This window comes from Rana temporaria, chromosome 11 (assembly GCF_905171775.1).
Source record: "Rana temporaria chromosome 11, aRanTem1.1, whole genome shotgun sequence".
In the NCBI taxonomy this organism is placed as follows: domain Eukaryota; kingdom Metazoa; phylum Chordata; class Amphibia; order Anura; family Ranidae; genus Rana; species Rana temporaria.
In genome coordinates this window covers 116,224,713-116,368,891 of record NC_053499.1, presented here as the reverse complement: position 1 = coordinate 116,368,891, position 144,179 = coordinate 116,224,713, and the positions used below count along the sequence as shown (strand labels likewise).

Genomic DNA, 144,179 nt, shown 5'->3' with positions numbered 1-144,179 from the left:
GCCGGCTCATCTCCCCAGAAGCAGTTCAAGGACCAGAAAGGGGAGGAAGCCATCCTCACTCCCCAAAGGCAGATCCACTGTTCGGTAGGGGAGGTGGTCGTCCTCCCTCCCTAGCAGCAGATTTACAGTCTGGGAGAGGAGGTGGGCACCCTCCTTTCCCAGCGGCAGTTCCACAGTCTGGGAGAGGAGGTGATCGTTCTCCTTCCCCAGCAGCAGATCTAGAGAAAGTTGGTTCATAAGATTTGGATAGTCTTCTTTCTGGGAACTGGTACCGAACTGTCTGGGTGAGCACTGACCTGAGTCACCTAGGCTTGACTAGGTGACTAGTTGTTAATTAGCTTACGGTAATTAGATCACTGTTACCTGTTAGTTGCTAGCTGTTGATTAGCTTACTGTTTATGTTTATGTTAGCTGGTCATTAAATGTGCTGTTAGATGTACTGATGATATTACTGTTAAAGTTGGCATTGTTGAGGATAATGTGATTAAGCTCTTATCTGATTTTGTGTGGTATATATTCTGTGTGAGTTTACAATAAATTCAGTTCCAGTTTGCACCTAAGCTAGTGCCGTTTAGTTCTTGAGTGCAATTCTACGCTATAATACCAGGTTCCTGGTTCCAGAGTGGAGGAAGCTGTCTCTTGGCGGAGGTACCTAGACTGAGTGCCAGGCCGTCAGTCACACTATCATTAAGGCCCCTTTCACACTGGGGCGGTTTGCAGGCACTATTGCACTAAAAATAGCGCCTGCAAACCGACCCTAAACAGCGGATTCGTTAACTTTGTATCGACAGCCGCAGCAGATCGCAAGGGCAATGCGATTTGCATGCGCAGATGGTAGCGTTTCCGGCACCCCATAAGTTTGAACCTCCCATGAGATATGTAGCCATATTTCAAAATGTAGGTTCATATATGCACACTTTACAAGCAGAAAAACAAAATGTGTTCCTTAACACATCGATTATTGGCAACGGATCTTTTTTGTGGTACTGCAATGTGGTTTTGTGGTTCTTTACTGTAAGAGCGGCGAGGATGTGGAATTCCCTTCCACAGGCGGTGGTTTCAGCGAGGGCATGGATAGTTTCAAAAACCTATTAGATAAGCACCTGAACGACTGCAATATAGAAGGATATACAAGGTAAGACTGACATATAATCACACACATAGGTTGGACTTGATGGACTTGTGTCTTTTTTCAACCTCACCTACTATGCAACTATGTAACTATGCAATGTGAAAGAAGGCTCGTGTCTAAGAAGGCCAGTCATGTTTATTCTCACAAGAGACAAATCTAGACAAATAACAGAATGAAGGAGGAATTAGGGAGGTTTCTTGTAGCAATGAAATGCTGAGAGATTTAAGGATAACAAGAAGGTGAGGTTGATAGGGGGAGTGGTAGCCCGAGGAAGAAAGGGTGTGGTGACTTGCGGAGGCTGGAGCAGGTATTTCTAGGATAGTGAGAAGAGGCAGAGGCATAAAGACTACTGATAGATAACTAGACAGACAAACATATATTTTTTCTTATTTAAGAGTTTTAAGGTTGGCATGTAATAACAGTTGTCTGAGGATTAAAAATCTTGCTCAACTAACTTCAATATCACATAAAACATAACCACCAACACAAAGTTCTCATAAAATGTTAAAAAAAAAGCTGGCCATAAACTTTAGGCACAATCTAATCCCACTCAAGCTAACATAACAGCAGGTGGTGGCATAGTGGTAGAACAAAACTAAAAGCTTGTATTTTCTCTAGTTAGACACTTCTTGCATTCTGCGTATTCATCCCTGGGTGCATACTGCCCTAAACGTTAGTACCATTCAGTGCACAGTCCGGATCCCATCCAGCTACACAGCTTTCAGCCTCCCATAACATTTTACAGGCTCCACAAAAACGCAGGGATCTCATGTGTAGAAGCCAACTACCCATGTGTATAATTTGAAAGATTGATTGCATGTGCCCTTGGATGGCAATCAAACATCCTTCAATAGCATAGTGCCACATCCTGATTATATTGAAGAGAAGGGGGAATGAAAAAAAATTTACTTTGTAGGCACTTATTTATAAAAATACAAAAATTATTTTAATAGTACATAGAAGATAAATACAAAACCAAAAAATAAATTAATTTTTAAAACACAGTATGGGGTATTGAGAATCAAAAGTAGTGGGCCGTGCTGAGTGATTCTGTTGGTGCAAAACTCTGAAGGCCTTCAATTTGCACGTTGGTCCACTCTTTGTTCAACCCTTTAACCGTGTATAGTGTGAAAGCGGTTAAAGGGTTGAACAAAGAGTGGACCAACGTGCAAATTGAAGGCCTTCAGAGTTTTGCACCAACAGAATCACTCAGCACGGCCCACTACTTTTGATTCTCAATACCCCATACTGTGTTTTAAAAATTAATTTATTTTTTGGTTTTGTATTTATCTTCTATGTACTATTAATAATTTTTGTATTTTTATAAATAAGTGCCTACAAAGTCCATTTTTTTCATTCCCCCCTCTCTTCAATACCCATGTGTATAAGGTTGTAGACATGAGACTGTGGCCTGAGCTGACCTTGTGGTGACTGTTATCTCAGGTCGAGCCTAGCTTTTTAGTGGAACTGAACTAAAAAAAGTAAACATTTGTTATGTTATAGGAAACATCTAGAACAGGGGTCTCCAAACTGCGGCCCGAGGGCCAGACGTGGCCCTTTGCTATCCTTTATCTGGCCCTTGGGGCACAATTCCTCCCACTGATACGAGGCACTATTCCTCCCACTGAAAAAAACAATGAGGCACTATATTGTCCACCAATACCAATGATGGGATACTATTCCTCCTCCTAATAGGGGGAATACTCCTCCTCCTAATGACCACCAACCCTGAGGCCATATTTGTTCTCACTGATGCCCGTGACATTTTCTTCCCCTGCTGGCCACAATCCGGCCCTCCTAAAGTCTGAAGGGCAATAAAGTGGCCCTTTGTTTGAAAAGTTTGGAGACCCCTGATCTAGAAATAGAAGTGTGCCTAAGCAGTTTCCTTAAAAATCTACCTTAAGCCTAGTACGTATGGGCCAAATGTCCGATATTTGGCACCATATTTAAAAAGGGAGTCTTTACCAAGTAACTATAGACCTGCTAGTTTAACTTCTATAGTTGTAGTGGAGAGTTTAATAAAAGTCCACATAGACGAGTTCTTGCTGGAAAAAAATATTTTAAGCAACACGACAGCATGGATTCATGGAAGTCGTCAAACAAACCTGATTTATTGTTATGAGGAGATAAGTAAAACCTTTGACAGAGGGGTGGCTGTGGACGTGGTATACCTGGATTATGCAAAAGCGTTTGACACAGTTCCCCACACACGGCTAACTGGTAAGGTAAAGCCTACAGGCTTGGATAGAAAACTGGCTAAAAAACAGAATTCAGAGAGTAGTGGTTAATGATTCTTACTCTGAATGGTCCAAGGCAGGGATTAGCGGACCTCCAGCTGTTGCAAAACTACAAGTCCCTTCATGCCTCTGCCTCTGGATGTCATGCTTGTGGCTGTCAGAGTCTTGCTATGCCTCATGGGACTTGTAGTTCTGCAACAACTGGAGGTCCGCTAATTGCATATCCCTGGTCTAAGGTTATCAGTGGTGTACCCCAAAGTTCAGTGCTGAGACCCTTACTTTTTAATATCTTTATAAATGATATTGGGTCTGAGATTAAAAGTAACATTTCTGTCTTTGCAGATGACACTAAGCTATGCAGTGGAAAAATGTCCTTACAAGATGTCTCCAATTTACAAGCCGACCTCAACACGATGTCTAATTAGGCAACTAAGTGGCAAACGAGGTTTAATGTTGATAAATGTAAAGTTATGAACTTGGGGGCTAAGATTGTGCATGCATCATACATATTAGGGGGAGAATCAATGGTGGAGAAGGATCAATAATGGCATGCGATGCCAAGCTGCGGTTTCCCTTTTTGTATTAGGAGAGGTATGGATTTCAGAGAGAGAGAGAGATATCATTTTGCCCCTATTCGAATCATTAGTAAGACCTCATCTGGAATATGCAGTTCAGTTTTGGGCACCAGTTCTCAAAAAGGATATCAGGGACCTGGAGAAAGTGCAGAGAAGGGCAACCAAACTGATAAGGTATGGAGGAACTCAGCTATGAGGAAAGATTAGAGGAACTGAATCTATTCCCTCTTGAGAAGAGAAGATTAAGGAGGATGTGATCAACATGTACAAATACATACGGTAAGTGGTCCATATAGTGAACTTGATCTTGAGTTATTCACTTTCAGGTCATCACAGAGGACAAGGGGGCACTCACTCTTTACGTCTAGAGGAATAAAGAATTCATCTCCAAATACGGAAAGATTTCCTCAAAGTAAGGCCCCTTTCACACTGGGGCAGGACGTGCAGTGGCGGTATAGCACCGATAAAAATAGCAGCGATATACCGTCGGAATTGACACGGAATTCGGCTGCTAGCAGTGCGGTATTAACCCCCGCTCGCGTCCGAAAAAGGGTTGATACCGCCCGCAATGCGCCTCTGCAGAGGCGAATTGCCGATGGTATTACCGCGGTGTCCCCATTGTTTTCAATGGGAAGGAGCGGTGAAGGAGCGGTATACACACCTCTCCTCTCACCGCTCCAAAGATGCTGCTTGCAGGAGATTTTTTTCTCTACCGCCAGCGCATCACCTGAGTGTGAAAGCCCTCGGGCTTTCACATTGAGAATGTTGGGGCAGGAGTTTTTCAGGCGGTATTTAGGCGCTATTTTTAGCGCTAAACCGCCTGAAAAACTCCTCAGTGTGAAAGGGGCCAAAGAGCTGTGAAAATGTGGAATAGACTCCACCCAGAGGTGGTTCTGGCCAGCTTAGTAGATTGCTTTAAAAAATACCTGGATTCTTTCCTAAATGTACATAATATAACTGGGTACGAACATTTATTGGTAAAGTTAATCCAGGGAAAATCCAATTGCCTCTCGGGGGATCGGGAAGGAATTTCTCACCTGTTGTGAAAAATTGGAGCATGCTTTGCTGGGGTTTTCGTCTTTCCTCTGGATCAACTGTGGGTAAAGGATTGTTTATATGGGATTGTATTTTTTATAATTTTTTTCATTAGACCCGCTGGCTATGCCAGCTTCTCAAGCCTTTGCAGAGAGGGCATTCAGTGTTACAGGTGACCTCTCTAGAGGTCGGCGGAATAGAGCAAGGGTCATGTTGGCACAAAGTGCTTTCCTTAACCACTTACCCCCCGGACCATATTGCTGCCCAAAGACCAGAGTACTTTTTGCGATTCGGGACTGCGTTGCTTTAACAGACAATTGCGCGGTCGTGCGACGTGGCTCCCAAACAAAATTGGCGTCCTTTTTTTCCCACAAATAGAGCTTTCTTTTGGTGGTATTTGAGCACCTCTGCGGTTTTTATTTTTTGCGCTATAAACAAAAATAGAGCGACAATTTTGAAAAAAATGAATATTTTTTACATTTTGCTATAATAAATATCCCCCAAAAATATATAAAAAAACATTTTTTTTCCTCAGTTTAGGCCGATACGTTTTCTTCTACATATTTTTCGTAAAAAAAAATCGCAATAAGCGTTTATTGATTGGTTTGCGCAAAAGTTATAGCGTTTACAAAATAGGGGGTATTTTTATGTCATTTTTATTATATTTTTTTTACTAGTAATGGCGGCGATCAGCGATTTTTTTTTCGGTACTGCGACATTATGGCGGACACTTCGGACACTTTTGACACATTTTTGGGACCATTGGCATTTTTATAGCGATCAGTGCTATAAAAATGCATTGGATTACTATAAAAATGCCACTGGCAGTGAAGGGTTTAACACTAGGGGGCGGGGAAGGGGTTAAGTATGCCTGGGTGTGTTCTTACTGTGGGGGGGGGGGTGGCCTCACTAGGGGAAACACTGATCCTCGGTTCATACATTGTATGAACCGAAGATCAGCATTTCCCCTGCTGACAGGACCGGGAGCTGTGTGTTTACACACACAGCTCCCGGTCCCCGCTCTGTACCGAGCGATCGCGTGTGCCCGGCGGCGATCGCGCCCGCCGGGCACACGCACGGGAGTCGGGGCGGCTGGGAGAGAGGACGTCATATTACGTGCTCTCGCCCAGCCGAGCCACCTTGTGGACGTATAACGACGGTGCGCGGTCGGCAAGTGGTTAAAATGAATCAAAAAATAGGAGTGTTTTTTATTCTCTTCAAGTATTTCTATTTCTGAGGCCCCATACACACGATAGAATTTATCCGCGAATACGGTCCAGCGGACCGTTTCCGCGAGTAAATCCTCTCGAGGATTTCGGCGGATTTTCATGCGATGGAGTGTACACACCATCGCATTGAAATCCGCGCCGAAATCCTCTGGCGATGACGTGTCGCGCCGTCGCCGCGATTATGACACGGCGACGTGCGCGACGCTGTCATATAAGGAATTCCACGCATGCGTCTAATCATTGCGACGCATGCGGGGGATCCCTTCGGACGGATGGATCCGGTGAGTCTATACAGACCAGCGGATCCATCCGTTGGGATGGACTCCAGCAGATGGATATGTTCTGCATGTCAGCGAATATTCGATCTGCTGGAATCCATCCCAGGGGAGATATATCCGCGGAAACAGATCCGCTGGCGTGTACACACCATAGGATCTATCCGCTGAAACCCATTTGCTGGGATTTATCTGCGGATGGATTCTATGGTGTGTATGGGGCCTAACAGAAGCATACCTAATACTTGTGGGTTCTGCTTATTGTGATAGGATAGGAAGAATCAGTAGTTCAACCGTTTTAATTGTCAGTCAAATTCATAGGAAAAATGCACAGGCTAGGGCTCGGGCTACAAATGCCATGCCATTAGTATGTGGATTCTGGAACAATAACAAGTCAACCACCACTTTTTATCAACTAACTTGTTGACTGACTTGTACTCTCTCTCTCTTAGCATTGACAAATTTGACAATATAGGTAAATATCACACTAATGAATGAAAAATAGATCAGTAATGGTAATGGACGGTCAAAAAGGGCAGCAGTCTTTTCTTTTTGTGTGATATTTCCTCTATTTTGTCATTGTGAAACTGAATGCTGAGAGAGAGAGGAGTTGATAAAAAGTGGTGACTGTTAAATCCACACACTAATGGGCGGCACAGTGGTGTAGTGGGTAGCACTCTCGCCTAGCAGTAAAAAGGGTCGATGGTTTGAATATCAACCACGACACTACCTGCCTGGAGTTTGCATGTTCTCCCTGTGCCTGTGTGGGTTTCCTCCGGGTACTCCGGTTTCCTCCCACACTCCAAAGACATGCTGACAGGCAGTGTTGTATTTTTACGGACAGTTCGTAAAAACGGGCACTTTTTTCCCCCGTTCGTAAATGTCTGTGGTTGCGGGAATGTGCCAGTAAAAATAGACGAGATCGGTTCGGCTTGGAACTGCGCATGGAAATTGGAGGCAGGGGGTGATTGAAGGAAGGGGGTGATGGTGGCTGCGGTGGCAAGGCAGAGGGGGATGGAGGCAGAGGGGGATGGAGGCAGGGGGCAATGGAGGCAGGGGGCATTGGAGGCAGGGGGTGTTAGTGGCAGGGGGTGATTGGAGGCAGGGGGTGTTGGTGGCACCGCAGAGGGTAGGGGGAGATATGGGCTGTTGGTGGCACCGCAGAGGGGGGTGGAGGCAGGGGACGATGGATGCAGGAGGTGATTGGATGCAAGGGGCCTGGTGGAGATTGGAGGCAGGGGGAGATTGGAGGCAGGGGGAGATTGTGGCACCGCAGAGGGGGGTGAAGACAGGTGGTGTTGGTGGCAGAGGGGGATGGAGGCAGGGGGTGATGTGACTAAATAATTTGCCCTTATTATATCGAAAATAACAAAAATATGTTTTTTTACCTTAACCACTTAAGACCTGGACCATTATGCAGGTTAAGGACCTTGCCCCTTTTTGCGATTCCGCACTGCGTCGCTTTAACTGACAATTGCGCGGTCGTGCGATGTGGCTCCCAAACAAAATTGGCGTCCTTTTTTCCCACAAATAGAGCTTTCCTTTGGTGGTATTTCATCACCTCTGCAGTTTTTATTTTTTGCGCTATAAACAAAAATAGAGTGACAATTTTGAAAAAAATTCAATATTTTTAACTTTTTGCTATAATAATTATCCCCAGAAAATATACAAAAAAAACTTTTTTTTTCCTCAGTTTAGGCCGATACGTATTCTTCTACTTATTTTTGGTAAAAAAATCGCAATAAGTGTTTATTGATTGGTTTCGCGCAAACGTTATAACGTTTACAAAATAGGGGATAGTTTTATGGCATTTTTATTAATAATTTTTTTTACTAGTAATGGTGGCGATCAGCGATTTTTTTTGTGACTGCGACATTATGGCGGACACATCGGACACTTTTGGCACATTTTTGGGACCATTGCCATTTTCACAGCGAAAAGTGCTATAAAAATGCACTGATTACTCTGAAAAAGACAATGGCAGTGAAGGGGTTAACCGCTAAGGGGTTAAGTGTGCCCTAAGGGAGTGGTTCTTACTGTAGGGGGCGTGGCTGTAGGTGTGACGTCACTGATCGTCGTTCCCTATAACAGGGAACAGACTAGCAGCAACACTGCCACACAGAAGAACGGGGAAGGTGTGTTTACACACACCTCTCCCCGTTCTTCAGCTCCTGTGACCCGATGGGGTCCGCGGGTCCCGCAGGCACGGTCAAGGAGCTTCGGACCGGGTTGCGAGTGCGCGCGGCCCACGGCTGGGCTCTTAAAGGCGACGTACAGGTACGTGCCTGTGCCCAGCCGTGCCATTCTGCCGACGTATATCGGCGTTAGGCGCTCCTTAAGTGGTTAATATCTACCTTAAAGGCAGTGGCATCTTAAGAGCATTATAGGCCCCCGGGTAATACAGTGCACTGGGGCCCTGTCTACACAATCGTGCACGAGAATTAACTGACAAAAATCATGAAATTTACTGGCAGAACCACATTTATTTACTGGCACTGCAAAAAAAGTACCTAAAATTACAGTTTTACAAATGTCTTCATTGACATGAAGGTCAGGTTACTATAACCCAGCCTTCTCAGAGTTTCCTCTTACATCAGAGTCTGCAGGATTCCCCCTTACAGTGAAAGGGAACTCTTATGTAAAAGGGAACGCTGCAGATCATGTAAGGGGGAACTCTGATGTGGAGGGGGACTCTGCTGACCAGAGACTACCTTAAATCAGAGTTCACTGCTTTCTGTTTACATCAGAGTTCCCACTTACATCAGGGTCCTTGCACTGTAAAGGTGAATTCTGCAGACTCTGATGTAAAGGGGAACACCAGGAACTCTGATGTGTGGGGCACTCTGGTGACCAGAGACCACCTTCCGTACAGTAAATACACTAAGGTAAGGGGGGGTCACTAATATTTTTGTATTCACTCCCCCCTTACATCAGAAACCACCTGCCCCTTAGACTGGCCTGGCGGCGCTATCACTGACCTCCTCTCAGGTGCAACATGCACGGCTCAGTCAGATGGCTCCAGCATGGCTGCTCTGGTTTTATCCTACTGTCTCCTCATGTCTGACTTCTCCCGTGACCCCCATCCTGGAGGCGCTCCCACTCTTGACTCCTCTTCAGACTCTTCCTCAGAGACACGATACAGTTCTACAGTTCTGACCCGCTGCTCTCCACCATTTTTTACTGGGGTTGCTGGGCAGCCGATGGGGGCCCCCAGGCAAGTGGGGCCCCCGGGCAACTTCCCAGTGTGCCCAATGGAAAAGACAGCCCTGCTTAAAGGGGTTGTAAAGGTAAAAAATTCCCTAAATAGTTTCCTTTACCTTGGTGCATTCCTCCTTCACTTATCTCATCCTTCGATTTTGCTTTTAAATGTCCTTATTTCTTCTGAGAAATCCTCACTACACACAGTAATGCAAGGCTTTCTCTCTGGTGTGGAGAAAGCCTCTTGAGGGGGGAGGGGGTGAGCAGGCAAGTCAGGACTTTCTCTACTTTGCAGATAGAGAAAGGAGCTGTGTGTTAGTGGGTGTCCTGACACTCCTGCTCGCCCCCTCCCCCCTCAAGAGACTTTCTCCACACCAGGGAGAAAGTGTCCCATTACTGTGTGTAGTTACAGACAGAAGAACAGGAAGTGAGGATTTCTCAGAAGAAATAAGGACATTTAAAAGCAAAATCGAAGGATGAGGTAAGTGAAGGAGGACTGCACTAAGGTAAAAGAAGCTATTTAGGGAAATTTTTATTACCTTTACAACCTCTTTAAATCACATTGCTATTTGCCTACCGTACTTGTTTGTAGCCTAAATACTGAAATTTGCACATAAAAATTTAATTTCGTAATTTTTGTGAAATGCCAGTAAAAACATGGCTGCGCCAGTAAATTTCGTGGTGTTGTGCCAGTAAATTTCAATTTGGTAGGTTGGCAACACTGCTGATAGGTTAATTGGCTTCTGTCTAAATTTGGCCCTAGTATATGTATGTGAGTTAGGGCCTTAGATTGTAAGCTCCTTGAGGGTAGGGACCAATGTGAATGTACAATGTACCGTATTTATCTGCGTATTCCGCGCACTTTTGTGCCCTGAAAATCAGGGCAAAATCGCGGGTGCGTGATATACGCCGATACCCGCTTTCCCGCGACGAGTTTGAACACTGCGCCGGCATATACCAAGCGCAGTACACTCGTGTATAGTCGGGCAGGCTTGGCTCCTCTCGCGCTCACGTCCTGGACGTACAGGACGTCCAGGACGTGAGCGCGAGAGTAGCCGAGCCTGCCCAACTATACACGAGTGTACTGCGCTCGGTATATGCCGGCACAGTGTTCAAACACGGTGCAGGGATCGAGCGGGGAGGACACCGCAGAAGGACGCCGGACCCTATGAAGAGGACACCCGAAGCCGCAGTCGGACGCCGGACCCGACGAGATCGCCGATGGATGCCGCGCAAAACACCAAAACTGTAAGTACTAATATGTTTTTTTTTTACAGGAATGCGGGTCCACTTTAGGGGTGCGCGCTATACGCCGGAGCGCGCAATACCCCGATAAATACGGTATTTGTAAAGCTCTGCATAAATTGACAGCGCTATATAAGGAACCTAAATAATAATAATTATTGTAGACTGTGCGCTTTTTCTTTGAATGTATCTGAGAATTAGAACTGTTGAAATAATAAACTGACAGTAAACGTATTCTTATTGTAGAAATAAGCATTACCCTCAAGTATTGGTTTATTATGCTGTCACAGCATAGTCAGGAATTTGGGACTCGGGACTGCTCTCTCTGCTGTGCCTGTGCAGTGTGCTGCTATCTGTGTGTGCTGTACTTGGCCATGTACATTTACAGCCAGGAGCGGACTGACCATTGAGTCACTCGGGCACTGCCCGAGGGCCCCATGCCACTAGGGGGCCCCATCAGGGTTGCCAGGCTCAATAAAACCAGGAACAGTAAGTAAAAATCTGTGTTTTTTTTACATCTGTCTCTGATATGTCCAAAACCAACATGCTTTTGATGTGAAAATCCTGAGATTTTAGCTGCCCTGCCTATGCAATGCCTCCTGGCGTGGTGGCCATCTGTAAGCCCGGGGGCCCCATAATCTTCTATCGCCCAGGGGCCCCATGAGTTGTCAGTCCACCCCTGTGTACAGCTATGGCCAAAAGGACACAAAATTATTTTGACAATATCTGCCAGTGCTGCTTCAGTGTTTTAGATCTTTTTGTGTCAGATGTATCTGGTATACATGATCTGACATTTGTGTCAGATCATTCTTGTATCCGGTAAAGCATTTTATAAGTGTCAAATGCTTTTATAGACAATTACTGTATATACTCGAGTATAAGCCAAGCCTTTTTTTAGGGCTAAAAATACCCCCCTCGTCTTATACTCGAGTCAGTGTACCTGAAGGGCTGCAAGCGTCCATTGTTTAAAAGTCGCGGCTTCCCCCTGGTCCCTTCCATGATAGGCGTTTTCCAGTAGACACTGTGTTCAGTGTTCCGCCTATAACGGATGCCCTCTCATCCTCAAACTCAGTTTCCCAGCAGACACTGTGTTCAGTGTTCCGCCTATCATGGATGTTCTCTTCTCCGAGGATGAAAAGAGGTCTGTGATTGGTGGAACACTAAACACAGTTAGGTAGATTCACAAAGAGTTAGGCCGGCTTATCTACAGATAAGCCGACCTAACTCTGAATCTAAGCCGACCTATGTTTAAGTGTATTCTCTAACAGAGATACACTTAAACATATCTAAGATAGGACGGTTTGCGCCGTCCTATCTTAGATTGCAATGTTTTGGCTTACCGCTAGGTGGCGCTTCCATTGCGGCCGGCGTAGATTATGTAAATGAGCATTTACGACGATTCCCGAACGAACGCGAGCCCGCCGCAGTCGATTAACGTCATTTCCGTAAGCAATAGGCCGCCTAAAGTTATTCCACCTATGAGGTGGAATAACAATGTTAAGTATGGCCGCCGTTCCCGCCGCGAGGTTCGAATTTTTTACGTCGTTTGCGCAAGTCGTCCGCGAATCGGGATTTACGTTGTTTACGTACGCGGCGAAATCAATAGGCCCGTACGGCCTACTTAGCCGCAATGCGCACTGGGAAATGTAGTCGCCCGGCGCATGCGCAGTGTCAAAAAACGTCAGGTCAAGCCTCATTTCCATACAACACGCCCCCCTCCAAGTCATTTGAATTAGGCGCTCTTACGCCCGCTCGTTTTAGGCTACGCCGCCGAAAATTAGCAGGGGTTTGAGAATCACTACTAGCCTAACTAATTTACGGCGGTGTAGCCTAAAAAGACTAGGCTAGGCCGTCCTAAAGTTAGGCGCCCCTACGTGAATCTACCTAAGTGTCTGCTGGGAAACTGAGTCCGAGGATGAGAAGATGTTCATGATAGGCTTCTGGGAAATGCCTATCACGGAAAAGGACCAGGAGGAGACCGCGACTTTTAAACAATGAATGGACGACCGCAGCCTGTCAAGAATTTCAGGTACACTGACTGGAGCACAGGGAGGCTGCAATGGGCACAGTGAGGTGGAAATGGGCACAGTGAGGTTGGGCACAGTGAGGTGGCAATGGGCACAGTGGGGTGGCAATGGGCACAGTGAGGTTGGGCACAGTGAGGTTGCAATGGGCACAGTGATGTTGGGCACAGTGAGGTTGCAATGGGCACAGTAAGGTGTGCAAATGGGCACAGTGAGGTATGCAAATGGGCATTGTTGACCCTCTTTTCCGCTTACAGTAGCTGCTGCATTCTCACCCTAGGCTTATACTTGAGTCAATACGTTCTCCCATTTTTTTGGGGTAAAATTAGGTACCTCGGCTTATACTTGGGTCGGCTTATATTTTATGCAAATATTTGCAGTGTTGACTTGAGTTCGCCCTTCTTTTTCAAGACCTCTAGGCCTGACATTCGTGGTGGCATGTTGTCATTGTCAATCAACTTGTCAGAATTTGTGTTTGTGTTTTTTGAGTTCCCTTCCCTCACCCTCACCAGCCTCTTGAGGTCGGATTGACCATGACCACCAGTCCACCACAAGTTCAACTTCTCAAAGGGATTAAGGTCTGAGTAGTTTCCTGGCCATGGACCCAAAATTTTAAATTTTTGTTCCCATGTCCCCAAACCACTAAGTTATCACTTTTGTCTTATGGTAAGGACCTCCATCATGCTGGAAAAGGCATTGTTGTTCATCACCAAACTGTTCTTAGATGGTTAGGACTTAGGAAAAGTTGTTCTCTGAAGATGTTTTTGTATCATTTATTCATGGCTGTGTTCTTCTTTGGCAAAATTGTGAGTGGGCCCACCACACTCCCTTGGCTGAGAAGAAGCAGCAGAGCCAACTGCACACATGAATGTCACGCCCAGTGTTCCTATTTTTTTTTGTATTTTATCCTTTTATGAAAACAGTAATATTCTTGACAAAAAGTTTATACTTAAATAAAGACGTTATGTTATACAGGGTGGGCCATTTATATGGATACGCCTTAATAAAATGGGAATGGTTGGTGATATTAACTTCCTGTTTGTGGCACATTAGTATATGTGAGGGGGGAAACTTTTCAAGATGGGTGGTGACCATGGCGGTCATTTTGAAGTCGGCCATTTTTAATCCAACTTTTGTTTTTTCAATAGGAAGAGGGTCATGTAACACATCAAACCTATTCGGAATTTCACAAGAAAAACAATGGTGTGCTTGGTTGTAACGTAACTTTATTCTTTCATGAGTTATTTACAAGTTTCTCTTTGTTTACAGCCATTGACATGTCGCTGAGGTTAACACGTGCGGAGCGGATAGAAATTGTGTTGATGTCTGGTGAACGCAGTGACCGGGTCATTGCAGCAGATTTCAATGCAAGACAGCCTACGAGACCACCCATCTCCCATGCTACAGTTAGCAAACTGCTTGCTAAGTTTCGTCAAACTGGTTCAGTGTTGGATTTGCCAAAATGTGGACGCATGAAATCTGTCACTAATGAAGAAACATCAGTGACTGTCCTAGTTTCATTCAGCAAGAGCACACAGCGTAGCACTCGCCGCATGTCACTGCAGAGCACATTGAACACATTTTATAAGTGGTCAGAAACTTGTAAATAACTCATGAAAGAATAAAGTTACATTAAAACCAATCACACCATTGTTTTTCTTGTGAAATTCCGAATAAGTTTGATGTGTCACATGACCCTCTTCCTGTTGAAAAAACAAAAGTTGGATTCAAAATGGCCGACTTCAAAATGGCCGCCATGGTCACCACCCATCTTGAAAAGTTCCCCCCCTCACATATACTAATGTGCCACAAACAGGAAGTTAATATCACCAATCATTCCCATTTTATTAAGGTGAATCCATATAAATGGCCCAACCTGTATAACGACTAAATCTATGTCTCTGTAGTGCATGATCAAACCTAACCATTAAAAACAACATATTTGATTTTTCACTCCAGCAGCAGTAACTATATGATAATGACAGTTTGTTGATTTACCTTTTGTTTTATTTTTTATTTTCTTAATAAAAACTTTTCTGTTAAAAAAAAAAAAACTATATGATAATGAGTTTGGAAATTGTAGAGAAATGCTTAAATAATGCATTACAATTTAACTACACCCATTAGATTTTAGACAACTAAAAGGAGTTTTAGTCGACTAAAACTAGACTAAAATGAATCGGAGATTTAGTTGACTAAATACGACTAAAACTAAAACTATTGCAGAAGACTAAAATAGGACTAAAACTAAAATGCCATTTTAGTCCTAAGACTAATGCCCCGTACACACGATCTGAATTTCCAATGGAAAAAGTCCATCGGATTTTCCGATCGTGTGTAGCCCCATCAGAGTTTTTTCATCGGAAATTCCGATGAATTCCATCGGAGTTTAGATATAGAACATGTTCTATTTTTTTCTGATGGAATTCCATGATTTGGCCGGGCAAAAGCGTACAGGGCATAAGACTAAAACTAAAACAAAATTTGCTGGCAAAATTAACACTGTTACTAAACAAGTTCAACACAAAATATCTGCCTACTCAGAAGATTTGAGCTTCTTTTTTTATAACTAAACCAGCGATCTCCCTCCCTAGCAGAACTTCACCATTATGCAGACCTTTCCTGCTTTAAAGTTATTATATAGAAATCCCAAGCCATGAACATCTTGGCGTAGAAACATCAGATCATGAATATCCAAAACGTTTTACCTTTAAAATACTGTAAGTTGTAGATAAATTCCTCTCTTTTCACCCGTTTAAACACTATCCACAAACATCTCAAATGTTGGGGCAATAAATATCTTTCTTGGTTCAGCAGGAACAACATGAACATACTCCACAGCCTACTGTACCTACTTCAGATCACCCCCCCATATAAATCCCGAAACAGTTCCACATGGCATTACACAGGGACACAGGGGCCCGGATTCAGAAAGCAGTTACCACGGCGTATCTCCAGATACGCCGTCGTAACTCTGAGTGCGGGCCGTCGCAACTCGGCACCTGATTCATAGAATCAGATACGCCTCACAGTTGCCTAGATACGAGCGGCATAAGTCTCCTACGCCGTCGTATCTTAGGCTGCATATTTACGCTGGCCGCTAGGTGGCGCTTCTGTAGATTTCTGCCTAGAATATGCAAATTAGGTAGATACGCCGATTCAGAAACGTACGTCCGCCCGGCGCATTTTTTTACGTCGTTTGCGTAAGGCTTTTATAGTTATAGTATAGTTACCCCTGCTATATGAGGCGCAGCCAATGTTAAGTATGGACGTCGGGACAGCGTCAAATTTTCTGTCGTTTACGTCGTTTGCGAAACTCGTCCGTGAATGGGGCTGGGCGTAAGTGACGTGACTATTTGCGACGTGATTTCGAGCATGCGCACTGGGATACGTCCACGGACGGCGCATGCGCCGTTCATAAAGAGCGTCAATTACGTGGGGTCATGATAGATTAACATACAACACGCCCACTACCAGCCAAATTTGAATTAGGCGGGCTTACGCCGACATAACTACGCGCCGTAACTTAGGGCGCATGTTCTTTCTGAATACGGAACTTGCGCCCTAAGTTACGGCGGCGTAGTGTATCTGAGATACTCTACGCCCGCCTACAACTTATGCCGGGTACACACGAGAGGATTTATTCGCAGAAACGGTCCTCCGGACCGTACCCGCGGATAAATCCTCTGGCGGATTTTGATCTCCTGGTTGTACTAACCAGGAGATCAAAATCCCAGCGGAATTCCGTCCGCGGTGACGTGTCGCGCCGTTGCCGCGATGACGACGCGACGACGTGCGCGACGCTGTCATATAAGGATATCCACGCATGCGTCGAATCATTACGACGCATGCGAGGGATGGGTTCGGACGGATCGATCCGGTGAGTCTGTACAGACCACCGGATCGATCCGCTGGAGCCGATTCCAGCGCATAGATTTCTTAGCATGCTAAGAAATTTTTATCCGCTGGTAATCGGTCGGCCCGAAATATATCCACGGATAAATATCCGCTGGATCGTACACACCAGCGGATCTATCCGCTGAAACCGATCCGCGGATCAATTTCAGCGGATCGATCCTCTCGTGTGTACGGGGCCTGAGACTATTCTTTCTGAATCCGGGCCTCAGAGTTTCTCCAATTTGTGTGGGGCTCCAAATACCACAGTATTGACCGTAAAGCTGCCAGAATGTTAGATATATGTTATAGGGCCTCCTCATTGAAAAATTCCTTGGACAAGATTTCTCCACTACCCCACTAGCAGGCCTATCTTGGCCCCTTCATGATGCCCAAAAACCTGGTATCCATCATTAGTTAATTATGGTGACCTTGGGCCAGATTCACAAAGAGATACGATGGTGTATCTCCTGATACACCATCGTATCTCTGACTTAAACTGGTCCTATCTATGCGCCTGATTCATAGAATCAGGTACGCATAGATATGGCTAAGATCCGACAGTGTTACACTGTGTTACACTGTCAGATATTATTTTCAATTTGAAAATGGCGCCGGGGGCGTTCCCGCTGTATCCGCGGATGTCCGGCCCCTCCTCCCTCCCCATCGCCGTCTTCTGGGAGGCACACAAGTCCCAGAAGACAGCAGGGACCATTCACATCGCGCAGCGCAAGTCACAATTGTGCAGTAGGGAACCAGGAGTTGAAGCCGCAAGGGACAGATTGGCTTCGGGTGCCGACATCGCAGGCGCCCTAGACAGGTAAGTGTCCATATTTTAAAAGTCAGCAGCTGCAGTATTTGTTCAACTGAACTCTGCTTTAATGCATAAGGATTCATTAAGGTGAAAAAACACAAGGGTTTACAACCCCTTTAAGAGTTTCAGTTTGTATGCAATCAGGCAGGCCTTTGCAGACGAAAATCTGCAGAAAATCTAATAGTGTGTATGGGGCTTTTCTCTGTCTATAAGGCTGCTTTCACACTGGGGCAGCGGGTCCGTTAGTGGTAAAGCGGTGCTAGTTTTAGCGGAGCTTGTTGGCCGCTAGCGGGTCGCTTTTAACTCCCAAGAAGGGGTTAAAAGAGCCCGTGTTGTGGCGCTTTCAGGTGCTTCGGAAGCGCTGCCCATTCATTCCAGTGGGCAGGAGCGTTGTATGAGCGCTGTATACAGCACTCCTACACCCCCCAAAGATGCTGCTTGCTGACTTTTTTTCCCATCCCACAAGCACACCACCCCAGTGTGAAAGTACTCGGGCCAGTGCCGATCCTGACCTCCCTGGGGCCCTAAGCAAAATGACATGTCACATTAAAGCGGTAGTAAACCCTCCAGTACAATCTCTACAATTTAATATTCTTAAAGACCATCTAGTTCTACTTCGATTGATCGCTATATGCATATCTACATTACTAGCCTTACTGTATAAACTGTTGATCTTGTGGAGTGTAATTCCTGTAGTAAGCCCGCGCCATTTCGTTTGTGGTCTTCCGCGTCTCATTTAATTACAATTTCCGCCCACAGTTCCTCCTCGTCTCTGTAATCCCGCGCGTGCCCAATACGGTCACAATATTCAAGCCTCTTCTACGTGCTAACCATCATGCTCTTGGATTCGCACGAAGCATCGCGGGATGTCAGGGCTGACGTCTAGGTTAGGATGAAGGAAAAAAGCTGGGACAGCCGCACTCCAAAAAAACTCCTCCTTTAATTAAAAATCACAAAATACATGCCACAGCAAAAAACAGCACAACAAAAGAAAAGCTGACGTTTCGCACTATGCCTTAGTGCTTCTTCATAGCTAGGGCTGACGTCTACATGAGGAAATTACGCAGCCCCGACATAAACAAAGAATTTATCCGGCAGAGGCTCTGCTTGCCGGGAATGAACGGGGATCCGGCGCATGCGCGGTACATGTCCCCACGCGATAATGCACTGATAACTTTGCAATGAAACAGATTAAAAAAAAAGAGCTACCAGCAAACGATTTTAACCACTTGCTTACTGGGCACATAAACCCCCTTCGTGCCCAGGCGAAATTTCAGCTTCCGGCACTGCGTCGCTTTAACTGACATTTGCGCGGTCGTGCGACGTGGATCCCAAACAAAATTGACGTCCTTTTTTCCCCACAAATAGAGCTTTCTTTTGGTGGTATTTGATGACATCTGCGGTTTTTATTTTTTGCGCTATAAACAAAAAAAGAGCGACAATTTAAAAAATATATATATTTTTTACTTGTTGCTATAATAAATATCACAATTTTTTTTTTTAAAAAACAATTTTTTTTCTCATTTAAGGCCAATACGTATTTTTCGACGTATTTTTGTAAAAAAAAACAAAAAAACGCAATAAGCAACTGGTTTGCGCAAAAGTTATAGCGCCTACAAAATGGGGAACAGAATTATGTTTTTTTTTATTTTAATTTTTTTTACTAGTAATGGCGGCGATCTGCGATTTTTATTGGGACTGCGATATTGCGGCGGACGTATCGGACACTTTTGACACAAATTTGGGACCATTCACATTTATACAGCGATCAGTGCTATAAAAATGCACTAATTAATGTATAAATGTGACTGGCAGGGAAGGGGTTAACACTAGGGGGTGAGGAAGGGGTTAAATGTGTAACCTGGGTGTGTTCTAACTGTGTGGGGGGAGGGGGGTGACTGGGGGAGGTGACCGATGCTGTGTCCCTATGTACAAGGGACACAGATCGGTCTCCTCTCCTCTGACAGCACGTGGAGCTCTGTGTTTTGTCTTACCGATGATCGCGTGTACCCGGCGGACATCGCGGCCGCCAGGTAACGCATCGGCTTCCCAGCGATGCGCCGGGACAGTGTTTACCCGCTGCGTGGGTAATGCACTTGAAATGACGCCCTAAGACAGTGGTTCTCAACCTGGGGGTCGGGACCCCCTTGGGGGTCAAATGATGATTTGCCAGGGGTCACCATATCCTGGGCTGTTCCTGAAGCCCACACTGCTCTCCCAGCCTTTTTGCAGCCACCCAGAAGGGCTGTTCCTGGAGCCCACAGCCACCCACCCACTCAGCCTCTTCGCAGTCGCCCATTCAGTTCACGGCATGGCTTGGGGGCTGAGACTAGAAGTCAGCTGACTGGTGAGGAATGTGAAGTTGGAGGGGCTGGAGGAGATCCTATCTCTTGATTTCGGCATAGGTGTCACTGCTACGAGACACCACAAAGTTGGAGACACAGTGAGTAACACTACCTGTGATTACAGTTGCCATTAAAAGTCCCCACTACAGTTCTCAGATCAGCAGGTGACCTTGATCAGAGCACCTAAGTTGGCTGATCAGAACTCCCCCCAACATTGCCACTAACCCCAACTCCCCACCAGCACTGCCACTCGTCCCATTCCCCCCACCCTCCACCAAGGAGTAAGAGAAGGAATAATGTAAGGGAGAGGAAAAGAGGGGGAGTAACAAAGAAAAAGGGAGAGAAAGAATAAGAGAAAGAACAAGAAATACGGTTAGAGGGCGGGCTAGGGGGGAATAACAAGAAATTAGGATAGAGAGAAATAAAAGGGAAAGTAAGGAGAACAAAGGGTGGTACATCCTAAAATGTACCATAAGGGGATTTAATACTGTACGAGTGGAAGGGACTAAGGGAGCGCTAAATGTCCATGGGTTGGGGGTGCAAATTCCTTTTCTTGCCTTGGGTGTTGACAACCCACGCTACGAAAATAATTTTACTGTTAAGGGTCCCCACAACTTGGAAAATTTTATCAAGGGGTCACGGCACTAGAATGGTTGAGAACCACTGCCCTAAGACATCCAGTTGGCACCTGAGAGCTGCGCTGTTGACGTCTTTTGTCAATAGCGCGGGTCTCAAGTGGTTAAATAATGACATGCACAAATATATGTAAAGTCAAAATTTTGACTATACAACCGCTTTAAAGTTGAGAAGTGGGGGGGGGGGGGGGGGGGTACTGCCGACAGTGACAAGTCACATTAAATATTTAAGTTGAGAAGCAGGGGGAGGGGGTGTTCTGCTATTGGAACTGACGTCTTACATTAAAGTGAGAAGGCGGGGGTGCTGACTTTTTACTTCTTCTCCCATGCAGCCAGCAAGTTGAGAGTGTGAGGGGCCAAAAATGACTTCTCACCAGGCGGGGCCTCTAGTAATTTGGGGGACCCCCTGCAGCTTTGCGGGGCCCTAAGCGGCTGGCATAGTGAGCCTATAGGGTGGATCGGCCCTGACTCGGGCTTTCACACTGGGGAGGCAGTTTCAGGCGCTTTACAGGCACTAAAACGCCTGAAAACTGGGAACCTAACACGCAGCCTGCACTGGATGCACTTATATGAAGTGAAGGGATAGAAGGCTTATCTCCACGAGCGGCGAGCTCGTCAGTGTCCTGCTTCCCCTCTCGCTCTGAGTCCTCCGTGTGTCACGCTGGGGGTGCTCCGTTCAAACACAAAGCCGCGACCAGCCCTATAGACATCACTGACTGAGCCACGTGGCTCATGTGGCTCAGTCAGTGATGAGAGCACGGCTTGTCTATAGGGCTGGTCGTGGCTTTGGGTTTGAACGGAGCACCCCCAGCGTGACACACGGAGGACTCGGAGCGAGAGGGGAAGCAGGACACTGACGAGCTCGCCGCTCGTGGAGATAAGCCTTCTATCCCTTCACTTCATGTAAGTGCATCCAGTGCAGGCTGTGTGTTAGGTTCCCTGCCATATCAGTGTTACACCATCTTGCTGTGTGTTATTTCCTTTCATGTGTTGCCTGCTACTGGAACCCTAAGAACAGCATCCGCTACAAGACCAGACCCTCGTATGCAAGCTTTTCTGATCAGGCTATACATATCAGCTGTGAGGTGAGCTGCTGGGACCACTAGAGGTGTGTGTGATACTTCAAGGTGTGCGGCTTGCCTATCTCACAAGATTCAGTTGCGGGGTCTTCCTCCATTCGATTTTCTCTTCTTCCATTCATCAGTTGCCTCAGACTCTTTTTTTTTTTTAAAACAATTTTATTAGGTTTTCAGCAAACATACATCAACAGGGTATGACAGAACTGGATGCAACCAGTAGCATATGTGGGAGGGTGTCAGAGCCGTTACATTCAAACTTACACCGTTGCAAACGGGAAGCAACACAATAAAATACGAAACTTATCCAAAAAGAATGTCTCTAAGTATAATTTCCATGAAAGAGAAATGGCGGTATCACGACACTATCAGGGGGCAACGAGTTGCTTGTAACATTGCCAAGGGATCAGACTCTTTTTTGACTGTGTGGCTCTTTGCTTTGGACTTTTCTGCCTCAGATCATATGTGTGCCACCATTGTATATATAGAGATTGTTCATTTTATTGCTATCATGTTGTAACATTTCACTTGCCTTCACTTATTTTGGGTTGCCCAGCCACTCATGCCCCTTCCCTTTATTTACTAATAGCTCTAGTGCCTATTTTACCTCTGCCGGGTTAGCCCCCCATATAAAAAAAAATGACTTTTTTTTATGCACTTTGTTAGATCTTTGTTAGATCAGGTTAGATCAATCATTGTTTGCGTTAGATCTCACACAGAAGAAGCAATATTAACAGTTATTTGCTGGGGGGGCTAACCCGTCATCAGCCCCCCCTTATCAGAGGTCATATAATACACCCCCAATATATACATATAATACACCCCCTCCCCCCAATATATACATATAATACATCCCCCATATATACATTTAATACACCCCCATACCCCCCCAAATATACATATAATACACCCTCCCCCAAATATACATATAATACACCCCTCCCCCAAATATACATATAATACACCCCTCCCCCAAATATACATATAATACACCCCTCCCCCAAATATACATATAATACACCCCCATATATAAATATAATACACCCCCCAAATATACATATAATACACCCCATATATACATATAATAAACCCCCCATACACCCCAAATATACTTATAATACACTCCTTCCCCCAATATACATATAATACACCCCCTATATATATATATATATATATATATATACATATAATACACCCCTCATACCCCCTAATTATACATATAAGTCACACCCACTGCTACATACACTAACCACTCCCTGCCAACAGATCAAAAACAAACAGGCATAGCTTTCAGCACAGGCCTGCCTAAATTTACCTGCACGACAGAGCCTCAAACACTACACATCTAGCACCTACCTATGGTTAGGGTTGCCACCTGTCCAGGATTCACCCGGACAGTTCGGTTTTGGAATCATGTGTCCGGGTTTCAAACTGCCTGAAACCCGGACACATTATTCAGACTAGACTATGGCTTCCCAGCAGGGTTGATGGCTAACCTGAGAGTGTCTGTAACACTCTCTTTCACACTGCCTAAAGCCAACACTAACAACCCCCCCACATACAGACAGGAGAGGAGAGAGGGCTCGATCTGTTCCTCTTCCTCCTGCCCCTACCCCTCTGTGTCTGCCCACCTTCCAATCCCCAGTGCTGTGCCTCAGAAAAGTAAAGTGGGGGCCGGAAATTTGAAGTCCAGCAGCTTCAGATACATCTGGATGAGAGGTGCTGACTGCCAAGGGGTGAGTGAGCTCACCATCCATCCCTGTCTGTGACTGAAGACTCCCACTTACCTCTTCTGTCTCTGAGTGAGTACACTAAGGTAAATCAGGGTTCTCAGAGCATCCCTTATGTCAGAGTCCCCAGAGTTCTCCCTTATCAGAGTCTGCAGAGTCCCCCCTTACAGTGTAAGGGAACTCCGGGGATTTAGATGTAAAGGGGAACTCTTGTTATTAACTTCATATGATTAGAAATGTTATTTAATTGCAAAATCTATGTATAGTTTATTCTATAATAATAATTGTTGTGCGCCGCTAAAGTTTTCGGGATTAACTTGAAGAAAAGGTATCAACTCTACCTATAGTAGAGGGTGCTACATACATATAATACACCCCCCCCCATATATACATATAATACACCCCCCATATATACATATAATACACCCCCCCCAATATATACATATAATACACCCCCCATATATACATATAATACACCCCCCCATATATACATATAATACACCCCCCCCATATATACATATAATACACCCCCCCCCCAATATATACATATAATACACCCCCCCCATATATACATATAATACACCCCGCCAATATATACATATAATACACCCCCCATATATACATATAATACACCCCCCATATATACATATAATACACCCCCCCATATATCCATATAATACACCCCCCCATATATACATATAAAACACCCCCCCATATATACATATAATACACCCCCCCATATATACATATAATACACCCCCCATATATACATATAATACACCCCCCCATATATACATATAATACACCCCGCCAATATATACATATAATACACCCCCCCATATATACATATAATACACCCCCCCAATATATACATATAATACACCCCCCCATATATACATATAATACACCCCCCATATATCCATATAATACACCCCCCATATATATACATATAATACACCCCCCCCATATATACATATAATACACCCCCCCAATATATACATATAATACACCCCCCCATATATACATATAAAACACACCCCATATATCCATATAATACACCCCCCCATATATATACATATAATACACCCCCCCCCCCCATATATACATATAATACACCCCCCCCAATATATACATATAATACACCCCCATATATACATATAATACACCCCCCATATATATATACATATAATACACCCCCCCATATATATACATATAATACCCCCCCATATATACATATAATACACCCCCCCCCATATATACATAAAATACACCCCCCCATATATACATAAAATACACCCCCCCATATATACATATAATACACCCCCCCATATATACATATAATACACCCCCCCAATATATACATATAAAACACCCCCCCCCCCATATATACATATAATACACCCCCCCCCATATATACATAAAATACACCCCCCCCATATATACATATAATACACCCCCCATATATACATATAATACACCCCCCCAATATATACATATAATACACCCCCCCAATATATACATATAATACACCCCCCCATATATACATATAATACACCCCCCATATATACATATAATACACCCCCCATATATATATACATATAATACACCCCCCATATATATACATATAATACCCCCCCCCCATATATACATATAATACACCCCCCACATATATACATATAATATACCCCCCCAATATATACATATAATACACCCCCCCAATATATACATATAATACACCCCCATATATACATATAATACACCCCCCATATATATATATACATATAATACACCCCCCCCATATATCCATATAATACCCCCCCCCCCCATATATCCATATAATACACCCCCCATATATATACATATAATACACCCCCCCATATATATACATATAATACACCCCCCCATATATACATATAATACACCCCCCCAATATATACATATAATACACCCCCCCCCTATATACATATAATACACCCCCCATATATACATATAATACACCCCCCATATATATATATATACATATAATACCCCCCCCATATATACATATAATACACCCCCCCCCATATATCCATATAATACACCCCCCCCCATATATCCATATAATACACCCCCCATATATATACATATAATACACCCCCCCATATATATACATATAATACACCCCCCCATATATACATATAATACACCCCCCCAATATATACATATAATACCCCCCCCCATATATACATATAATACACCCCCCATATATACATATAATACACCCCCCATATATATATATATACATATAATACCCCCCCCCCATATATACATATAATACACACCCCCCCATATATACATATAATATACCCCCCCAATATATACATATAATATACCCCCCCAATATATACATATAATACACCCCCCATATATACATATAATACACCCCCCCATATATATATATATATATATATATATATATATATATACATATAATACACCCCCCCATATATCCATATAATACACCCCCCCATATATCCATATAATACACCCCCCCATATATATACATATAATACACCCCCCATATATATACATATAATACACCCCCCATATATACATATAATACACCCCCCCATATATATATATACATATAATACACCCCCCATATATATATATACATATAATACACCCCCCATATATATATACATATAATACACCCCCCCCCCATATATCCATATAATACACCCCCATATATATACATATAATACACCCCCCATATATATACATATAATACCCCCCCCCCCCCATATATATATATACATATAATACACCCCCCCCATATATCCATATAATACACCCCCCATATATATATACATATAATACACCCCCCCCCATATATACATATAATATACCCCCCCAATATATACATATAATACACCCCCCATATATACATATAATACACCCCCCCCCATATATACATATAATATACCCCCCCCATATATCCATATAATACACCCCCCCATATATCCATATAATACACCCCCCCATATATATACATATAATACACCCCCCATATATCCATATAATACACCCCCCCATATATCCATATAATACACCCCCCCATATATATATACATATAATACACCCCCCATATATCCATATAATACACCCCCCCATATATACATATAATACACCCCCCATATATCCATATAATACACCCCCCCATATATCCATATAATACACCCCCCCATATATATATATACATATAATACACCCCCCATATATATATATATACATATAATACCCCCCCCCCCATATATCCATATAATACACCCCCATATATATACATATAATACACCCCCCCCCATATATATATATACATATAATACACCCCCCCCCCCAAATATACATATAGTACACCCCCCCAAATATATACATATAGTACTCCCCCCATATATATACATATAATACACCCCCCCCAATATATACATATAATACACCCCCCCCATATATACATATAATACATCCCCCCCCATATATACATATAATACATCCCCCCCCCATATATACATATAATACACCCCCCCCCCCATATATACATATAATACACCCCCCATATATACATATAATACACCTATTTATCTATCTATCTATATCTCCAGAAGGTAAAAATAATAATAATAATTATATATTTATATATATATATATTTACCTCCTGAAGATAGATCGATAGCTATCTATCTTCAGGAGGTAAAAAAAATATATTATATAATGTGTATATATATATATATTTATAAATTATATATATTTTTTTACCTCCTGGAGAATATATATATATATATATATATATATATATATATATATATATATATATATATATATAGTTATACACAGATAGAAATATACATACATAATATATATATATAAGATATACATAGAGATATACAATATATATATATATACACACATACACTGATTCAGTCACTAAGGGGTTAATAAACAAAGTGACAGTTAGGTCAAGTGAGCTGGAATGTTCTGTTGCCATGGCGACCTATCTGAGCTGTGTTGTGTAACGGCTGTTGTTGCCATGGTGACATATCTGCCACTGTCTGTGACTTTGTGACATCATCATCTGAGCCTTTATAAAGAACTCGCAGAGAGGATCTGTCATTTGAGATCAAGACTCTGAGAAGATCAGAAGTGTTCTGACTGCTCTGAGAATTCTCATTCGATTTAGAAGCGATTTATTCAGATCTATCTGATTAGATAAGCGAATAATAATAATAATATATTAATTTCCTTGTCACATTTCTATATATCTTTTCGTGACAAATATTGGAAAAATGAGCCTTTGGAAAACGCTTGCCGTTTTCTGCCTTCTTCTGGCTCTGGGTGTAGAATATTCTCACGCCCGGCCAGCGTACACCCGTATGGATGCTACAGTTGGCTCTAATGTAGCGATCCCGTGTAAGGTCCGCACCGATCTTCTATCTGGTGCAAGCAGTGTTAAGTTGGAGTGGGGAATGACTCCGGACGCAGGAGGTCTCTACACCCCTCTAATGTACGAAGATGTGAAAAACCTGCAGAAGGATTATGTGGATTGTTCTATTATCATCGACACGATCCGGTATAGAGACAGCGGAACCTACGAGGGCAGATTCATCATGGACAACGTCCCGTATCAGCCATTCAAGGTGGTCATCATTCATGTGACTGGTGAGTGTTATAGCTTTTGGTTTATTGTTCATTCTATGGGGGGGTCTACTGTGGGGGGGATCTACCATGGGGGGGTCTACTGTGGGGGTGGGACCAGGACCAGGCTGGGCAGGTCCAGCTCAGAGGGACTTGTGGGCTTCTGGGTAATTTGTTTAACCCTTTCCCTGCCAGTTTTTTCCCCACACAATACGAAATCTTATACCCAGAAATCCCCCCACACAGGAGACATCTGGTGATTACAATGTGATGTATTGTATCTCATCATCACTTCTCACACTATACAATGATATTACATTTAAAGCAGAGCTCCACCCACTTTTATAACTCCTCCTCCTCCTCACCCCTCACTAATCTGTGCACTGGAAACAAATTGGATACTTTTTTTTCCAGCACTTTCTGTGTAAATTGAGTATTTTTGTTTTTTCCCTTCCTCCTCCTCCTCCTCTCGCCATCATTTCCGGTTTGCAATGCCTCCTGGGAGATCATGTGTGTCATCAATGGGGCGCCGCGTTTTTTTTCTGTGAACCAGAAATGACGCGATGCACATCCGGCACCATGTTTGAAAAGGGCAGCCAGGCTTTTGTTGCCATTGTTACACAAAACTTCTTATTCACAGTGATGGGCGATGGGGGGCTGGAGAATCTCAGCTCTGATTACATACAGAGCCCGGGGGAGGGGACACACACACTTATTTACAGTAGAGGAATATGATTGGGAACATTTTGATTGGGCAGTTTAATAGGGGCAAATTTGATAGGAGCAGTTTGCTGGGGACAGTTTTGATGGGGGCAGAGGGACATTTGGAATGGATTTATAGTCATGAATGTAAACTGGTTTGTTAAACATTATAGCTCATTATTTGGACATTTAAATTAATTTCCTTTGTTTTTATTTCATCAGATCCCACGTCCACGGAGACCGCTGATACCGAGACATTCAAGAAGCACCAAACAAACCTGAAAACACAATGGAAGATTCCTTCAGTCGCTTCCACTGAGACCGCTAATACCAAGACGGTCAGGAAGCAACAAAGAAACCTGGAAACACAAAGGGGGACCCCTTCATACGCTTCCTCTGAGACCGCTGATACTGAGCCGGTCAGGGAGGACCAAAGCAACCAGGAAACACAATGGGAGACCCCTTCAGACGCTTCCTCTGAGACCGCTGATACCGTGACGGTCAGGGAGGACCAAAGCCACCAAGAACCACAATGGGAGACCCCTCCAGTCACTTCCCCTGAGACCGTTGCTACCGAGACGGTCAGGGAGGACCAAAGCCACCAAGAACCACAATTGGAGACCCCTCCAGTCACTTCCCCTGAGACCGTTGATACCGAGACGGTCAGGGAGGACCAAAGCCACCAAGAACCACAATGGGAGACCCCTCCAGTCACTTCCCCTGAGACCGCTGATACCGAGACGGTCAGGGAGGACCAAAGCCACCAAGAACCACAATGGGAGACACCTCCAGTCACTTCCCCTGAGACCGCTGATACTGAGACGGTCAGGGAGGACCAAAGACACCAAGAACCACAATGGGAGACCCCTCCAGTCACTTCCCCTGAGACCGCTGATACCGAGACGGACAGGGAGGACCAAAGCAACCTGCAAATACAGAAGGAGACCCCTCCAGTAATTTCCACTGAAACCGCCGATACCGAGACGGTCAGCGAGGACCAAAGCAATGTGGAGATACAGAGGGAGACCCCTCCAGTCACTTCCACTGAGGAGGTCCCCATGATGTCTCCAACAATGACAATGACAACAACAACAACAGAGACCAGTACTTATGATACAGGATTAGTATTCATCGATTTAGGTGTTGAACTTATCACCAAGACCTTCTATCAACTGAAGAGAAATGGCTACCTTCCATTAGCATTCATCTTAGCTGGAGTCGGTCTTCTAGTAGTCATCGTCATCATTTCGATAGTTATGTAAGTTATTGCAAATTCTTCATAGGTTTTCTCCATTACACTTCATGCTATCACCCACTGTATGAGCCCTCCCCCTCCCAATATTTACCACTTTTCCTATAGGCGAGCAGTTGATCAGACCGAAGCGGTGTGTTTTCTGTACTTATTTTCCGGGGTTTAGCAGCACAAGCCCCTCACTGGTCATAATGCACCTCTTATGCCCCATACACATGATCGGATTTTCCGCCAGCAAAAGTCCGATGTGAGCTTTTGGTCGGAAATTCCGACCACGTGTAAGTTCTTTCGGACTTTTGCTGGTGGAATTTCCGCCAGCAAAAGATTGAGAGCAGGTTCTCTATCTTTTCGACGGAAAAATTCAGATCGTCTGTGGCAATTCCGACGTGCAAAATTCTGACGCATGCTCGGAAACAATTTGACGCATGCTCGGAAGCATTGAACTTACTTTTCTCGGCTCATCGTAGTGTTGTACGTCGCCATGTTCTTGACAGTCAAAAGTTCAGAGTACTTGTGTGACCGTGTGTATTCAAGCCAAGCTTGAGGGGAATTCCGTCGGAAAATTTGATTGTGTGTACGGGGCATAACATTTTGTTCTATGGGGGAGGGGTGAATGAACGGAGGCTGCTGGTAACAGTAAGGCCCCGTACACACGACCAAACATGTATGCTGAAACTGGTCCGCGGGCCAGTTTCAGCATACATGTTCGGTCGTGTGTGGGCGCGAGCGGGCCGAATTCCAGCAAACATTTGCCCGCCGGGCCTTTTCCCAGCGGACAAATATTCCTGGACGTGTTTTAAAACCGTCCGCTGGAATCCTGCCCGCTCGGACATGTACGGTCGTCAGTACAGACCTACCGTACATGTCCGAGCGCCCGCCGTCCCTCGCATGCGTCGAATGACTTCGACGCATGCGTGGAAGCCTTTAAATGGCAGGCCCGCCCACGTCTCTGCGTCATCGCCGCTTCATCATCGCGGCGACGACGCGGACACGCCCCGCGTAGTGTTTACGCGCGGACTTCTGTACGATGGTTAGTACAACCATCGTACAGAAGCCCTCTGGCAGGCATGTACGGTGAAAACGGTCCGACGGACCGGTTTCACCGTACATGTTTGCTCGTGTGTACCGGGCCTAACAAATGGGGTGATGGCGTGTGACTATTTGTTTTCGATCAAACACAGATTTAAGTGGCATCAGCTATTAATTCTGAAAATTTCTGCTGGTTTATGGAAACATTTTTATAACATTTCTTTCTTTATCTCCACAGAATTTGTTACTGCAAGAAAAGACGCATCATGATGGAGCAAAGCAGAGATGTGGAAAAAGGAATCACTGAGAGGAACAAAACGCAAACACAGCTGACTGAAGTGTGCATAATAAAGGAAAAAAGACACACATTGACGGAAGAAGTTTCAGCGATGGAAGAAGAACTCTCAGTGACTAAACAAAAACTTGCAGAGGTGCAAGAACTCGCAGTGAGGAAAAAAGAACAACTCGCATCGAGTGAAGAACAACTTGCAAAGATGCAAGAAAAACTTGCAGAGACGCAAAGACTCGCAGCGAGCAAAGAAGAACTCGCAGTTAGGGAACAACAACTTGCAAAGACGCAAGAAAAATTTGCAGAGACGCAAGAACTGACAGTGAGGAAAGAAGAACAACTCGCGGTTAGGGAAAAACAACTCGCAATTAGGGAAGAACGACTCGCAGTGTGGGAAGAACGACTTTCGAAGATGCAAGAAAAATTTGCAGAGATTCAAGAACTTGCAGTGAGGAAAGAACAACTCACAGTTAGGGAAGAACAGGGCTGGCTGTCCTGGCTTTTCAGCGGCCCTGGGGAAGAACAACCACAATGGGAGACCCCTCCAGTCACTTCCACTGAGACCGCTGATACCGAGGCGGTCAGGGAGGACCAAACCCACCTGGAACCAGTGAGGGAAGAACAACTTGCAAAGATGCAAGAAAAACTTGCAGAGACACAAGGAGAACTGTCAGTGAGGGAAAAACTTGCAGAGACGCAAGGAGAACTGTCAGTGAGGGAAAAACTTGCAGAGACGCAAGGAGAACTGTCAGAAACTAAAAATGAACTGGCAGTGAAGGAAAAAAAACTTACAGAGACAAAAGAAAGATTGTCAGACCTACAAAAAAATCATCTAGAAACACTCATGGAGATGGAAGAAAAAGTCACAGCCATGGAAGGAGAACTCGCAGTGACGAAAGAACAACTATCAGCGACTAAAAAAAGGTGTGGTAAGGGAACAAGAACTCACAGTTCAAAGATGCAAGAGAAATCTGCACAGACAAAAAAAAAAGAACTACCAGTGAAAAAAGAACTCGCAGTGAGCAAGAAGAACTTGCAAGAGGAATTTGCAGGGATGAAAGAACTAAAAAAGAAGTGAGGGAAGAAGACCAAGACTAAAGCGGATGCCCGCCAAATTTTTTTTTTTTAAGTCAGCAGCCACAAATACTGCAGCTGCTGACTTTTTAAAAATAAGGACACTTACCTGTCCAGGGCGCCCGCAATGTCGGATGCCGCCGCCATCTTCGTAAAGGGAAGCGGCTTCAATTGCTGGTTCCCTGCTGTGCATGCGCGACTCGTGCTGAGCGATGTCACTGGTCCCTGCTGTCTTCTGGGACCCGTGTGTCCTAACTAATGACTCATCAGCTGTCGGCAGGTTTCCCGCTGACATCTGAATGAAAACCAAAGAATTGCCAGCAATACAATTTTAAGATAAATCAGCATGGGGTTCCCCCCAATCCATACTATGTCCATCAGGTCTGGTATGGATTTTAAGGGGAACCTCACGCCAAAATAAAAAAAAAATAATGGTTTGGGGGTCCAAAATCCGACCTTTATCCGAGTATGCAGCCTGGTAGTCCAGGAAAGGGGGGGAGGGGGACGAGTGAGCGTCCTTTCCCGCCTACCTCCTGAACCATACCAGGCCACATGCCCTCAACATGGGGGGTGCTTTGGAGTAGGGGGCTCCCCTCCCCCAGAGTGCCTTGTCCGCATCAACATGGGGACAAGGTGCTTTGGGGGAGGGGGAGGGGAGCCCCTCTACCCCAAAGCACCCTCCATGTTGAGGACATGTGGCCTGGTATGGTTGGGGGTGGGGGACTGGGCGCTCGCTCGCCCCTCCCTTTCCTAGCCTGCCAGGTTGCATGCTTTGATAAATCTCTGGTATTCATTTTGGTGGAACCCACATAATTATTTTTTACATTTTGGCGTGAGGTTCTCCTTCGAATCCATACCAGACCTGATGGGCATAGTATAGATTGGCTGGAACCCCATGCTGATATATCTTCAAATTTTATTGCTGGCAATTCTTTTGTTTACATTCAGTTAGGGATGCACCAATACCATTTTTTAGGAGGTCACAGAACAGGGGGTTAGGAGAGCACAGTAAGGGGGTAGGAGGGCACAGATGGACAGAGCATGCAATTCCTTCATCCTCAAATCGGGAGGACCGAAATTTTTGACCGAAGGCAAGATGAGTTTGGCTACGTGCCCAGGTAAAAACAGGGGGGGGGGGTGTGGGGACGGTTGAACCGAAAACCCATCCCCCCTCAACAACTTTAATGGCATGGAAAAATAAATTGAATGAATGTCCCGCGGTTGCATTTTGAAAAGTTGGGAGGTATGGGACAGAGCATGTGATTCCTTCATCCTCAAATCGTTTTTTTTTTACCAGAAGGCAAGATGAGTTTGGCCACCTTCTCCGCATGCTACGTAGACTCATCCCCTTCATCCCAGAAGAGGATAAAGCAGTAGTGGTTGGTACAATCATCAATTCCCGACTCGACTATGCAAACTCCCTCTACTTAGGACTACCCAAATACCAGATTTCGCGTCTACAAGTCATCCAGAACACGGCAGCCAGACTGGTAACAAGTAAAAAAACGTGGAAATCTATCGCCCGGTCTTGAGGTCCCTCCACTGGCTAGCCATAAAGGATCGGATCACATTCAAGACACTCTGCCTCACTCCCAAATGCGCACAAGGAAGCGCTCTGCAATACTTAAAACGAGAGAATTAAATCCTACGTCACCAATCGGGTGCTCCGATCAACTAACCAAAACCTTCTCGAAATCCCCACAGCCCGCTACAAATCTAAGGGAGAACGTAGATTTTCAGTCCAAGGACCTCGGCTTTGGAATGCTCTACCCACGACCATTCGCATGGAAGAAAACCATCAGGCTTTTAGGAAAAAACTAAAGACCCATCTCTTCTTAAGAATCAGCACGACTCTGGATACAAGCGCCTTGAGGCGATTCGGTTCGCATTTGTCAGCGCTATACAAGTTACTTACTCACTCACTCACATTCCCAGATAAAAACAGGACAAACATTTATTTACTGACACACACTGGACAACATACAATGACTGGCATGCACTGACCTACACAAACAGAGGACGTCCAGATGTACATAAACTGACCGCTCCATGCTTTAGACAGATGCACACGCACACACAACCAAATATGGAGAGAGTAGATCGCACACACACATTATAGGATGAGGCCGTACTACAAACATACACCCAACATTAGAAAAAGGATGACTAGCATCCAGTAGGGTAGCTTAGTGTAGGTCCTGCCCTAGAAGAGTCTACCTTGCCGTGGTGGGCAGGCTTGGAATCTCTTGGTCAAAAGTGTGTCAGTGAATGGGCGAGACGATCACTAGATCTTCACTTCTGGCCAATTGATTTTACTAAAGGACTCTTGGTTTAATCAGAGTATATATAGTTAGAAAAGGAAAAAAATGTGTTTAGGTCCATAATTATACTTTCATAGAACACCCAATAAAAATTTGGTATATTTACATTTGAATTGCTTCCTCTTTTAATTAATCCTTTCATGACCGGAGGTCATTACCACTTGGATGCACAGGCCACATTTGCAAGGCTGGAAGGGGCTCTATGGCTTCTTCTATTAGGGGTGCGCATCTTCACTGGTCTCACGATTCAATTTGATTACGATTATCCTGTCCACAATTCGATTCCATTCCGCGATGCATTACGATTAGTACCCAAGTGCCCGTGGTTTTCAACTTTTCATCAAAAAATGTATTCAAGCAGTCAGAAAATGAAGAAAGATGTTTATTTTTATCTGCTATTTAAAAAAAATTACACCGTATTTGTGAAAAGATCACTAAAGCCCTGTACACACAACCGGGATTCCCAGAGGTAAAAAGGGGGAAAAAAATGAGAACCTGCTCAGTAACTTTCCCCCTGTACACACCAGAGGTTTTCCCGTCTGGAAAACTGCGGTAAGAGCTCTGGCCGGGAATCACGGCCGTGTGTATGCTCCATCGCAGTGTTTGCCATAAGAAAACTGCCGGGTTAAAAACCGCCTTGAATCCTGGTGGGGAAAAAAAAGAGAACCGGCTCTCTTTTTTTCCTGCCGCGATTCCCAGCGGTTTTCCCGTCAGGAAAACTGCCATGGAGCATACACACGGGCAGTTTTCACGGCCAAAAGCTGTCATGGAAGTTTTCCCGACGGGAAAACTGGTCGTGTGTACGAGGCATAAGACAAGACGTAAACCATTAAAAGCTAAAAAAAAGGTATTGTAATGTAAAATTGTTTTTATAGAATGAAATATATTATTATTATAATTGCATTCACTTACTGAATAAAATATATGTGCGCCTGCTCTGCCGCCAACCTGAGCCAATGTATTATTGACACAAATGAAATGACAATGTATTCCATTTATTATGATTTTATGACTATATGTCATTGTCTTAGTGATTGATTGACATCAAACAACTTAATTGATACCTTTTTGTATGATTTTAGTTATGGTTTTGCTCACCATCACACTGCCTCACACATGCACAGGGCTGGACTGAGACAAAAAATTGGCCCAGGACTTCATCCAGAGCGGCCCACTTAAAGCGGGAGTTCACCCATTTATTAAATTTTTCCCCTTTTCCCCTTAGATTCCTGCTCGTTCGGTCTAGGGGAATCGGCTATTTGTATTAAAATATGATCCGTACTTACCCGTTTTCGAGATGCATCTTCTTCCGTCGCTTCCGGGTATGGGTCTTCGGGAGCGGGCGTTCCTTCTTGATTGACAGTCTTCCGAGAGGCTTCCGACGGTCGCATCCATCGCGTCACTCGTAGCCGAAAGAAGCCGAACGTCGGTGCGGCTCTATACTGCGCCTGCGCACCGACGTTCGGCTTCTTTCGGAAAAACGTGACGCGATGGATGCGACCGTCGGAAGACTGTCAATCAAGAAGGAACGCCCATTCCCGCAGCCCATACCCGGAAGCGAAGGAGAGGATGCATCTCGTAAACGGGTAAGTAATGCTCATATTTTAAAACAAATAGCCGATTCCCCTAGACAAAACGAGCAGGAATCTAAGGCTAAAAAGTGCCCTCTAAGGGTGAACCACCGCTTTAAAGTGTGAGTGTCCCCATCAGCAGCCCCCTTACATTAGAGTGCCCCATCAGCAGTTCCTTACATCAGAGTGTCCCCATCAGCAGCCCCCTTACATCAGAGTGTCCCCATCAGCAGCCCCCTTACATCAGAGTGTCCCCATCAGCAGCCCCCTTACATCAGAGTGTCCCCATCAGCAGCCCCCTTACATCAGTGTCCCCATCAGCAGCCCCCTTACATCAGAGTGTCCTCATCAGCAGCCCCCTTACATCAGAGTGTCCCCATCAGCAGCCCCCTTACATCAGTGTCCCCATCAGCAGCCCCCTTACATCAGAGTGTCCTCATCAGCAGCCTCCTTACATCAGAGTGTCCCAATCAGCAGCCCCCTTAAATCAGAGTGTCCCCATTAGCAGCTCCTTACATCAGAGTAATGTTAAATTGTGACTGTATAGAGCGGAATGTACAGCGGTGGGTAGCATGTACAGGAGAGGAGTGTATGGCAGTGGGTAGTATGTACAGGAGAGGAGTGCTGAGTGTTTGGCAGTGGGTAGAATGTACAGGAGAGGAGTGCTGAGTGTATGGCAGTGGGTGGTATATGCAGGAAAGACACGTATAATGCAATGGAAGGGCTCTCGCGCTATCGATATTCTAAACCTAGGGGGCACTGCTGCAGTTACCTGAAATTGGTCCCAGCCAAAAATGAAAACAAATGAAATGAGTGATAATAACTGCGCTGTGTGGGTATGGAGGGATAGGGCAAAAAAAAAAAAAAAAAAACTAAACAGTGATCAAATAAGTCCCACCAAATGGGCGGGGTGAACTCTACAAGCAGTGTGCAATCTGAACTGTGAAGGTGGGTGATCTGGAAAAGGTTAACACTATGCAGCAAAATCCTTATAAGGAAATAAAATAAACATGGAAGTACAGTTATCAAAATAAATGTCCAAGATTGGTACTAAAGACCAAAGGTAAGTGATCCCAACACATAATAAAGGGTAAAAATCCAGTGAAATCAAGTGCAAACACAAATCTTGCATCCAAAAAGCATATATTTAAAGGTGCAGTCCTTGATAGCTGTGAGTAATAAGTGATGAGAAACCAGGAAATCCAATATTTCAGAGAAGAGCAAGCTTCGGTGCGCACACCTCTAGTGGTATGGAATGCTCACCTCAAGGCCATAGCACGGATAGCCTGGATACCACTCAGGGTGTACTCAAAGATCCAGCAGGATGAGGGCTAGATGTAGTCTCCACATTAAATAACCATATTGGAAGAAACAAGAAAAAGATATGGCGTAATACTGGAAGCAAGGGTCTAAAAAACGATCAATCACATGTACATGCACTCACATGGAGGCCGTGAGCAGTGGGCCTATCTCCTACGAACGGCGAGTTCGTGCGACCCAGTCTGAGATCTTGATTGTATGCTGATCCTCTCTCTTTGGCCTCCACCTCAACATCCACGGATACTGGCACTAAATGCTCAGCAGGTATAGATGGGCAAAGAGAGAAGAAGGCACATAGTACAGCTCCGCTTCAAAAGGTATTTAATATAAAAACATATAAAAAACTCACATTTAAAATGTCAGAAATATCCAAACAAAACGAGCAGCGAGCTCATATCTCTCTCTTCAGAGTGTGTGAGGTCTGATGACTTCATCAGGGGATGAAGTCATGTGACATGACGCCACTAGTAGGGACAGGAAGTACCAGACCTCACACACTCTGAAGAGAGAGATATGAGCTCGCTGCTCGTTTTGTTTGGATATTTCTGACATTTTAAATGTGAGTTTTTTATATGTTTTTATATTAAATACCTTTTGAAGCGGAGCTGTACTATGTGCCTTCTTCTCTCTTTGCCCATCTATACCTGCTGAGCATTTAGTGCCAGTATCCGTGGATGTTTAGGTGGAGGCCAAAGAGAGAGGATCAGCATACAATCAAGATCTCAGACTGGGTCGCACAAACTCGCCGTTCGTAGGAGATAGGCCCACTGCTCACGGCCTCCATGTGAGTGCATGTGCATGTGATTGATCGTTTTTTAGACCCTTGCTTCCAGTATTACGCCATATCTTTTTCTTGTTTCTTCCAATATGGTTATTTAATGTGGAGACTACATCTAGCCCTCATCCTGCTGGATCTTTGAGTACACCCTGAGTGGTATCCAGGCTATCCGTGCTATGGCCTTGAGGTGAGCATTCCATACCACTAGAGGTGTGCGCACCGAAGCTTGCTCTTCTCTGAAATATTGGATTTCCTGGTTTCTCATCACTTATTACTCACAGCTATCAAGGACTGCACCTTTAAATATATGCTTTTTGGATGCAAGATTTGTGTTTGCACTTGATTTCACTGGATTTTTACCCTTTATTATGTGTTGGGATCACTTACCTTTGGTCTTTAGTACCAATCTTGGACATTTATTTTGATAACTGTACTTCCATGTTTATTTTATTTCCTTATAAGGATTTTGCTGCATAGTGTTAACCTTTTCCAGATCACCCACCTTCACAGTTCAGATTGCACACTGCTTGTAGAGTTCACCCCGCCCATTTGGTGGGACTTATTTGATCACTGTTTAGTTTTTTTTTTTTTGCCCTATCCCTCCATACCCACACAGCGCAGTTATTATCACTCATTTCATATGCAGGAAAGAAGTGCGGAGTGTATGGCGGTGAGTAGTATGTACAGGAGAGGGGTGTGGAGTGTATGGTGGTGGATAGTATGTACAGGAGAGGGGTGTGGAGTGTATGGCGGTGGGTAGTATTTGCAGGAGAGAAGTGCGGAGTGGATGGCAGTGGGTAGTATTTGCAGGAGAGAAGTGCGGAGTGGATGGTGGTGAGTAGTATGTACAGGAGAGGGGTGCGGAGTGGATGGCGGTGGGTAGTATGTACAGGAGAGGAGTGTATGGCAGTGGGTGGTATATGCAGGAGAGGACTGCAGAGTATATGGCAGTGGGTAGTATTTGCAGGAGAGAAGTGCAGAGTGTATGGTGGTGGGTAGTATGTACAGGAGAGGGGTGTGGAGTGTATGCTGGTGGGTAGTATTTGCAGGAAAGGAGTGCGGAGTGTATGGCGGTGAGTACTACGCCAGGGGTGTGGCGTGTATTGTGGTGGGTAGTATGTACAGGAGAGAAGTGCGGAGTGTATGGTGGTGAGTAGTATGTACAGGAGAGGTGTGCAGAGTGTATGGTGGTGGGTAGTATGTACAGGAGAGAAGTGCGGAGTGTATGGTGGTGGGTAGTATGTACAGGAGAGGTGTGCAGAGTGTATGGTGGTGGGTAGTATGTACAGGAGAGAAGTGCGGAGTGTATGGCGGTGGGTAGTATGTGCAGGAGAGGAGTGCGGAGTGTATGGTGGTGGGTAGTATGTGCAGGAGAGGAGTGTGGAGTGTATGGTGGTGGGTAGTACGTACAGGAGAGGAGTGTATGGCAGTGGGTGGTATATGCTGGAGAGAACTACGGAGTATATGGTGGTGGGTAGTATGTACAGGAGAAGAGTGTGGAGTGTATAGTGGTGGGTAGTATGTAGAGGAGTGTGGAGTGTATTGCTGTGGGTATGTGCAGGAGAGGAGTGCAGAGTGTATGGTGGTGGGTAGTATGTACAGGAGAGGAGTGTATGGCGGTGGGTAGTATTTGCAGGAGAGGAGGGTATGGCGGTGGGACAGGAGGGAGGTAATGAGACTGGAGGAGGGGCAGTGAGACTGGAGGAGGGGCAGTGGACAGGAGAGAATGTGCATGATGGTGAGGTGACAGGACAGTTAGTAGTGATAGAAGTAAATGGAGATGGAAAGGGTGGCTCCCAGCTGATGGTGGCTCACTTGTGGATTTTCTGAACAGAAGTGGATTCTTTGAACAAAAGTGGTTGAGTTAAAAAACAGGAGTTTTAAACAGGAGTTAAGACAGGAGTTTTCATTATTTTTATCAATCACTGACCCAGAACAAGCTTGCAGCTAGTAAAGTCAGAACTCTTGATATATAGATTCAGCGGTGCAGCAGACGCTCTCACCTTAGTCTGCTCACCCCAGGGACAGTGAGAGCAGGACGCTCTCAAACGAGTCGGCTCTCCCCAAGGATAATGCAGCCAGGCAGGGTCCTCCCAGCTCTCGGCTGCTGCAGACACAGCACAAACAACCAGGACTCCCATAGTTTAACACAGGGGTACGTATAATATGCGCTTTGGTCAACACAAGATCGGCAGTAAAACACTGACTTCTTGTCTATAATTTCATCCTTCAACACGATCTAGACTGCCTCTTCATCACAGAAAGCTGGCTCACAGCTGACTGCAACACCATTCTAACAGAATTGGTGCCAGCAAACTATGCAAAACAAAGTGGGGCAAAGAGGGGGGGGCCTGGCGGTGATCCACAAGACTCACCTCTCGATCACCAAACCAGTCCTTCAAAACTCGCTTCCATTCATGGAAACCCTCACTCTGCAGCTGCAAACAAATCCCCAAGATACGGTCCATATGCTACTTTGCTATAGACCACCAAGCCCAATAACGCACCTTCTCACGTCGTTGACAGAAATTATTTGTCAACCTCTGGGCCAACTCCTCGCTGGACCCCGTTGCCGACGCCTGCATCGACCATCTGGAAGGATTAGTTCTGCAGCAACTAATACAAGGCCCCACTCATGCCTCAGGCCATACACTCAATCTCATTTTCAAACAAGATTTGGAAATTGACGTCCTGGAAAATGAGCCGCAACCATGGACCGATCACCATGCCATTAAATTCACAATCACCAAAAACGCCAGCCCAAAAAAAACTAGAAAACAGGTGACAACTTACTGGACTAGATCTCAGAAGAAGCTCCACTCTTCAAAACACTAGGGAACAAAATAAAAACAACCCAACAAAAAACAAACAGCCACAGAAACACTTGACGCCATCAACAAGGCGCTACTACAGTCAGCTGACTTAGTAGCACCAAAACGCAAAACTTGCATCCGGAAAAACAACTCCAGCTGGTTTAATGACCAGCTGACGTTGCTAAAGCAAGAGCGGAGAAGAGCAGAAGCTGCGTGGAAAAGATGCTCTTCAGATAAAAACCTCACCATTTACAAGATAATAACAAAGAAATATCACAAAGAAATCTTCACGGCCAAAAAAAATCACTTCTCCAACATGATCGCAAATGCCCTAAACCGCCCCCGAGAACTCTTCAAGCTGGTTACTAAGACTATGAATCCTGCTTGTTTAGAGGCCTCCAATTCTGATTCACAAAAATTTTGCAATGAATTATCGGATTATTTCATTAATAAAATAAAAAAAATCCATGAAAGTATTCAGCAAAATGGAACCGTCACCAACTCCCCCCCAAATCACAAATCAAATACCCACTTAAATCCGCCGCAATCACCAAAATTCACTCTAAAACCCATTTCCATCGATGCCACTAAAAATATCATCGGGACTCTGCGTAATAGCACAGCACCCAATGATATCATCCCCACTAAACTGCTGAAAGAAAGTGCCGATATACTGGCACCAGCTATCACGCAGCTCATAAACCAATCATTCAAGGAGGGCATTGTGCCCACCTTGCTGAAACAAGGTACAATAAAACCAATTCTAAAAAAAAAACACCCTTGGCCCCAAAGACCCAAACAACCGGAGGCCCATAACAGGTCTAAATGTTTTCTCCAAGGTAATGGAGAAAGTAGTTGTACAACAGCTGCAACTGCATTTAGACACCCATAAATTACTCGACCCGTTTCAATCAGGCTTTCGTCCGGGTCACAGAACAGAAACAGCGCTACTCAAAATATGGGATGACGTTCTAGAGGCCACAGACGAAGGAGAATCTAGTCTCCTGATACTGCTGGACCTAAGCGCGGCTTTTGACACTGTAGGCCACGCACTACTACTGGCTAGGCTAGCTGAAGTAGCCGGAGTCGCTGAAGGTGTTTTACCCTGGTTCTCCTCCTTCTTGGAAAACCGATCACAAATAGTGAAACTGGGATCTTTCACTTCTGAAAAACGTACGGTATCATGCGGAGTCCCTCAGGGATCTCCCTTGTCGCCCGTATTGTTTAATATCTATCTCCGCCCTCTCTTTGAAATCATCAGTAACCAGAAGTTACTTTACCACTCCTATGCAGACGACACACAACTGTATTTCCGCATCTGCAACAAAAAGGATCATTCTCTTGGACTAGAGAAATGCCTTACTCTAATAGATAACTGGATGACAAACAGTTATCTTAAACTCAACGGTTCGAAGACAGAACTTCTCCTGTTTCACGCTAACCGGAAAAATCACCCCGCGTCAACATGGACTCCCCCGCCCATTCTGGGTAAAATCCTCACCCCTAGCACCAAAGTCAAAACTCTCGGAGTCATTTTCGACTCCTACATGACAATGGATGCACAAATAGGGTCAGTAGTCAGCGGATCGTACCATCTGCTGCGCCTACTACGCAGACTCACCCCTTTATCCCGAAAGAGGACATTGCAGTCGTGGTGGGAACAATCATCAATTCCAGACTTGACTACGCAAATGCCCTCTATCTAGGACTCCCCAAATAACAAATCATTCGTCTGCAAGTCGTTCAAAATACAGCCGCTTGACTTGTGACTGGAAAAAAACATGGGAATCAATCTCACCTTCGCGATCCCTTCATTGGTTGCCAGTAAAAGACAGAATCAATTTCAAGGCACTCTGCCTAATACATAAGTGTATTCACGGCAACGCCCCCCAATATCTATGCGAAAAAATAAAAGCCCATAACCCCAATCGCATTCTGCGAACCACCAATCAAAACCTACTCCAGATACCCAAAGCCAGATAAAGTCCAAAGGACAGAGGCGGCTCTCTAATTAGGCATGTTAGGCGATTGCCTAAGGCCCCGCGATGACAGGGGCCTCGCCTAATTGAAAAGCCGACTTTGCTGGAAACAATGCCGCTGCGGCAGCACTGCGCGCCAACGATCAGAGGGTTATTGTTGCTGCTGCCTGTGAGCTCTATTGCCAGGCAGTGGAGACTGGAGAGAGGACAGGGCCGTGGCTCTGTATGTGTCCTGGGGAGGAGGCGGGGCCAGTGCTGTGTTGTCCGGGGCGCACGGCATCTGGTAAGCAGAGGGGAGGAGGGCCCCGCCGGGGAGGAAGCCTCACCAGGGCTGTATGAAGGCGATGGGAGGTAGGAGAAAAGAGATGTCATGCCACAACCTCCTTCTGCAGCCAGCTACCACCATCATCAGAGAGAGCCAGCCCCCACCCCTGCTCCTCCAGCATCCCTTAGCCATTGGTCTTTATATTCACCTCTGCCCCATCCCCCCACTCCCTTCCTCCTGATCATCAGTGCCACACTCAGGGCAGCTCAGTTATGTGCCAGTGTGCCAACCTGTGCTTGACAGCCCCTGACCCCTCCACCCTGCCCTTACCCCCACCTATGCAGGGCACCACTGGGGGTCGGGAGGTCCCAACCCAGTCCAGTGCTGATGCTCGGTTGTGGTGGGCCGGGGGCGCTCTGCATCCTATGCTGGCACTGCCTGCTGATTGGCTACCTCCCTCACTGGCACCAGCACCGCGATAGAACACTGATACCAGCACCCAGATAGTGCTCTGTATCTCGGTGCTGGTGTCAGTGTTCTCTATCTGGGTGCTGGTGTCAGTGTTCTCTGTCTGGGTGCTGGTGTCAGTGTTCTCTGTCTGGGTGCTGGTGTCAGTGTTCTCTATCTGGGTGCTGGTGTCAGTCCCTCTATCTGGGTGCTGGAGTCAGTCCCTCTATCTGGGTGCTGGTGTCAGTGTTCTCTATCTGGGTGCCGGTGTCAGTGTTCTCTGTCTGGGTGCTGGTGTCAGTGTTCTCTATCTGGGTGCTGGTGTCAGTCCCTCTATCTGGGTGATGGTGTCAGTCCCTCTATCTGGGTGCTGGTGTCAGTCCCTCTATCTGGGTCCTGGTGTCAGTGTTCTCTATCTCGGTGCTGGTGTCAGTGTTCTCTATCTCGGTGCTGGTGTCAGTCCCTCTAGCTCTGTGCTGGTGTCAGTCTCTCTATCTCGGTGCTGGTGTCAGTCCCTCTAGCTCTGTGCTGGTGTCAGTGTTCTCTATCTGGGTGCTGGTGTCAGTCCCTCTATCTGGGTGCTGGTGTCAGTCCCTCTAGCTCTGTGCTGGTGTCAGTCTCTCTATCTCGGTGCTGGTGTCAGTCCCTCTAGCTCTGTGCTGGTGTCAGTGTTCTCTATCTGGGTGCTGGTGTCAGTCCCTCTATCTGGGTGCTGGTGTCAGTCCCTCTATCTGGTTGTTGGTGTCAGTCCCTCTATCTGGGTGCTGGTGGCAGTGTTCTCTTTCTGGGTGCTGGTGTCAGTCCCTCTATCTGGGTGCTGGTGTCAGTCCCTCTTTCTGGGTGCTGGTGTCAGTGTTCTCTGTCTGGGTGTTGGTGTCAGTGTTCTCTGTCTGGGTGCTGGTGTCAGTCCCTCTATCTGGGTGCTGGTGTCAGTCCCTCTTTCTGGGTACTGGTGTCAGTGTTCTCTGTCTGGGTGCTGGTGTCAGTGTTCTCTGTCTGGGTGCTGGTGTCAGTGTTCTCTGTCTGGGTGCTGGTGTCAGTCCCTCTATCTGGGTGCTGGTGTCAGTCCCTCTATCTGGGTGCTGGTGTCAGTCCCTCTATCTGGGTGCTGGTGTCAGTCCCTCTTTCTGGGTGCTGGTGTCAGTCCCTCTTTCTGGGTGCTGGTGTCAGTGTTCTCTGTCTGGGTGTTGGTGTCAGTGTTCTCTGTCTGGCTGCTGGTGTCAGTCCCTCTATCTGGGTGCTGGTGTCAGTCCCTCTTTCTGGGTGCTGGTGTCAGTCCCTCTATCTGGGTGCTGGTGTCAGTCCCTCTTTCTGGGTGCTGGTGTCAGTGTTCTCTGTCTGGGTGCTGGTGTCAGTGTTCTCTATCTGGGTGCTGGTGTCAGTCCCTCTTTCTGGGTGTTGGTGTCAGTCCCTCTATCTGGGTGCTGGTGTCAGTCCCTCTATCTGGGTGCTGGTGTCAGTCCCTATATCTCGGTGCTGGTGTCAGTCCTTCTATCTGGGTGCTGGTGTCAGTGTTCTCTATCTGGGTGCTGGTGTCAGTGTTCTCTATCTGGGTGCTGGTGTCAGTTCCTCTATCTGGGTGCTGGTGTCAGTTCCTCTATCTGGGTGCTGGTGTCAGTGTTCTCTATCTGGGTGCTGGTGTCAGTCCCTCTATCTGGGTGCTGGTGTCAGTCCCTCTATCTGGGTGCTGGTGTCAGTCCCTCTATCTGGGTGCTGGTGTCAGTCCCTCTATCTGGGTGCTGGTGTCAGTCCCTCTATCTGGGTGCTGGTGTCAGTCCCTATATCTCGGTGCTGGTGTCAGTGCTCTCTATCTCGGTGCTGGTGTCAGTCCCTCTATCTAAATGTTGGTGTCAGTGTTCTCTATCTGGGTGCTGGTGTCAGTCTCTCTATCTCGGTGCTGGTGTCAGTCCCTCTATCTGGGTGCTGGTGTCAGTGTTCTCTATCTGGGTGCTGGTGTCAGTGTTCTCTGTCTGGGTGCTGATGTCAGTCCCTCTATCTGGGTGCTGGTGTCAGTCCCTCTATCTGGGTGCTGGTGTCAGTTCCTCTATCTGGGTGCTGGTGTCAGTCCCTCTATCTGGGTGCTGGTGTCAGTGTTCTCTATCTGGGTGCTGGTGTCAGTTCCTCTATCTGGGTGCTGGTGTCAGTTCCTCTATCTGGGTGCTGGTGTCAGTTCCTCTATCTGGGTGCTGGTGTCAGTTCCTCTATCTGGGTGCTGGTGTCAGTCCCTCTATCTGGGTGCTGGTGTCAGTGTTCTCTATCTGGGTGCTGGTGTCAGTGTTCTCTATCTGGGTGCTGGTGTCAGTGTTCTCTATCTGGGTGCTGGTGTCAGTCCCTCTATCTGGGTGCTGGTGTCAGTGCTCTGCATCTGGGTGCTGGTGTCAGTCCCTCTATCTGGGTGCTGGTGTCAGTGCTCTGTATCTGGGTGCTGGTGTCAGTGCTCTGTATCTGGGTGCTGGTGTCAGTCCCTCTATCTGGGTGTTGGTGTCAGTCCCTCTATCTGGGTGCTGGTGTCAGTCCCTCTATCTGGGTGCTGGTGTCAGTCCCTCTATCTGGGTGCTGGTGTCAGTCCCTCTATCTGGGTGCTGGTGTCAGTCCCTATATCTCGGTGCTGGTGTCAGTGCTCTCTATCTCGGTGCTGGTGTCAGTCCCTCTATCTAAATGTTGGTGTCAGTGTTCTCTATCTGGGTGCTGGTGTCAGTCTCTCTATCTCGGTGCTGGTGTCAGTCCCTCTATCTGGGTGCTGGTGTCAGTGTTCTCTATCTGGGTGCTGGTGTCAGTGTTCTCTGTCTGGGTGCTGATGTCAGTCCCTCTATCTGGGTGCTGGTGTCAGTCCCTCTATCTGGGTGCTGGTGTCAGTTCCTCTATCTGGGTGCTGGTGTCAGTCCCTCTATCTGGGTGCTGGTGTCAGTGTTCTCTATCTGGGTGCTGGTGTCAGTTCCTCTATCTGGGTGCTGGTGTCAGTTCCTCTATCTGGGTGCTGGTGTCAGTTCCTCTATCTGGGTGCTGGTGTCAGTTCCTCTATCTGGGTGCTGGTGTCAGTGTTCTCTATCTGGGTGCTGGTGTCAGTGTTCTCTATCTGGGTGCTGGTGTCAGTGTTCTCTATCTGGGTGCTGGTGTCAGTCTCTCTATCTGGGTGCTGGTGTCAGTCTCTCTATCTGGGTGCTGGTGTCAGTCCCTCTATCTGGGTGCTGGTGTCAGTGTTCTGTATCTGGGTGCTGGTGTCAGTGCTCTGTATCTGGGTGCTGGTGTCAGTGCTCTGTATCTGGGTGCTGGTGTCAGTCCCTCTATCTGGGTGCTGGTGTCAGTCCCTCTATCTGGGTGCTGGTGTCAGTCCCTCTATCTGGGTGCTGGTGTCAGTGTTCTGTATCTGGGTGCTGGTGTCAGTGCTCTGTATCTGGGTGCTGGTGTCAGTGCTCTGTATCTGGGTGCTGGTGTCAGTGCTCTGTATCTGGGTGCTGGTGTCAGTGCTCTGTATCTGGGTGCTGGTGTCAGTGTTCTCTTTCTGGGTGTTGGTGTCAGTGTTCTCTATCTGGGTGTTGGTGTCAGTGCTCTGTATCTGGGTGCTGGTGTCAGTCCCTCTATCTGGGTGTTGGTGTCAGTGTTCTCTTTCTGGGTGTTGGTGTCAGTGTTCTCTATCTGGGTGTTGGTGTCAGTGCTCTGTATCTGGGTGCTGGTGTCAGTCCCTCTATCTGGGTGTTGGTGTCAGTGTTCTCTTTCTGGGTGTTGGTGTCAGTGTTCTCTATCTGGGTGTTGGTGTCAGTGCTCTGTATCTGGGTGCTGGTGTCAGTGTTCTCTTTCTGGGTTTTGGTGTCAGTGTTCTTTGACACCAGCACCGAGATACAGAGCACTGACACCAGTACCCAGATACAGAGCACTGACACCAGTACTTTAAAGCTCTTAAAGCAATTTATATAGTTAAATTTTTTATCGCTTTAATTATTTTTCCCAGAGTGGGGCCTCATGTCACCTGTGCCGGGTTAGCCCCCCCATATAAAAAATGTTGATTGTTGAATTTGTATGCAGTTTGTTAGATCTTTGTTAGATCAGGTTAGATCAATCATTGTTTGCGTTAGATCTCACACAGAAGAAGCAATCTTAACAGTTATTTTCTGGGGGGGGGGGCTAACCTGTCATCAGCCCCCCCTTATCACATTTTTTGGCCAAAAATCATTCAGGCTAATAGATATTCATTAGATCCGGTAAGATCAACTGGTTTTAACGTTAGATCTCACATAATTAGAGACTTATTAAGTGATTAATGAGGGGGGCTGCCCCCCCTTATCAATTTTTTGAGCCAAAAATCATTCAGGCTAATAGATATTCGTTAGATCCGGTAAGATCAACTGGTTTTAACGTTAGATCTCACATAATTAGAGACTTATTAAGTGATTAATGAGGGGGGCTGGCCCCCCTTATCAATTTTTTGGGCTAAAAATCATTCAGGCTAATAGATATTTGTTAGATCCGGTAAGATCAACTGGTTTTAACGTTAGATCTCACATAATTTCCGAGATATTCCACATACAAATACAGATATTGGGTGTACATATGGACGGGTTGGCCTCCCCTTATCAAATTTCTGGCCAAAAATCATTCAGGCTAATAGATATTCAGCTAGAATAAGGCTTACCTATAGGTAGTGGAAATATCTCCTAAACGTCCGCCGTTTAGGAGTTATTTCACTTGTAGTCCGCCACAAATGTTAACGGCGCATACGCGGGGAAGAAACTAAACTTAAGCCTCGTACACACGCATGGTTTTCTCAGAAAGAACCAGCAAGAAAACTGCTGGCAGAGCTTTTTTGCCGAGTAAACCTTTGCGTGTGTAAGAGGCTTTGCGGTTTCTCGTCAAGAAAACTGCCCAGAATCTAGACGAGAAAAATAGAGAACCTGCTCTCTTGTCGTGAGATTCTCTGCAGTGTTTTCGTGCTGAGAAACCCGAGCGTGTGTATACTTACCTCTCCATGGAAACCCGCCCATGCTCGAAATGACTTTGACGCATGTGCGGTAGCTTCCAAGGCATAGGCAGGGTGAAGCAAAATGGCGGCGACGGCATTGAATGTGACAAGCGCATGCTCGTCGTAGTCGATGACGTCACCGCGTTTGTGCCATTCAAAAGAACGGCGGTTCTTTTGAATGGTGTCTGTACACTGTTTTTTTCCTGGCGAGAATCTGGGCCATGTGTACAGGACTTAAGTGCCGTTTCTTCCCCAGCCTGTGCTATGAATTGCAGCTCTCGTGCGCATGCGCAGGAGTGACATCATGCAGCTCCGGCGGATCACAGCGCCGGAGTCCGCAGACCGGAAGTAAGAGGAGACAGAAGATGGGCGCTTCCTGCAGTGGGGACATCGCTTCTCTACAGAGACTTCTATGACAGGCACCTCAAGCACCTGCCATTGCAGAAGTTGTAAGAGCTGGAGATATGGAGCATTGTGACTCAGAACTCCCCCTATGATGGCTATCTACTGGTCAAGCTGACCTTCGATCCCTCCTTGGCTGGGAAAGCCAAGACTTTTGACACTCTGGCAGTGGTCTGTCCTCGCCCACCAGGGGCCAGTAAGAGTTCTCTTGTCATAGGGACCAATACTGATCTTCTCAGAAGGCTGTTGACACCTCTTTGTCTGGAGCCGAGCACTTCAACTACAAGTGTGCACCCCATGCTGAGACAAGCCTACCAGCGCCTGGTACAAGAACAGAAGGCCCCAGCTAAAAGAGTGGGAAAGATCTGGAACTTGTGATGTGGGGTGTGCAAAAAGTGCCCAATACCGGATCCATCTCTTCAAGTGCAATTAGCTGTTCAGAGAAAGAGTTTGATATATTCCTTTAGGGGACTTGAAGGATCTGCATGAACAACTGGCAGAGTTGAAGAGGGCAGGTATCGTCCGAGAGTCCCAGAATACATATGCTTCCCCAATAGTGGTGGTACGGAGGAAGAATGGGTCACTGAGGCTGTGTATTGACTACCGGACGCTAAACTAAAGGCCCATTCATGACCAATATACCACCCCAAGGATATAAGATATAAGGTCCTGAAGAGACTGCATGATGAGGGGGTTGAAGCTGTCTCTGGAAAAGTCCCAGTTTTATCAACACTCAGTCAACTACCTTGGCCACATTGTGTCTGCCGACGATGTGGCCACCGACCCGAGGCCTACCAGCGTGACTGAGCTTAGGTCATTTCTAGGATTCTGCTCTTATTACAGAAGATTTGTCAAGGGATTCGCTGAAATGTTGACCTTGATCTGGTGAAGTCTGTCAGACCAACTGGAGGACCCAGAAAACCCAGAGAGTCCATTCAGTAACAATGGACTCCGAAGTGTGAAGAGGTTTTAGGCAGCTGAAGTGAAGCCTAACAACCGCTACAGTCCTGGTCTATGCAGATCCAACCAAGCCGTACAAACTACACTTTGACGCCCAGGGCCATCTTTACCACATGGCAAACGGGGCAGCTACCCAGGGCCCTGTCACTGTTTGAGGTCCAAAGCAGAGCTGTCCGTTAAGCCCGCATGCTGCCTGCAAATCGGCCTTGATCCCCACACACAGCCAGACAGTCTGTCACTTTCATCGGCGGCGGCGCGTGCACAGTTTAACAGTGTTAGTGCTGTATTTTATTGATCGAGGAGCGGGTGTTATGTACTGGAACGTACCTTGTAGCCAGAGCCTAGTGTGCAGGAGGAGACCTCTCTTACAGCCCCGGCTCTGGAGCTGCTGGAGTTGGGACAGCAAGCTCGGGAGCACGGCGAGGTAGGAGTGCCTGGTGATGATAGCAGCTAGGCACCAGTGGTGGTCCTTCGGGACGGTGGTTGTAGGAGACAGCGTCTCTGGAGCTGGCACAGGCACTGGATAGCAGGAGCTGGTGAAGCAAAACCGGGTTAGCAGATAATCAGGTGGGTTAGGCAAGCGTAGTCAGATTCAGGCACAGGGTCTGGTAACGATGGGCAGGAGAGCAGAGCGGAGTCAGAGCAAGCCAGGGGTCGGAGTGGAGAGGGTCGGATGGTCAGACGGAGCCGGGTCGGTTTGAGGTAACAGGTTACAACAGGTCACAAGTTTCACAGATACAATGCTGCAGATCAGACAGCAAAGTGTCACTGCAGCTGCTTGCTTTTTAAAGGCTGAGTGGCGCCAATCGCGCATTAACGCTCACGCGCGCGTTCCAGCCATCGTGCACGTGCAGTAGGCGCATGCGCGCGCATACGAGCGCGCACATTTGGCGCACAGATGCGCGCATTTGGCTCATATCCGTGTGCATGTGGGACGCGCCTGCGCACATGAATAGGCGATTGGTGCTGATTCTGACCATCAGTAAGTGTGCGCATGCGTGCACGCCGGAGCCTATTGGCAGGTCCCTGACAGCGGGCCATGGGTGGGCGGGGCCTTGAGCTCCACGGATGCTCTGGCCCCGCCCCTTGCTATGCGTACACTGTATGCGTTTGATGTGCACAGTGGCTGTGTTTGATGGGCACAGTGGCTGCGTTTTATGGGCACAGTAGCTGCAATTGATGTGGGTTTTTTTTCAGTTTGTTTGCGCACCCCCCCCAAAAAAAAATGTGAGCACCAGCCTCCACTGCATACAGGAAATGCAGGACGCTATTAATGTAAAGTTAGTTTTTGGGCTTACAAACACTTTAATGCTGCTGCAAATGAAAAAATATTGTTTTCAATGTCAGCTTCCCTGCCCTCTTGCTGCTACTGGTGCAAGCAATGCATTGCTACTCCACCATAAAAAAAAAAGGCCTAAATAGGAAAATAAGCAAAACAATAGCAATCCTCTTACTAAAGAATACTTTCACCCTATGTTGGGGTGAAGAGCAAAATTACATTGGGGGGGGGGGGGGCAAAAAAATGTTTGCCCAGGGTCCAAACCATATTAAAGACAGCCCTGTTGACGCCAGTCGAGATGGGTTAGGGGGTTCTATGTCAAGAGCATGATGGCCATCTACGGCCTGTTGCCTACATGAGTCGGAACGAGAAGAACTACCCCATGCACAAACTTGAGTTCCTGGCCTTGAAGAGGGTGGTGGTGGATAAGCTGAGGGATTACCTGTATGGAGCGGAGTTTGTGATCAAGACCGACAACAATCCTTTCACCTACATCCTCACTACCACCAAGTTGGACACTACGGGTCACAAATGAGTAGCTACTCTATCAGGGTTTATTTTCAGCCTTAAATAAGACGCGGATGATTTGTCAAGAAGGCCCCATTGTTTCAGAGACCCTCCAGAAGAATAGGCCCATCTGACACCTGAAGTGGTACGAGCCTTATGTCAAGGAGCAGAACATCAAGCTGGAGGAGGATCCAGGGCCGAAGACGTTGGAGTGTCAGCCGCTGGTGTCCCCAGATGTTATTGCAATGTCAGAGATGAAGGTCTGCTCGAAGCTGTCAAAGACCTGCGGAGGGACCAGTCGGAGGACCGTCCCTGTAGCTTGGCATTGAAGGCCTTGGAGAACCAACGCCCTGACTTGCTCCTCACTGACTCCCCAAAGGAAACCCGTCTGCTACACAGAGAGTGGGAACGGTTTCTGGTGCACCAAGGGTTGGTCTACTGAAGGGGCCCCTCTGATGATTCTGAAGAAAAATTGCAGCTATTCCAACCTGAAAAACATAGGGAGACAGTATTAACTGCCCTACCCGACAACTATGGCCACCTAGGGCCCAAGAGGACTTTTCACCTGGTGAGGGACCGGTTCTACTGGCTCTGCATGCGGGCTGAAGTTGAGGACTATTGCCACTCCTGCTTCAGATTTATCCAAAGAAAGACTTTGCATCACCGAGCTAGCCCAACGGGCCATCTTCAGAGTCAGGGACCCATGGAGCTTTGTGTGCATTGACATTCTGTTCTTGGAACCTGATCTTAGCGGGCAGAGAAATATCCTGGTAGTGACTGGCCATTACACTCGGTATGCCCTGGCGTTTTTCACGAGGGACCAACAAGCATCGGCCATGGCCAAGATCTTCGTGGAGAAATTCTTTGTGCACTAGGGTCTGTCCTAACGCATCCACTCTGATCAAGGGAGAGGTTTTGAGAGTAGTCTTATCAAGAGACTTTTAGTCCTGTTGGGCATCAGGAAGTCTAAAACCACCCCGTTTAATCCTCAAGGAGATCCTCAACCAGAGAGATTCAATCGAACCCTCCTGGATATGCTCGGAACTCTAAATTCAGAACAAAAGCAGCACTGGAGCAAGCATATAGTGGCTATTGTGCATGCTTATAACAATGCCAGGGCTCCAGTCCTGCGGGAACGCATGGGAACGGAGTTCCTGCACTTTTTTCACAGCAGGAACTCCGTTCCCTTTGCAGAACTAGAGCAGCCGAGAGCAGCTGAGCCGCCCGAGCCAATCCTTCACTAAGCGGCGATGCCCAGCTCAAATCACTGTCAGGGGCAGGGCGAACCTTAGTAATCCTTTATGTTACTGGCCGCTTCCTGTATATGGATTCATCAGGTAGTGTGTGAGTATTCCGTCACTTGCTCGATGCAGCAATGTCTCCTGGGAGCTTTTGTCGTTGTTCCCAGGAGACATTGCGGAGGAATTTGAACCCTGAACAACGCCAATTAAAGGGGTTGTAAAGGTTTGTTTTTTATTTTCTAAATAGGTTCCTTTAAGCCAGTGCATTGTTGGTTCACTTACCTTTTCCTTCCATTTCCCTTCTAAATGTTTTTTTTCTTTGTTTTCTTTGTATGAATTTCTCACTTCCTGTTACTCCTCAATAAGCTGTTCTGAATGACTTTCCACCGCTCGGATGATGGTAGAAAGCTTACTGAGGAGAAACAGGAAGTGGGAAATTCAAACAAAGAAAAAAAACATTTAGAAGGTAAATTGAAGGAAAAGGTAAGTGAACCAACAATGCACTAGCTTAAAGGAACAAATTTAGAAAATAAAAGACGAACCTTTACAACCCCTTTAAGCCACAGGTTACTCTCCCTATAGTTTGATGTTCGGACGGTGGGCCCGGCTGCCAGTAGACTTTGACCTCAAGGTATGAGTGCAGGACCTACAGCCGAATGACAAGGTACTGCTAAGAAACCTGGGTGTCCATGGAAAGCACAAGTTGGCTGACCACTGGAAGTCACAGCCCTATGTCATTTGCAAGCATCTGCCAGGATTCCCAGTATATCAAAGCCGGCCAGAGGGAAGCACAGGCCCGCTGAAGACTTGGCATCGCAATCATCTGTTGCCTCTGTCAGAAGCAGTTCATGTGCCACCACAGACAGATTTACAGTCCACACCAACGGCCCCTCAAAGATCACAGCCAGTTACTAGATCTCAGTCTGTACCCCATGCTGAAGATGAAAACAGAGAGGCAGGACAACCTCCCCTCCTATAGTAATTGGTGGGATGTTTCTCTGCCAGGTGCAAATTGTATGGTTTCCTGTGCACACTAAACTTTTTTTTTTTTTCGTGTGTATATCAAAAGCATGTAACACGTCATAGACTCTTTTCCTCCTTTAGTGGACCAAAGGTTCTTTGGTGGGGGGAGTGTGTAGTGGGGGCTGCTCTGTCACCCATGGTCCCGATCCTCCCGCCAGCAACCGTCGGACTGAATAGACACTGACACAGGCACTCACTGAGGGAGATCATGCCTGTCAGTCCCTGTGGGGGATTTCTCCCCCTCCCTCTCCTCTTCCTTGAGTGACGAGCGGCGCTCATTCACCGGCATCCCGCCCACTATGCTCTCTTCTCTGTGTCCATATTGGCAGGGTGAGGGAGCCAATCAAGCAGCAGCAGAGGACCACAGGACTTGAAGTCTCATCCCAAAATGGCACCATTGATTTCTACAGGGGGCGGAGCTACTACTTTTGCTTTGCAAGAAGGGGGGCTAGCTAAAGACTTAAGCTTGTTGGTCTGAGGGGAGATCACCATGAGGCAGGAAGATGAACAGAGGTGTGAGGAGAGACTATAGGCATTTGCTAGAGAACCATCCAAAGACGGTTCCAGAGACCCTCCAGAGACAGTTGCAGATATATGTACCTTCTGTACCACCTAATATCCCTATTTCTATGTGGAATATCTCTGAAATGATGTGAGACTGAACGTTAAAACCACTTGATCTTACCGGATCTAACGAATATCTATTAGCCTGAATGATTTTCGGCCAGAAAATTTGATAAGGGGGGGCCAACCCGTCCATATGTACACCCAATATCTGTATTTGTATGTGGAATATCTTGGAAATTATGTGAGATCTAACGTTAAAACCACTTGATCTTACTGGATCTAACGAATATCTATTAGCCTGAATGATTTTTGGCCAGAAAATTTGAAGGGGGGGCTGATGACGGGTTAGCCCCCCCAGCAAATAACTGTTAATATTGCTTCTTCTGTGTGAGATCTAACGCAAACAATGATTGATCTAACCTGATCTAACAAAGATCTAACAAAGTGCATAAAAAAAAGTAATTTTTTTTAATATGGGGGGGCTAACCCGGCAGAGGTCATATAATACACCCCCAATATATACATATAATACACCCCCTCCCGCCAATATATACATATAATACATCCCCCATATATACATTTAATACAACCCCATACCTCCCCAAATATACATATAATACACCCCCCCCATATATACATATAATACACCCCTCCCCCAAATATACATATAATACACCCCCATATATAAATATAATACACCCCCCAAATATACATATAATACACCCCATATATACATATAATAAACCCCCCATACACCCCAAATATACTTATAATACACTCCTTCCCCCAATATACATATAATACACCCCCTATATCAGGGGTCGACAAATCCCGGGCGCCAGGTCGCCATGGCGACTAGAAATAGGGTCCTGGCGACTTGGCTTGGAAGGGGGGGCAAAAAAAAAAAAATATATATATATATATTTTTTTTTTGGTGAGCTGGCACCATCTGGTGGTGAGCCGTTGGTATTACAAGTTATTACCACCAGATGTGTAAGCTGGCGCCATCTGGTGGTGGCCGTTGGTATTACAAGTTAAGCATTACAAGTTAAACAGCAATTCTAATGTAATTTTTCAATATTTTCACTGCCATCTTCTTCCCTCTAGCTAGAACCCCCAAACATTATATATATTTTTTATCCTAACACCCTAGAGAATAAAATGGCGATCGTTACAATACTTTCTGTCATGCCGTATTTGCGCAGCGGTCTTGCAAGCGCACTTTTTTGGGGAAAAAATTACACTTTTTTTAATTAAAAAATAAGACAACAGTAGAGTTATCCCCATTTTTTTTTATATTATGAAAGATAATGTTACGTCGAGTAAATTGATACCCAACATGTCACGCTTCAAAATTACGTCCGCTCGTGGAATGGCGTCAAACTTTTACCCTTTAAAATCTCCATAGGCGACGTTTAAAAAAATCTACAGGTTGCATGTTTTGAGTTAGAGGAGGTCTAGGGCTAGAATTATTGCTCTCGCTCTACCAATCGCGGCGATACCTTACATGTGTGGTTTGAACACCGTTTACATATGCGGTCGCTGCTCATGTACGTGTTCGCTTCTGCGCGCAAGCTCGTCGCGACGGGGCGCGTTTTCTGGCTCCTAACTTTTTTAGCTGGCTCCTAGATTCCAAGCAAATTTGTCAACCCCTGCATTAACGGACACAGCAGCAATCTTGACAAAGTGGATATTAGCCTTCATTTAGGAGTGACTAGGCAGAAAACTTGTTATAAAGTGTTAAACACATCATATGTTATACCCTCTAGGTACAACCCCTCTCCCTGCATCTCGCAGCTCAGTTTGTCAAAAAGCAGTACAAACAAACGGGGGGTGGGTGCTGTGTTCGTCCATGAAAATAATTTTACGGCGAGTACAAAAATCCTTTTTTCTCTTCCGTTCATGGACAGACACAGCAGCAATCTTGACAAAGTGGGGCGTCCCAAAGCAGTGTAAAAAAAAAACGAAGGGGGGGGGGGGAAACAGCATTACAGCATTAAAACAAACTTCCCCCCAAAACAAAAACAGAGCTCCTCAACTGAGGAGTTGCAACCTTAAAGGGGGTTGTAAAGGTACAATTTTTCCCCCTAAATAGCTTCCTTTACCTTAGTTCACGTCCACTAACACACAGCTCCTTTCTCTGTTTGCAATTTAGAGAGCGTCCTGACTCTCCTGTAGTCCAAGAGAGGGGGCGAGCATGACACTCCACACCAGGGAAAAAGCCTTGCATTACTGTGTGGAGTTACAGACAGAAGAACAGGAAGTGAGCACTTCTCAGAAGAAATAAGGACATTTAAAAGCAAAATCGAAGGATGAGGTAAGTGAAGGAGGACTGCACTAAGGTAAAGGAAGCTATTTAGGGAAAAAAATTGTACCTTTACAACCCCTTTAAACGGTCGCCTGCAAAACTTTGTGGCCGAAGGAAGCATCTGAAGATGCACACACATAAACCTTGTAAAATTTAGTGAACATGTGAACGGACGACCAGGTCGCCGCCTTACACACCTGGGAGACAGACGCTTTATGTCGGAAAGCCCAAGAGGCACCTATTGCCCTGGTTGAATGCGCCGTAATAGGAAAGGGAGGCGCCCGTCCCTTTATGGTATAAGCCTGAATCATGATCTGTCTGATCCACCGGGAGATGGTGGCCGACGAGACCGCCAGGCCCTTCTTAGGACCAGCCACCGAAACAAACAGTGACTCTGACCTCCGGAACGGAGCAGTAACAGACAAGTATACTCTCAGAGCTCAGACAACATCCAAGGAATGCAATGCCGCCTCCTTAGGAAGCGACGGACGAGGACACAAGGATGGAAGTACAATGTCCTCATTGAGATGAAAAGCCGAAACAACCTTAGGAAGAAAGGAAGGCTGCAGACGCAGCACCACCTTATCCTTGTGGAAGACCAGATAGAGAGCCTTGCACGACAAGGCTGCCAGCTCAGAAACCCGCCTAACTGACGTGACAGCCATCAAAAAAACACTTTCTGAGAAAGTGTCAACAAGGGAATTTTCCTAATCGGTGGGTTCTGAAGCACTGAGAGGACCAGATTCAAGTCCCAAGGAGGTAGTGGAGGCCGGACCGGAGGAGCCACACGCCGAACCCCCTGCACAAACATGCTCACCAGAGAGTGAGCCGCCAAGGGTCGTTGAAAGAAGACAGCCAGGGTAGAAATCTGTCCCTTAATCGTACTTAAAGTGGATGTAAACCCACTCTCATCAATTCTAAAGTACTGCCATAGTGGTGATCTATAAGGATGTACATGCCTCCTGCATGTATCCTTACCTGTCAAATGTCACCCATTTAACTGTTTGAAACCCAAAAAAAGTCCAGATTCGGTGGGCATGTCTGTTGTTCGGCGCTCGGTGGGCGGAGTCATGATGTCAGCAGACTCCCGCCCACCTCTACACTCCCCTTGGCCAGAGCATGCACAGGACCAGGCAGAGCACATTCTGGGTAATAGCAGAGCGCGCTCACGGCCCCCTGTCATTTTTTAAACAGCACACATGATGTCCTGTGTCAGTCTGGGATGATCGGTGCGACGGGATAGCTGTGAGCACCGACCCCCCTGCATGGCTTTTCATCATCTGCTTCTCCTCCCTCCCACGGCTTTCAACCTGAAAAGTGAATGTCCTCTGTCCCTTTCTCTGTTTCAAATGGGAGAGGTCAGGGGTCTCTGTTTAGACCCCTGACATGTCACCAACGCCCTCAACAGGGCTGATAAAAAAAAAAAAAATTGTAAAAAAAAAAATGAAATTGAAAAAATAAAACATCCGACACCACAATCGCCCCCCCATATCAACACGGTCCAGAACCCCCCGACCACTACCCCACTGACACTGTCCACTACCTCACTGACACTACCCCACTGACACCGACCACTACCCCACTGAAACTACCCCACTGACACCGACCACTACCCCACTGACACCGACCACTACCCCACTGACATCGTCCACTACCCCACCGATATCGTCCACTGACACCGACCACTACCCCACTGACACCATCCACTGACACTGACCACTGCCCCACTGACACCAACCACTACCCCACCCCCTTTCCCAAAGCACTGTGAAAAAATATATTTAAAAAATAAAACCCCACCCTCTCATCAATAGTATAAAAATAAATTGTAAAAAAAAGAATTAAACAAAATGTAATTGTAAACATTTATAAAAATAAAAAAAATCCACTGGTCCCAAAAAACCTTTTGGAAAACAAAATAATAAATTGTAAAATAAAAACATTATCTGACACTGTCCACTATCCTGACACCATCCTGCACGTACTACCTACCACTGTACACTCCACATTTCTGTGATTCGCACCACATTACTGTTCAGATCCCATGCGATGTCTGTGTGATGCGATTTCAGCCATACAAACTGTATAGCTGAAATCGCATCACATTCGGACCAAACACGCACAGGACCCTTTTTTTGGTCTGCACCAGAATCGCATGGGTGTTCACACATATGCGATTCGATTCTTGTCCAAACTGACAGTTCGCAGTGCGATATGCGAGCTGAAATGGGGGTGTCATTACCATTGTATGACACTCCCCAGCAGTTCGCATATGGCAGTGTGAACTGCCGTGCGAGTCGGGTGCGATGTGGGAACTCGCAGTGGATTCGCAGGGTTCCCGAATCGCACCAGTGTGAACCAAGCCTTACCGCATACAGCCTACAAATATCACCTGACTGCTCCCACCAAGGCTCGGTTCACACTGGTGCGATTCGGGAACCCTGCGGATCCACTGCGGGTTCCCACATCGCACACAATTCGCACGGCAGTTTACACTGCCATATGCGAACTGCTGGGGAGTGTCATAGAATGATAATGACACCCCCATTACAGCTCGCATATCGCACTGCGCACTGACAGTTAGGACAAGAATCGGATCGCATATGTGTGAACACCCATGCAATTCTGGTGTGGACCAAAAAAAGGGTCCTGTGCGTGTTTGGTCCAAATGAGATGCAACTTCAGCCATACAGTTTGTATGGCTGAAATCGCATCGCACAGACATCGCATGTGATCTGAACAGCAGTGCGGTGCGAATCACTTGCAATGTCGCACAGCGAACGAATGTGAACCAGCCCTAAGTTCATTCAGCCTTACTGGATGTAAGTATAAAAAGTGAGAAATCCACCCCTCCCCCACATAACACATCCTGGTCATATAGGAATTTTGCATATGTGATCAGGTGACCTCAGACACACACACTGCAATATAACAATGATAAGAAGATCACTCAAGCTCGGACTACATATATCCCCCCTAATCACTTGTCTATGTATATTCTGATGGCTGTTCACTGGAGCATTTCATCATGACATTGAACTGTGTCTCACCTCATGTTTTGAAAACATTTAGTCAAAACACAGGAGAGACAACAAATTCTAGGAGAGCTAGAAGGGAGAGGGGAGGGGGAGGGGGATGTGAATTGTGCACGGTTTACAAAAACTGTGCATGGTCTGCAGACTTTGCTTTTTCTCTGAAAGTCAGTTTTATTTCCCTGAACAATAAAAAGAGGATTGCTCAGCGCTGGATTAACGCTGGATTATCATATGTGTCTCTGGGCACAGAGAATAGGAAATCTTATTCTCTACATTGTGACATCAAAAAACAAAATAAAAATAAATAAATTTGGGCTTACATCCACTTTAAGGCAAGCTTTTGGTCCAACCCACGCTGTAAGAACAGCAGGATTCTGGAGACCAATTAAGTACACGGATGCCACCCCATTTCCTCACACATGGATATGTAGGCCTTTCCAAGTGCGATGGTAAATCTTCCTAGAGGATAACTTCCGAGCCCTCCTCATGGTAGAAATCACTGAATCCGAAGTATGGGACCTTGCAACAGCAGGTCCTCTCATAGCGGTAGACGCTCAAGGGACATCTGCTACTAGACGCACTAGGTTGGCATGGCGTGGCCAATCCGGAGCAATTAGGATCATTGGAATCCCCTCTGCCTCTACTCTGCAAAGCAGATGAGGAAGGAGCTTCAGGGGAGGGAAGGCATATATTAGCCGATACTGACTCCTAGGTGCCACCAACGTGTCTGTCGCGTCTGCCCATGGGTCTCTTGACCTGGCCACAAACCTCAATACCTTCCGATTGAGTCAAGGAGCCAGGTGATCTACGTCCGGCTCGCCCTATACTTACCTGTCCTGCAAAGATTATGCTGGAAGCATCCCAGACTGACCATCTTCCGGTTACGGAGGTCACTGTCGGCCCGCCACGCTGCGTCTCGGCCATATAGACTGGTCATATGCGTGCCCTGGAGCATGTAACTCATCGGCCACCCATAGAGCGACGGGGCATGTCGTGGACGACCCATTGCGTAGCTAAGGTCGGCACATGCTCGCTGCCCGAAACTGGGGAGACTACAAGGATGTAGGATCCAGCCTGTCACCCAGTCGGCAGTTGATAGAAGATCACAGGAACAAAAAGCATCAAAAAATAGAAAAAACACCAGGAACATGGACCCAAAGGGTGCCTTGTCCTTGTCCTATACTAGGCAGAAAAAAACTGAGCTGCAAAATGTAGGGAGAGGGGTTGTACCCAGAGGGACTGCCCCCTGGGCGGTACTGTATATCGTTTGATGTGTTTAACATTTTCTAACAAGTTTTCTGTCACTCCTAAATGAAGGCTAATACTCGCTTTGTCAAGATTGCTGCTGTGTCTGTCCACGAACGGAAGAGGAAAAAAAAAAAAAAAGGAGGGGGAGAAAGAGGTAGGAGAGGGTGCAGCGGACAGAGGTGCAGATACTCCCTACATGGTAGGGTTTCCTGATCTCTTAGCATTCTTCTTATTCGCTCCCTTCTTTTGACCACCATTATTTCACGCATTCACCCCATCCAGGTATCTCTTTGGAATCTTGCTGTTCCCGGGCACCATCCTTAAAGCAATCTTCACAGCTCACTGCAGTCCTGCAAAGAAAAAAAGGACAAAATATTTTTCTGCCCCAAACCAGTTTTAAACCCTTCAAATCCCTCCCCCCTTGCAGCCCAATAGCCTCTTGCTCCAATCCGGCCATTGCTACCTTCCCCCCTTCAAAGGTGTCTCTTAATTACAGATCAGGGAAAATCTTTAAGGTGGAGTTCCGCCGAAAAAATAAATATTAGAAGTCAGCAGCTATAAATACTGCAGCTGCTGACTTCTAATATACAGTATGGACACTTACCTGTCCTGGGCGCCTGAGATGTCGGCACCCGAAGCTGATCTGTCGCTTGGCTCTCAGGTGCTGCTGCCGCCATCTTCTGTAAGGGAATCCGTTCCCTACTGCGCATGCGTGAGTGGCGCGCGATCCCACTAGTCCCCGCTGTCTTCTGGGATCTGTGTGTCTCCCAGAAGACAGCGAGGGAAAGGAGTAGGCGTCGGACGTGGTGTAGGTCACCACAGTGATCTATGCCCGGAAGTGGGAGAAAATACATGGATTACACGGTATCTGCTCCCTCTTCCCCCCTGAAAGGTGAAAAATGTGACACCTGAGAGGGGGGGGGGGGAGGATTCCAAAAAGTGGAAGTTCCATTTTTGGAAATTGTTCCCTTCACATACAGTCAGTCCACGAATCAACACTGATATAAATAAGGGGAAGAAAAAAAGAAAGAAAAAAACATATTAAAAAGGATAACTCCAGGATGAATCAACACTGATATAAGTAATATGCAAATATATGTTACACAAAGAGACAGCCACATAAACAAACACAGAAAGAGCCAGCCATACACATACACACAAAAGGTTGCCACCTCATCCCTTTAACCCCGAATACATATGAATTACACAAGTTCTGAGGCAAATTTATTGCAGAAAAGGCACTAAGTTTAATTACCACCTTAATTAGCCACAGAACCTGTGTAATTAATGTGTTCGGTCTTAAAGGGATGAGGTGGCAACCCTATGTATATGGAGGATCGCAGCGAGAGACAGGCCCCCATATGTATGGGCTCCGATTCTATCAAGTCCAAAAAAATATTAAGTATAAATGTCAGTAGAAACTAGTAATGCTGTGAAAAACTACCGAAAGAAGCCCAAAGACCAATGTGACAAGAGACAGTAGGGAAAAAACACTTCAAAAATCGCGCTCATGGCACTCTAAAGTTCATAGAAACAAGGATATGGAATGGTTGTATGTAATAACATGGTCCATTTATTATAAGAAAACTCCAAAAGTATATAAAAACAGTCTATAGGAAAAGTTAAAAATATTGGCTCCACAACTTCTATCCTAAAGTTCAAGAGATTAAGCTCTCACAGTTCCAGAGTACAGTCCCTCCAGAAAAAAGTGGCTGTTACAATACCTTGGAAGGCAGATGGTGAAGTAGCCGTGACGAGGAGAGGGCGATTGGATCCTCAGGTGGAACCTATGTCCTGGCGTTCCACACTGCTGTTAGATTCCCTAAATCTAGATCGTCCAAAGAGTGACCCGATCAGGGCCACAGCTCAGCTGGATCCCAAGAGAGACATGCTGCTGCTCGTTCCGTCCGTCCGTCAGGGGATGGCGTCATACGTCACCGTCAGGTCTGCATAGAGGCGTACAGCCGCTCGTTCCGTCTGTCGGGGATGGCGTGATGCGTCACCGCTGGGTCTGGAGGGAGACGTATGACTGCTTGATTCGATCCGTCGGAGATGGCGTCGCACGTCTGAAACTCCGATCTCCTGCCGAATCAGAGCACAAGCCGGGACTGACAGTGTGGATGTACACTGTCAGAGTGCATACGAAGTTGTTACTGCCCTCTGGTGGAGAACCTTAGGTCCCGAGCGCAAGCGAAAAAATAGTGAAGTCAAAAATAGGAGTAAAAGAGTAAATCTTATTGCAAATGGATGAAACAAATATTAAAAATGATGTATGTAGGTAGCCTTGACGACGCGTTTGAAAAAGCACTCTGAAGCGCGAAACGCGTCGTCAAGGCTACCTACATACATAATTTTTAATATTTGTTTCATCCATTTGCAATAAGATTTACTCTTTTACTCCTATTTTTGACTTCACTATTTTTTCGCTTGAGCTCGGGACCTAAGGTTCTCCACCAGAGGGCAGTAACAACTTCGTATGCACTCTGACAGTGTACATCCACACTGTCAGTCCCGGCTTGTGATTCGGCAGGAGATCGGAGTTTCAGACGTGCGACGCCATCTCCAAAGGATCGAATCAAGCAGTCATACGTCTCCCTCCAGACCCAGCGGTGACGCATCACGCCAACCCCGACAGACGGAACGAGCGGCTGTACGCCTCTATCCAGACCCGACGGTGACGTATGACGCCATCCCCTGACGGACGGAACGAGCAGCAGCACGTCTCTCTTGGGATCCAGCTGAGCTGTGGCCCCGATCGGGTCACTCTTTGGACGATCTAGATGCCCCCCTCCTTTAGGGAATCTAACAGCAGTGTGGAACGCCAGGACATAGGTGTCACCTGAGGATCCCATCGCCCTCTCCTCGTCACGGCTACTTCACCATCTGCCTTCCAAGGTATTGTAACAGCCACTTTTTTCTGGAGGGACTGTTCTCTGGAACTGTGAGAGCTTAATCTCTTGAGCTTTAGGATAGAAGTTGTGGAGCCAATATTTTTAACTTTTCCTATAGACTGTTTTTATATACTTTTGGAGTTTTCTTATAATAAATGGACCATGTTATTACATACAACCATTCCATATCCTTGTTTCTATGAACTTTAGAGTGCCATGAGCGCGATTTTTGAAGTGTTTTTTGTTGTGTTGGTACTTCCGGGTGCCTTTATTTTCGCAGCTCTGGCTCATCTTTTCTACACCTTATTGATGAACTAACTAAGTAATTATCTTCATTAAGAACTCTGCTATCCCTGTTTCAGCGCCTGTGTATTTGTTGAGTTTTTAAGAGACAGTAGGGGTTATTTACAAAAGTCAAATCCACTTTGTACTACAAGTGCACTTTCAAGTGCAGTCGCTGTAGATCTGAGGAAGACATGCAAGAAAAATAAAAAACAGCATTTTTGGTTGCACATGATTGGATGATAAAATCAGTAGAGCTTCTTACAGCGATCTACAGCGACTGCACTTACAAGTGCACTTGTAGTGCAAAGTGGATTTGCCTTTTGTAAATAACCCCCAGTTTATATGTTTGTATGGGTAGTAGTGTATATCCAAAAAAGGATATGACTTGTGTGTGAAGGAAGTCTGAAAAAAGTGTGATGAGACACCGAACGGGGATACTCTCTCTTGACTGTTAGTAACGCGTTTCCTTTGTTTTTTGTGCCACTTTGTTATATCTTGTAAGAGAAAGTACATTCGATCAATTGCGCTCAATCAGCTGAATAAAGAGAGAGTGAGTAATTAGAATTCTCTTTCACATTGAGTTCATGTGGAGGGGTACATTTGTGGCACAAGGACAGTTGAAGTGTTCTTAGATAAGCTGACTGTGGATGGCTACCAGCTTGTGACAGGCTAGAAGTAACTCTGTGGAAGGCAAAGACAGAAGGAGAAACGCATTATTAAGACATTTTATTCCATAAAAGAAAATTGGTAACTCACAAGATGTATGACATGTCAGCGCATGTGGCATTAATAATGTGGTTCATCCACTCGTGGGGAAGACGATCTTCTCATTGGTGAAGAGGCAGCTGATGGTTCCCAGAGCTTCTAGACACTCAGGACAGCTCACAGACAGCGGTGTACGTCACTTTCGGCTGAAGAGAGAGCGGAGAGGAGTGCGGCCGTTTTTAGTATGCATGCTCCTTCATCAGGCTAAGAATCAGGCTTGCTTGGTTTCCTATGTTTGGATTGGCACCATACATCTCACACTTGGTTAATTGAGTCTTCCTTCACACACAAGTCATATCCTTTTTGTGGATATACACCACTACTCAATGAACACATATAGCTAGATTCAGCAAGGGCGTCCTAACTTTGCGGCGACGTAGTGTATCGTGTTTACACTACGCCGCCGTAAGTTAGCGAGGCAAGTACATGATTCACATAGTACTTGCCTGCTAAGTTACGGCGGCGTAGCCTAAAGCGGGCAGGCGTAAGGGCGCCTAATTCAAAATAGGCTGAGGGGGCGTGTTTAATGTGAATTTTGTTTGACCTGACGTGATTGGCGTTTTTTTGGAACGGCGCATGCGCCGTCCACCTACATATCCCAGTGTGCATTGCGGCAACGTACGCCGCACGGGCCTATTGGTTTCGACGTGGACGTAAATGACGTAAATCCCTATTCACGGACGACTTACGCAAACGACGTAACATTTTCAAATTTAGACGCGGGAACGGCGGCCATACTTAACATTACTATTCCAGCTATTTGATGGAATAACTTTAGGCCTGATAATGCATTACGTAAACGGCGTATCTGTACTGCGTCGGCCGGGCGTACATTCGTGAATAGGCGTATCTAGTGATTTACATATTCTACGCCGACCACAATGAAAGCGCCACCTAGCGGTCAGCCTAAAAATTACACTTTAGGATACGAGGGTGTAAGACACTTACGCCGCTCGTATCTGAGCCTAATTTAAGCGTATCTGGTTACCAGAATACGCTTAAATTAGCGCCGACGCAAATTCTGACTTAGGCTGGCGTATCTACTGATACGCCAGCCTAAGTCTCTCTGAATCTAGCTAATACTGTCTCTTCTTGCATTGGTCTTTGGGTTTCTTTTGATCGTTTTTCACAGCATTACTAGTTTCTACTGATATTTATACTTAATAGTTGTTTGGATTTTATGGAATTGAAGCCCATACATATCACTACCTGTAGACTTCCTGCTTTTCTTTATTTGGGGGGCACAGGTGTGCACTCGGTTGCTCTATGGGCCCCTGCCACAGTTCCCGGGATAGACGCCTCAGGCAACCCTCCCAAGTTCTAGTGTCACAGATTCTGCTGACTTGTGAGTATATAAAAGGATAGTTTTTTCCCCCTTTCACCTATGAATTACTTTTGCCAAAATATGAGTATCATTAGACCACACTCGCTTATTTCTATCCCTTTGCAGATATGGATGCACCTGCCCCTGAACAGTGGTATAAACCACGAAACGCGTCGTCTTATCTGGATGCACCTTGTTCCATATAGATGTACCTGTGTACTTTATTTATTCTAATTTTACTCCAATATTTTTTAAGTGATCTTACAACCTGGAGGACATTTTCATATGCCACACAACGCAATGTGCTATGACTGTTTTCTATGTTTATGGCCTATCATACATTATCTGTATTATTTATTAATTATATATGCTACATCATGTACTGTTCAGACAATAACATACTTTTTACAATGGACGTCTACTTTAGCCATACTGTACATGCCTCATACAAAGTCCCAACCTTTTTTTCATTTATATACTGATTCAGGGATGAAGAAATATACATCCATACGTTTCATTTAAAGTCACAATCTTCCTCCCCCATATACAGCAAGAGACAGCCCCCCCCCCATATACAGCAAGTGACAGCCCCCCATATACGAGAGACAATCCTCCACATACAGCGAGAGACAGCCCCCCCTTATGCAGCGAGAGACAGCCCCCCCTTATGCAGCGAGAGACAGCAGTCCCCCATATACAGCGATAGACAGCCCCCCCCATATACGAGAGACAGTCCCCCCCACATACGAGAGACAGTCCCCCCCCATATACAACAAGAGACAGTCCCCCCCCATATACAGCGACAGTCCCCCCCCCATATACAGCGAGAGACAGTCCCCCCCCCATATACAGCGAGAGACAGTCCCCCCCCCATATACAGCGAGAGACAGTCCCCCCCCCATATACAGCGAGAGACAGTCCCCCCCCCCCATATACAGCGAGAGACAGTCCCCCCCCCCATATACAGGGAGAGACAGTCCCCCCCCCCATATACAGCGAGAGACAGTCCACCCCATATACAGCCAGAGACAGTCCCCCCATATACAGCCAGAGACAGTCCCCCCATATACAGCCAGAGACAGTCCCCCCATATACAGCCAGAGAAGGAGCCCCCCCATATACAGCCAGAGACAGCAGTCCCCCCATATACAGCGAGAGACGGTCCCCCCCATATACAGCGAGAGACGGTCCCCCCCATATACAGCGAGAGACGGTCCCCCCCATATACAGCGAGAGACGGTCCCCCCCATATACAGCGAGAGACGGTCCCCCCCATATACAGCGAGAGACGGTCCCCCCCATATACAGCGAGAGACCAGTCTCCCCCCCCCCATATACAGCGAGAGACAGTCCCCCCCATATACAGCGAGAGACAGTCCCCCCCCATATACAGCGAGAGACAGTCCCCCCCCCCCCATATACAGCGAGAGACAGTCCCCCCATATACAGCCAGAGAAAGTCCCCCCATATACAGCAAAAGATAGGAGCCCCCCCTATACAGCAAGAGACAGCAGTACCCCATATACAGCAAGAGACAGCAGTACCCCATATACAGCGAGAGACAGTCCCCCCCCATATACAGCGAGAGACAGCAGTCCCCCCCATATACAGCGAGAGACAGCAGTCCCCCCCATATACAGCGAGAGACAGCAGTCCCCCCCATATACAGCGAGAGACAGCAGTCCCCCCCATATACAGCGAGAGACAGCAGTCCCCCCCATATACAGCGAGAGACAGCAGTCCCCCATTATACAGCGGGAGACAGTCCCCCCATATACAGCGAGAGACAGTCCCCCCCACATACAGCGAGAGACGGTCCCCCCCACATACAGCGAGAGACGGTCCCCCCCACATACAGCGAGAGACGGTCCCCCCATATACAGCGAAAGACGGTCCCCCCATATACAGCGAGAGACAGTCCCCCCCATATACAGCGAGAGACAGTCCCCCCCATATACAGCGAGAGACAGTCCCCCCCTATATACAGCGAGAGACAGTCCCCCCCCCATATACAGCAAGAGACAGGAGCCCCCCATATACAGCAAGAGACAGGAGCCCCCCATATACAGCAAGAGACAGGAGCCCCCCATATACAGCGAGAGACAGTCCCCCCCCACATACAGCGAGAGACAGTCCCCCCATATACAGTGAGAGACAGTCTCCCCCAATATACAGCGAGAGACAGCAGTCCCCCCCATATACAGCAGTCCCCCCCATATACAGCGAGAGACAGCAGTCCCCCCCATATACAGCGAGAGACAGCAGTCCCCCCCATATACAGCGAGAGACAGCAGTCCCCCCCATATACAGCCAGAGACAGTGCCCCCATATACAGCCAGAGACAGTCCCCCCATATACAGCCAGAGAAGGAGCCCCCCATATACAGCAAGAGACAGCAGTCCCCCCATATACAGCAAGAGACGGTCCCCCCCATATACAGCAAGAGACGGTCCCCCCCATATACAGCGAGAGACGGTCCCCCCCATATACAGCGAGAGACGGTCCCCCCCATATACAGCGAGAGACGCCCCCCCCCCCCCCCCATATACAGCGAGAGACGGCCCCCCCCCATATACAGCGAGAGACAGTCCCCCCCCCCATATACAGCGAGAGACCAGTCTCCCCCCCCATATACAGCGAGAGACAGTCCCCCCCATATACAGCGAGAGACAGTCCCCCCCATATACAGCGAGAGACAGTCCCCCCCATATACAGCGAGAGACAGTCCCCCCCCATATACAGCGAGAGACAGTCCCCCCCCATATACAGCGAGAGACAGTCCCCCCATATACAGCCAGAGAAAGTCCCCCCATATACAGCCAGAGAAAGTCCCCCCATATACAGCAAGAGACAGGAGCCCCCCCTATACAGCAAGAGACAGCAGTACCCCATATACAGCAAGAGACAGTCCCCCCCCATATACAGCGAGAGACAGCAGTCCCCCCCCATATACAGCGAGAGACAGCAGTCCCCCCCATATACAGCGAGAGACAGCAGTCCCCCCCATATACAGCGAGAGACAGCAGTCCCCCCCATATACAGCGAGAGACAGCAGTCCCCCATTATACAGCGGGAGACAGTCCCCCCCATATACAGCGGGAGACAGTCCCCCCATATACAGCGGGAGACAGTCCCCCCATATACAGCGGGAGACAGCCCCCCCATATACAGCGAGAGACAGCCCCCCCATATACAGCGGAGAGACAGTCCCCCCCCCTCTACAGCGAGAGACAGTCCCCCCCATATACAGCGAGAGACAGTCCCCCCCATATACAGCGAGAGAACAGTCCCCCCCCATATACAGCGAGAGACAGTCCCCCCCTATATACAGCGAGACAGTCCCCCCCATATACAGCGAGAGACTGGAGCCCCCATATACAGCGAGACTACAGTCCCCCATATACAGTGAGAGACAGTCTCCCCCAATATACAGCCAGAGAAAGTCCCCCCATATACAGCGAGAGACAGCAGCCCCCCCCCATATACAGCGAGAGACAGCAGTCCCCCCCATATACAGCGAGAGACAGCAGTCCCCCCCATATACAGCGAGAGACAGCAGTCCCCCCCATATACAGCGAGAGACAGCAGTCCACCCCATATACAGCCAGAGACAGTCCCCCCATATACAGCCAGAGACAGTCCCCCCATATACAGCCAGAGAAGGAGCCCCCCCATATACAGCAAGAGACAGCAGTCCCCCCATATACAGCGAGAGACAGCAGTCCCCCCATATACAGCGAGAGACGGTCCCCCCATATACAGCGAGAGACGGTCCCCCCCCCATATACAGCGAGAGACGGTCCCCCCCCCCATATACAGCGAGAGACGGTCTCCCCCCCCCCATATACAGCGAGAGACAGTCCCCCCATATACAGCGAGAGACAGTCCCCCCCATATACAGCGAGAGACAGTCCCCCCCATATACAGCGAGAGACAGTCCCCCCCATATACAGCGAGAGACAGTCCCCCCCATATACAGCGAGAGACAGTCCCCCCCATATACAGCGAGAGACAGTCCCCCCCATATACAGCGAGAGACAGTCCCCCCCCCATATACAGCGAGAGACAGTCCCCCCCATATACAGCCAGAGAAAGTCCCCCCATATACAGCAAGAGACAGGAGCCCCCCCTATACAGCAAGAGACAGCAGTACCCCATATACAGCAAGAGACAGTCCCCCCCCATATACAGCGAGAGACAGCAGTCCCCCCCATATACAGCGAGAGACAGCAGTCCCCCCATATACAGCGAGAGACAGCAGTCCCCCATTATACAGCGGGAGACAGTCCCCCCCATATACAGCGGGAGACAGTCCCCCCATATACAGTGAGAGACAGTCCCCCCCACATAAAGCGAGAGACGGTCCCCCCATATACAGCGAAAGACGGTCCCCCCATATACAGCGAGAGACAGTCCCCCCATATACAGCGAGAGACAGTCCCCCCATATACAGCGAGAGACAGTCCCCCCCATATACAGCGAGAGACAGTCCCCCCCTATATACAGCGAGAGACAGTCCCCCCCCCCCATATACAGCAAGAGACAGGAGCCCCCCATATACAGCGAGAGACAGTCCCCCCCCCCCCATATACAGCGAGAGACAGTCCCCCCCCCCGAGAGACAGTCCCCCCCCCATATACAGTGAGAGACAGTCTCCCCCAATATACAGCCAGAGAAAGTCCCCCCCATATACAGCGAGAGACAGCCCCCCCCCTATATACAGCGAGAGACAGCAGTCCCCCCCATATACAGCGAGAGACAGCAGTCCCCCCCATATACAGCGAGAGACAGCAGTCCCCCCCATATACAGCGAGAGACAGCAGTCCCCCCCATATACAGCGAGAGACAGCAGTCCCCCCCATATACAGCGAGAGACAGTCCCCCCCATATACAGCGGGAGACAGTCCCCCCCATATACAGCGGGAGACAGTCCCCCCCATATACAGCGGGAGACGGTTCCCCCCATATACAGCGGGAGACAGTCCCCCCCATATACAGCGAGAGACGTCCCCCCCATATACAGCGAGAGACGTCCCCCCCATATACAGCGAGAGACGGTCCCCCCCATATACAGCGAGAGACAGTCCCCCCCCATATACAGCGAGAGACAGTCCCCCCATATACAGCCAGAGAAAGTCCCCCCATATACAGCAAGAGACAGGAGCCCCCCCTATACAGCAAGAGACAGCAGTACCCCATATACAGCAAGAGACAGTCCCCCCCCCCCATATACAGCGAGAGACAGCAGTCCCCCATATACAGCGAGAGACAGCAGTCCCCCCATATACAGCGAGAGACAGCAGTCCCCCCATATACAGCGAGAGACAGCAGTCCCCCCATATACAGCGAGAGACAGCAGTCCCCCCATATACAGCGAGAGACGGTCCCCCCCCATATACAGCGAGAGACAGTCCCCCCCCATATACAGCGAGAGACGGTCCCCCCATATACAGCGAGAGACGGTCCCCCCATATACAGCGAGAGACGGTCCCCCCATATACAGCGAGAGACGGTCCCCCCATATACAGCGAGAGACGGTCCCCCCATATACAGCGAGAGACAGTCCCCCCCATATACAGCGAGAGACAGTCCCCCCCATATACAGCGTGAGACAGTCCCCCCCTATATACAGCGGGAGACAGTCCCCCCCTATATACAGCGAGAGACAGTCCCCCCCATATACAGCAAGAGACAGGAGCCCCCCATATACAGCGAGAGACAGGAGCCCCCCGAGAGACAGTCCCCCCCCACATACAGCGAGAGACAGTCCCCCCATATACAGTGAGAGACAGTCTCCCCCCATATACAGCGAGAGACAGTGCCCCCATATACAGCGAGAGACAGTCCCCCCCTATATACAGCGAGAGACAGTCCCCCCCCCATATACAGCAAGAGACAGTCCCCCCCCATATACAGTGAGAGACAGTCCCCCCCCACATACAGCGAGAGACAGTCCCCCCCAATATACAGCGAGAGACAGTCCCCCCCAATATACAGCGAGAGACAGTCCCCCCCTATATACAGAGAGAGACAGTCCCCCCCATATACAGCGAGAGAAAGTCCCCCCATATACAGCCAGAGAAAGTCCCCCCATATACAGCAAGAGACAGGAGCCCCCCCATATACAGCAAGAGACAGTCCCCCCCATATACAGCGAGAGACAGCAGTCCCCCCATATACAGCGAGAGACAGCAGTCCCCCCCATATACAGCGAGAGACAGCAGTCCCCCCCATATACAGCGAGAGACAGCAGTCCCCCCCATATACAGCGAGAGACAGCAGTCCCCCCATATACAGCGAGAGACAGCAGTCCCCCCCCATATACAGCGAGAGACAGCAGTCCCCCCCATATACAGCGAGAGACAGCAGTCCCCCCCACATACAGCGAGAGACAGCAGTCCCCCATTATACAGCGAGAGACAGTCCCCCCCATATACAGCGAGAGACGGTCCCCCCATATACAGCGAGAGACGGTCCCCCCATATACAGCGAGAGACGGCCCCCCCCCCCACATACAGCGAGAGACGGTCCCCCCATATACAGGGAGAGACAGTCCCCCCATATACAGCAGGAGACGGTCCCCCCCATATACAGCGAGAGACAGTCCCCCCATATATAGCGAGAGACAGTCCCCCCCCATATACAGCGAGAGACAGGAGCCCCCTATATACAGCGAGAGACAGGAGCCCCCCATATACAGCGAGAGACAGTCCCCCCCCGAGAGACAGTCCCCCCCCACATACAGCGAGAGACAGTCTCCCCCCCATATACAGCGAGAGACAGTCCCCCCATATACAGCGAGAGACAGTCCCCCCCATATACAGCGAGAGACAGCCCCGCTCTCTGGCAGAAGTTCCAGCAGAAAAAAAGTCATGTAAATTCCCTTTTTCTTTTTGCAGAGCAGCACTGAGCACCACTTCCTGTATTACTCTGTATCATGTGACCAAACAGTCACATGATCTGCTGACATCACCAGGGTCCTTCTACTGGTTAGCAACCAGCCGCTACTATAGCGGGACGGCTTCCTGAGCTGATTATGTCCTCCTCATCCGACAGCAGCCGAGAGGGGTGAGGATGCACACTTCACTTGTATATTATACTGTGTATGTGTATATATTATACTGCGCGTGTGTTTATACTATACTTTGTATATTATACGGTGTGTGTAAATATTATACTGTGTGTTGGGGTGATTTCTATTGCTGGAGTATGTGAAGTCTGTGTCCATTGCTGGGCTCGGAGTGTCTGTTGTTGTTGGGTTGTGTCCTGAATTTAGTACACTGACAGGCGGAGGATTAGGACCTGTTCGCACATCTTGGGCTCTCTAATCCCTCTGATCCTTTCCAGCCAATGAAGGAGCCATTTTAGCCTGTGTTTGGCACTGCAGTTGCTATGGTGTTGAGCATGTGATCAGCTATGACAGCAGCCATTGGAGAGCCAATTCACACCATGTGCAGTTCTCTGCCTTATTTTCCTCATTGAAAAATGCAAGTACATGCAATGGCAGCAGAAAATAATAGTTTTTGTGCGTCATGTTCAGATCACAATGCTGTGTTTAACCAGTTAAAGTGGAGTTCCACCCAAAAGTGGAACTTTCGCTTTAAGTACTCCTCGCCCCCTTACATGCCACATTTTGCATGTCATTTGGGAGGGGTGCTCTTAGTTTTGAGTGGGACTTCCTGCTTCCGACTGCAGGCGTCTCCTCCTCTGCCCCTCCTTTCCGGCAATCTTCTGGGACACGTGACAGGTCCCAGAAGATTGCCTGTCCACTGGGAGAGCTCAGCGCGACTCACACATGCGCAGTGCGCCCCCGTGAAGCCGCAGGCTGTCACGGCCGGGTGCCCACAGTTTGAATGAAGTCGCCGGGGAGAGGGGGGGGAGAGGAGCGAGGCTCGGTGCGGCCGCATCGCTGGATCATGGGACAGGTGAGTGTCTGTTTATTAAAAGTCATCAACTATACTTTTTGTAGCTACTGACTTTTAATAAACAAAAAAAAAGCCAGGAACGCCGCTTTAAGGACCGAGACCATTTTTGACACTGTTGTTTGCAAGTTAAAATTAGTATTTTTTGCTAGAAAATTTCTTAGCACCCCCAAACATTATATATATTTCACACTGCAATTGTACAGCGGTCTTTCAAACGCAATTTTTTTTGGGAAAAAATAAAAAAATTTGACTAAAAAAAAATAAGAAAACTGTAAAGTTGGCCCAATTTGTTTGTATATTGTGAAAGAGGAAGTTACGCAGAGTAAATAGATACCGAACATGTTATGGTTGAAAATTGCACGCAGATGTGGAATGGCGGCAAACGTCCGTACTTACAAATCTCCATATACCACACTAAAAATTTTTTTAACAGTTAAAGCGTAATTCCTACAAAAATTTTTTTTTTTAAAGTTAGTAGCTACAAAAACTGCAGCTGCTGACTTTTAATAATCGGCATTGTCACTGTGGGCGCCTGGCTGTGGACCGTGACTGGCCGAGCAATCATCTGGGACCTGTGATCGACGAGAGGGAAGGGGGGAGAGGTGAACGTCCGGCGCTGCGGTGCCCTAGGAGGAAGTGGGAGCTGGAACCCTCTAAAAAGAGTGGCATGTCAGAGGGTCACCTTCCCTTAAAGCAGAAGTTCAACTTTTGGGTGGAACTCCGCTTTAACAGATTAGAGTTACAGAGGAGGTCTTGTGCTAGAAATATTGCTCACACTCTGACGATAACGGCGAAACCTCACATGTGTGATTTTAACACTGTTTACATTTGTGGGCGCGACTTGCGTATGCATTTTCTTTGCTGTGCGAGCAAATGGGGACGGGGGCGCTTTAAAACATTTTTTTTTCTTATTTAGTGTAAATGTTAGATCTGAGGTCTTTTTGACCCCAGATCTCATATTTGAGAGGGCCTGTCATGCTTTTTTCTATTACAAGGGATGTTTACATTCCATAGGAATAGAAGTGACCCAAATAATTTTTTTTAAAAGGGCCGTGTAAAATAAATTTTTTCCCTTATCGTCCATGGACGGACACAGCCTTCAAAGTCTTGACATATGGGTTATGTTCCTGTTCATAGGAGAGGACTAGGCAGAACATGTTAGATATTTAAATACATGTTACTTTAACAGAGTTGAACAGCCCCGCCCAGGGGGCAGTCCCTCTGGACATAACGCTCCTCCCTGCAGCATGCAGCCTCAGTTTTTTTTCTGCCTAGCAGAGGAGAAGGACGTGGCTCCCTTTGGGCCCAGCGCCCTGAAGAAATGTTTTGTTTTTATTTTATTTTGTTTTAAGATTCTTCTATCAACTGCCGGCTGGGCGACAGGCTGGATATATAGATCCTTGTAGTCTTCCCAGTCCGGCCATCGAGCGTATGTACAACTTAGCTAAGCGTTGGGTCTGCCACGACATACCCCATGACTCCTGGGGTGGCCGGTGGGCTTTTTGCTCCAGGGTCCACACATGACTGGGCTGTTTTGTCTCACTCACAATGGACCGGGCTGACAGCTACTCCGTACCATCGTTTGTGGGTCTGTCAGGGACGCGCCAGCATGTCCTCGCAAGGACGGGTAAGTACGGTTCCTCCTGCCTCGGCAGGATGGAACAGCTGGGCATTCCCAGGATTAAGGGGTTCTCCTGTCCTCCCTTTCCCTGCTCTCTGTCGCCATTTCCCCTCCTGCCCCAGGGCCCGCTGCGACTGGGGTGTACCTGTGGGGGGCTCCGGGACCCTGTGGGGCGCCGGGGTCCACTTTCTGTGAGGGGGGGGTCTGTCTCCTGGGAAGTCTCTAGCACTGGCTTTCTGAACGGAGCACACCTCACGGATTTTACCTCACTGATTTTACCTCACAGTTTTTTTCCTCACACACACACACGCTGTGTATACAAGGAAGACAGGCAGCTGTGTGAGCGGTCTCCCTCTGGGTGGTGAGTCCCCTGGGTAAACCCCCCCCCCCCCCCCCCCCCCCCGGTCGGCACAGCAAGGAGGGTAGACTTCTTTCTTTCAAATTTATTTTATTTTCAGAAAAAAAAAATTACAATAAATCACAATACATATCAATATGGACATTACCTAGTAAATGTCAGCAGGAACTTAATAAGACTTTTAGAGAGAGGGGGATAGAAAATCTCCCCTTCAGATTTGAGAAGGAGAGAAAAAAGATCATACATTGTAATAAAATATGTGAGTTTTAAAAGTTAACCACTTCAGCCCCGGACCATATTGCTGGTCAATGACCGGGCCACTTTTTGTGATTCGGCACTGCGTCGCTTTAACTGACAATTGCACGGTCGTGCGACGTGGCTCCCAAACAAAATTGGCGTCCTTTTTTCCCCCCCACAAACAGAGCTTTCTTTTGGTGGTATTTGATCACCTCTGCGGTTTTTATTTTTTGCGCTATAAACAAAAATAGAGCGACAATTTTGAAAAAAAAAAATATTTTTTAATTTTTTCTGTAATAAATATCCCCAAAAATATATAAAAAAAACAATTTTTTTCCTCAGTTTAGGCCGATACGTATTCTTCTACATATTTTTCATAAAAAAAATATCGCAATAAGCGTTTATTGATTGGTTTGCGCAAAAGTTATAGCGTCTACAAAATAGGGGATAGTTTTATGGCATTTTTATTTTTATTTTTTTACTAGTAATGGCGGCGATCAGCGATTTTATCGGTACTGCGACCTTATGGCGGACACTTCAGACACTTTGGCACATTTTTGGGACCATTGGCATTTTTATAGCGATCAGTGCTATAAAAATGCATTGATTACTATAAAAATGCCACTGGCAGGGAAGGGGTTAACACTAGGGAAGCGAGTCAGACCTCCGAAACGGAGCCGTAGCGGACAGGTACACCCGCAAAGCACATACCACATCTAAAGTATGCAGCACAACCTCCTTAGGATGTGCCGGTCGAGGACACAAGGATGGAAGTACAATGTCCTCGTTAAGGTAAAAGGCCAAAACCACCTTCGGAAGAAAGGAAGGTTGCAGGCGCAAAACCGCCTTATCCTTATGGAGGACCAAGTATGGCGACTTGCAAGACAAGGCCGCCAATTCAGAAACACGTCTGACAGACGTAATGGCCACCAAAAAGGCCACCTTCTGAGATAGTGTCAAGAGAGGAATCTCTCTGATGTTTTCAAAGGGAGGTTCCTGAAGAACCGAGAGCACCAGATTCAGATCCCATGGAGGAAGAGGTGGTTTAAGAGGGCGAAGTATATGACGCATCCCCTGCACAAAAGAGACCAGAAAATGGGCTGCCATAATATTTTTAAAAAGCTGGGTTGTTCATTATGGTTTTGGTAAATGACTAACTTGATTAACCACTTAAGCCCCGGACCAATATGCTGCCTAAAGACCCAAGGTGTTTTTACAGTTCGGGACTGCGTCGCTTTAACAGACAATTGCGCGGTCGTGCGACGTGGCCCCCAAACAAAATTGGCGTCCTTTTTTCCCCACAGATAGAGCTTTCTTTTGGTGGTATTTGATCACACCTGCGGTTTTTAGTTTTTGCGCTATAAACAAAAATAGAGCGACAATTTTGAAAAAAATGCAATATTTTTTACTTTTTGCTATAATAAATATCCCCCAAAAACATATATAATTTTTTTTTCCTCAGTTTAGGCCGATACGTATTCTTCTACCTAGTTTTGGTAAAAAAAATCGCAATAATCGTTTATCGGTTGGTTTGCGCAAAATTTATAGCGTTTACAAAATAGGGGATAGTTTTATTGCATTTTTATTTTTTTTTATTTTTTTACTACTAATGGCGGCGATCAGCGATTTTTTTTTTTTTTTTTTTGTTTTTCTTGACTGCGACTTTATGGCAGGACACTTCGGACAATTTTGACACATTTTTGGGACCATTGTCATTTTCACAGCAAAAAATGCATTTAAATTGCATTCTTTATTGTGAAAATGACAGTTGCAGTTTGGGAGTTAACCACAGGGGGCGCTGTAACATTTAGGGTTCACTGTGTGTGTGTGTTTACAACTGTAGGGGGGTGTGGCTGTAGGACTGACGTCATCGATCGAGTCTCCCTAATAAAAGGGATCACTTGATCGATGCGCCGCCATAGTGAAGCACGGGGAAGCCATGTTTACATACGGCTCTCCCCGTTCTTCAGCTCCGGGGAGCGATCGTAACGGGGCGGCTATAAACGAATAGCCGCGCCGTCGTCCCGGATCGCTCCCCGAGGCTTACCGACCGACGCATGTACCGGGGGGGGGGGGTCCCGATCGGACCCCCAACCCACGTCAAGCAGAGGACGTACAGGTACGTACATGTGCCTGTCCGTGCCATTCTGCTGACGTATATTTACATGAGGAGGTCGGCAAGTGGTTAAGTTTAAATATGATTTATTCGTTCTCTCTCCTCCCCTTCCCCGGGCTGTCCGTGCCGTTCTCTCCTCCCCTTCCCCCGTCCATGCAGTGCTCTTTCCTCCGTTCCGTCTCTCTCCTCCCCTTCCCCGGGCTGTCCGTGCCGTTCTGTCCTCCCGTTCCCCCGTCCATGCAGTGCTCTTTCCTCCGTGCCGTTCTCTCTCCTCCCCTTCCCCGGGCCGTCCGTGCCGTTCTCTCCTCCCCTTCCCCCGTCCGTCCGTCCGTCCGTCCGTCCCGTTCTCTTTCCACCCCCCTCCCCGTCCATGCAGTTCCCGTTCTCTTTTCCCCCGTCCGTCCGTGCCGCTCTCCCCCCTCAATCTGTCAGGGGGGAGAGCGGAGGTAGGAGCCGCTAAGCCCGGCTCCTACCTTTTCAGAATGAACAGAGTCGGTGGTCACTGACTCTGTTCATTCATATAACTGAGCATCGTAAGCTCCTGTGTTTACGATGCTTCAGTTTATGAATGGAGGGAAGCTCCTCCATTCATAAGCATGTTTTTTTCGCAGATAAATTGTGCATGAGAATATTTAAATGATTCTACATATTTCACAGTGAACAATTTAGTCATTCCCTGTTATTATTTGATTGTATGATGTGTTGTGTGTTTTTTTTTTTTTCCCCCTCAGTGAGTCCTCAAAATGGCTGGATGCCCATTACGATCCTGTTGCAGGTCTGAATTCATTATCATCCTGCATTGGTAAGTACATTGGTAATTCTCCAGTTCTGGAGACCTCACGTACAAAAGATATTGGTAAGATAGGCAGCGAAACTGGTAAAATGTCTGAGGGATAAAACATATCAGGAACTGATAAACACTATAAATTTATATATTTTTGGGGGATATTTATTATAGCAAAAAGGAAAAAAATATTGCATTTTTTTCAAAATTGTCGCTCTATTTTTGTTTATAGCGCAAAAAATAAAAACCGCAGAGGTGATCAAATGCCACCAAAAGAAAGCTCTATTTGTGGGAAAAAAAGGACGCCAATTTTGTTTGGGAGCCACGTCGCACGACCGCGCAATTGTCAGTTAAAGCGACGCAGTGCCAAATCGCTATATAGGTGAAGTTGATCCAGGGAAAATCCAATTGCCTCTCGGGGGATCAGGAAGGAATTTTTTCCCCTGCTCTTAAGAAAGAATCCAGACCTTTTTATAAGTAATCTACTGAGCTTTACAGAACCAGCTCTTGAGGGAGTCTATTCCACATTTCCACAGCTCTTACTGTGAAGAAACCTTTCCGTATTTGGAGATTAAGTCTCCAATAGTCAAATATAAAATCCTATATTAATTCTCACAACATGTTTAAATTATTTCTATCCTACTGTAGCAAATTGGATCATTCTCTGCTGGGGTTTTTGCCTTTCTCTGGATCAACTGTGGGTGAGAATTGTGTATATGGTTTTTCTTTTTTCTCCCCTTTTATTGGTTAAACTAGATGGACTTGTGTCCTTTTTCAAACGGATTAACTATGTAACCATAGATACTTTCAAATTATTTATGTTTTTAAATGATAATTGACAACTTATTAATTTTATCAAAGGAAGCTGCACATCATGTAGAATTAAAGGGGTTGTAAAGGTACAATTTTTTTTTTCCTAAATGGCTTCCTTTACCTTAGTGCAGTCCTCCTTCACTTACCTCATCCTTCCATTTTGCTTTTAAATGTCCTTATTTCTTCTGAGAAATCCTCACTTCCTGTTCTTCTGTCTGTAACTACACACAGTAATGCAAGACTTTCTCCGTGGTGTGAAGTATCGTGCTCGCTTCCTCCCTTGGACTACGGGAGAGTCAGGACGCTCTCTACGTTGCAGATAGAGAAAGGAGCTGTGTGTTAGTGGGCGTCCTGACTCTCCTGTCACTTTTATCAGCAGTGGTAGAGGGGCCTTACCGAAGCCGTCGGCGGAGGCGATTGGGTCCTTCTAGTGGCTGGGTATGGAGACGAGTGAGGGGAAGATGGCCCCCACCCATCTCCATAGCACAAAAATAAAATTGTAATTTGAAAAAAATAAATAAAATGCCCCGTTAAGAGCTATGGGCGGAAGTGACGTTTTGACGTCGCTTCCGCCCATAGCTCTTAGTGGGGCATTTTATTTTATTTTTTCAAATTACAATTTTATTTTGAATTAATTTTTTTGCCTTGCATTATAGTGTAAATATGAGATCTGAGGTCTTTTTGACCCAAGATCTCATATTTCATGGGGATGTGTTCTTTTAAAAGAAGGAAAAAAAAAACGTGTAAAAAAAACAAAAGGTAAAATAAATAAGAAAAAAAAAAGAAACATTTTTAAACGCGCCCCGTCCCGCCAAGCTCGCATGCACAAGCGAACGCATACGTGAGCGGCGCCCACATATGAAAACGGTGTTCAAACCACACATGAGGTATCACCGCGATAATTCTAGACCTCCTCTGTAACTCAAAACATGCAATATGTAGAATTTTTTTAAACATCGCCTATGGAGATTTTTAAGGGTAAAAGTTTGTCGCCATTCTACGATCAGGCACAATTTTGAAGCATGACATGTTGGGTATCAATTTACTTGGCGTAACATTATCTTTCACAATATAAAAAAAATATTGGGTTAACTTTACTGTTGTCTTTTTTTTTTATTCAAAAAAGTGTATTTTTTTCCAAAAGAAGTGGGCTTGTAAGACCGCTGCGCAAATGCTGTGTGACAAAGTATTGCAACAACTGCCATTTTATTCTCTAAGGTGTTAGAAAAAAAATATGTAATGTTTGGTGGTTCTAAGTCATTTTCAAGCAAAAAAAAAAAGCAGTTTTTAACTTGTAAACAACAAATATCAGAAAGAGGCTCGGTCCTCCTAACAGTGAGTGGGCAAACTAACACACACACATACATACACACAATATATATATATATATATAATTTTTCCTTCTTTAATAAATCACTTAGTCTGCGGTGCTTTATGTGTAAACTGTCATTTGCATTGATGGAATGTTTCGGTGATGTGTTTATGAGCTGTGTATTGGCTGTGATTTTCTTCTATGTTTTAAAAAAAGAATTTCTTGTTTTGGTTTTTTTTTTCCTCAATAAACATTTCTGATTTAAAAAAAAAAAAAAAATCACTTACATTACATGTTTTCTTTTTTTCTCCATGAAGCTCTTGCTGATTTACATGGGGATGGCGAGTATAAGGTAATACTTGTTTACTATAAATAGATACTCTTTTTTTATATAAATATATTTTTTATCACATAAATACCCATATTGACTTTCTGTTGCAGATGGTGGTGGGTGACCTGGGCAGTGGGCCCTATAACATGAAGCTGAAAGTGTTTAAAGGCACAAGTCTGTTGTCAGAAAATGCCTTGCTTGACATGCCAACTGCTGTTGTGGCTTTCCTGATGGATCAGAATGAGCCACGTACACCAGCTGTAGCCGTGGCTTCTGGACCCTTCATATTTGTATACAAGAATTTGAGACCCTACTTTAAGTTCACCCTGCCAGCACTGGAAGTCAATGCTTTGGAGAAGGAAGTCTGGGATCAAGCTAAAGAGGTAGGATGGAGCAAGAATTTACTGACAACAACTATTGTATTTGCAGTGCCGGGATAAGGTCATCCAGGGCAAAGATGCCAAACTGTGCGCCCCCCCCCCTTCCTGCCCCGTTTATGATGTGCAAGTTTAGAGCACCCTCATCCCCACAGTAAACCATTGCGCCCAGGGCAGTTTTATATACTGTCTCGCTCTGCGCATGCTCAGTCGTGATCTATTTTCCGGCACCGTGGCTAAAATCGTGGGCTTCAGCGAAATGGCAGCCTCCAGCAAGAAGAAACAGGAACAATGCTGGAGGAAATTTACAGCACACACATTTTGGTAGCATATTAAACATTATTAGACATTATTTTTATCAAGTTGTTATGGGTAAAGTTCCACTTTAAAGAGGAAATCAATCATATACTGGTATTTTAGGACCCAACTCCAGGCACCATCCTTTGCATACATTTTCAGTATTCATTAGCCCTTTCCCTTTTAAAGTGCTTCTGTTGTTCTCTAATCAATTGCAGTAAGGCCAGTGCCTTCACCCACTAACTGCTTTGCCATTCACTTTATGAGTTAAAAGCACTTTATAGGTAAGATTTTTTTATATATATATATATATATATATATATATAATATATATATATATATATATATATATATATCTACTACTGGCAGTAATTAGCGCCTTATAATTGAACTGTGATAATGTGTCAGGTAATCTGACTAACTGCCACTGACATCACCAGTGAAACTAATAAAGTGATCAGTGATATTCTGTACACTGTTACTGTACTAATCACACTGTCTGGGAAAGGGTTAACATCTTGAGTAATCAGGGGGTTAAATGTGTGCCTGAAAATGTGTAATGTGTGCTGATTTTTACTAAAGATTTCTTTTGTTTCTTATTCCTGGTTTGCATGGAGAAGAAACAGAGCAATTTTACAGAGCTCTGTGTCTGTCAGCAGAGGACTCTGGGCTGTGATTGGACAAAGCCTATCAGCAGGTCCCGGCCATGAATCATTGGCTGGGACCCGTTAACAGACTCTGCTGTGTACAGGGCGGATGCGCGTACCCTATACCTGAAATGGACAGTGACGCACCAGTACGTCACCTTGCCTGTACAAGGGCCCACCTGCAATGTACTGAAGATGGCGGCCTGTACAGGCAAAGTGACGCACTGGTATGTCGCTGCCTGTTTCCAGGTTTAGGGCACGGCATGTGGTTAATTCATTGGTCTACCATGATTAACACTTAGGGGCATATTTATAAAGCAGTGAATGTGATTTCACGAACGGTGAAGCAATCGCCGTTTAAAAACACATGCAACTGGAAGATTCAATATAAATCGCACTTTCTGATGTCATACAATGTTTATTTAAATATTATTTGCATAGAAAATAATACTCCTTTTGTTTCATCTCTGATTTAGGACAGAATAGATCCATTGACTTTAAAAGAGATGCTTGAGGGGATCAGGTATGGATTGGAGTCTGAGACTGCTAGTTCCCTATAATTTTTTTTTTTTTTTTTTTGTCCAGCCAGTTTTGTCAGTCATATATAATTCTGACACTCATCAGCCAAGTAGGAGACAAAAATGAGTTTGCTTGGTGGAGCTTTGTATAGAAATCTGCTCTATATTCAAAACCGCTGCTACAATCTTCAAAGTGCTTTTACACCCAAGATCCAGAAGAAATAATTGTGCAAATAGATGAGGGGATTCATGCACTCACTTTTCACAGTATTTGGATCAGCTCTTGTGGCAAATTGGAATGGATACTAATGCCTCGTACACACGGCCGGACTTTCCGAGGGGAAAAAAAGTCAGACAGGCTTTTTTTCTCGGAAGTCCGACGGAACTTAGAGAACCTGTTCTTTATCTTTCCGACAGACTCACGGCGGACTTTTGCATGGTCAAAAGTCTGACCGTGTGTACAAGGCGTAAAGGCTACTTTCACACTAGGGCGCTCGCCTAAGTGGCACTTTCGCTAGCGGGCACTTTTTACCTTAAAAAAATGGCAAAAAGTCCAGATTTGCAGCACTTTCAAAGTACTTTTAATGGGGAGAGCATTTTGGGAGCGCTAAATACAGCGCTCCCAACCCGCCCCAAAGATGCTGCTTGCAGGACTTTTCGTAACGTCCCACAAGCGCACTGCTCCAGTGTGAAAAGACACACTGCAATTAAGGGAAGGCGCTTTTCAGAGGCTATTTCTAGCACTAAAGCGTCTGAAAACCGCCTCCGTGTGAACGAGTAGCCTAAGTCGCAGTGCTGAAAGCTGATTTTTCCCTGTTGGTGTTTGATAATCTGCAGCAGTCTTCACTATATATGGAGCACAGCGCTGCAGAGGTAGAGCAGCAGTGATTGCCCTTTCAGCATAGGAATCATTTACTCATCTGTGAATACTCCAATCCGGCATTTTTGTCGCTCAGGAGTTTATCAGAAACGGTAATGCTTTTAGGCAGCAAATCTTCCGCAATTTAGGCTGTCGATGAGACACTGAGCACACTAGTACACAAGAGTCAGCGTTGGATTTACAAGCCCCTCGTCTTCAGGGGTTTTAAGAACATGGTCTTTAACCTTCCTGTTTTGATATTTATTTATTTTTAAATGCAGAATGCAAGAGAGAGAATGAGAATATTTTAAGGCTCCTTACACATGGGGAGACACTACCCTGTGTGCCCAATGCCAGCATTTTAGTGTGGCCTGCGAGGCGCAGATGAAGCATCCAGCCCTGTTGCCTGCAACCAATTAGGGTCCATGGCAGGCTGAAATACACTGCGACTGGACAGGGTTGAACACTGTACCTAATGGTACTCATTTAGGACATGCGTTGCCCTTCCTTGAGCTTCTTGCTGCAAAGGCCAGTTATAGGTTGGGGCAGTTGTCATTTCTATGTACTGTTGGTAATTGGTGAGGGGTGGACTGGATACCTTTGCTGCCATTGTGCTATTGCTGGGTGTTCAGTGTGTCACTATATCTTTGAGGAGTGTGCTCCATCCAGGCATACCTGCCCTTAATTTATCAGTTATTATCAGGACAGCCAGCTGAATTTTTTTTTGGGCCCTTTACACAGCTTTAGGCCTGGGCCCACCGAGCCTGACCACCCACATTCCCCAGGGCTTGCCCACGGGCCATCCCACCGAATCCACAAACTGGCTACCTCACCTGTACGCACTCAGCCCTCCCCCAAATCCTGTATATATGCCAGCCCCCCTCACACCTGTGTATATGCCAGCCTCCCTCACACCTGTATATATGTCGCCCCCCCCCCCGACACCTGTGTATATGCCAGCCCCCCTCACACCTTTATAGATGCCAGCCCGTATACACCTGTATATATGTCGGCCCCCCTGTATGTATGTGTGTGAAATCTTCCTACCTAGTCCCGGCTCGTTTTCACAAAACTGACATGTTGCTGACAGGGCCCCTTACAGTTGCATCGGCTGTACCCCCCTGAGTGCCGCCCTGGTTATTATATATGTGCTACAACTCAGGAAACTCTCTAAATTATAGAGTTACAGTAGGACTGCAATTACACTAGGGTGCCCTTGATGTGGCCGCTGCAGCTTACACATGTATTTGTAAACGAAACGCCTTGATTTAAATGTGAAATGTTGGGATCAATTTGGTTTGTTTGCAGGCAGGTTGGTAAGTGAGCTGGGAATTTTTGTTGTTGTTTTTTGACATACGTTGTGCTTCCATGTGCTCCTCGCCTTTTATAGGTTGCGGTGGTTGCAGTTTGTTTGTACTCACATTTAGGACCCTGTACATTCAGGGATGTAGGCCCGAAATGCAGAATACTACGGCAAGAGTTCTCACTGCTGGAAGTACCAAGAGGTATAAGAAGCCAGCATGTGAATCAGCATACCAGACTCCGCTTATTACTGAAATATTTATGGCTGGAATGGCCCTTTAGTATAAACATATTGGCATGTGTAATATTATGGGGTACTTTGAACAGTGAGACACAGACAGCCTGAACTGAGAGATTGTGGCTCTGCTGCAAAATGATAGAATGAAAACGCATCAGCTTTTAGCACTGCAACTTTGCGTCCAATTCAATTTGTTACAAGCGCTGATCCAGTACACTGAGAGGCGAGTGCATTCATATTAATTTGGACAAGCAGAAGACAAACCTATTTCCTAGTTCATCAGTTTGGTAAAGAACACCTTCTTAAACTGATAGTAAATTGTATGTTTTTTTTTCTTGGTGCTTATAACAAAAGCTCCCTTGTCCTTTGTACAGTTCTTGGGGTGGAATTGTTTGCCATATCTTTTAACTGGCTTTATTGAAAGTATTTTTTTCCCAAATGAACCTCCCAGTTTTTCAAATTTTTCATTACTTTGACTAATTTCGATGCCTACTTTTTTTTAACTTTTTCCATGTCCATTTAACATTATGGTTTACAAAGCCATACCACATATCCTGGAAGGGTTCCTACAATTGATTTATAGTATGTAGAGCAACGCTGGCATCATTTGTTTTGTTTTTTTCTCACTTTTTTTTTATACATCCTAAAATGTTGTTTGGATTTGACACTGCTGCTTAACATTGAGTTCTGCTTATATTGCTGCTACGCAATATTCCAAGTCTAGTACTGTGTGATTTTTGTTTCTTTGTGCAGGGATAAAGCAGAGATTCCTCTCTCAGTGAGATCATTGCGGTATGTATATTTCAGATTTCTTTTAAAAAATAAAAAAAATAACATTATAATGGTTTAGATCTGGGGTTCTTAAACTATGGCCTGCGGGCCAGATCTGGCCCACCAGTGTGATTTACCCAGCCCGCGGACTGCACCTTTAATATCGCAGCAATCCCCCTCCCCTCTGCTACCTTTTTATCACGCAAGATGAATAACATGACAGGTCCGGACAGAAGGTGGGTCTTTTGAGTTAAGCAGTGGGGCGATTTCGGCAATCAAACACCGGTGCCTTTCACTAGCAAAGTCCCGCCCTTTGTCCGGACCTGCCATGCTTTGCGTCTTGTGTGATTGAGGTAGCAGAGAGGCAGAGTGCTGGGATGTTATAGAAGGGGCGACAGTGTAATATTGATGGTGGGGGATCTGTGATAGGGGGAGATCTGTGATGGGAGGGGTCTGTTATGGGGGGCTATGTGAGCAGAGGAGTTTGTGTTGGGTAGGCTTTGTGATGGAGGAGTCTGTGATGGGGGATCTGATATGGGGGCTTTCTGATGGGGGGAATCTTTAATGGAGAGGAGTCTGTGATGGGGGGGTCTGTTATTCTGGGATTTGTGATGGAGAGGAGTTTGTGTTGGGGGGCTTTATGATGGGGAGGATCTGTTATGGGGGCTTTTTGATGGAGAGGAGTTTGTGGTGGGGGGCTTTGTGATGGGGGTCAGTTATTGGGGGCTGTGTGACGGAGAGAAGTTTGTGTTGGAGGGGCTTTGTGATGGGGGGGCCTAATATGGGGGGAATCTTTGATGAGGGGGGGGGAAATCTGTGGTGGGCGGGGTTCCGTGATGAGGGGGGTGTGTGTTGGGGAGGGGTTCTGTGATGAGGGGAGTCTGTGAAATACTAATAAGTTTATGTTGATTAAAATTGTTCTTTATTTTAAATATTGTATTGTTTTTTTGCACTTCAAATAAGATGTGTGCATAGGTTCATATTTTGTTAAACTATAGTCCGCCCCCCCAACAGTCTGAGGGACAGTGAACTGGCCCCCTGTTTAAAACGTTTGAGGACCCCTGGTATAGATTTTCCTTAATAGGCTGAGCACCTTACTCCACAATGACCATCTGGCTCTCTACTCTTCTGCAGGTTCCTGATGCTTGATCCACAGGAAATGGATGCCTTTGTAAACACATATAAACAAGTACCTCTGAAACGACAGGTAACCATCTACTTTTTATTTATTTTTAATTCTTGCGTGATGCATTATTGAGAGTGTATTTTTTGGTATCATTGACCAGCAACAGAAAGTGGAGCAGCAAACACATATACATAGGCTTTGGAGCTTGTATGGAATTTGTTTTAAAAAAAAAAAACGTTATACAGTGGGGCAAAAAAGTATTTAGTCAGCCACCAATTGTGCAAGTTCTCCCACTTAAAAAGATGATAGGCCTGTAATTGTCATCATAGGTATACCTCAACTATGAGAGGCAAAATGTGGAAACAAATCCAGACAATCACATTGTCTGATTGGAAAGAATTTATTTGCAAATTATGGTGGAAAATAAGTATTTAGTCACCTACAAACAAGCATGATTTCTGGCTCACAGACCTGTATTTTCTTATTTAAGAGGCTCCTCTGTCCTCCATTCATTACCTGTATTAATGGCACCTGTTTGAACTTGTTATCAGTATAAAAGACACCTGTCCACAACCTCAGTCACACTCCAAACTCCACTATGGTGAAGGCCAAAGAGCTGTCGAACAACACCAGAAACAAAATTGTAGACCTGCACCAGGATGGGAAGACTGAATCTGCAAAAGGCAAGCAGCTTGGTGTGAAGAAATCAACTGTGGGAGCAATAATTAGAAAATGGAAGACATACAAGACCACTGATAATCTCCCTCGATCTGGGGCTCCACGCAAGATCTCACCCCGTGGGGTCAAAATGATCACAAGAACGGTGAGCAAAAATCCAAGAACCACACAGTAGGACCTAGTGAATGACCTGCAGAGAGCTGGGTCCAACGTAACACAGGCTACCATTAGTAACACTACGCCGCCAGGGACTCAGATCCTACAGTGCCAGACATGTTCCCCTGCTTAAGCCAGTACATGTCCGGGCCCGTCTGAGGTTTACTAGAGAGCATTTGGATGACCCAGAAGAGAATTGGGAGAATATCATATGGTCAGATGAAACCAAAGTAGAACTGTTTGGTAGAAACACAACTCATCGTGTTTGGAGGAGAGCGAGAATGCTGAGTTGCAACCAAAGAACACCATACCTACTGTGAAGCATGGGGGTGACAACATTATGCTTTGGGCGGTTTCTCTGCAAAGGGAACAGGACGTCTGATCCATGTACATGAAAGAATGAATGGGGCCAAGTATCGTGAGATTTTGAGTGCAAACCTCCTCCCATCAGCAAGGAAATTTAAGATGAAACGTGGCTGGGTCTTTCAGCATGACAATGATGCCAAACACACCGCCCAGGCAACAAAGGAGTGGCTTCGTAAGAAGCATTTCAAGGTCCTGGAGTGGCCTAGCCAGTCTCCAGATCTCAACCCCAAAGAAAACCTTTGGAGGGAGTTGAAAGTCTGTGTTGCCCAGCGACAGCCCCAAAATATCACTGCTCTGGAGGAATGGGCCAACATACCAGCAACAGTGTGTGACAACCTTGTGAAGACTTACAGAAAATGATATGTAACAAAGTATTGAGATGAACTTTTGATATTGACCAAATACTTTTTTTCCACCATAATTTGCAAATACATTCTTTCCAAATCAGACAATGTGATTGTCTGTCTGGATTTGTTAACACATTTTGTCTCTCATAGTTGAGGTATACCTATGATGACAATTACAGGCCTCTCTCATCTTTTTAAGTGGAAGAACTTGCACAATCGGTGGCTGACTAAATACTTTTTTTCCCCCACTGTACTCACCTAAGTGTTCCCTGCTGCATCTGCACTGAGAACTGAGTGATCAAATGCCACTGATCGCTCAGTTCTCCCCCCTCCGCTCTGAGCAAAGAGCTGTGACTGTCAGTTACCAGCTCTCCTCTCTGCCCCTCCAGTGGTCACTGAAGCGCTGGGCTGGGGAGGAAGCAGCTGGCTCAGTCTTCCAGTGGTGTAGCTGAGCGGCTGAGTCAGCTCCTGTTCCAGGCATCTGGGTGGATCCCGACTGTAAAGAGTGTAGAAAAAACTGCACTCCTATGATCCATAGGAGAAGTATATCCAAAAAACTTTGGCCATACTTAACCACGTGCCGACTGAATAACTTGCATGTACTGTGGAAAGGTGGCACTTCTGGGTAGGGGGGCACGCATACGCACAGCCAGCGGCCAACTCCCCCTGTAATAATACACAGTGGAAGCTGATCTGTGGGTACTGTGGATTCGATCTGTGGGTACTGTGGATTCGATGTCCACTGGCACTCGCTGATCATCCAGCATAGAGGCAGATCACTGTTCTGCCTCTATGTAAACAAAGGAGATCGCTGTTCTGACAGGAGGGAAGGCATGGATCCTGTGTCTCTACAATTAAGGGAAATGGATCCATGTCTTTCCCTAGTAAAAGCATCCCCCACACTGTAATAAAACAGAGGCTAGGCACACAGTTAAAGCTCCTTGGCTTGTTAGCATTTTGTTGTCGCGCACCCCTCAGTTGAGCTGCTTTTGGACATCCTAACAGATGTACGGTGAGGGAAAAAAGTATTTGATCCGCTGCTGATTTTGTACATTTGCCCGCTGACAAAGAAATGTTCAGTCTATAATTTTAATGGTAGGTTTATTTTAAGAGTGAGACAGAATAACAACCAAAAAGAAAATCCACAAAAACACATTTAAAAAAAAGTTATAAATTGATTTGCATTTTCATGAGTGAAATAAGTATTTGACCCCTTCGCAAAACATGACTTGGTACATGGTGGCAAAACCCTTGTTGGCAATGGCAGAGGTCAGATGTTTCTTGTAATTGGCCACCAGGTTAGCACACATCTCAGGAGGAACCTTGTATCCCGATCCACGTTCTGGAACTTCAGACAATTAGACGATTCCTGCCAGGCTTACCTGGTTGGTGAATTGAAGCAGATCCTTTCCTGGGCAGAAATTCACGTTCCAGCCTTGTCAGCAGTTTACATCCTAGGCTTGAACAATTGGCAAGCAGCCTTCCTCAGCCAGCACATCTACTGGACCCAGGAGAGTGGTCCCTACACCCAGAGGTGTTGCAGAACATGTAACAGGTGGGTGATGCTAAATGTGGACCTTCTGACTTCCAGGTTCAACAGCAAACTGGGAAGGTTTGTCTCCAGATACAGAGATCCTCATGTAGAAATGGATACTCTGGTAAATCTGATCTATACTTTTCCCCCCCTGAATCTCCTTTCTTGCCTCCTTTACAGAGTCAAATTGGAGGGCATTCTGGTGATCCTAAAAATGTCTCCTGGTGGACAATCTGTGGGTTCTTCCAGATTGTCCAAATCTTATGACTCACAAATTGATTTTACTATTGATTTTGCTATCCTTCTTCATGGTCACTAGCTTTAATGTCATGAGTAGCTAAAAGCTAGACAGTCTACTTTTTGCAAGTATGTGAAAGGCCTACTTCACTTGTTGTGAGTCAGGTCTTCACTCTTGCGATCTTGTTCAAGAGATCGCTGCCTTCTCATTCCTTGATCCAGGAGGTCTCTAACACAGGGGTCGACAAATCCCGGGCGCCAGGTCGCCATGGCGACTAGAAATAGGGTCCTGGCGACTTGGCTTGGAAGGGGGGGCAAAAAGATAAGGCTTTTTTTTTGGTGAGCTGGCACCATCTGGTGGTGAGCCGTTGGTATTACAAGTTATTACCACCAGATGTGTAAGCTGGCGCCATCTGGTGGTGGCCGTTGGTATTACAAGTTAAGCATTACAAGTTAAACAGCAATTCTAATGTAATTTTTCAATATTTTCACTGCCATCTTCTTCCCTCTAGCTAGAACCCCCAAACATTATATATATTTTTTATCCTAACACCCTAGAGAATAAAATGGCGATCGTTGCAATACTTTCTGTCATGCCGTATTTGCGCAGCGGTCTTGCAAGCGCACTTTTTTGGGGAAAAAATTACACTTTTTTTAATTAAAAAATAAGACAACAGTAAAATTATCCCCATTTTTTTTTTTATATTATGAAAGATAATGTTACGTCGAGTAAATTGATACCCAACATGTCACGCTTCAAAATTACGTCCGCTCGTGGAATGGCGTCAAACTTTTACCCTTTAAAATCTCCATAGGCGACTTTAAAAAAATCTACAGGTTGCATGTTTTGAGTTAGAGGAGGTCTAGGGCTAGAATTATTGCTCTCGCTCTACCAATCGCGGCGATACCTTACATGTGTGGTTTGAACACCGTTTACATATGCGGTCGCTGCTCATGTATGTGTTCGCTTCTGCGCGCAAGCTCGTCGCGACGGGGCGCGTTTTCTGGCTCCTAACTTTTTTAGCTGGCTCCTAGATTCCAAGCAAATTTGTCAACCCCTGCTCTAACGTGGTTTTTTGTTTGTTCCTCTGTGATTTGTGGAATCAGCATCATCATTAGCAAACTTCAGACGGGCCTGTACATGTACTTTCTTGAGCAGGGGGACCTTGCAGGCACTGCAGGATTTCAGTCCTTCACGGCGTAGTGTGTTATCGATTGTTTTCTTAGTGACTAAGGTCCCAGCTGCCTTAAGATCATTGACAAGATTCTTCCATGTAGTTCTGGGCTGATTCCTCACCGTTCTCATGATCATTGAAACTCTACAAGATGAGATCTTGCATGGAGCCCCAGACTGAGGGAGATTGACAGTTATTTTGTGTTTCTTCCATTTGCGAATAATTGCACCAACTGTTGTCACCCTCTCACCAAGCTGCTGGCCATGGTAGAGAGATTGGAATCTGATTGATTGCTTCTGTGGACAGGTGTGTTTTATACAGGTAACAAGCTGAGATTAGGAGAACTCCCTAAGAGGGTGCTTCTAATCTCAGCTCATTACCTGTATAGAAGACACCTGGGAGTCACAAATGTTGCTGATTGATAGGGGATTAAATACTTATTTCACTCATGAAATGCAAATCTATTTTTTGAAATGCGTTTTTCTGGATATTTTTTTTTTTTTTATTCTGTCTCTCACTGTTAAAATAAACCTTCCATTAAAATTATAGACTGATCATTTCTTTGTCAGTGGACAAACGTACACAATCGGCAAGGGATCAAATACTTTTTTCCCCTCACTATAAATGCCTTCCTTCATCCCTCAATACACTCCAAGAAAGGGATTTTACAGTGAGTATTGAAATCCTATTTTTATGCTTAGAGGGGCTTTTTATCTTAAAGCGGGGGTTCACCCGTACATAACACTTTTTCCCCTTAGATCAGGGATATGCAATTAGCGGACCTCCAGCTGTTGCAGAACTACAATTCCCATGAGGCATAGCAAGACTCTGACAGCCACAAGCATGACACCAGAGTCAGAAGCATGATGGGCCTTGTAGTTTTGCAACAGCTGGAGGTCCGCTAATTGCATATCCCTGCCTTAGATGGATGCTCATTTTGTCTAGGGGAATCGGCTAGTTGTTTTAAAATATGAGCTGTACTTACCGTTTACGAGATGCATCTTCTCCGCCGCTTCCGGGTATGGGCTGCGGGACTGGGCGTTCCTATTTTGATTGACAGTCTTCCGAGAGGCTTCCGACGGTCGCATCCATCGCGTCACGATTTTCCGAAAGAAGCCGAACGTCGGTGCGCAGGCGCAGTATAGAGCCGCACCGACGTTCGGCTTCTTTCGGCTACTAGTGACGCGATGGATGCGACCGTCGGAAGCCTCTCTGAAGACTGTCAATCAAGAAGGAACGCCCGCTCCCGAAGACCCATACCCGGAAGCGACGGAGAAGATGCATCTCGAAAACGGTAAGTACAGCTCATATTTTTAAACAACTAGCCGATTCCCCTAGACAAAACGAGCATCCATCTAAGGGGAAAAATTGTTTTATGGGTGAACTCCCGCTTTAACCTCCCTAGCGGTATGATGATTTTAGGTGCTGTAAGCGGTACCATTATTTGCAAGGAAATTTGGCATTTTATACTGTAGGCCTGTAATTCTTAGGAATAACTCACTTAAATATGACCAAACAAGAGTCTAGTAGGCATCCTGGGTATGATTTTTTTTTTTTAAAACAAAATTATAAATTACAATATAATAAATAATTATAACAAATAATAATATAATTATAATAAAAATTATTCAATAATGTAATCAACTCAATATCACTGAAATGTACTCAGTTGCAGAATTGTCGCTGTCATTACTTTTATTTTTTAATGACGAATTTCCCCACAAATCGCTATCGCTCAATTCTGCAAGTGATTATAATTGCTGTTTTCTAGCTGCTCTAAAACCATTAGGGACAAGGGGTGTGTGTATTTTTTACATGCAGTACTGTAATCTATAAGATTACAGTATACTGTATGTAATGTGTTTTGTTTACTTTTTTGAATTTGGCGCCGTTCTCCGCCCCCGTGCGTCGTAACGTCGCAGGGAACGGAGATCGGCGGCACACAGAGGCACTGTGTGAATCGAGCGAGCACCCGCTCGCTTACACAGTGCGGTGGCATCACTGGATCCAGGGACAAGGTAAGTAAACCATGCCTGTGGATTCTGCGAGGCAAGCCCGAGTCTGACTCGGGGTTACCGATCGCAGCACAAAAATTTAACCCCGAGTCAGACTCGGGAATACTGCCAGGGGGGTTAATGAATAGAATGTATTAAGATATAAAAAACCTTCTGCCTTTACAAACTGTTTAAGCTGGCAGAGTTTTGCTATGCAGCAGGGCTTAATTTAACTTCCTGAGCTGCCTTTCCCTTCCCCTACATCCAGTCTGAGTGCTCCCGTAACATAAAAGAAGATTGGGGTATTTATGCTAGCTGTGTGCAGCAATATATGTAATGATTTTTGATGAATTCATAACTGGATTAAATGGTCATTTTCATATCGGTCTAGAGTTCAGTTTGGGTATTAGTCTGTTTTTGCCATCATTTATGTTCATATGTTCGAAAGAAATGGCAATATCTTTCTATCTATCTATCTATCTTTATTATTTTTTTATTTTTTTTTAAACTGGCCCTTTAAAAATTTAAAAAAAAAAAGATCCTTAAGTGCACTGTGTTCGTGCGCTGGACACAGTGCTCTATGGGAAGTGCCACGTCGATGCAATCATGATATTGCAGACGAGGCGCTTCATTTGCAGGGTTTTGACCTGCCCTGCGGCGCATTCCATTGCGCCGAGAACTTCCGCCCTACGGCCGTGTGCTTTGATTGACATTGCATTCATCCGAGTTATGACATCACTTCCGGTTTTCCCTGTGCCAGGGATAAACCGGAAGTGATGTCAGCAGCTCCATGGAATGCACGGCCCGAGCGGAGCACTCTGCACTGTGTCCCCTGACCGGCCGATCCATCATGCACCAGCCACCCCTACCTGACAGTAAGTGCCAGTGCCATTATTTCCCATTTACAGGAACAAGCTCCAGTAAGGACAGCCACCTTTGCATATCTGACAGTCCTAGTTCTAATATCAGCCGATTTGTGATCGGCTGATATCAGAGTACTCAGAGGGGCAGATCCACAAAGATATTACGCCGGCGTATCTCTTGATACGCCGCGTAATTTCAAATTTTGCACGTCGTATCTTTGTTTTGTATCCTCAAAAAAAGATACAACGGTATCTCGGCTAGATCCGACAGGCGTACGTCTTAGTACGCCGTCGGATCTAAGATGCAATTTTTCGGCGGCCGCTAGGTGGCGTTTCCGTCGAATTCCGCGTCGAGTATGCAAATTAGCTAGTTACGGCGATCCACGAACGTACGTCAGGCCGGCGCATTTTTTTACGTTGTTTGTGTTCGGCTTTTTCCGGCGTATAGTTAAAGCTGCTGTTATGAGGCGTACTCAATGTTAAGTATGGCCGGCGTTCCCGTGTACAATTTTGAATTTTTTACGTCGTTTGTGTAAGTCGTTCGCGAATAGGGATTTGCGTAGAATGACGTCACCGTCGTGAGCATTGGCTTGTCCTGGGTTAATTTCGAGCATGCACACTGGAATACCCCCATGGACGGCGCATGCGCAGTTAAAAAAAAACGTTGTTTACGTCGGGTCACGACGTATTCACATAAAACACGCCCCCATTACATCCATTTGAATTCCGCGCCCTTGCGCCGCCAAAGATACACTACGCCGCCGTAACTTACAGCGTGAATTCTTTGTGGATTCGAAATAAAAAAAATAAGTTGCGGCGGCGTAGTGTATCTTAGATACGCTGCGCCCGGCGGAAGATTACGCGCAGGTACGTGGATCTGCCCCAGAGTCTGTATCTCATGCTGCTGCTCTTCCCCTCCCCCTCTCCCCTTCAGGCAGACTGCTTCGGCTGTCTCATCTGCACACGCAGTAACTCATGGCATGGCAGCTACTGTATGGGACTCTGTGTGATAAGAAGTTGGGTGATGAGTTTCACAGCAACAGGTTGTTTTAAAATGTGTCAAAAACGGGCATTCAGGCAGGGAAGAAGTTACCAAACATTACTGTATGGGAGGAGAGAGAACATGGTCTGTGGGGGAAAGTGAGAACATGCCAACTTCTTTACATTACAGGATAATTCATCCTCACTGACTCAGGTGCCAATATAACTAATGTGAGTGCTGCTGGATCCCCTCCACCTCTGTATATAGTGTGCTGTGTTATGTTTTGTGTGTTCTCTGTATGTATTGTATGTATTTTGTGTTCTGTATGCTCTGTATGTAGTGTGTGTGTGTGTGTACTGTGTACTGTGTATAGTGTGTTCGGGTATTGGGAGCCGTGACAGCAGCCGATGGGCAGGCAAGGGACCTGGAGGGGTTTGCACTCCCTCAAAAAATGTTATTACCAGCTGCCATTGCAGTACATATATATTTTTTGTAAGCATCTCTTTTGACTGTATACTGTAGACTGTGATCACATGTATGGCAACCCTGAAGAAGAACATGGCGGATGAGGATGCTGTGTGCTGTCTTGTTATCGGTACAGAAAGTGGAGAAATATTTATACTGGATCCAGAGGCGTTTACTATTCTTACTCGAGTGAGTACCATTGAAAAGCATTTATGATTTAGTTTTATGCACACTGGACGTTAAAATAACGTTGTAAAAATGGCAGTAGCTTTGCAGTGAGTTTTTAAATGTTTTTGCAAAAGCGTTTTTTTTTTTTTTGTGGTTTTCCGCATTAGCGTTTTATAGCTTTTATTAATCAGCGTTTATTGACATTAGAGCATTTTTACATCTGAAAACAGCTGAAAAAATCCTCTCTGAACCTGCTAGTTTTTTTTTGTACAGCCAAAAACAGTTGATAACAGCCTATGTGTGCATGGACACATAGGATAACATGATGAGGAGTTTATTGACTGTAGAAAAAAATAGCAGCTGTAAAAACGTCCAAAAATGTCCAGTGTGCACAAGGCCTTATAAACTTCAAGGATCTTCATTGACCAGCTGTGAATGTAGAAGTATTTATTAGTGATCAATAGGTGTTAGAAACATGTGCTCCTTCTAAACTTATTCTGAAAACAAAAGAATTCCAGTAAGGCAAAAGATAACGGTGCTGTAGAAAGATGGTGTAGATTCTAATAGCTTTTTTTTATGTTGGCAGGTCAGTCTTCCCAGTGTACCTACTCTGTTGGATGTGAATGGACAGTATGACATTGAATACCGTGTCACAGTAGCTTGCCGTAATGGCAATGTCTACATACTTCGTAGGTAAGTAAGCCTTTAGTTTTTTAGTTTTTTTGTGCTGCACCATCTATTTGTTGCCTGTTATAGGGAATAATGAAGAACCACATTAGTAATACAGAAGCTGTATCCTTTTTGCATTGTGGGTATTGCTTGGACCCTAATGCATTCTTCAGAAGGAATATTTTGCCTTCTTGTAATCTTTATGTCAATTTGTTCAACTAAATGTGAATAAAATGAATCTCGGCTGATTAAAAATAATTCCAGTGTATAGTTTTTCATTTCTTACATGAGGTCTGTCTTTTTTGTATTAAGGTTCTTCTTTTTACAAATTAAGAACAATACAGCAATCATGACCAATCCCTGCCCTGGAACAAGCATGCTGTAAATGAGTGTCAAAATTCCTTATCTTTTATACTTGTTCCAGGTCAGATATTCAGGAAGAATTGATGTCAAAACATGAGCAATACAGTCTGAGAACTGGCATTCTGTATTGAAGGGGTCAACAATGACAGTCTATTATAGTTACCTTATTTGCCGGGGTATAAGATTAACTTTTATACTTAAAAATATGGCTCAAAAATCGGGGGTCGTCTTATACGCCGGATGCAGACTGCGGGCATCCCTTTTTAAAAAGCCGCGCCTCCTTCTCGTGCTGTTCCGTAATAGGCGGAACACTCGGTTTCCCAGCAGAGCAGGGGAAGGGGGCCGTCTTTATAAGGCGAGTATATCCCAAAACCAACATTTTAGCTGGAAAATTAGGGGGTCGTCTTATACGCCCAGTCGCCTTATACGCCGGCAAATAAGGTAGTTAAAGTAGCCCTTCATTTCAAACATTGATTGCACTGTAGGACATACTGATACCCACAAAAAGGGTCACTTATAAATCCATATCAAATATAAATAACAGGAAAAAAAATATTATTTACTAAAACTAAAACACAGTTTGGATGTATTTTCATAGAGACTCCAAGCGTCCCAAATACAGCATTGAGCTGAGTGCACAGGTGGTAGGATTGGTCCGTGTCCAGAAAAATATCATTATTGGAACATCTCAGGAGACTTTGCATGGATACTCACAAAAGGTAAGCATGTCTTAAGATGAATGTATTTAGTATGTCATTTGGTATAATTGTGTCAGTGTACTTCTAAAACCCTAAACCCAATGATTTGCAAGGTGCATATGTAACAATTTATCATTTTGTGACAGGGAAAGAGGCTGTGGACAGTTACCCTTCCTGCATCCATTATGACAATGTCTTTGTTGGAGCATAAGTCCCGCAGTATTCAGGCTGTGCTGGTGGGGCTGAAGAATCTGGAAGTACATCTGTATAGAGATAAGAATCTGCTTAGTGTTATTTCAACCCCAGTGAGTCTTTGGAAACCATTTTATTTATTTTGGTTCATTTTGTACCAAGTATTACCAGACATGTGAAAAAAAAGTGACCAGACATGTTTATCATCCGAGACCACTTGCTAGCAGGACCCAGGGGCTCCGATTGTTAAGAAAATGTCTTCTTTTGGGGAGTACTTTGGTGACTTTTTGGAAGGCCTAATTGCTTCTTATCCCAGGTTTCACTTCATGCATCCATGACCTACACACGAAACAGAAATATTTTCAGGTACATTTTACATTAGCAACTCAGAATAAGTACTCACCAAAATTGTTATTATTTTGGGGGGAGAGTGCATGTATACAGCACAGGTGCCAATCGGCACTGTCCAGAAAGAGGGTCAGGGGTCATGCAGCCTCATAGGACAGTCAGAGGAGAATTTAAAAAATGAAAACTCCTTCTACAAGCTTTAACCAGTGCTCAACCGGACACTGATAAGTCACAAGACTGCTATGCACTGCTGATGAGAAAAGTTATTTGGCAGTTTATATTTACTAAACTAATTGCCATGTTCTGTGTACCCTGGGAGACCAGATATAGTGAATGCAGGGCCCTGGGTTTAGTAACACTTTAAGGTATAGGTTATTACTCCTGGTAACAAAAGTCTAGTTGATCTGCATGCTAAGTAATTAAATGTTCTCAGTTTAAAGATGAAAGAGCCTCATTTTAGAGTTTAATTGTACTGATAGTAGGTTGGAATGTGGGCACCTGCAATTTTATTGCCTGTTCTCTTTTTAAAAAGTTGTATATAAGTTACCCCTATGCTGTGCCCTGCAATAATACCATTCATTAAGCTCTGATTTCTTTCAGGACATAGTGACCAGTCTATGCTTTGGAAGATATGGAAGAGAAGATGACACTTTAATCATGACTACAAAAGGTAGAATACAGATCTCCAACTATAACAAAAAGTAAATTAAAGATCCCACATTCAAACGCAATTCCTATAAAAGATTAGTGCAAATGCTGATATCAAAGGAGTGAGTCTGGAAAGCATAAACCGTATCGCAGCGTACGCAGGTGATTTATTTTTTTATCACACATCCACCGACATCCCTCCCTAACTTTATGAAAGAATTTGATGACTTTGGTCATCTCTCCCTGATTAAAATAAACTTCCAGAAATCTGAGACACTTAACATCTTAGATGCTCAGGGAGATGGAGAGCAAATCTCTTAACGAGAACTTTCCTTTTAAATGGCTTTCTGTTTCGCTTAAATATTTAAGCACCATTTTAAATCGGGGGCCCTTCTACACTCTTTGCTTTAAACATCCCCCCGCTTTTGGAATGTATTCAAGCAGATCTAGACCAATGAACTATGGTGGCATTCTCACGGTTTAGGCTTTGTAGCAAAATTAAAATGGCTGTTTTACTGAAAATATTATATCTACTTTAGGCGCTTCACCTATTGGCCAGTGAGGTCCACTTAAGGAAAGCCAAAAGGCACACTTGAGAAGTATGGAGTAGGTCAGGCTTAACTTTATTAGAAAGTTGAAATTTGCATATCATTTTAGCTGCCTATATCTCTGGATTGTTTTGATGTGCCGCTTTCACTGAAGGTAACTTCTTATGTCTCCTAATTTGTTTAATTTGAACTACCCATGGTTGTGATAGATTTGTAACACTCTAAGGAGCCTAAATCACTTTCAGGGCTTTCTTCTTCTTTGAAGTATATTGTATTCCTTTAAATATCTATAACTAGCCATGTATTACAACAACTGCTTGTTTCTTCACCCAGGAGGAGGACTCATTATTAAGATATTAAAGAGGACAGCTCAGTTTGAGGAAAAGGATACATCTTCTGGTCCCCCTATTGGACAAAGCATCAAACTTAATGTCCCCAAAAAAACCAAACTTTATGTAGACCAGACCCTACGGGAAAGAGAGAATGCTGTGGGTAGGTGAATTGTTTCTGTTGCTTTCTGCAGGTGGGAAAAGTATACAAATCTGCCTTCTGTCCATAAGTTATGGTTTGCTGTGTTCTGCTCTTAAGCTGGCCATAAACCGATAGATTTTCATTAAAACGTCCATAGTGAAATTCTGAAAAAGTCAACTAATTTCATTCAAAAGCCCTTAAAAATTCATCCTGGTGGATTTTCATTCTTGGAAATGTTCTTTCCTGCAAATCTTTTCAGAGCTATGGTCAAATGTCCCCGCTAACCATTAGAAAATCGAACGATCACCTTCTGCAGGTGCTGAAGGAATGTTTCAACATTGTGTGTGTGTGTGTGTGTGTGTGTGTGTGTGTGTGTGTGTGTGTGTGTGTATGTATGTATGTATGTATGTATGTATGTATGTATTGTGACGCTATGCGAGGTGCGATACATGATCATAGGTACATTTCACCTCGCATACGTTCTATCATGAGACACTGAACCGGAATCCATTCCGGGTTTTACAGCCTCTGGGCCTGGCTAGGATTCCGGTCCGGATGTTTGGGTCCACTGGAGTCCACAATCAGCTGGACTTTAAATGTCCAGGAAGAGAGCACAACAGGGCTCTGGCTTGAAACTCGGGAAGGGACCTGAGTGAGGGGAGCGCTGAGTGCTGGACTAAAAAGGTTTGCTTTACTACATGTTTTGTGGGTGTCAGGGACTAGCCCCACACTGTATAGAGAGGAGATCCTGTTTGTTTAGTTTAGCGCAAGACGGCAAGGATTTAATTTATTGTTTTGTTTATTTTAATCTGCAAACCGTTTATAAATAAAATCTGGCATCCGCCAGACTTAAAAGAAAGTGCCTGCTTACAGACTGTGATTTCAGAAAAGGTGATCCCCACGAGCTAATCCCTCACAGTATGTATATATAATGTGTGTGTGTGTGTGTGTGTGTGTGTATGTATGTATATATATATATATATATATATATGTATGTGTGTGTGTGTGTGTGTGTGTGTATGTGTGTATATATATATATATATATATATATATATATATATATATATATATATATATATATATATATACACTAAAGCATTTTAGCAAAGATTCACCTTTTTAACTAAAAACCGTTAGTATAGTAGGAGCGGTCAATTCAAACTGGACTTTTAATTTTACAAGTATAAAAAGGGATACTAGCATGGCGGTACTACACGCATTAGTAAGTGGCAAGTGTGTCCTATTACTGATAGGCGGCGCACATGTCACGGGCCAGTCCAGAGACCGTTAATCAAGATGGCAGACAGTGTTTGTGCGTGCATGGAACAGGGTGTGGTGATATAATTTCTTGTGAACAAAGGCGTAAAACCTGCAGGTATCTACAGAAGACTTCAAGCACAGTACAGTGATGGTACACTCCGCCGGAGTAAGAAAGATGAATTGTGTAAACATTCAAAGTTGGCCATCAATGACGATTACAGCCGTGGTGGTTCCCAACCCACAGCAGTCATTCCTGTGAATAATCAGCGCATGGGAGTGTTGAACACAACAATTCACAAACTTTTGCATTTTTGAAAAGTTAGTGCACGCTGGGTACCAAGACAGCTTTCCACTTTTGACCACCACATGTTGTGTTCTGAGTAATGTGCTATTGGCCTGGTCTGATCACTAAGGGCATCCTGCTTCTCTAGGAGAAAGCACAAGCTCATATTGCTCACCGCTCTACATTACAGCAACTTTGCTTGGAGGTATTGCCACATGCCCCTTATAGCCCAGACCTCGCTCCGAGTGTATTCATCTTTTTTGACCCCTAAAAGAGTTTCTCGGAGGTCAGCATTTCAGCACTGATGATGAAATGAAGCAGGCTGTCCTAGGATGGTTCAGGCGCACTGACAAATCTTTCTATGCCAAAGCTTTTTAGTCATTTTATAAATGCTCTGATAAGTATATAAATGTAGAAGGGGAGTATGTTGGAAAATAAATGCAGTTTCCACCCCTTGAAATTTGCTCTTTTATTATATTAACTCAAAAGTCCCAGTTTTACTTGAACGCCCCTCATATATTTACTGATTGTGCCTCTAAATGCCCAGATAGATAACTAGATCATGTAAAGGTTGCCATAAATGTGCCAGTCATCCAACAAAATTTGCATGTAACAGTTGCTATCCCTGTAAATAGTAGGCATATAATGTACTTGATGGACTTTTGTCTTTTTCAACCTCGCCTACTATGTAATTATGTATGAGACTTTTCAATCTTATCAATCTTTGCATGTGAGACAGGTGGGTTGGAAAATCCTCCCCTGTCTTGCATACAGTCTTGAAGCCTATATCCTCCCGTACCATCAGAACCGCCAGCGTACTGTATATGGCCAAATCTATGAAAGAACAAATTTATTGACCTCAAAGCCCAAAAATATGTTAGGTAGTCTTTTTTATATTGATTTATATGCTAAATGTATTTAGACTGAAAGGCAGTATGTACAGTGCCTTGAAAAAAAATTCATACCCCAATACATTTTCCACATTTTGTCATGTTACAACCAAAAATTTAAATGTATTTTATTGGGATTTTATGTGATGGACCAACACAAAATGGCACATACTTGTGATGTGGAAGGAAAACGATAAATGGTTTTCAATTTTACATTTTTGTCTCATCTGACCAGAGCACCTTCTTCCACATGTTTGCTGTGTCCCCCACATGGCTTCTCGCAAGCTGCAAACGGGACTTCTTATGGCTTTCTTTTACCAACGACTTTCTTCTTGCCACTCTTCCATAAAGGCCAGATTTGTGGAGTGCACAACTAATAGTTGTCCTGGGAACAGATTCTCCCACCTGAGCTGTGGATCTCTGCACCTCCTCCAGAGTTACCATGGGCCTCTTGGCTGCTTCTCTAATTAATACTCTCCTTAACTGGCCTGTCAGTTTAGGTGGACGGCCATGTCTTTTTAGGTTTTTGCAGTCGTGCCATACTCTTTCCATTTTCCGATGGATGATGGATTGAACAGTGCTCTGTGATATGTTCAAAGCTTGGGATATTTTTCTTATAACCTAACCCTGCTTTAAACCTCTCTATAACTATATCCCTGACCTGTCTGGTGTGTTCCTTGGCCTTCATGATGCCATTTGTTCACCAAGGTTCTCTAACAAACCTCTGAGGGCTTCACAGAACAGCTGTATTTATGCTGAGATTAAATTACACACAGGTAGACTCTATTTACTAATTAGGTGACTTCTAAGGACAATTGGTTCCACTAGATTTTAGTTAGGGGTATCGGAGTAAAAGGGGGCTTAATACAAATGCACGCCACACTTTTCAGATATTTTATTTGTAAAAAAATTAAAACCATTTATCCTTTTTTTCCTTCCACTTCACAATTATGTGCCACTTTGTGTTGGTCTATCACATAAAATCCCAATAAAATACATTTATGTTTTTCGTTGTAACATGACAAAATGTGAAAAATTTCAAGGGGTGTGAATACTTGTTTAAGGCACTGTATAGATGAAAACATAAAAGCAAAATTTCTTCTTCCTACCAGCTATGCACCGTGTATTTCAAATGGATTTGTACCGTCTACGTCTTAATGCTGCCCGAGCATATGTTAAGGCCCTGGATGCTAGCCTTACACCAGTATCTTCAACGATGCAAGAACCACTTACACTCAATGCTATTGTAAGTACACACTGCTTTTATGCATTTGTTTTTTTGAGGTGTGTGCTTTTATGGTGTTATAAAAGATTTGTTATGCAAAAAAAATATATTTGGAGAAACCACTTTTGAAAATAATTTTTTTAAGTAAACCTGAGTTTCGATACTTCTTCTGCTACCACATTTCTGCACTTTATTTTGCATTGTATTATTGTACTAGGCTTTATTAAGGTTTGTATTTATGGTCATCTATTACACTATAAGAATAGACATCCACTCAGAGGGTGTCAAAATAGGCATTTTTAGACCAGCGCTGCTTTTCATTTTTATCACTATTTTTTTACTTCCAAAAATCAGGGCAGCTGCGATCTGTAGTTTTACTGAATCCTTGTATCCCAGTTCCCATTATGATCTTTGGCGCTGTTTTTCAGTTTTTTCCTCTGTTTCTGCTACCACATGCCTGTACTGTCAGCTCAGCTTGACTATAGTGCACCTCGCCCCCTTAATTTTCAGAATTATTGTTATTATTCAAGATTTATTTAGCCCTTAACAGTTTGTGCAGTGTTACAAGATAAAGGGAGACCATACATTTCCAATACAGTTCAAGACAAGTTAGGGCCCTGCTCATGAGCGTTTATAATATAAACACAAGTGATACAAAAGGTAACTAGAAAAGCTACAATTTCTGGGGAAATTGTGTGACGTGTTCTTGCTCCACCAGTAGTCTACAACTGGAGTGGGCAGAGTAACTGGGTGGAGTGGCTTGAGTAACTGTTGTGTGGTTGGAGTGGCTAGAGTAACTGTGGAAACTGTGTAAATCCATAAGAAAAGGTTGAAGTGAGAGTAGTTGGAAAAGTAGTAAGGTTTTAATGTTTTTTTTTATTTAAAAAAAGATATCTTTTTCAAAACTGTTTTATTTTTTTCAAGTTTTTTTTTTTTTTTTTTTTAATAATTTTATTTATTTATTTTTCAAAAATGTATTTTTCAAAAATGATTTTTTTCAAATGTTTTTTTTTTTATATATATATATATATATATATATATATATATATATAAACTGTAAAATATATCAAACTGAAAAGATGATATAGCTGGATAGCAGAATATTTTGTGAACATTTTAAAGTTTGTTTGGTGTCTGTAGGTGAAAGTATGAAGGAGCTGAAACTTTTGGGAGCGGAAAAAGATATTAAGAATTTGAAGCATTGACTTCAATGTTTAAAAAAAAAGTGTTCAAAAGCTTAATATTTTAAAAGTTATAAATAGTAGAAAAAAAGTTGACGAAGTCCCATCATTAGCTGAAAGAGCTAAACATTTTAAAAGCTGAAAGTATGCAGAATTTACGCAGAGCCAAAAAACTGAGCCGCTTCCCCTCAGCGTTGTGTGGGAGGGGCTATAATTCCCCTCAGAGCTGTGTGGAAGGAGCTATAATTCCCCTCAGTGTTGCCAGGAAACCAATGTTTATGCAGGCTCTAAGCACAGACCAGAGTATTTGGCCTCTACTGAATACTTGTCATTCTTCAAATGGTTGTATTTTAAAAACATTAAATCCTACAGCGAAGAGCTTTATATTGTGAGAATCAAGACCCAGACCTACATTTTTAATGTATAGTATGTCTCTAAAATATTAAAATTTAAGGCACAATCGCATCGTTTAGATATTGCCCCTCAATTTTAGAGTGTAATTTCAATGAATTTCAATGGATGGCGTGAGTTGCAAACAAATGGTCATATTGTGAAAACTCTCAAGACTATGGCTTAGCCGTGGACAAGTGTAGTGGCAGCAGGGATAGCTGAACGTTTTGATATAAGATTTGTGTAGGTGGGTCTAAAAATTCAGTTTTTGTCAGCTCACAGTCTAGTTTCGCCATTCATTCCTATGGGACAAATTTCGGCGCAAAAACTACGATATTTCGTGAACGATTCGGTATATTACTTGTCTATGTAGTGTAAAAGCTGTGGGAGGAGTTAGGGTGGTAAATTTGGCTATAATAAGAATAATATATATATGCGAGATAACAGTAAGTGCTCTTGCTATGCAAGAACACTTAATAATTGTGGCAGTATTTGTTTGCGCAAGTAAAATGCAGTTGCTGGGTAGAGGTGAGAGAGGTTGAAGAGACACATTTTTAGACATTGTCTAAAAGCGGAGTAGGGTATAGCTGTACATGTTGTGGTAGAGGCTCTGGAGAAGTCCTAGAGGCAAGCGTGGGAGAAGGTGTTGAAGGATAAAAAGCAGGTCCTATTGAGAGGATCAAAGAGAACATTTTGATTGATATTTTGAGATGAGGATGGTAAAGGAGCTGGGGATGGATGGCTTTGCATGTCATTGTTAATATTTTAAACCTTTATTATGTAATCACAAGCCAGTGGAGGGAATGGCGGGGGATTGGGGAGCAAGAGGACACTGAGCAGTTGGTAAGCTGGATGAGTCTGGCAGCAGCATTTTTGATATACCTTAGGTAGGGGGTATAGCCTTTGTAGAGATAGACCAATGAGAAGGAAGTCACAGTAGTCAAGGCAAGAGATGACAAGTGAGTGGATGCACAGCTTGGGTTTGTAGTTGGTTAGGAAGGGGCATATTCTGGAAAGGTTATGGAGTTTTTAGGACTTTCATCAAAAGAAAAACATAGTAGACGGGATTAGGGAACCAGGGAGTATACATCCCAACCCATTCCAGCATCCAACACCGCTGCAGGGTGTTCCAGTTAAGGGTCTTACAACATGTTTAGGAGGGTATCAGAGGCCGAGAAGTGGAGCCAGATGGACCACAGTATTTTATATTTGTCAAGGGTGGTGTTGTCAAGAGCCAGCATCTCCTCCATTCTCATGGTATCGTTCATAATCGAGACCCAACGGGATAGAGGAGGAGTGGTGGTCGTCTTCCAGAAGGATGGGATGAGCTGCCTCCCTGAGGACATAAAAAAAGGAGAAGACTCCGCTTCTATTGCAATTTTCGATGTCGTCCTGTTGGTAGGAAAGCTGCTGCAAAATGACAGTGTGGGTATTCAGGCTTTTATCATGAGCCTGAAGAGCGTGGCTGAGGCTATCAGTAGTACTATCTATGTCCTTAAAGCGGGCCCCCATGTCTTTCTCAATATCAGAGATTTCTTTCTTGTGGGCCTTTTCAATTCTGTGTACACAGTGCTCAAAGTCTGCTTTGGTGGGTAGGGATCTGACATAGCTGTACAGTGATCTTATCTGGGACTCCATGTCCCAGCCCTCACCTGAGCCCAGGGAGGCATTGGACCGGCTCCTGGTGAGCCTTGAGGAGAGATCAGGGTCCTCAGGGTGTGGAAAGTGGCTGAGTGAGCTCACCTGTGTGTGCAGGGATGATTCGGAGCGGGTGGGAGTCAGCGGTGCTGGCGCCATCTTGGAATCTGCACGTTGCTGTGAGGAGGCCCGGTCTTGAGTGAAATAATCCTCCAAATCACCGCCTTTTTGGGTCCCACTGGAGCCCCTCTGTGAAGAGGGATCATTTACTAGATACATTTTGAGTTGGTTAGGGATAAAGAGAAGGTAAATGTATTGAATACCTTCTTTAGCTCTATGTATACACAGGAAAATTGGATCAAGTCCCTAATAGGGATAGTATTGACATAGCTCCAAGTGATCCACAATGGCTCAAAATCAATATGGTTGAGAAACATTAAGAGAGCATAAAGTACCCGGACCAGATGGCTTACACCCAAGGGTCCTCATAGGTTGAGCTCTGTTATATCTAAGCCATTGATTCTATTTTTTAAAAAGTCTCTAATAACTGGCATTGTACCACTGGATTGGTGTACGACCAATGTGTGCTTATATTTAAAATGGGATCAAAGACTTTACCAAGTAACTTCAGACTGCTTAGTTAGTTTAAGTTCTATAGTCGAGAAGATACTTGAGAGTTTAATAAAAGACCACATAGAAGAGTCTTTGCTAGAAAATATTTGATGCAATAGTCAGCATGGATTCACGAAAGACCAAAGTTTTTTTGATGAGGTAAAAAATAAAATAAAGACAAAGGAGTGGCTGTTGACATAATGTACGGGGATTTGACAGTTCCCCCACATGTGGCTAAAGTGTAAATTATAGTCTACATACTTAGAAAATTCAGTTTGTAAATGGATAGAAAACTGGGTAAAAGACCGTATTCAGAGAATAGTGATTAAATGATTGAATGGTCTAAGATGTGGTGTACCCCAAGTAGAGGAGGAGAATGAGCAAAGAGCAGAGTCATGGAGGCCAAGGGAGTAGGTTTTCTTTTTTAAAGGGAGGAGCGGGTGATCAACTGACAAAGAGTGCTCTGGAATATCAATACAACTTTCTGGGCAAAAATCTGGCCCCAACTCCCTCAGTTGTGCCACACAATTGGCTTATCCCCATGTCTCATTAGCCATTATTGGAGAGTGAAGGGTCCTTGACCAATTTGGGTTGTTTAGTATCTCCTAACACAACATCTCTGAGATTTGGAGCAAATGGGCTGAGCTGATCAAAGTATTAGCTGCCTGCTGTGTGGTTGCAATGTCATTTTCGAAATGTTCATTTTGTGCCATATATTCTTGTCCGCTTAGAAGTCTATCCTGCCCATGTCAGATTTTCTTTTTCTGTCTTTAGTAATAAAGTACATTAAAAAAAATCCTCTCTCATTCCAGGTACAGGGTATTGGTCCTCGTTTCAAACTAATTCTTAACTTACAGAACACATCACAGAACCGGCCATCCATGCAGCTTTTAATAAGTTTCCTGTATGATGAAAGACTATACCAGCTTAAGCCAGCATTCTTTAAGGTAGGCCAAAGAAAACTTGAAGAAAACATGGCAAGAATGCATTCATAAATAAGTGAAGAACCAGTTTACCAGAAGCTTACTTTCATTTTATTAAGGCCCCTTTCACACTGGGCGTTTTTCAGGCGCTTTGGCGTTAAAAAATGCCTGTTAAGCGCATGAAAGAAGCCTCATCTGCAATCCCAATGTGAAAGCCTGAGTGCTTTCAGAGCCCTTTCACACTGCCAGTGCCCGAAAAAAGGTTGGTAAAGCGCCGATAATACCCCTTTGGCATTAAAAAAGCTCCCTCAATGGAAAGGGGGCTTTAGGTGCTGTGTATTCAACGCTCCTAAAGTGCTGCAAAGAAGCTGCTTGCAGGACTTTTTTTAACGCCCTGCCAGCGCAGCGTCTCAGTGTGAAAGCACTTGGGCTTTCACATTGAGATTGCAGATGCAGCTTCTTTCAGGCGCTTTACATGCACTTTTTTTTAACGCTAAAGTGCCTGAAAAACGCCCCAGTGTGAAAGGGGTCCTAATGATTTGTTTACCAAGCTGGGGCCACCTTCTGTAGACATGTCCTCACATTGCCATGTTGCTTTTCAAATGTATGAAAAACATTTCCAATGCTATTTGAAAATATATGAAATGTATGAAAACAAGGACTTCTGTTTTAGATTTTATTTTTTTTACTTTGCAGTTTAGCATGCTTGAGTGTTGGACATTTTTGTATCTGTTTAGTGTTGCATTCATGCCAAACAAAACTTGGTTAATAAAAAGTAGATGAAGAAGTTAGGTACACTTTTTTTTTTTTACTGTGTTGTCATCCCTGTTATGCATTACATTTCAACCTCCCAGTTGCTTTACATTCAAACTGCTTAGTAAATAACTTCACTTTATGCTAAATATACAACCCCAATTTAAAAAAAGAAGTTGGGACGCTGTGTAAAATCTACATAAACAGAATACAATGATTTACAAATCTCATAAACCCATATTTTATTCACAAACGAAAGCAGAAACTATATCAAAAGTTTAAACTGTGGAAATGTACCATTGTAAGAAAAAAGAAGGTAATTTTGAAATTGATGGTAGCAACACATCTCAAAAAAAAATGGGACAGTGCCATGATCAACATGATGTAGCTTCCCGTCTTCTTTAAAAAACGCTCTCTGTAAATGTCTTTTCTAACTGCTCAACAGTCCTGGGTCTTCTTTGTCGTAATTTTCTTTTCAAGATGCACAAAACATTTTCAAATTTTAAAAAGGTCTGGATTGCAGGCAGGCCAGTTAAGCACCTGGACACAAAGCCATGTTGTTATCATAGGTGCAGTATGTGCTTTAGCATTGTCCTGCTGAAATATGTAAGGCCTTCCCTGAAAAATACATCATCTGGATGGGAGCACATGCTGCTCTAAAACCTGTATGTATATTTTAGCATTGATGATGTCTTTCCAGATGTGCAAGCTGCGCATTCCATACACATTTTTACACCACCATACTATTGGAATAACTGGCTTTTAAAATACCATTTTAAATGAGCTTTGGCCCAGAGAAGATGTTTGCATTTCTGGATCATGTTTTGATATGGTTTCTTCTTTACATTATAGAGCCCTTATTTGCATTTTGGTGCAGATTCATCTAGAGTGGGGGCAATTTCACATTGAGGAACATTATTCTGAAATAGATGCTTTTCACAGGTTGATAAACCTCTGCCCATCATTAGTTCTGAGATACTTGAGTCTCTAAAATGCTCCTTTTATACCCAGTCATGTTATTAACCTGTTGCAAAGTGTATTTTCCAGCTATTCCTTGTTAGTACCACTTACTTTGAAAGCTTTTTGTTGCCCTGCCCCAACTTTTTTGAGAATGCTGCCATATGTTTTTTAAGAAAATTTACCTTATTTGTTTTTCTTCACATGGTAAATTTTCTCAGTTTAAACAATTGATATGTTTTTTTTTTTTTTTTTTATATTGTGAATAAAATATGGGTTTGAGATTTGCAAATCACTGCATTCTGTTTTTATGTAGATTTTACACAGCATCCCAACTTTTTTCAAATTGTACTAATATATGGGATGTTTTTTGAGTAGATTCTTTTTTCTATTTGCTTGGATATTCAAAGGCTTGGACCGTGATTGGGTCTAACCATGTATGCAGTTACTTTGTGAGCACCATAGCCTAACATTTGGCTCTAAGATTTCCCTGTAGTTGCTTAAGCCTGATCCATTGTAGACCTGTCAACCTAAAGCTTGGCTCAGTTGACTTACTAGTGATGTTAACCATTTACCATCCAGCCACTGTAGATAAATGGCTAGGCGACTCACCCATGAGAGCATATATAAACTTCCTCCTGCCACTTGTGCATGTCCACTAGCACTAGGGTGTGTAATGGTGCACCCTGTGATGGCTCTGTCCTTCAGACACAACAGATCACAGATTGCGGTACAGGGCCCATTTCCCCTGAAAACTGGCCATGCCAGTACAGTTTTACCATGTCCGTGCAGTCAGTCAGTGTCCCTGATTGCCACTACATTAGTACAGTGTCACCATACCAGTGCAGCCAGACAGTGTCCCTGATCCCTCCCCCATCAGTGTCATCCAGCCAAGTGTAGCCAGTAACCGTGTTGCTGATCGCTGCTTCACCAGACCAGAGCATCCACCACGAGTCCCAGTGTTAGCCTGCATCAGTATTTCTGATTGCAGCCACACCAGTTCCAGTGTCACTAGACCAGCGTAAGCCAGCAACTGTGTTGCTGATTGCTTCCACACCAGCAGCCAGCAACAGTGTTCTTTATCATCACCACACCAGTTCCAGGGTCATCAGACCAGTGTTACCCTGAATCCGTGTTTCTGATTGCGCCACACCAGTCTCAGTGTCAACAGACAAGGGTAAGTCGGCAACAGTGTTCCTGATCTCTAGCCATGGCAGTGCTAATGACACCAGACCACTGTAAGCCAGCAACAGTTTTACCAATTCGTCCAACCACAACAGGAGCAAGCAACAGTGTTCCTTATCACTGCCTCACCAGTCCTTATTTCACCAGACCAGTGTAAGCTAGGGATGGTTCCAATGTTAGATGTCGAACGTAAATAACGAACATATGGGGCGTTCACAGCAAATTCGAGTGCCACAGAGCACCCCATAATGCACTGCTAGATTGCACATTGTTGCTGATTGGCCAAAGCATGCACCTGACCTGCATGCTTTGGCCAATCACAGCGCACTCTGCTGTAAGAGCCATTATTGGCCAAAGGCCAATTATTCAAAAGACTCACTATGCCTCTTAAAAAGACCTTGGGGTAATCGCTTTCCAAGATTTGGTAATTTTGGGGGTGTTTCTCCTGTTCTGGCACTCCATGTACAAACGTGGTAGGTAGTCTGGAAATTAGATGTCTAATTTATGCCCCTTGAAAGCTGGAAAGTGCATCTTGGATTTTGGGAACCCTCTATTTGGCTAGGTTGCAAAAAGGTCTCACAAACGTGGGTATGTGTTTTGGGGTACAGTATGCCAATGCTGTGCATGAAAAATAGCTTGTTAAACAGACAACTTTGGCAAAAAATGATAACCTAAAATAACTCGCAATGCTTTTTACCAAATACCTTGGAATGTCTACTTTCCAAACAAGAGTTATTTTGGGGGTGTCTACTGTCCTTGCATTTTAGGGCCTCAAGAAATGATAGGCAGTCAGTATATTTGGGTTATAAAATTTTAGCTCTATACCATAGCTTGTAGACTCTATACCTTTAACACAGTCTAAATAATATATACTGATTTAAAAAAAAAAATTACCAAAGAAATTTAGCAGTGTGTTTTGTTTTTTGTTTTTTTCCTTTTTTATATAGTAAAAAAAAACAGTGGTGATTAAAAACCACCAAAAGAAAGCTCTGTCTGGGGCGTGTTCACATGTGAGCGGTGGCGGACGTGTTTGTGAGGAGATCCCGGATTCCTACATTCCATCCGTGCCTCTAAACCCCTCCAAAAGACCAGCTAGCCTGCCTGCCTGTTTCTCTCTGTCGCCTGCTGCATTTGGAGCCACTATTGTGCAGAGGTTCAGCCTGTGGAGCCTCGGCTGTTGCACACCTGCGGCCGCCGCCATCTTCTCAGCCTGTGCCCTGCTGGAGTGGGCTAATTCCGGCCTGGCCGAAAGGTAGGGGACTCCCAATCACCAACCTGCCTGCCCTTCCACCTGCCTGCAGCCATCCTGTGGTCTGCAGGGCCGCGGATAGGGCTTGTATCGGCCGTGGCCCAGTTCGGCCTAGTGAGGCCTGCGGTTTCCTAGGCAGCTGCCCCGTGGAAGTGCGCCGCGGCGGCCTGTCCTGGGATCGAAAGCACGGCTTTGCTGGTTCCACCTGCTTCAGCGTCCATCCACCTCCCGGCCTTATCCTGCTGTGCTGCCTACCAGAGACTGCTAGTGTGGGCCTGCTGAGGAGTCCTGAGGCTTGGAATTTCTAACCATCCTTATGTCCTAAGGCTGCACACTTCCTAAGCCTGGGTGCACGGCCCCTACACCACTGCCCTCCTGTCCATCTTCCTGCCAAGTGAGGGACTGCTGAGCCTCACCTGCTCTGACTGAGATACCTTGGGCCTAGTCACAACCGCCAGCTGGATATCGCCTGCCTCCCTGCCCACGCTGTCCCGGGCACAAGCTCGCTGGATCCCCTCTTGTGTCCTCCCCAGTGCAGATGCCCTCAAAGAAAACACATCCTAGGTCAGCCAGGTCCACGCCACTGCAGGAACTGCTGACTCCCCCTTTCGGCGCGACCAAACGCCATCTTGGTCAGGCGGCTCCAGGCCTTACTGGCCGAATTGGAGATGGAACCCAGGGACGTCCCAGTGGCAGCAACATCAGCCCCCCTACCACAGGATAGTACCACCACAATCATTGTCGTAATTGAATAGAGCTGCTGATGCGCATAGACCACCTTGCTGAAGAATGCAACCTGATAAGGAACGACCTAGACAAATTCGGGGGGCGAATGGCAGAGTCTGAATCCAGAATATTGGCTACTGAGGATCTCACTGCTACCCACGTCACCTCCATTGCTGAGTTACAGCGCACCGTGCAGGCCCTCGTTGCAAAATCTGATGATGCTGAAAACCGGCCCAGGAGGAATAATATTAGAGTCCTTGGCCTTCCTTAGGGGGACCACCCGGCGGAATTAGCAGAAGACTTATTCAAGAACCTGCTGGGCCTTACCGCTGTCACTCCTACTTATGTGGTTGAAAGAGCCCATCGGGTACCCACAAGCCGAGCCATCCCTGGGAACCTTCCCAGACCCTTCCTGGTCCGCTTTCTGAATTACCGGGACAGGATTCTGGCTGAGGCTCGTAAACATCCCGCACTAGTACGGCAACACCTCCATCGTCCTCTTCCCTGACTTCTCGGCCGAGTTACAGAGGAAGAGAAAGACCTTCAACGATGTCCGTAAACGGCTCGGAGCAAAGAGTATTAAATATGACATGCTTTACCCCAGCCGGCTCAGGGTCCAACATGATGGCAAAGTTTGGTTTTTTGACACCCCTTCAGAGGCTGACGGATGGCTGGCCACTCTAAAATAAAGGTCTCCTATCACCCGCAGTTGTTTGATGCACAAATCATACACATCCTGGACTTCTTATCCTACTATTCTCCTTTTTTTACAAATACCGGAGCTACGACAAGTGCACCCTTACGCTAGATACGCACTCCCCCCTCGCGGTTTGAATTTGAAGGATCAACAGAAGTTCTCTGAACTGTTGCTCTACACTTATCTGGAGGTAGTTCAACCAACCAAAGGAACTACCTCAGAGAATTGACCTTGACTAGGCCCTGTCCTTCTCGGACTGCGGCCAAAACTTTGTTTACTTCTCTGGAGCCTCCACCCACACCCTGTTCTCCGGAACTTCTGCTCCCAGGGGTGTGCAAGAACCTCAGGCCACCCAAGATCTGGACTGATACAGACCTGGTAGAGAACCAAGTTGTAGGGTTCCTCGGCTAGATTCAGGTTACATGTTTTGTTTTTTGAGCAAAAACTATTCCCATTACCTCTCTCCGTTTTTTTTTGTTTTTTTTTGGGGAGAGTGATGGGAACTAGTAGGATAAGCACATTGTGCTTGGGCTGGTTTATATTCTTTTTGTTTGTTTTAATGGTATGTCTCATGGTTTTAACCAGTTCCCGACCCCCGCATGTACATATACGTCCACAATATGGCACGTACAGGCACATGGGCGTACACGTACGTCCTTGCCTATTAGCGGGTGGGGGGTCCGATCGGGACCCCCCACGCTACATGCGGAGGTCGGGTCCGCTCGGGGAGCGATCCGGGACCACGGCACGGCTATTTGTTTATAGCCGCTCCGTCGCGATCGCTCCCCGGAGCTGAAGAACGGGGAGAGCCGTATGTAAACACGGCTTCCCCGTGCTTCACTATGGCGGCGCATCGATCGTGTCATCCCCTTTATAGGGAGACACAATCGATTGACGTCATTCCTACAGCCACACCCCCCTACAGTTGTAAACACACACTAGGTGCACCCTAACTCCTACAGCGCCACCTGTGGTTAACTCCCAAACTGCAACTGTCATTTTCACAATAAAGAATGCAATTTAAATGCATTTTTTGCTGTGAAAATGACAATGGTCCCAAAAATGTGTCAAAATTGTCCGAAGTGTCCGCCATAATGTCGCAGTCACGAAAAAAATTGCTGATCGCCGCCATTAGTAGTAGTAAAAAAAAAAATAATAAAAATGCAATAAAACTATCCCCTATTTTGTAAACGCTATAAATTTTGCGCAAACCAATCGATAAACGCTTATTGCGATTTTTTTTACTAAAAATAGGTAGAAGAATACGTATCGGCCTAAACTGAGGAAAAAAAATGTTTTTATATATGTTTTTGGGGGATATTTATTACAGCAAAAAGTAAAAAATATTGCATTTTTTTCAAAATTGTCGCTCTATTTTTGTTTATAGCGCAAAAACTAAAAACCGCAGATGTGATCAAATACCACCAAAAGAAAGCTCTATTTGTGGGGAAAAAAGGACGCCAATTTTGTTTGGGAGCCACGTCGCACGACCGCGCAATTGTCTGTTAAAGCGACGCAGTCCCGAACTGTAAAAACACCTTGGGTCTTTAGGCTGCATATTGGTCCGGGGCTTAACTGGTTAATATGCTATAGTGCTAACATTCAAAGGTATGTCATGACAGGGATTATGCTGCTCATTATTAGTCTCCAGTCTCACACTTATTAGTCCTCACCATGATGGCTGATCACAAGGATAACTCCTTTTCTGTTCTTTCATGAAACATTAGGGGCCTAAATTCCAAATTTAAAAGAGCCCTCCTATTTCAATACCTGAAATCCAATTCTCCCCGAATTATCTTTCTCCAGGAGACCCATCTTATGGGCAGCAAAATCCTAACATTTAAAAAAAGCAGTGGATTCAAAAGGCGATTCACGCCACATACTCCACTTACGCTAGGGGAGTGTCAGTTCTGGTGCACAAGAACTTCCCGTGTGTAATTGAAGAGATATGCACAGACCCCCAGGGTAAGTTTGCTCTGGTGGTACTCAACCTATGGTCTCAAAGTTATATTGTGGTGAACATCTATGTCCCTCCGTCTTTCTCCCCCACAATTGTATACAAGGTTCTGTAGAGGGTCACTCCTTTTTATCCCTGGAAGACTATTGGTCATGGGTAATTTCAATGCCACCATGTTGGCTGATCTTGACAGGCCCACTCCTACAAAATCACATTGTTCAGGTCTATCCAATTGGGCTCAAGCAATTGGCTTAGTTGAAATATGGAGATGGAAACACCCGTCTACCCTACTCCTGTTTCTCAGCTTCCCACAAAACTGCCTCACGGATAGACCTGGCTTTTTTGTTGAATGAATTCTGGGAGCAGAACACGGGTCCTCCTCTACAGACATTACATGGGACGCCTTCAAGGCCTACTCTAGGGGACAATATATGTCTTCTATTGCGGCAATCGGACAGAAACAGGCATTCAGTGGATAAATAATGATATGGAGGGCGCTCTAATTAGTATATATAACTACCATAAAATTAGCAAATCCTGTGCTTAAAACAAATGTAAAACATGCAGATATTTGTGAGATAGCAATGGTATGCCACCTAGTGAATTAATTAGTTTGTTAATGACTAATGATTAAAAAAGTCCCAATATAAATGTGGAGTGCAAATTCAGCAGGATTTCTTCAAATACTCTGCATACAATCTTGTTCCAAAGTGATAGTGTGTTCCTTCACCAAGAAGAATATAACATCTTCACCCGAAGTGCTCAAAATAAATATTGCGCTTACGACAAGGATATGACTACTTTACTGAAAAAGATAGTCACACAAAGCTTTAGCAGGATTGTGCCTGCACACGTAATGGAAAAGACTGGATCTGGGATTTTTAATAACCGGAATGCAGACAGGAACAGAAAACAAAAGGTGCCCATAGCGTGATATTGTTTTATTTAAAAAAAAAATTAAAAATTGAACATAAAAAAGATAGCCAGATGGCCTCTTACATTAACCTCCCTGGCGGTATGATTCTTTCAGAAAAAAGAAGCTGAAAGCGGTACCATTATTTGCAAGGAAATTTGGTGTTTTATACTGTAGGTCTGTAATTTTTAGGAATAACTCACTTAAATCTGACCAAACAAGAGACTAGTAGGCATCCCGGGTATGACATTTTTTTAAAAACAAAATTAAAAATTATAATATAATAAATAATTATAACAAATAATAATATAATTATAATAAAAAATTATTCAATAATGTAATCAACTCAAAATCACTGAAATTTGCTCAGTTGCAGAATTGTTGCTGTCATTATTTTTTTTTTTATGACGAATTTCCCCACAAATCGCTATCGCACAATTCTGCAAGTGATTATAATTTATTATCACTGTTTTCTAGCTGATCTAAAACCATTTTTGACATAAAGGGACACTTTTGGTTGCTATGGACAATCTACAGTTTGCAGGGAGAAAGAAAGGTTTTTATTATATAAAAGAACATGTAAGACACTGGGCAGACCACTAGGGATGAGGGGGGGGTGTATTTTTTACATACAGTACTGTAATCTATAAGATTCCAGTATACTATATGTAATGTGTTTGTTTACATTTTTGAATTTGGCGCCGTTCTCCGCTCCCGTGCGTCGTAACGTCGCAGGGAACGGAGATCGGCGGCACAGGAGGACACTGTGTGAATCGAGCGAGGTCCCGCTCGCTCACACAGCGCGGTGGCATCACTGGATCCAGGGACAAGGTAAGTAACTTTGTCTGCTGCTGCAGCGAGGCAAGCCCGAGTCTGACTCGGGGTTACTGCTTTTGGTATGAAAATCTCACCCCGAGTCAGACTCGGGAATACCGCCAGGGGGGTTAAAGAGCTGCAGACGTGTCAGATTTTTTGGGGTCTTGGGGTCCCGCTCGCTCAGCTCTCCCAGCCGCGGCATGTACTCCCTCCACTTCTGATACCTCCACAGGCGCCGGGGATGGTGTGGGTATACACAAGACCAGGTATTGCCGCCGACGTACGTTTCGAAATTTTACGTCATCGGGGGGCATACCTGGTCGCAAAGGATCACGGTATTTGTAGTCTGCCCAACGATGTAATTACATCTCAGGCGGGGAAAATTAAAAACCGGATTTGTTGCAGCCACAATGCCGGTCGGCTTCCGCATTGACATCAATAATATTGCAACATCCCTATATTAAAATACATTCTGAATCTTGCCAAAAAACATATTCTTACGTATCATAGATTAAGGCATAGGTGGGGAGCTTGCACTTAACTCTTCAATACCACAACATATGATAGACAGAGCTTACGAGGCTTAAGTCAAAGTTTCAGTGCGGAAAACTAAAAAATGGTCTGGACAGTAAGGGAGTTTGACTTGCTGGGCTTCAAGTGGTTACAGATCTTTGCAGGGTATTCAGGTTTTTGCTAGTTGCAGATTCGCTTTCTGTAAAGGCAATGCAATGAATATTCCACCATGCATTTGCTGCAGTGAGCTGGGGCAGATAGAAGAATGTAGCAGTCACCTGTGCATACAAGGAAGGATCACCCATTCTGTCCATGACCCTTACATTAAACATTTGAAGACTACAGAGTTATTTGTCCTGTAGAACTAGCATTTTTGGAGATCTATTCACCGTCTTTAGAAATCTAAGTAATGCTGTTATTTATATTGTACCTGACAGAACTAGTTTGTAACTTCCTATCTATGGTCCAATACTTTCTCCTCAGGTTCCACTTCTGGTTCCGGGTTTAAACTATCCAATTGAGACATTCATTGACTGCTGCTCTGATAAAGGCATTTCTGATATCATCAAGGTAATTTTTAGCATTCATTAAATCTTTGAGTCTGTGCAGATTTTCCAATATATATAAAATAATCTGCAGAAATTTTGTTTTTGTTTTTTTTTCGAAATTGTCGTTCTTATTTTGTTTATAGCGCAAAAAATAAATACCGCAGAGGTGATCAAATAGCACCAAAGGAAAGCTCTATTTGTTGGAAAAAAAGGACGCAAACTTGGGTACAACATCGCACGATTGTCAGTTAAAGCGACGCAGTGCCAAATTTTAAAAAGTGCTCTGGTCAGGAAGGAGGTAAAATCTTCTGGGGCTGAAGTTGGTAAAGCAGTATTAAACCCAAAACAAAAAAATTTAAATATTGCAGCTTACCAATCATTGGATATGGTGGCTGTATTCCTTTTCTTTTTTCGAATTTTTTTTTGCAGGCTTTTTTTCCCTTTGTTTTCACCTGGTGATCTGGACAGTAACACACCTCCTGTATTAGAATGCAAGCACTCTGAATGAATGAATGAATGAGCACAGGGGGCACAGATTTAAATGCACTAATAAACTGAAGCCAAACTCCAGCTCACACTTTGTATTAAATTAACATTTTCATTTTTTTCTTTCAAGGTTAAGATTTTACATGAATAAATAAAAGCTGATCATTCTAAGTACCCCTACCAGTGTTAAAGCGGAGGTTCACCCTAAAAACATGTATATACCATTACATTCAGCATACCTCCGACATGTACAGTATGCTCTTTGTTTTTTGTTTTTCGCTGTACATACCGTATTATTGTTCTTTTCCACCTGGTTTCCGGGTACTCGCTCCCGCGGGAGTAGGCGTTCCTATGCAGCGGCGCAATGTCACCTGGGACTTAGCCTAGATGATTGACGTGCTTGATAAAAACTTCCCCCCGGTGGATGAGGCGCGTCACGAGTTTCCGAAAATAGCCGAACTGGGAGTCGGCTCTATTTGGCGCTATACGGCGCCTGCGCACAGACTAGGAGCTGTGTAGAGCTGACTGCGCAGGTGCCGTATAGAGCCGACTTCCAGTCGGCTATTTTCGGAACTCGTGACGCGCCTTATCCGCCGGGGGAAAGTTTTTATCAAGCACGTCAATCATCTAGGCTAAGTCCCAGGTGACATTGCGCCGCTGCATAGGAACGCCTACTCCCGCGGGAGCGAGTACCCGGAAACCGGGTGGAAAAGAACAATAATACGGTATGTACAGCGGAAAAAAACAAAGCGCATTCTGTACATGTCGGAAGTATGCTGAATGTAATGGTATATACATGTTATTAGGGTGAACCTCCGCTTTAAGTCCTCTGTCTCATCCCTGTAAACTGATACATCTGGAAGATAGCTTGTTCTTATTGAACAATTACAGTCTTGCTGGCTAGATCCCCAGATGAAAACAAAGCCTAAAAGAAAACTATACAGCCTTCACATCTAAGCATTGCAATACAAGAAATGTTTGCTTTTGGGTTTCATAACGCCTTAGGGCTCTTTCACACGGAGCGGACCGTTTCTGGGTCCGCTCCGTGTGTCCGCCAAAGCTCAGCAGGGATCCCCGCTGAGCTGTCGGCGGATAGGGCGGTCCCCGCACACAGTGCAGGGACCGCCCTGTCTCTGCTCCGCTGTCCCCTATGGGGGATCGGATGCAGACGGACCGTCTGTCCGTCTGCATCCGATCCGTTCCGCCGAATGGAAGAAAAATAGGGTTTCTTCCGTTCGGAAAAGCGGATCCCGACGGATGCGGATGCTCCATCCGCTAACGGACGCGATCCCATAAGGATTCATTACAAGTCCGTTAACGGACTTGTAATGAGCGGACGAACGGTCCGCTCGTGTGAAAGGACCCTAAACCCAAAACCAAACATTAATTATATTGAAGGTTGCCAATTTATTTTATGTGATGGCTGCATTCATTTTCTTTTTTAGACTTTTTCTTCTATTTCCTTCTGGTGATGGAGCCAGTAAGTCCATTGTTTTTCAAAAGAACAAGCTCTTCAGCAGAATGTATCAGTTACAGAGATGAAACAAACAATTTAATACTAGCAGGGGTTCTTGCAATGATCAGCTTTTATTTATTTATGTCAAACCCTTATATGCAGTTACAGAAAAATGTTCCTCATTACTTTTAGGATACAGGATTTGCTGGAGTTCGAATTCAGTTTGTTAGTGTATTTAAATCTGCTAGTACATCTAACACTCCCCTCCCCCAGACTGAGAATGCTGCTATCCAAAATGGCCCCTTGTGTGCCTTCATCTAAAGTGGTGGAACTCTAATACAGGAGAAGTGTAACTGGCCAGGTGAACACAGAAGGAAAAAAAAGAAAACAAATGCAGTCACCAGATCAAATGATTGGTAAGCTGCAATATATTACATTTTTGGTTTTGGATTTAATACCGCTTTAGGTAATTGGGAGGAAGGGTGTACTTTTAGCTCGAACCTTTTGTTCCTTATTTAGATTTGTAGGTATTAAAGCCCAACTCTGGACACAAGAAAAACAATATATTGTGAAACTGCTGCAGAGTGCAGCCATTTTTATTATGATGTCAGCAGCCCCAGCAGACTTAGAGCTGTCACTCAGACGACATTCTTATAGTATCCTCCTTCACGCCCTTCCCCTCAGCTAAATAAAGGATTATGTAGGGAGGGGCAGAGGAGCTTCGAGCTCAGACAGTAATTGAACTCTCCCAAAAGAGAAGAGGGCTTTGATGTGCAAGAAGGGAGGGGCTGTACTTGGGAGTTCATGGAACAGAAAACCACTGTAAGATTTTTCTGCGCCTTTACCTGCAATGTTTGTCAGTTAGTGGTAGGGTCTCTTTATGGAAGAGCTGTGCTTAGGAAATGACACTGTGTTTCCGATGTCCTCCTACCCTGGAGAAAGGACCTATTGAGTAGGGACAGGAATATGGAGAGGAATGGGTTACATATGTGATCTGTGGGCGATTATGGCATCTTTGCTCAGCCCTGCTACCCTACTACTTCTATGTATATCCCAACCAACATGTCCATTCAACTCGCGTTACTTGCTTTGATCCAGCTTCCTCTGGCTCGGTTTTCACATGCTTGATCAAGACATAACTTAGCCTGATAGCTCCTGTTGTCTTTTTAATAGGTGGCTTCAACCCTTCTGGCACAAAGAGCATGGGGCAGTTTCAATAGCTGACCAGGGTCCAAATGTGGTCCTTTTGGTTGCCTTTATCCAGCCCTTGGGGCACTATTTGTAAAACAATGGGGCACTGTTCCTGCCATTGACACCAATAATGGGGCACGACTCCTGCCATTGACACCAATAATGAGGCACTATTCCTTTAACCACTACATTACGAGCCTATTTCTGAGACTTGGGCCCAGATTCACGTAGATAGGTGTAAATATAAGCGGGCGTAGCGTATCGTATTTACGCTACGCCGCCGCAACTTAGAGAGGCAAGTGCTGTATTCACAAAGCACTTGCGTCTAAAGTTACGGCGGCGTAGCGTAAATGTGTGGGGGTAAGCGCGCCTAAATCTAATGAGGAACAGGGGGGCGTGTTTTATTTAAACTAATCATGACCCCACGTAAATGACGCTTTTTTCGAATGGCGCATGCGCACTATTCGCAAACGTTTTACGCAAACGATGGAAAATTTTACGCTGTCCTGACATCCATACTTAACATTGCGTACGCCTCACTATAGCAGGGGTAACTACGCCGGTCCGACGCCTTACGCAAACAGATACGCCGGTATCTACCTAATTTGCATATTCTATGCGTAAATCTACGGAAGCGCCACCTAGCGGCCAGCGTAAATATGCAACTAAGATACGACAGCGTAAGAGACTTATGTCAGTTGTATCTAAGCAAAAATCCGGCGTATCTTGCTTTCTGGATACAGAAAAAAGATACGTCGGTGCATCCTAGAAGTTACGCGGCCTATCAATAGATACGCCGACGTAACTTATTTGTGGATCTGGCCCTTGGTGTTTACACGTTAAAAACTTTTTACATAGAACCCCCAAACATTATATATATTTTTTTCTAACACCCTAGAAAATAAAATGGCGGTTGTTGCAATACTTTCTTTCACACCGTATTTGCACAGCGGTCTTACAAGCGCACTTTTTTGGGGAAAAAATACACTTTTTTTAATAAAAAAAAAACAACAGTTCACCCATTTTTTTTATATAGTAAAAGATAATGTTACACCGAGTAAATTGATACCCAACATGTCACACTTCAAAACTGCGCCCGCTCGTGGAATGGCGACAAACTTTTACCCTTTAAAATCTCCATAGGCAACGTTTAAAAAATTCTACAGGTTGCAATGTTTTGAGTTACAGAGGAGATCTAGGGCTAGAATTATTGGTCTCGCTCTACCGATCGCAGCGATACCTCACATGTGTAGTTTGAACACCGTTTTCATATGCGGGCGCTACTCACGTATGCGTTCACTTCTGCACGCAAGCGGTACGGCGTGTTTAAAAAAAAAAAATGTTTTTTATTTATTTTACCTTTTTATTTTTTCACTGTTCTTTAGAAAAAAAAAATGGTGTCACTTTTATTCCTATTACAAGGAATGTAAACTTCCCTTGTAATAGAAAAAAGCATGACAGGTCCTCTTAAATATGAAATCTGGGGTCCAAAAGACCTATGGGCGGAAGTGACGTTTTGACGTCGCGTCCACCCTGCAATGACTTGGAGACGGGCGGGGGCCATCTTCCCCTCGTCTCCATGTCGGGCTAGAGACAATTTCGGATCGCCTTCACCGTTACCGACGGCCACGGTAAGCGGCGGAGGGCACCAGAGCGCGGCGGGAGGGGGGCACTCCCCCGCCGCCGATTAAAGTGATCTTGCGGCGAATCCTCCGCAGAAACCACTTTTATCTGAAAGACAACCGCCGGCTCTTGAACAGGATACCGAGGTTATGGTAGCTAGCTGCTACCATAACAACAGTGTTCCTCCTTTAAAGAGAGGACGTTTATAGTCGTACGATGGGAAGGAAGTAGATAACTAATGGCAACAATGGGGCACCATTCCTCCCATTAAACTCAATGATTGGGTATTTCTCACTCCCATTGAGAGCAGGGCATTTTCTACACCTACCAGGTCCCCCCACCCCTCAAGCCTGAACTGTCCCTTTTTTTTTTTAGAAAGTTTGAAGACCCCTGTACTATAGCATAGGCCACGTCACATACTCCTGACACTGAACTGTGAACCTTTGCAATTGTAAAATAATTTTTTAGCTGGGTTTTTGTACCATTGTCACTTTTTATTTCAGATTGAACCGACATGTATTCTCTTTATAGGTTTTTGTCTTGAAAGAGGGGAAAAGCACACCACTGATCACTGCACATATCAGTATGCCAGTCAGTGAAGGACTGGTAGCTGCCTGATCAGAACTTCAAAATTCTAGTTGCCTGGAAGGAGGCTTCAAAACACATACCAAGATGAAGAGTCTACAAGCGCAAAAGGATCAGTGTAATATGCATCCTAGATCAATCTACATGCATTTCACATATTGGTTTTCTTATAAGTTTCCAGTGTATTTTTGCAGCTACCCTTTTGTGACCAAGAATAAAACATTGGATATTGGGGGGAAATGGTCAATGTCTGCCCTCTGTGCCCTCAGCATTTACAGCCTTGTCCGTTTCTACAAATAAGCATCTTAAATATTTTTTCAGTGAATGTTAAACCAGCAAACATAAGTGCAGGATTCTTTCATCACATTCCTATGGGGTCAGAAATAAACAGAGGCGTATAATCAGTCTTTATCAATTTAATATCATTGACAAATGTTGATAATGTAATATTTTCACTATTAAGATTTGTCAAACTAATCAATGATTATCTATGCTTATGTTATTTTATTTATTTATTTTTTTATGGGGAGAGGGGAGAGAATCATGTGAATGAGTTGTCAGTTTTAAGCTGTGCATACACTGACACATTTTATCTATTTTCACTAGAAAGTCATAAAGACGAGATCTAGATCATGGTAGGTGAAAATTTGAAGAGTGCGAGTACATTTCTACTGTTTTCATATAAAGTAATAAAACTTGGCATATACTTTGAAAAACAATGTCTGAAATGGGTAAAAATGTGTCTTTCTACTGATCATTAGGACACTTGTATTCTGCAGGCACAGGAGAGAGCAGTCCTTACAAACCAGCAACCTACTTTATGTGCTATTCAGTAGAAAATTTTTTTTTTTGTTTTTGTTTAGTTAAAAAACGCATTTGTCCGAAAATCCGAATTAAGGTTAAATCTGTCAATTGAAGGCTTATGGTGTCTGTCGAATGTTCAAAGAAGATTTGACGAAGCGACTAAAAGATTTGACGCTGCAATCATACGCTTCCGGTCGAATGCTCCGGCCACAAGCTATAGTAGAATTACTAATGTTGTATGACTGATAATAATTATATTTATTAATTATTATTACTAGTCAACCAACATTAGAATTCTTCTATAGCCTATGGGCGGAGCATTTGACCATAAATGTCCGCTTGCGGTAATCGTATGTTTGTTTTTAGTGATAAAGGTAGGGTGTGGGGGTAATGGCGCTGTCTGTGCAACTCCCTGGAGATATATGGAAAGGAGGAGGGAAAGATGTGCAGACCAATGCGCCTGCTCTCTAAATATGTGCGTTTTACTCCAAGTGACGCATATATATGGTGATGTGTGCCACACTATAGACAAAAAATGTGTACAGAATTGAGCCCCAAATCAAGGGCACTAGTAGTGATACACTTGTATAATAAAGTAAGTGAAATCGTGTTGTATAATAAAGTAAGTGAAATCGTGTTGAAGATTGTGCCATCCACATGTAAGTGCGCCAAAGGAGAGATAATGTATGCTATGGCAGAGCAGGTTCTGTATTGGCACTAAGTCATATCATGTGTATTGGTAACTCAACTAAAATTTATATAACCACACACCACTATGTGCAAGAGTACAAATGTGTACACAATAGCAAAAAAATATTTCAAATAAAGTATAATCAAAAATAGACTAGATGTGGTCTAGTGCTACTAAATCATACCCAGCCTAGGTAGAATAACCCAGGAGAGAAGTGCATAAGTCCAAAAGTAATATAAATGATATAAATAAGTGTAGCAAAATGGCAATATATGTGAAGATCCACAAATGATTGTTATAAATATAAATAATTATTAAAGTCCATTCCAAGGTGCAGTGTAGCAAAATGGCAATATATGTGAAGATTCACAAACGATTATTATAAATAAAAATAAATATTAAAGTCCATTCCAAAGGGGCAGCTTTCCGTGGTAAGTGATCATAATATACACTGTGTGCTTGCGCTGTGGTTCCGGTGCTCCCCCACCAAGGTCCCCACTCACCAGAGAGCATGTATATGTACGCTGTAGAGGCTCTTTCGGTCCTATTCTCCCGTCCTATGGAACCTTGTAATAGATCTCCAATGCGGATGGCTGGGATCCTCCTAGGTTTCCAAGGTCCTCCGGGGGGAAAAAGACAAGCTCCCATAGCGTAGTATGTATAAAATAGGGTAATTTATTTGCACAGACAGAAAAAACACAGCACTAGAAACCGGGTTGCCACACACAACCCGGTTTCTAGTGCTGTGTTTTTTCTGTCTGCCGCTTACCGCAGACATAGAGATTTTTAAACTTTTTAAACTGTCCTGTTTCATTAGTCTGTCGCCTGCTGGCTATTGTTTATATTTTGTATTTTTTTATATTTTCTGCACGCCACGGCCCATGGGTGGTCAGTGCAAATAAATAGGACGGGAGAATAGGACCGAAAGAGCCTCTACAGCGTACATATACATGCACTTTACCCCTGCAGGGGTGAGTGTCTCTGGTGAGTGGGGACCCTGGTGGGGGAGCACCGGATCAACAGCGCAAGCACACAGTGTATATTGTGATCACTTACCACGGAAAGCTGCACCTTGGAATGGACTTTAATATTTATTTATATTTATAATAATCTTCACATATATTGCCATTTTTCTACACTTATTCATATCATTTATATTACTTTTGGACTTATGCACTTCTCTCCTGGGTTATTATACCTAGGCTGGGTATGATTTAGTAGCACTAGACCACATGTAGTCTATTTTTGATTATACTTTATTTGAAATATTTTTTTGCTATTGTGTACACATTTGTACTCTTGCACATAGTGGTGTGTGGTTATATATATTTTAGTTGAGTTACCAATACACATGATATGACTTGGTGCCAATACAGAACCTGCTTTGCCATAGCATACATTATCTCTCCTTTGGCGCACTTACATGTGGATGGCACAATCTTCAACACGATTTCACTTACTTTATTATACAGGTGTATCACTACTAGTGCCCTTGATTTGGGGCTCAATTCTGTACACATTTCTTGTCTATAGTGTGGCACACATCACCATATATATGCGTCACTTGGAGTAAAACACACATATTTAGAGAGAAGGCGCATTGGTCTGCACATCTTTCCCTCCTCCTCCTTTCCATATATCTCCAGGGAGTTTACAGACAGCGCCATCACCCCCACACCCTACCTTTATTAGTTTTCAGTATCTCCTATACATATTAGGGGGGGCTGCAGTCTATTGTATATTAAAAATTCTTATCCTAAGCGCAGGTTTACCCCTTATTATATCTTATTGTATGTTTGTTTTTAGCTGCTTCGTCGAATCTTCATGTCTCTATAATGTTGAATCTTTTCTCTCTATGTTGAATAATCTTGGACTAATAGAGTTAGGTTAGGCACATCCAACCGCCGGTTCGATATACACAGATCGCTATTGTCACCGTCATGTCGAATGTTCTATCTATATCGAACTGTTGTCGCAACTATCTTTTGGATTCCAGATTATGTGCGTTTGTTATGTCTGTTAAAACGAACACGAAAATCCTAGAAATTCGGATGAAAATGCATTCAGACGAGAACGAATGCACATGTCTACTATTCAGATGTAGAATTGCATGTGTCATATACACACTATGTGCAATCATCTAACTGCACAATTAATAACGAGCACGATTTGATTACGGGATGACTATCTGTTTGAGAAAGGTACAATACTTTAAAGAGGAAATAAGCCCTCTCTAAAAAAAAAAAAAAACTGCACGACAAAGGCATAATGAGCTAGTCTGCATAGCATAGCAGACTAGCTCATTATGAATTACTTACCTGAGCACGAAGCCCCCACAACAGTCTTCAGACGCCTCCTCTGTTGCTGCCATTACACCCGGAGTGACTTCCAGGTATCGCTTCTCCAGCGCTGTGACTGGCCAGAGCATCGATAAACATCGATGATGTCAATCCCGCGTTAGTGGCGGCTCCCGCGCATGCGCGTGGGAGCCGCCACTAACGGCATGATTCCGTTAGTAGCGGCACGCTCAGTGCGTCTGTGCACCGTTGTCTATGTTGTCCATCTTTCTTGGAAATATCTCCTTAACCGTGTAGGTTAAGGAGATATTTCTTGCACCTACAGGTAATCTAGGCGTAACTGTAGGTCAAAGTGATCTTTAATGGTTTACAACCACTTTAAATAGAGAATGGTGCTTTTTAAACTCTGCCTAACCTGCAAGGAACTTTACTGGCAGCGATCGCCACCCTCCTACTAGTTACTTGACTATCTCAGACAATGGCCTGCTGAAGTCGGAACGTATACATACCTGGAACTGGGCAGTAAGGCAAAAAGGTTCTGAAGTCAGTGAATCTCCATGAAAACCAGGAAACTAGCATATTAGAAGGAACGTCCGCAAAGGCAGTCTGCAAGTTCTTTAAAATTAGGGTTCTCGCAATAGCTGGGGGACATGATTTACTGCTGCTGATATATGAATAATGTTTTACAAATTCTTGAAAGAGTTTTGTAATTTTATCTTCATGTGTATTTATATGCAAGTAAATAGAAATACATTTTACAGTATGTCTATCAATTTTAATGGGTTAGAATTTACAGAAGTTTCAGTTATAGATTGATCCAGGTGGGATGAATCACAGATATATTCTTCATCTCTTGAGGACTTCACCAACAAGATCTCCTTTCCATAAGGACTGGTTGTCTTCCTGCCAACAAATTTTCACCAAAGAACTTTTAGATTAAACTTCAGTTATGTTGGCCCAATCCACCACATGTGCATATATTCTTCAATCATGCCCCAGACATGATGTCAAACTATCATGAGATTTTTGTGACCATTCTAAGCCCTAAGTAGAGATGATTACCCCGTGTGGGTATATGGCTTATGTAACCACCTGTAATTTAAGAAGGTCCATTTTTCCAGGTGAGAACACACAAATTTTACAGTTGGTGTTTTACTATGTGGAACACGTACAGTTTGATTTATTATATTATGTTGTTTGTTCACCTTTTTATCAGTGTATCTTATTAAGTGGGTTGTACTATTGAATTTGGATGTAGGGATTGTAAATTTAAGCTTGCTATAGATGGTTTAAATCGATAAAATCGAATTGTTCATTTATCCATGAACCATTATTCTTCAATTGATCAACTTTGGTACAACCAACATGTTGGATTTTTTATGCAATTTATTGCCAGGGCTATAGCTGCTAGCAATAATCACTGTGTTCTCCCAGCCAGGACGGCTCCCTCCCCCACTGGAAGGACACAATGGCTCTGCTAGAGGGATTTGAGGGAATCAAGGAATTTTCTTTGAAAATGGCCAGCTTTAGGAGCATTCCCCTTTTTGACCTATGGATATGTTCAAAGATAGTTGAGTAAAATATTGTGTTGTAAAGACAAAACTGGGAGCTGTGACTGCAGAGCGCTGTGCTGTGATATGTGCAGGAGTGGTCATTTCAGCCTCGCCATTCAAAAGCCTAGAGATTTAAAACTCAGAAGGAAGACTGGGTGAAGATGGAAGCGCCAGCAGTGCTGACAGTGCAGTGCTGGAGGGCCCCATTTTACAGAAAAACCTGACAAAATCTGCTGGTATATTGATACAAAAAAAATGTATGTATTTTTATAAGTCCGCCTCCTCCACTTAATAGGCAGATTTATTTATTTTAGAAAATTTGAAGTAGACATGTAATGTAAATGTTATCCTGTTTCAGGCATACAGGTGATTGGGAAGCATAAATATGTACAAGCATTGTTTCATAAGTAAGGTATGGAATTTTTAAGTAATACAATGTATAGAAGTTCAATGTATAGTGTTTAAAGATTGCTGCATAATAACTTATTGTGTTTTAAAGGCAAGACTGTGTGAGAGTCTTTATTTCTTCTTTCCTGGTGCCTCCATGGTAGCATACCAATGGTTGGCTCCACCCTTGACCAACCCACAGGACAACGTAACTCTATAAAAAAAAAGAGTTACACCCCCCCCCCCCCAGAAGCCCATGCTGTTTTTTTGTAGTGCATTTCTTTTTACCCAATAAAGGGCACGTCTTTTTTAGACTTATTGGAGTGCGGCTGTCCATATACGTTTCTTCTTTTTGCATGCTATGCTATACTCTATGACAGCCAGAAGGGCGTAATGGCTAAAGCCATGGTCAGACATATCTTCAAAACAGCCCTGCTGTCGCATCCCTGTTTGGTGATAAAATGGATACAGCAATCACCAGTCACAGGCAGAAAGAGTGGCCTTATTCCCCAGGATAGGAATAGGAGAAGAAAATGTGCTCCTGGGCCAGCTACCCATCAAAGATCAAGGGATTCCAGGACATACTTTACATAGTTAGTCAGGTTGAAAAAAGACACAAGTCTATCCAGTTCAACCACAAAAAATAAACAAACAAAATAAAAAACACAGTACAATCCCATACACCCAACTCCATACCCACAGTTGATCCAGAGGAAGGCAAAAAAAACCAGCAGAGCATGATCCAATTTGCTACAGCAGGGAAAAAAATTCCTTCCTGATCCCCCGAGAGGCAATCGGATTTACCCTGGATCAACTTTACCTACAAATCTTAGCACTCAGTTGTTTTATGTACATTTAGGAAAGTATCCCGGCCTTTCTTAAAGCAATCTACTGAGCTGGCCAGAACCACCTCTGGAGGGAGTCTGTTCCACATTTTCACAGCTCTTACTGTGAAAAAACCTTTCCGTATTTGGAGGTGAAATCTCTTTTCCTCTAGACGTAAACAGTGCCCCCTTGTCCTCAGTGTTGACCGTAAAGTGAATAACTCAACACCAAGTCCACTGTATGGACCTCTTATATATTTGTACATGTTGATCATATCCCCCCTAATTCTCCTCTTCTCAAGAGTGAATAAATTCAGTTCCTCTAATCTTTCCTCATAGCTGAGCTCCTCCATGCCTCTTATCAGTTTGGTTGCCCTTCTCTGCACTTTCTCCAGTTCTCCGATATCCTTTTTGAGAACTGGTACCCAAAACTGAACTGCATATTCCAGATGAGGTCTTACTAATGATTTGTACAGGGGCAAAATTATATCTCTGTCTCTGGAGTCCATACCTCTCTTAATACAAGAAAGGACTTTGCTCGCTTTGGAAACCGCAGCTTGGCATTGCATGTTATTATTGAGCTTATGATCTTCCAAGACCCCCAGATCCTTCTCCACTACATATCCCCCCAGTTGTACCCCCCCCCCCCTAGCATGTATGATGCATGCATATTCTTAGTCCCTAAGTGCATAACTTTACATTTATCAACATTAAACCTCATTTGCCACTCAGTCACCCAATCAGACAGAGCATTGAGGTCGGCTTGTAAATTGGCGACATCCTGCAAGGACGTTATTCCACTGCATAGCTTGGTGTCATCTGCAAAGACAGAAATGTTACTTTTGATCTCAGACCCAATATCATTTATAAATATATTGAAAAGTAAGGGTCCAAAAGCGCATGCGCGCGGCGCCGAGGACGGTCATGAGCTGATCGAGCTCCGCACAGCCTCGGCCCTTACCTGCTACAATTAGCGATTAGACGGGCGGATTGTTTCCCAGCCAGCACCTACCTTGAGGGGATCGGATCATGCAGCGGAGGACAGCCAGTAACGAGCACAGCCAGCACCGTCCCTCCCAGCAGACCCGCAAGACGCGATCCTCACAGGCCCTGCAGCAATCCCCACAATCTAAGATGGCGCCGAGCAAGGGGAACGTCTCACGTGGCGGCTCCCGGGCGCAGCCGGATCTTCTGGACGAGGAGGTGAGGCAGGGAGGGGGAGGCTTGAGCCTGTAAGGCCCTCAGTCCCAGATGCATTCTCCCAGGGGACAGACACTGCTACAGCAGGAATCGGCAGCTGGAAGGGGAGGTGGTTCCCCCATGCAACAGGCCTCCCTGCCTAAAATGGCGCTGGGAAGCAGTGACACGCCAGCAGGGAGAGGCCAGGATCTAGAGACTGCTCTACATGGCCCTGGGAATATGATTTCAGTGCAGGCTGTGGTTCACAGGGATCCTTTTTCCTCACAGTCCCAGGATGGAACTCCCTCCCCATGCTCAGATATGGACAATGTGCCTACTCATTCTCCCTTGCTAGACTCCCCTAATAGAACACTGTTAGTGTTCGCTGACTCCCCTGCTTCGTCCACGGACAGACAGATGGCTGAACTCGCTGAGCTGTCATTCAGCCAGGATAGTACTGGTCATTCACTGCCCTTAGCCCCTGCTCAGGCTTCATCATACTCTGGGGACGCGGTGCTCCTGGCCAAGTTTTCAGCCCTTTTACAACAGGAATTAACAAAAGCCTGCACAATGATAACTTCAGGGATAAAGTCTGACTTTCAGGACATTGGAGTGAGGTTGGATAGCATTGAAACCAAAATGGATGGTACGGTCAAGCGGGTTAATCAAAACTCTAAGATGATCACTTCGTTACAAGATCAATTAGATGATGCTAACGCAAAAATTGAAGATTTAGAGAACAGATCCCGGAGATACAATTTCCGGGTACGGGGTCTCCCGGAAACTGTGGTAAACTTAGAGGACATTATCCACGCCTTGATGACACAATTGATCCCAGATATCTTGCCTCATCAGTTAGAACTGGACAGAGTGCACCACGCCCTGATGGCCCCCAGGCCTGATGGCCTACCACGCGATGTCATAGTCAAACCACACTACTACAGGATCAAGGAGAGAGTGATGTTGGAGGCCAGGCAGATGGGTAATGTTACGCTCATGGAACATCCGGTTCAGATCCTTGCGGACATCTCTCAATCAACAATTCAGAAGAGAAGAACACTTAAACCCCTCTTGAGTCATCTCATCAATCGCCATATCAAGTACCGATGGTCGTTCCCGTTCAAACTGTCGTTTTCATACAAGGGTAGATCCCACTCTTTCAACTCGTTCCAATCGGGGGAGGCGCTGCTCCAAGAATTGGGACTGATATCCATGGATCCCCAGACTCCCACCAGCGCGTCTGGAGGGGGGGACAGGCCGATCTCCCCATTATGGTCCCAGCAGGGCCGTTCCAGAGCCAGAAAGCCCCCCTTGAACACTTGAATTTTGGGCATAGTTGGTGTCTAATTCTATTCTTCCTGTTGTCCCGTTTTGCCCTTTACAGGTTTGCGGGATGAATCCCTCCCACAGTGAGGGTTACAAAAGTTAAGGATGTATGGTTTTCATGCTATTCATGCTTATCCTCTAGTATAATTATGCACACTGTTTATACTTAGAGGATCTGATCCCGAATGGGAATTACAATTTTTTTATTTTATTTTCTTTTGTTTTTACTTCCTCCTATAGGAATGATTCAAAAGGGGGGAGGGGTTAGTTAAAGAAACTGGGGAAGGAGTGGAAAAGAGAGAAGAAGAAAGAAGAAAGGAAAAAAGTGAAAAAAGTAGGAAGAAAGAAAGGAAGAAAAGAGAAAGAAGAAAAGGGGCAGCTTAAGGGGAGAGAAAAAAAAGAATTGAAGTGGAAACACAAGGATAGCACTCACATGGGCCACATCTGTAATAATATTAAGGAAGAAACAATATCAAGCAAGTGGACATTGATGGTCAGACTTTAAGGCCAAGGAAGTATGGTTTTGTAAAAAAATATAATTTAATAGCATATAAATAAATTAAACAGAATATACATAAAATAAATAAGTTCAAAAAAAAATTGTCACAAATTCATCAACAGTAGATGACCACTGTACATTCCTCCGAAGTCGCCAACGCACGTTTCGCCGTGGGGCTTCTTCAGGGCGAGGATGAGGAATATAGAGTTAGCAGAGAGATAGAAACTTATCTGCAATAATATAGTGTGGCATATTAGTCAAACAAAAAAATTAATCAAGATACAGACTTAAAATAAAATGAGAAAGTGTCATAGTGTGTATTTACATGGCTGGTGGTCCCTCGATGGGTGCATCCACGGGGCATATAAGATAAGGATGGAAATATATCAAGTCGGGAAGTAAACTTTAGGTGCAAGCTTCCGGGAATCGAAAATCTGGTTGACAAAAATATATATGTACATATGTAGTACTTCAACATAATATATATGAATTCTTATTTTAGCTGCTATCGACGCGCAGACACAGAGTAAAAAATTGAAATGAAGATGAAGGATAGGACAGGACACTAAGAACCTAATATGTGTATATGCATGCACAAGCCTAATTGCACGTACATGCATGCACACACACGAGAGAGAGGGAAAAAAGAAGAAAGAAAAAAGTAAAAGTAAAAAAGAGATGATAAGGTGAATATGTTAATTATAGTAGATAGTAAGGGGGAAAGAAAGTCATGTGAACAAATGCATTGAATAAAGTTGCTACATAGTTACTGCAGTCTTAATAAAAAGATGAGACCAAACGGCCACCATAATCACCTTAGGTGAGTCGAAAGGGTCAAGACTGCAAGTCCAAAGGGTGGAAGATATGTACCACAGGAAAAATTGATACTCGGACTGTAATAGTAAAAAAGTAAAAAAAAGGTAAAAAAAATATATATATATATGTATATATAGCGAGAAAAGCTATTAAACAACCTTTAAGGACTAACATTTATGATGGAAATAAGGAGTTAATCAAAAACTCCAGGTTACCTATTTTTATGAAGTCCTGAGCACACTGGGACAGCAGATGGCAGTATAACAGCAATGTAGAGGGGCTTACATAAAGAAACCCTTTCTGTAGCAGCCTTTGTAAGGGGCTTTTATTACAGGCCTGTTGGGATGAAACAATATGTCTATTCAAAGGTCATTCTAGAGTGTGGTGAAATTGAAAGAACAAGCTTGGAGCAGAGGAAGTGACTTACCCTGTAGCTGATTGCAATGCGTCTGTGTCCCAGGGTGTACACGCGGTAACACAGCGCCATTGCATGAGCATCAGGTTTATATAGGCTGTGGGATCACATGGACGTATGACGTAATGACGTCATAGATGCGCGCCGTTTCGGTAGTGCGGCGCATAAATAAAAATCCCATTGAGGCGGACTAATATGGCGAATCGCCCACAACGGCCCACAAAGATTCAGGGCACAAATAAAAAATTCCACATGCCCAGACAGAGAGACGCACAGGAATAGCCATCACAGCGCAAACACCTAATGAATATTAGGCACTCAGTGGTGAATTAAAATTTGTAGCATGGCTTAACTGTGATAGTTAATGTTAATGCTAGGGCTGCCATCTAGCGGTTATAATGGGGAAATCATCCCTAATAATAAACTAGATGAAAAAAGCCCCGTTGATGATCCATTAAGTATAGTATATGGTAATGTGTTTAGTGTCACCAGAGTGAATGAAGAGACGGTGCACATGACGTTTATAAATAAGAGGAGAAAACAAAAAGGGAAAAAAGGAAAAAGAAAAAAGGACACTGTATCTACACATAGAAAGCAGCACATGTCAATTATCAAAAATATTGACCAATACCACTGTCAACCAGATATCAAAGTAGGAAATCCTGCAAATTAGATGGTTATGTTATGAAGGGAATTGACCCTCACAAACCGACAATACTAGTCATACAGGCACCCGGTGCATCCACAGAGGGGCGTCTGAGCAAAAAACACACACAAAGACATACCCACAGAATATAAAATAGAAAAAATATATATATACACATGATGAATATACAGAGGTAAATATCTACAAATAAGTAGTTACAGAGTACTTCCTGTGTGGGTATGGAGATTCCATCCCAATGTATCAATATTAACATATCTTCAGATGTATAAGGTTAACAATAACAAATGTAAAAAAGAAAAGAAAAAACCATTGTAATAGCGATAGCAAAAAAAGCAATTTGCTAACCCATAAATACCCTCTAATCACTATTAAGGTCAGCATTGATGGACAAGTTGGCCGACGGCCTGTAGCAATATTATCATATCATGGGGGTATATTGAAGGGAGAAGAATGATGATTAGTATAGGTGATATGAACACAAATATGTCTAAGGACACCTATTCTTTTTCAAACATAACTATTTTATTCCTCACGAAAGGCGGAGACATGGTCAAAGAATTCAAATATTCAGGAACGGTTTGAAACTCAATGAGTCATTCAATCCTGGCCAGGAGTTCGCCTTGAGGCGATAGATCCATTGAGTCTCACGCTGTAGCACTTTCTGATCATAATTACCACCTCTAGGGTCCTCTGTAATGTGGTCCAACACCGCAAACTGAACTGATGGAATTATATATTTGTGTGAAAAAGCGACATGGTGTCCCATGGTCTTGTTGAGCAGACCGTTAGTAATATAATACATGTGGTCTTTCACCCGTTTCCAAAATGGGCGGATGGTTTTGCCTATATAAAAACAGCCGCATGAACAAAAAATAATGTATACCACCCCATGTGTTTGGCATGTGACATGTTTGTATAGTCTATGTGTTTCGCCGTTGGGGAGGTGGATGGTATGACCTTCTTTCATAAGATGGCAAAAATTACATTGACCGCATCTAAACAGGCCCGGTGTCTCTGGGGTGCTTGTTGAAGGTTTATAGTAGTTACTTTTCACTAGGCGATCCCTGATTGACGTAGACCGTCTAAAGGTGATACTAGGATTTTTGTCCACATATTTAGATAATGTTAAATCCGTGGTGATAAGGTGCCAATGTTTCTGTAATAGCTGGCGGATTTGGGTGTGTTGATCCGAGAATGTAGTGATAAATCGCGTAACATTACTATCGGATATTTTTTTGCTACTTTTGATAAGTGTGCTAGCTCTTTCTCGTCCGGCCGCTCGATTATATGCCTTTTTGAGGCAAGATTTACTGTATCCTCTCATGATAAGTCTGGTATAGAGTTTGTCTGATTCAAGTTTGAAACCATTATCGTCTGAACAGTTGCGTCGCAACCGAAGGTACTGGCTGTAGGGTATGGATCGTAGTAGTGGAGCGGGATGAGCACTTGCTGCGTGTAAAAGGGTATTACCCGCCGTGGGTTTGCGGTAGAGAGATGTTTGAATGCCATTGGATTCATCGACATATATCAAGATGTCCAAAAATGCAATAGCAGAATTACTATAGTTCATCGTAAATTTTAAATTAAACTCATTACGGTTCAGGAATTTCATGAATGCTTGTAAGTCATTTACTGTACCCGTCCAGAACATCAGTACATCATCGATGTATCTAAACCAGCTTAAAATAAACGACAAGAAGTACAGATTAGACTCAGATGAAAAAAGTTTTCGCTCCCACCCCCCCAGGTACAGGTTCGCGTAGCTAGGGGCACATGAGGTGCCCATAGCGACGCCCTGTACCTGGAGGAGGTGGGACCCATCAAAGGAAAATACGTTTTTAGTGAGAATGTGAGAAAGACATTTAAGCACAAAGCAGTTAAGTTTATCCATTTTAGGTCCTTTCTCAACAAGGAAACCAGAGACCATTTCCAGTCCCTTTTTATGGGGTATTGAGGAGTAGAGGGCTTCCACGTCTATTGACACCAAAAGGCATCCAATAGGTACTGCAAGTCCGTCAATGGTCCTGAGTAGGTCCGGTGTATCCTGGATATAGGATGGTAAGGAGGTTACGTGGGGCCTAAGGTACTGGTCGATGAATATGCTAGCTCTCTCGGTTTTGGAGCCAACCCCAGATATTATAGGGCGGCCAGGAGGTTGTATTAAATTTTTGTGTGTTTTAGGGAGGGCATAAAAAGTGGGAATTCTGGGATGGGGAACTTGAATGCCATCAAAGATAGCTTTAGTAATTGACCCATCAAAGAGTGCTAGTTGGATTAGATCATCAAATTGTTGATTGAATTTAGTAATAATTTCTTTGTTAATAGGTAAATACCAGGTGCGGTTTTTTAAGATGTCCCAACACATATTCCTGTATTGTAGGTCATCCATTATGACCACATTTCCGCCTTTGTCAGACGGTTTAACAATTATTTCAGAATTTTTGCTAAGTGTGTCTAAAGCTAGTTCATGTTTGGCAACGAATTTAGAGTTTGTATGTTTGACCAAGGAAAGTAGTTCTACCTCTTTTATTGTCTGGATGAGAAATGCCCAGATATTGGAGTTTGTATGGAGGGAGGGGAAGTTGAGAGATTTTTTCTTTACTGCTTTTTCCAATATTTCTAGGTCCTGCTTGTACATAGAAAGCTGCATTCTCTCTCCCCTCACTTCATATGTCTCAGATACACTCTCCTGTTCTGGAGGGACATCGTTCTCATCCAGTAAAGAAATGAGGGTTTTGAGAGCTCGAAAGTCGGCAACTGTGAAGTTTTTCCAGATCTCCTGGTTGACGACTTCGGCCAGTTTCTCTTTTCTTTCCCTGTCATACATAAATTTCAATGTGAGTTTTCGTGCGAACAAGTATAGGTCTTTAATAAGGTTAAATTTATTTGTTACGCTGTTTGGACAGAAATTTAGACCTAGGCCGAGGAGTTCCTCCTCGGATTGGTCCAGAGCAAATTTAGATAGGTTAATCACTTCAAGTTTAGGTGCATCGTTGGTTACTACCGGTGGTCTGGAAAGGGTAAGGAAGGGTGCTCTTTGGACATTCAAATCAGGGGTAGCCTCGTGTCTATTCTGAGTAATCTTGGTTATTGGTCCAAAATAATGATCTATCCGTCATTTTTTGGTAGTGTCTTTTGATATTGCACCTGACAGATTTGTATTATAGGATCTGGCCAGTGTTTGTGCCGAGTCTAAGATGTTTTGACGTAGGGTCGGGTCCATTCTAGGAATGAGAGAAGAGAGACAGCTGGAATTCTCAGATGAGACACCCGGTGAAGAGGCGGGAAACATAGGCGTCAAGTTGGTTATAGATGGGAGTTGACTAGATATAGTAGCCTCCACTGAATTACTTACACTTTGTACATCACCAGTGTCTGTAATTCGTTTTTTCATAAGTGCGCCGTTTAAGTACCCACCACCTTGTTGTGTCCTCTTTCTGTTATTACGTCCTTGTCGTTGGCCTCTCTCGCCAGTCTTCGAACTCTGTGAAACATGAGAGTTAGTAGAAGAATCAGAATCGGTTTTATCTTTATTATTGACTGTTCTTCTCTTTTCTCTAAAAGGGCCAGGATTCCTACGTCCTATTTTCGGACCATTCATAACTGGCCAGGAATATGCATAGAGACCGGCAAATGCCATTTTGTCTCGTGCTAATTTCTCTTCTTTTTTGACCAATAATTCTTTAGTAAAACTTTGAATGTTTTCTTTTAGTCGCGCATCGTATGTTGCAAAACCTTCCTTATTGATAAGGAAGGTTTTGCAACATACGATGCGCGACTAAAAGAAAACATTCAAAGTTTTACTAAAGAATTATTGGTCAAAAAAGAAGAGAAATTAGCACGAGACAAAATGGCATTTGCCGGTCTCTATGCATATTCCTGGCCAGTTATGAATGGTCCGAAAATAGGACGTAGGAATCCTGGCCCTTTTAGAGAAAAGAGAAGAACAGTCAATAATAAAGATAAAACCGATTCTGATTCTTCTACTAACTCTCATGTTTCACAGAGTTCGAAGACTGGCGAGAGAGGCCAACGACAAGGACGTAATAACAGAAAGAGGACACAACAAGGTGGTGGGTACTTAAACGGCGCACTTATGAAAAAACGAATTACAGACACTGGTGATGTACAAAGTGTAAGTAATTCAGTGGAGGCTACTATATCTAGTCAACTCCCATCTATAACCAACTTGACGCCTATGTTTCCCGCCTCTTCACCGGGTGTCTCATCTGAGAATTCCAGCTGTCTCTCTTCTCTCATTCCTAGAATGGACCCGACCCTACGTCAAAACATCTTAGACTCGGCACAAACACTGGCCAGATCCTATAATACAAATCTGTCAGGTGCAATATCAAAAGACACTACCAAAAAATGACGGATAGATCATTATTTTGGACCAATAACCAAGATTACTCAGAATAGACACGAGGCTACCCCTGATTTGAATGTCCAAAGAGCACCCTTCCTTACCCTTTCCAGACCACCGGTAGTAACCAACGATGCACCTAAACTTGAAGTGATTAACCTATCTAAATTTGCTCTGGACCAATCCGAGGAGGAACTCCTCGGCCTAGGTCTAAATTTCTGTCCAAACAGCGTAACAAATAAATTTAACCTTATTAACCACTTAAGGACCACCCACTGTATATATACGTCCTCTTTTTAAACATGGATATCTCAGTAACGGCAGCAGCTGCTGCCACAACTGAGATATCCATGTTTTCAGTGGGCAGTCCGGTAAACGATAACGGCGGTCTCCGCGGCGGATTCGCCGCGAGATCGCCGTTATCGGTGGCGGGAGAGGGGCCCCCCCCCCTCCCGCCGCTTTTCCGCGCCCTCCGCCGCTTACCGGAGCCGTCGGTAGCGGCGGAGGAGATCCGATGCTGCCGCCTGGAGAGTGAGGACTTGAGTGAGGGCAAGATGGCCCCCACCCGTCCTCATAGCTCTGCTGGGCGGAAGTGACGTCAAAACGTCAGTCCCGCCCAGCCTCTTAAAGAGACAATTTTTTTTCTGTCATTTTTTTAAATGACAAATTTTCCTTTTTTTTTTTTTTTTTTTGCATTTAAGCCTAAATATGAGATCTGAGGTCTTTTTGACCCCAGATCTCATATTTAAGAGGACCTGTCATGCTTTTTTCTATTACAAGGGATGTTTACATTCCTTGTAATAGGAATAAAAGTGATCATTTTTTTTTTTTTTTATATTTTAGTGTAAAAAATAATAAAATCAATAAAATTAAATAAGAAAACAAAAAAAAAAATTTTTTAAAGCGCCCCGTCCTGACGAGCTCGCGCGCAGAAGCGAACGCATACGCAAGTAGCGCCCGCATATGAAAACGGTGTTCAAATCACACAAGTGAGGTATCGCCGCGATCGTTAGAGCGAGAGCAATAATTATAGCCCTAGAGCTACTCTGTAGCTCAAAAAATGCAACTTATAGAATTTTTTAAACGTCGCCTATCTAGATTTTTAAGGGTAAAAGTTTGACGCCATGCCACGAGCGGGCGCAATTTTAAAGCGTGACATGTTGGGTATCATTTTACTCGGCGTAACATTATCTTTCACAATATATAAAAAAATTGGGCCAAATTTATTGTTGTCTTATTTTTTAATTCAAAAAAGTAAATTTTTTCCAAAAAAAGTGCGCTTGTAAGACTGCTGCGCAAATACGGTGTGACAAAAAGTATTGCGATGACCGCCATTTTATTCTCTAGGGTGTTAGAAAAAAAAAAAATATAATGTTTGGGGGTTTTAAGTAATTTTCTAGCAGAAAAAAATGTTTTAGTCTTGCAAACACCAAATCTGAAAAACACCTGTGGTCTTTAAGTGGTTAAAGACCTATACTTGTTCGCACGAAAACTCACATTGAAATTTATGTATGACAGGGAAAGAAAAGAGAAACTGGCCGAAGTCGTCAACCAGGAGATCTGGAAAAACTTCACAGTTGCCGACTTTCGAGCTCTCAAAACCCTCATTTCTTTACTGGATGAGAACGATGTCCCTCCAGAACAGGAGAGTGTATCTGAGACATATGAAGTGAGGGGAGAGAGAATGCAGCTTTCTATGTACAAGCAGGACCTAGAAATATTGGAAAAAGCAGTAAAGAAAAAATCTCTCAACTTCCCCTCCCTCCATACAAACTCCAATATCTGGGCATTTCTCATCCAGACAATAAAAGAGGTAGAACTACTTTCCTTGGTCAAACATACAAACTCTAAATTCGTTGCCAAACATGAACTAGCTTTAGACACACTTAGCAAAAATTCTGAAATAATTGTTAAACCGTCTGACAAAGGCGGAAATGTGGTCATAATGGATGACCTACAATACAGGAATATGTGTTGGGACATCTTAAAAAACCGCACCTGGTATTTACCTATTAACAAAGAAATTATTACTAAATTCAATCAACAATTTGATGATCTAATCCAACTAGCACTCTTTGATGGGTCAATTACTAAAGCTATCTTTGATGGCATTCAAGTTCCCCATCCCAGAATTCCCACTTTTTATGCCCTCCCTAAAACACACAAAAATTTAATACAACCTCCTGGCCGCCCTATAATATCTGGGGTTGGCTCCAAAACCGAGAGAGCTAGCATATTCATCGACCAGTACCTTAGGCCCCACGTAACCTCCTTACCATCCTATATCCAGGATACACCGGACCTACTCAGGACCATTGACGGACTTGCAGTACCTATTGGATGCCTTTTGGTGTCAATAGACGTGGAAGCCCTCTACTCCTCAATACCCCATAAAAAGGGACTGGAAATGGTCTCTGGTTTCCTTGTTGAGAAAGGACCTAAAATGGATAAACTTAACTGCTTTGTGCTTAAATGTCTTTCTCACATTCTCACTAAAAACGTATTTTCCTTTGATGGGTCCCACCTCCTCCAGGTACAGGGCGTCGCTATGGGCACCTCATGTGCCCCTAGCTACGCGAACCTGTACCTGGGGGGGTGGGAGCGAAAACTTTTTTCATCTGAGTCTAATCTGTACTTCTTGTCGTTTATTTTAAGCTGGTTTAGATACATCGATGATGTACTGATGTTCTGGACGGGTACAGTAAATGACTTACAAGCATTCATGAAATTCCTGAACCGTAATGAGTTTAATTTAAAATTTACGATGAACTATAGTAATTCTGCTATTGCATTTTTGGACATCTTGATATATGTCGATGAATCCAATGGCATTCAAACATCTCTCTACCGCAAACCCACGGCGGGTAATACCCTTTTACACGCAGCAAGTGCTCATCCCGCTCCACTACTACGATCCATACCCTACAGCCAGTACCTTCGGTTGCGACGCAACTGTTCAGACGATAATGGTTTCAAACTTGAATCAGACAAACTCTATACCAGACTTATCATGAGAGGAT

At 44.7% G+C, this 144,179-nt stretch overlaps 2 protein-coding genes across 4 annotated transcripts; both read left to right on the top strand.

Moving 5' to 3' along the window:
- The first annotated feature begins 27,479 nt into the window (after positions 1-27,479).
- Positions 27,480-32,551, top strand: LOC120917532 (mediator of RNA polymerase II transcription subunit 15-like). Its single transcript, XM_040328896.1, has 3 exons — positions 27,480-28,136; positions 29,037-30,072; positions 31,334-32,551. Exons 1-3 carry the CDS (start codon positions 27,764-27,766, stop codon positions 32,460-32,462), a joined length of 2,538 nt encoding a protein of 845 aa, XP_040184830.1. The 5' UTR covers positions 27,480-27,763; the 3' UTR covers positions 32,463-32,551.
- Positions 32,552-73,706: 41,155 nt separating this feature from the next.
- On the top strand, positions 73,707-126,054 carry BBS1 (Bardet-Biedl syndrome 1). 3 transcript variants are annotated; one of them, XM_040328892.1, is made up of 17 exons: positions 73,708-73,812; positions 79,733-79,803; positions 82,228-82,262; positions 82,352-82,624; positions 84,039-84,085; positions 87,233-87,271; positions 88,385-88,457; positions 97,231-97,362; positions 97,928-98,034; positions 98,972-99,092; positions 99,218-99,376; positions 100,212-100,281; positions 101,141-101,299; positions 104,824-104,957; positions 109,570-109,704; positions 119,930-120,016; positions 125,282-126,054. In XM_040328892.1, exons 1-17 carry the CDS (start codon positions 73,781-73,783, stop codon positions 125,366-125,368), a joined length of 1,761 nt encoding a protein of 586 aa, XP_040184826.1. In that variant the 5' UTR covers positions 73,708-73,780; the 3' UTR covers positions 125,369-126,054. The 3 variants fall into 3 exon arrangements, with proteins under 3 accessions (XP_040184828.1, XP_040184826.1, XP_040184829.1); XM_040328894.1 differs by lacking the exon at positions 109,570-109,704 and having other exon boundaries at positions 73,707-73,812; XM_040328895.1 differs by lacking the exon at positions 79,733-79,803 and having other exon boundaries at positions 73,734-73,812.
- The last annotated feature ends 18,125 nt before the right edge of the window (positions 126,055-144,179 follow it).

Coding starts and splice junctions, on each gene's coding strand:
- LOC120917532 (XM_040328896.1), top strand. CDS start 27,764: ATGAGCCTTTGGAAAACGCTTGCCGTTTTCTGCCTTCTTCTGGCTCTG. Junction 28,137..29,036: donor GGTCATCATTCATGTGACTG/GTGAGTGTTATA, acceptor TTATTTCATCAG/ATCCCACGTCCACGGAGACC. Junction 30,073..31,333: donor GTCATCATTTCGATAGTTAT/GTAAGTTATTGC, acceptor TTATCTCCACAG/AATTTGTTACTGCAAGAAAA.
- BBS1 (XM_040328892.1), top strand. CDS start 73,781: ATGTCCTCCTCATCCGACAGCAGCCGAGAGGG. Junction 73,813..79,732: donor TCCGACAGCAGCCGAGAGGG/GTGAGGATGCAC, acceptor TTTCCCCCTCAG/TGAGTCCTCAAAATGGCTGG. Junction 82,625..84,038: donor TCTGGGATCAAGCTAAAGAG/GTAGGATGGAGC, acceptor TCTCTGATTTAG/GACAGAATAGATCCATTGAC.